The 144,179-nt window shown below is 41.5% G+C and overlaps 1 protein-coding gene across 1 annotated transcript; it reads right to left on the bottom strand.

The window, feature by feature from the left end:
• Window positions 1–46,358: 46,358 nt before the first annotated feature.
• Window positions 46,359–107,158, bottom strand: OPRL1 (opioid related nociceptin receptor 1). Its single transcript, XM_072110888.1, has 4 exons — window positions 106,889–107,158; window positions 99,546–99,765; window positions 61,368–61,723; window positions 46,359–52,148 (listed from the first exon to the last, which is right to left on the bottom strand). Exons 2-4 carry the CDS (start codon window positions 99,749–99,751, stop codon window positions 51,625–51,627), a joined length of 1,086 nt encoding a protein of 361 aa, XP_071966989.1. The 5' UTR covers window positions 99,752–99,765; window positions 106,889–107,158; the 3' UTR covers window positions 46,359–51,624.
• Between the last annotated feature and the right edge of the window lie 37,021 nt (window positions 107,159–144,179).

The raw sequence follows: 144,179 nt of genomic DNA, 5'->3' as shown, positions 1-144,179 counted from the left end.
AGCTCTATTGTTTGTGCTACTGGTTTGCTATTTCTGTATTTCTGGTTTCCAATGTATGGCCCTCGTTCTTCGACTTTTCTTTGTGTCTGTGATTTTGTGCCTTGTGTGCACCGCAATCCTTAGTAAATGAACCACATTGATAATAAGCTTTACCTGGAAGGCCTGTCTGTAGGATAATGGTGCATTGACTGAATTCTCTTATTTCGCAAAGTGTAGGTAATGGAACCCCCACCTTTCACTCGAATGGACCTTAAGCAATCCGGAGAATTGTGATCCCTCTCTCAGTAATTGATGCAGTTTTTGGGCCATTTTGGGGCGTCTCTATCTACATGAACTGTCAGCTCCCTCCCATGGAATTGCTATTTAACCCCTTACCAACATGTGACGTAATTCTATGTCACATGCCGGGTGCATGGAGAGGGGTCACGGGCTGAGCCATATTTCTGAGAATCGTCGCTCCAAGTGACCTCATCGGGGAAAGGCGATCCATCACCATGGTAGCCTCGGGTCTTCCAAAGACCCAAGGCTACTCCGGGTTAAACTATTCATTACAATGTGTTAATTGCACATCAGAGAGTCTGAAAAATAATAAAATTTTAATTTTAAAAAAGTTTAAAAAAAAAGTTATAATAAAAAAACCTAAAAAATCACCCCCCTTCCCTAGAACTGATATGAATATAAATAAACAGTAAAAATCATAAACACATTAGGTATCAACACGTCCGAAAATGCCCGATCTATAAAAATATGATAACGTTTTTTCACTGCGTTTTACCTCGTAACTGCAAATAGTACCCAAAGTGGAAAATGGCACTTTTTTGCCATTTAATAAAAAATTTAAAATTCTATAAAAAGTGATCAAAAAGTCGTACGGTCCTAAAAATGATAACATTGTAAACGTCATCAAAATCCACAAAAAACAGCACCTTCCAAAGCTCCGTACACCAAAGTAAATCCAAAAAGAATTTTTGTACAGGAGGATTTAATTTTTTTAAATGTATGAAAACATTATAAAACCTATGCAAGTTTGGTATCCCTGTAATCGTACTGACACAAAGAATAAACTAGACATGTTATTTGGGGCGTACACTGAAATCCGTAAAATCCAAGCCCACAAGAATACGGCACAAATGCGTTTTTTCACCATTTTCACTGCATTTGGAATGTTTTTCCCGCTTCACAGTACACGGCATGGAATATTAAATACCACCATTTTGAAGTGTAATTTTCTATGCAGAAATTAAGCCATCACACAGCTCTGTACATGGAAAAATAAAAAAGTTATAGGTTATAGATTTTTGAAGGTGGGGAGTGAAAAATGAAAACACAAAAACCAAAAAGGGCTGCGGCATTAAGGGGTTAAATATCCCTTGATTGTCCTGCCTATGAGAGGTCAGAAGTGGTTTCTGCAAGAGAAAATCTTAACATTATTGCATTGTGCAGTGAAATCTAATAATATGTGCAACAGGCGATACCGGGTAAACAAACCAGATTTATTGTCTATCAATAATGCATTATGTAATCTTCTCCATTAAATGCATAGAATTCTCTGTGTGGGCTGCATGCGGCTGATGAAGGTTTTATTTCCAGCTGCTGTGATTGACACAGATGACACTACTGCGTGTTCTGTTTTATGATTTGTATGTTGTTGTTATGGCAGGGTTGTCTTGGGCGATACAGGGGAGTCCTTTGGGACTGATTACTATTAGATTCAATATCCAGAATTCATGAGATTATCTTCCACCCACCTGTCACTTATTACTCAAGTGCTGGCTATAAAAGACGCCTGGAAGTCATAAGCTGTAAGAATAAAATAAGTTACATCTGTGTAGAACCCACATGTAATCTGTCAACAAATAGCTTTTTAAACATTTGTTTATTATCCATCATTGATCAAGTCTATTCTTTCATACCATAAGGAGGAAAATACATGATGCGGATGAGATGTGTCCAGCCATATTCAAGTAACACATTTTTCCAATAATTCATTACAAAATTATTATTAAGTCTCTACTGACCGTTCACATGAAACAGTCACTAAATAATAATTTAGTTTATCAACTAAAAAGGTTAATTGGATGTGATCCGCCCTAAAAGAGTCAAAATGTACATGTATGTATTTTAGACTACCTGCACACAAACATGTGCTATATCAGGCTGCAAACAATGGATCCCTTGTGTATCATCGGTGTGTGCGGTCTGCCCATGTGCAAATGACAATAACAAAGACTGTACAAGCTGCAATCTTGGGCAAGAATAGGACACGATCCAAAATTTGTGAATCTGGAAGTTGGGTTTGGAAACTATGGCTGTGTGTATGAACCCAAAGAAATATCCGGTGACGCATGCAGCTGTTGAAACATTGGCTTAGACACTTCCAAAAACAATGACCACGTAAAAGTACCCTTATACAGTTGTTCAATATCAGTCCATTGAGCCATTAAAAATTAATTCTAAGTGAGGTGGACTGGGACAATGTGTGGCTCATACCATACCAACATTTTCTGTAATTATTTTTTTATGTATGAGATATTAGGAAGTATTAGATATATTCTTGTACATATGAGGCAGTATTTTAGCAGTTAAAATCTTATTCATAGTAGTCAGTATAGTATATATATTCTTGTATATAGGAGCAATATTATAGTAATTGTATAATTGTATGTAGGATCAGTATTATAGTATTTATATTCTTAAACTGAGAGAATATTTTAGAAGGTAAATTCTTGTACATAGGGGACAGTATTATAGTAGTTATATTCTTGTACACGGGGAGCAGTATTATAGTAGTTATATTCTTGTACATAGGGGACAGTGTTATAGTAGTTATATTCTTGTACATAGATGGCAGTATTATAGTAGTTATATTCTTGTACATAGATGGCAGTATTATAGTAGTTATATTCTTGTACATAGAGGGCAGTATTATAGTAGTTATATTCTTGTACATAGTAGGCAGTATTATAGTAGTTATATTCTTGTACATAGAGGGCAGTATTATAGTAGTTTTATTCTTGTACATAGTAGGCCAGTGATGGCGAACCTTTAAGAGACCGAGTGCCCAAACTGCAAACCAAAGGCGACGTTTCTATTGCAAGGTGCCAACACAGCAGTTTAGCCCAATAGCACCACAATACCACTATACAAGAGACAACACTTTGACATCATGAGGCCACCATTACAACCACATAAATAGCATAAAGACCATTATCAGAGGTCGCACTAAGATTTTTCCAGAAGGGTAAAAATACTCCTCTCACCATTTTTGAGGAGTATTTTTACCCGAGGAGGAGTATGAAAATTTTGGTAATGCGCCGCGCGCACTACGCACACACTGCGCACACAACACACACTACACTCCACTCACACAGCACACACTCCACTCCACTCACACAGCACACACTCCACTACACTCACACAGCACACACTCCACTCCACTACACTCACACAGCACACACTCCACCCCACTCACACAGCACACACTCCACTCCACTCACACAGAACACACTCCACTCCACTCACACAGCACACACTCCACTACACTCACACAGCACACACTCCACTCCACTCACACAGAACACACTCCACTCCACTCACACAGCACACACTCCACTCCACTACACTCACACAGCACACACTCCACTCCACTACTCACACACTCCACTCCACTCACACAGCACACACTCCACTACACTCACACAGCACACACTCCACTCCACTACACTCACACAGCACACACTCCACCCCACTCACACAGCACACACTCCACACCACTACACTCACACAGCACACACTCCACTCCACTACACTCACACAGCACACACTCCACTCCACTACACTCACACAGCACACACTCCACTACACTCACACAGCACACACTCCACTACACTCACACAGCACACACTCCACTCCACTACACTCACACAGCACACACTCCACCCCACTCACACAGCACACACTCCACACCACTACACTCACACAGCACACACTCCACTCCACTACACTCACACAGCACACACTCCACTCCACTACACTCACACAGCACACACTCCACTACACTCACACAGCACACACTCCACTACACTCACACAGCACACACTCCACTCCACTCCACTCACACAGCACACACTCCACCCCACTCACACAGCACACACTCCACACCACTACACTCACACAGCACACACTCCACTCCACTACACTCACACAGCACACACTCCACTCCACTACACTCACACAGCACACACTCCACTACACTCACACAGCACACACTCCACTACACTCACACAGCACACACTCCACTCCACTACACTCACACAGCACACACTCCACCCCACTCACACAGCACACACTCCACACCACTACACTCACACAGCACACACTCCACTCCACTACACTCACACAGCACACACTCCACTCCACTACACTCACACAGCACACACTCCACTACACTCACACAGCACACACTCCACTCCACTCCACTCACACAGCACACACTCCACTACACTCACTCACACAGCACACACTCCACTACACTCACACAGCACACACTCCACTCCACTCCACTCACACAGCACACACTCCACCCCACTCACACAGCACACACTCCACTCCACTCACACAGCACACACTCCACTCCACTCACACAGCACACACTCCACTCCACTCACACAGAACACACTCCACTCCACTCACACAGCACACACTCCACTCCACTCCACTCACACAGCACACACTCCACTCCACTACTCACACACTCCACTCCACTCCACTCACACAGCACACACTCCACTACACTCACACAGCACACACTCCACTCCACTACACTCACACAGCACACACTCCACTCCACTCACACAGCACACACTCCACACCACTACACTCACACAGCACACACTCCACTCCACTCCACTCACACAGCACACACTCCACTCCACTACACTCACACAGCACACACTCCACTCCACTCCACTCACACAGCACACACTCCACTACACTCACTCACACAGCACACACTCCACTACACTCACACAGCACACACTCCACTCCACTCCACTCCACTCACACAGCACACACTCCACCCCACTCACACAGCACACACTCCACTCCACTACACTCACACAGCACACACTCCACTACACTACACTCACACAGCGCACTCTCCACTCTCACAGCACACACTCCACTCCACTCCACTCGCACAGCACACACTCCACTCCACTCGCACAGCACACACTCCACTACACTCACACAGCACACACTCCACTCCACTCCCCCCCCCCCAGCATAGACAGACACACATAGAGGGCCTTACTAAGTGCAGCCGCGGCGGAACCGTGCCAAGTGTCAAGGAGGATGGAGTGACGTCGGAGCACAGGAGCAGGCAGGAGGCATGGGGCGCCGGGACCCCGCAGGCAGCGGGACGGAGACAAGCAGGCATCGGGCACCGGGACCCCGCGACTCCGCAGGCAGCGGGACGGGGACAAGCAGGCATCAGGACCCCGCGACTCTGCAGGCAGCAGGGCGGGGACAAGCAGGCATCGGGACCCCGCAACTCTGCAGGCAGCAGGGTGGGCCAAACAGAAGTCGGCGCGAACGAGCAGGCAGCGGGACGCCAGGGCCGAGCGGTCAACAGAGCGCTGGGACCCGGCAGGCATCAGAGTGAACCGGGCCACGTAGGTATCATTGATGAGACTGGGGAGATGGTACGCGTGCCAGAAGAGAGGGCTCTGCGTGCCTTCTCTGGCACGCGTGCCATAGGTTAGCCACCACTGTAGTAGGCCGTATTATAGCAGTTAAATTCTTGTACATAGAGGGCAGTATTATAGTACTTATATTCTTGTACATAGATGGCAGTATTATAGTAGTTATATTCTTGTACATAGTAGGCCGTATTATAGTAGTTATATTCTTGTACATAGGGGGCAGTATTATAGTAGTTATATTCTTGTACATAGGGAGCAGCATTATAGTAGTTATATTCTTATACAAAGGGGACAGTAGTATAGCAGTTAAATTCTTGTACATAGAGGGCAGTATTATAGTAGTCATATTCTTGTACATAGGGGGCAGTATTATAGTCGTTTTATTTTTGTACATAGATGGCAGTATTATAGTAGTTATATTCTTGTACATAGTGGGCAGTATTATAGTAGTTATATTCTTGTACATAGGGGCAGTATTATAGTAGTTATATTCTTGTACATAGGGGGCAGTATTATAGTAGTTATATTCCTGTACATAGGGGGCAGTATTATAGTAGTTATATTCTTGTATATAGGAGGAGTATTATAGTAGTTATGGATACTTTACAAAAAAGGCAACCATCAGCAACAGGCCAAAGTAGAAAAGTAAATCAACAAAATTTATTAGAAAACCATTAAAAGTGTGATCAGAAGACACAAAAAAGAGGGGGTGACGCGTTTCGGACCTACAAATTGGGGTCCTTATTCATTAATTATTCACAGTTTTAGCCACAACACTTTTACCTACTTCGATAATGTTTAACATATCTTTGACATGAGGGATTTTATCATGAAATTGGAATCAAAGATTAGACTTTTCATGGATGCTGGACCCTCATTCTTTTTTTTTACATTTGATTTTATGTAAGCATTCTTATAAAAGTTACATTTTCTATAAATTACAGTATAACATAGTAGCTGTAGTCATGTATATGGAATGTTGCATTAATGTTTACAGATTATAGTATTATACCAGTTATATTATCCTTGGGAGCACATATATATTTAGCTTATCCTGTTTTTTGTTTGTTTTATTTATTCAGTACCTTTGCAATTTTTCTGGTGCATGTCCACTTTTCCGCCTTTTTTGCACTTAAGACAACCTTTCTTTAAACTTTGCCTTTTTGGCTCAATTTCTGCAGTGTCTATCACCTGGTTTTTCTGCTATGACTTTTAGTTGCAAATTTGGGCACAAAACCATATCTGCTCCCACTAGACATATGAATTTGTGACTTCTGACGTCTTTTTATAAAAAGAATTCCCCAAAACACTCCAGTAACTCCCCAAATGCCAGAATTATTCAGATGCAAAATTCACTAAGATGCATCTGACCAGCAAAACAGCATAAACAACGAAAATTAAAAAACATGTGCCCACAATTTCAGTGATTTTATAGATATACAAATCACATTCTCATTGTTCTATAACTCTTATTTTTTACTACTTTACTAAAGTAAATCTAAATCTAATTCTGCAAGAATTTTGGTTTCATTTGGGAAAAAAAATTGGTATTATATTGTACAGCGCATTTTTCTCGTGTTCTTTAGATTATTTGTTTAACTTCTGAAAGGGGGTATGGCCATAAAGAAAAGGATGCGGCTTAAAACAAAGGGCATGGCTTGAAATGCAGTTTTGTATACTCGCTATTTAATTAGGCAAATCTCTCTTCCGTTGTTGCAGTGCGTTTTGCATGCGTTACACATGTGGTAAATGCTATTTGTGACTGCACCCTCAGCCTTAGGGCATATCAGTTAGATCATTAATTATTTCCTTCCATTATTTTGAGCAAAAACCAGGGGAGGCAGGACACACAGAACAAGTACCACTCCTTATAGAGGTAAGGTATAATGGAAAGACTTGCACCTGTGTGTTTGATCACTCTGGGTTTGGGCTCAAAATAACTTAAGGAAATAACGGGAGGTCTAATAGAGATGAGAACTGGCCACTAGGATTAGCAGATTTGCCCCATAGTTTGTCATTGGTCTCTTGTGAATTGTTCAGATGATGCAATTTGGTTACCTGCGCTGCACTTTAAAGGTTACATAATCAATCACAGGACAAGGCAGGGAGCAATATAGATCTTTATAGCCTGGCTCCATCTGATTTTCACATATATCATTTCACAGACATATAATCCAGCAAGTGATTATGTCCTGGCAGGAGATGCATTAATTATAATAATGTAAGGCAGATTGAAATGAGATCTGCAGGTTAACCGTCGAGCTCCATCAATAAATGAATGTGAGGACAGATAAATATGATCTCTCCGGCAGCGAGGATAGGACTTTCTTTTAATAAACCTGTCTTGTTGGGTGAAATGGAGCTCTTACATTAGGATGCTGTGCTTGTCTCTGGCAAGTTCCTTGGTTGCATTGTGTATTAATATTGCGAAGTAATGCAGACCCAGAGCCAAAGGTCTACGTGGAATAACACAACATAAAGCGCCGTATCTCCAGATAGAAGCAGGCTGCAGGGTTATACATCACTCTGATCTTTCTGCTAGCATGACACGCACGAAGACATTTTACTTACATTCAAGATGTTTATCTGTGGGATTGGAAGACGATGATCGATGGCTAATGTTTATTAAGGGGTGACTGGAGGAAAGACATGATTAAACTGCAGATCCCTGACAAAGCAGACTCAATACATCTTCATATATATTCTCCTTCTTTGTGCTAAAACTGCAAAATTGGTATATCCAATAATGGTACAGGAATAATATACTAGTTTACACAAATGTACCTTTGACTTGACTGTTATTGCAAGCATGCCTTCTATGGAAGAAAGGATTTCATCTTCTCTTTTTTATGGTGGGAGGTATTTTCTCCTTAGCTACTGGCAAGATAACTTTACTTACTATCATTGGAGCTATACCAGATCACAAGCTCAGCGACATCTATATACCTTCTGATATATCTTTTCTTGCAGTGTCCGAGGCATTGCAATCAGGTCTGAACCTGCAATTCATCACCCATTGTAGGACTACACGGTTCCCATAGAGATCAATGATTTTCATGTCCAGCTCAGTCCACGTGTATAATTACTACCGGTGTAGCATCACTGTAGACTTATTACAGGAGTCATTAACAGGGTGTCAGTGCTAGGGAAGTTTCAGTAGTCATTAGCTGTGAATCAGACAATACAGTAAAGTGTCAGCAGTACCAAGGAGCTATTAATACTCACTTATTAGCTGGGTGGCATCAGTACTAAGTCATAATTAATAATTAGTTATTACTAAACATACTGAAGTTCCACCTCATAGGAATAATTTGATGTTGCTTCTAGAATACTATTTTACTGAACATTTACACAAACTAGCCATGACATTACAACCTTATATTGTATAGGTCCTCTTCACGGCACAATATCAGCTCTAACCCATTGAGGGATTAACTCCACAAGACCACTGCAGGTGTCCTTGCTATCTGGTAATAAAATGTTAACTAAAATGTTGAGGTGCTATTTCCCTGACAACAGCAGCTTTCGACATGTTTTGTGATATGTACTACGCTAATATGTATTTTTTGATTTTTCAGTTCTATACTAAAATATGGGAGCGCAATCTCTTTTTAATTTTTCCAAGAATAAATGTTAGCAGCAAATCCTTTATCCACTTAACCCCTTAACGCCAAGGCCCTTTTTCATTTTTCATTTTCCATTTTTTACTCCCCACCTTCAAAAATCTATAACTTTTTTATTTTTCCATGTAAAAAGCTGCACGAGGGCTTGTTTTCTGTGTAACAAATTGCACTTCATAGTGACAGTTTTTAATAGTCCTTGCCGTGTACTGGGAAGCAGGAAAAAATTTCCACATGCAGTGAAAATGGTGAAAAAAGATTTTGCCTTGTTCAAGCTAATAACTTTTTCATACTTTGGTGTATGGAGGTGTGGGTGGGTAAATTTTTTGCAACTTTTGATGACTTTTCAATGCTACCATTTTTAGGACTGTACGGCCTTTTGATCACTTTTTATTGATTTTTTTATATTTTTCAACATGTGTTATTTTCAACTTTGGGTGCTATTTTCCGCTACGGGTTAAATGCCGGGAATAACTGTTACAATATTTTGATAGATCGGACATTTTGGGACGTGGCGATACCCAACATGATTATAATTTTTACTGTTTATTTATATGAGTATTTAAATGAGGAAAGGGGGTAATTTGAATTTTTACTTTATTTTTACTATTTTCTAGACCCCCATGGGAACTTTAACCCTAAGTTCTCTGATTGATCCTACCATATACTGCCATACTTCTATATGGGGATTTACCACATCATTTGCAAAATGTAATGAATAGGTTAAAACTAGATAGCCTCACAGGGCTGCGATTGAATTCAAGATGGCGGCGCCCATGTGCTGCCAGGATTTAAATGCCTCCAGCAACTTTGCCAAAGGCATTTACAGAGTTAACACCCGCGATTAGTGCCAGTGTTACCGGTGGGTGTTTGCTGCAATATGCAGCAAACGCCCACCTTGTACAAAGAGGGCTTAACCTGTGAGCCCTCTCCATACACCTGCAGCTAAAATGTGACTTCATAGTATGTCACATGTTGGTAAGGGGATAGCACTGCATCCATTTTCCATTTTTCTCAATTCAGTTTGTATGAGGGCTTGTTTTCTGCTGCACAAATTGTAGTTCCTAGGAATGTATCGGGAAACTGAAAAAAATGCTATGAAATTGACAAAAAAAACATTTGTACCTTCATTTTTATAGATTTCCCTGTGTGGTCTAAATGACCCATCCTCTTTGGTCTTCGAACAATATAATCACCTTTTATTATGTTTTAAATATTCAAAAAAATGTAAAAAACTATAAAAATCACAACCAAAGATGTTGTATACATTGACCTCAAGACATTAGCCTACATTTATCAAAACTAGTGTAGTCTGCACTATGCACAGTTTGTCTGTGGAGTGTGCAGGGCGCTGCAGATTAATCAGAATTAGCACACTGGCACCCCCTGCACTGCTCTGGAAGTGTGCACCATTTTTTCCGGTGCACTTTGTTCATGCTGCAGAATTGTGGCCCATGTCAGTAATACATTTCCGACTTCCGTAAGAAGCTGTGTAGGCGAAACCCAGGGTTGGGTGGACATGTGTGACTGCCGTCCTGCTTATATCTAGATATGCACATTTTTACTAAAAATTTGTGAGTATATTATAACTACAAAGAATATACTACACTATCCATACGCGTATTTCTTCTAGTGAAATTGTCTTAAAGAGAGATGTCAATGAAGGAGGATTAGGAAACACAATGGAGTTGGTCTGAATGGTGACCTATTCTTGTCAGAAACCTGTGAAGACATGCAATACTTATTGAAAAGGATTGATGCGTCGAGAAATATACTTTGTTGGATTCATAAACAATTTATAAAGGATTGTCGCAGCTTCGGTCAGAGTAATTTCTCTCTTTCTTTTGTTTTAATTGTGGGACTGTTTGTGGACCGGTCCGGAGCCGTTGTTAGCTCCTAAGAGCCACACATTAAGATTGACATATTGTACATTTTGCTTAATATTTATAGTATGAGATTTTATTGTGTTCATTTTATGTATTTAGAGATATAAAGACAGTCCTGTTTTCCCATTGGCGCTTACACAAATAAATAGCATTTGCATCTTTAAGATGTAAATTCATTATAGGGGTTAGGGAGTTGTCAGCAGTAAGGGGGTGGCATTGCATATATGAAAGAATAAAAGAAGGAGACCTATATACATGTAACTTCATTTGGGATCCGAAATAGCCAGGTTTTTCATGCTATTGATTCTGCAGAGGGGCATCAGGGTGCAGAGGTCAGCCTTTGCATAGCAAAGGTTGATTTCTGCTCTGTGATCCACAGCAATAAATCATATCATTAAATCACATCAAAAATAACTGTTTGCTGCAGATTTTTATAAAATGTGATTGAAGAAACCCCATACACTAGATTGTTACCATACTATATTACGCTGCAGATTTACCACACAGCAAATCTGCAGGTAACATACTAAGAATAAAGGTACCTTACCAGTTTTGGTGCTGGAAAAAAGCCTTTGAGCCGAGGGGGCCCCAACCTCAATTGCTATGGAGTCCAGCCTTTCCTAGGCAACCTCCTGGTTGAACATTTATTACTTCTCTTATTAAGCTGAGGACACACGTTCCTGTTCCCACATGCACCTAGGTCCCAACCACTCCAGACGGCGAAATACAACATAGATTTAACGTTAATATCTTTCATTTAGCTTAAAAATCATCCAGTCACTGACCATTGTAGTGTGGTGCACTTAGTCCTACTGCTAGGGGTGTATTAACAATTTTATTAAAACTCTGTTAGTACAGGAGCAGCTTTAACACTTACTAATAAACAGTTATCATCAAAAGGATAGTATTAACACTCTCAGAGGTGGTCAATGAATGGTAGTATTTACACTCTTTTTTGTCTATAACTTTTATACTTATTATTTTATTTATGTATTGTCAGTGGGGGAGGGGGACTTCCATATTGTCAGTGGGGAGACTTGTTTGTGAGTGGAGGCGGGGGCTTGTTTGTTGTCAGTGAGGTAGGGGAAGCCTGTGAGTTGTCAGTTGGGGAGGGGCTTGTGTACTTTGATGCTTGAATTGATCCTTAAAATCAGGCTTGTATGTGTGATCCAAAATTTTTTTTTACAGATCAAAAAAAATCATGGCCAAAAAACTGGTTATTCTGGCAACATGTACAGGTCTTTGCCCTATACAAGCTTCATTGATGTATGTGACGCAATCCACATTGTTGCATTTCATCTGAGTCAGATCCAGATCTGTAATCTAAAGCTCCAACCCCCTTAGTGTATGTCATAGTGTGGCTCACTGCTCTGCCACCACCATCTCACAGGGCACAGATAGAAGCCAGTGTCTGTTACTTTCACAGGAGATTTCATCAGTGGAGATTTGAATATTTACTTCTTTTTAGCTCCACATGGTTACCATGTGGCCCTGTGATTATTTGGTATTGGGCGAACTGTGGCTATGGGTTACAGTTAGTGTAGTGTTCCTCAATGTATGGTGGTAGTGTTCCTCACTGTATGGCGGTAGTGTTCCTCACTGTATAGCAGTAGTGTTCCTCACTGTATGTCGGCTGTATTCCTCACTGCATGGAGGTAGTATTCCTCACTGTATGGGATTAGTATTCCTTACTGCATGGGGGTAGTATTTCTTACTATATCGAGGTATTGTTCCACATTGTATGGGGGTAGTTTCCCTCACTGCATGGGGGTAGTATTCATCACTGTATGGGGGTAGTGTCCATCACTGTTTTGGGGTAGTGTTCCTCTCTGTATGGCGGTAGTGTTCCTCTCTGTATGGGGGAAGTATTCCTCACTGTATGGGGGTAGTGTTCATCACTGTATGGGGTTAGTGTCCATCACTGTATGGGGTTAGTGTCCCTCACTGTATGTGGTTGGTGTCCCTCACGGTATGGGGTTAGTGTTCCTCACTGTAAGGCTGTATTCTTGATTGTATGGAGGTAGTGTTCCTCACTGTATGGAGGTATTGTTCCCCCCTGTGACTATTTGGTATTGGGCGAACTGTGGCTATGGGTTACAGTGAGGAACTATGAATATTGGTAATTGTTGGGCCCAGTGACAATTGGCTACTATGGGACCTGGAGACTATTGGCTGCTTGGCGCATTGATACTACATTGACTAGACTGGGGCACTATTTTTATACTAGCTTTGGTGAGAGCACTTAGACTAAATTGGCTACTGTGGGTGCACTGTGACTATATTGGCTTCTGTGGGAGCACCATTTCTAAATTAACCACTGTGGGGGCACTGTTACTAAATAGGCTACTGTGTTGGCATAACAGTATTAAGTTTGTGTTAAGAAGGTGGAGGAGATGATGATTAAGTGAGGAACCTAATATTTTTATGTTGCTAAATCTGCAGAAATAAGTTGTTGTTGTTGCAACAATCTGACTTGGCAGCCAGGAAGAAGGCAAAAATGAAATATAACTCATCCAATCAAAGACTTTGGGGCACATTTACTAAGGGTCCGCAGCCGCGAATCCGTCAGGTTTTTCCCGAATATTTCCGCTTCGCGCTGTATTTCACGGGATTGTGGCGCACGCGATCGATTTTTGGTGCAATTGCGCCGACTTTCGCGCGACAGAAATCGGGGGCCGTGGCCACTGGACAACCTGAAGGATTCGGAAAAACCGCAGAATTTAAAAAGCCATTTGTGTCGCAAGATCAAGCACTCACATACACCAGAAAAAAGCAGGTGAACTCCGGCGGACCTCAGCGCAGCAGCGACACCTGGTGAATATCGGCGCACGGACATTAGTGAATCCCGGCAGAACCCGAATCAGCGTCGGAGAACCCGCCGCTGGATCGCGACTGGACCGGGTAAGTAAATCTGCCCCTATGTGTATCACCAGATATACAGCAACTGCTTGTATTACAAAAGAGAAAAATGTCAGATTTAGCACCAGCATCTATGTAGAAAGTTTGATTATGGTGCTTAGAGATGGGCGAATCGATTCTAATGAATCGGAATTCTTTTAGAATTTCAGGAAAACTTTGATTCACCACGAATCCAAAGTTAACGGTGATTTATGGGAATTAATTTGATTTCTTCCCCCTTTATTAGCAAAATGGCCGTGAGCACAGCATGTTACATGAGGCAGAGAAGTCTGGGAAGAAGAAAGGAAGATGGCGGTACTGTTCCTCACTGTATGGGGGTAGTGTTCCTCACTGTATGGGGGTAGTGTTCCTCACTGTATGGGGGTAGTGTTCCTCACTGTATGGGAGTAGTGTACCTTACTGTATAGGGGAAGTGTCCCTCACTGTACGGCGGTAGTGTCCCTCACTGTATGGCGGAAGAGTCCCTCACTGTATGGCGGAAAAGTCCCTCACTGTATGGCTGTATTCATCACTGTATGGCGGTAGTGTTCCACACTGTATGGCGGTAGTGTTTCTTGCTGTATGAAGGTTGTGTTCCTTACTATATGGGGGTAGTGTTCCTCACTGTATGGCGGTAGTGTTTCTTGCTGTATGAAGGTTGTGTTCCTTACTATATGGGGGTAGTGTCCCTCACTGTATGGTGGTAGTGTTCCTTACTGTATAGGGGTAGTGTTCCTCACTGTATGGGGGTAGTTTTCCTCACTGTATGGCTGTATTCCTCACTGTATGGCGATAGTGTTCCTCACTGTATGGCGGTAGTTTTCCTCACTGTATGGCTGTATTCTTTACTGTATGGAGGTAGTGTTCCTCACTGTATGGCGGTAATATTCCTCACTGTACAGGGGGTAGTATTCCTCACTGTATGGAGGTAGTGTTCCTCACTGTATGTAGTATTCCTCACTGTATGGCGGTAGTGTTCCTGACTGTATGGTGGTAGTGTTCCTCACTATATGGCGGTAGTGATTCCCACTGTATGGGGGTAGGGTCCATCACTGTATGGGAGAAGGGTCCATCACTGTATGGGGGTAGTGTCCCTCACTTTATGGGGGTAGTTTTCCTCACTGTATGGAGGTAGAAAGTTTGATTATGGTGCTTAGAGATGGGCGAATCGATTCTAACGAATCGGAATTTGTTTAGTATTTCAGGAAAACTTCGATTCACCACAAATCTGTGGTTAATGATGATTTATGGGAATGAATTTCAATTTTCTTTCTCCCTTTATTAGCAAAATGGCCGCGAGCACAACATGTTACATGGGGCAGAGAAGTCTGGGAAGAAGAAAGGAAGATGGCGGTACTGTTCCTCACTGTATGGTGGTAGTGTTCCTCACTGTATGGGGGTACTGTTCCTCACTGTATGGGAGTAGTGTACCTTACTGTATAGGGGTAGTGTCCCTCACTGTACGGCGGTAGTGTCCCTCACTGTATGGCGGAAGAGTCCCTCACTGTATGGCGGAAGAGTCCCTCACTGTATGGCTGTATTCATCACTGTATGGCGGTAGTGTTCCATACTGTATGGCGGTAGTGGTTCTTGCTGTATGAAGGTTGTGTTCCTTACTATATGGGGGTAGTGTTCCTCACTGTATGGCGGTAGTGTTTCTTGCTGTATGAAGGTTGTGTTCCTTACTATATGCGGGTAGTGTCCCTCACTGTATGGTGGTAGTGTTCCTTACTGTATAGGGGTAGTGTTCCTCACTGTATGGGGGTAGTTTTCCTCACTGTATGGCTGTATTCCTCACTGTATGGCGATAGTGTTCCTCACTGTATGGCGGTAGTTTTCCTCACTGTATGGCTGTATTCTTTACTGTATGGAGGTAGTGTTCCTCACTGTATGGCGGTAATATTCCTCACTGTACAGGGGGTAGTATTCCTCACTGTATGGAGGTAGTGTTCCTCACTGTATGTAGTATTCCTCACTGTATGGCGGTAGTGTTCCTGACTGTATGGTGGTAGTGTTCCTCACTATATGGCGGTAGTGATTCCCACTGTATGGGGGTAGGGTCCATCACTGTATGGGAGAAGGGTCCATAACTGTATGGGGGTAGTGTCCCTCACTTTATGGGGGTAGTTTTCCTCACTGTATGGAGGTAGAAAGTTTGATTATGGTGCTTAGAGATGGGCGAATCGATTCTAACGAATCGGAATTTGTTTAGTATTTCAGGAAAACTTCGATTCACCACAAATCTGTGGTTAATGATGATTTATGGGAATGAATTTCAATTTTCTTTCTCCCTTTATTAGCAAAATGGCCGCGAGCACAACATGTTACATGGGGCAGAGAAGTCTGGGAAGAAGAAAGGAAGATGGCGGTACTGTTCCTCACTGTATGGTGGTAGTGTTCCTCACTGTATGGGGGTACTGTTCCTTACTGTATGGGGGTAGTGTCCCTCACTGTATGGCGGTAGTGTTCCTTACTGTATGGGGGAAGAGACCCTCACTGTATGGCTGTATTCCTCACTGTATGGCGGTAGTGTTCCTCACTATATGGGGGTAGTGTTCCTCACTGTATGGGGGTAGTGTTCCTCACTGTATAGCGGTAGTGTTCCTCACTGTATGGCGGTAGTGTTCCTCACTGTATGACGATAGTGTTCCTCACTGTATGGGGGTACTTTTTCCCTCACTGTATGGCGGTAGTGTTCCTCACTGTATGGTGGTAGTGTTCCTCACTGTATGGCGGTAGTGTTCCTCACTGTATAGCAGTAGTGTTCCTCACTGTATGTCGGCTGTATTCCTCACTGTATGGAGGTAGTATTCCTCACTGTATGGGATTAGTATTCCTTACTGCATGGGGGTAGTATTTCTTACCATATCGAGGTATTGTTCCACATACTGTATGGGGGTAGTTTCCCTCACTGCATGGGGGTAGTATTCATCACTGTATGGGGGTAGTGTCCATCACTGTTTTGGGGTAGTGTTCCTCTCTGTATGGGGGTAGTATTCCTCACTGTATGGGGGTAGTGTTCATCACTGTATGGGGTTAGTGTCCATCACTGTATGGGGTTAGTGTCCCTCACTGTATGTGGTTGGTGTCCCTCACGGTATGGGGTTAGTGTTCCTCACTGTAAGACTGTATTCTTGATTGTGTGGAGGTAGTGTTCCTCACTGTACGGCATTAGTGTTCCTCACTGTATGGAGGTATTGTTCCTCACTGTATGGCGGTAGTTTTCCTCACTGTATGGCGTTAGTGTTCCTCACTGTATGGCAGTAGTGTCCCTGACTGTAAGTCTGTATGCATCACTGTATGGTGTTAGTTTTCCTCACTGTATGGGGGTAGTATTCCTCACTGTATGACGGTAGTGTTCCTCACTGTATGGGGGTACTTTTTCCCTCACTGTATGGCGGTAGTGTTCCTCACTGTATGGGGGAAGTGTTCGTCACTGTATGTGGGTACTGTTCCTCACTATATGGGGGTAGTGTCCCTCACTGTATGGCGGTAGTGTTCCTCACTGTATGGGGTAGTGTTCCTCACTGTATGGGGGTAGTGTTCCTCACTGTATAGCGGTAGTATTCCTCACTGTATGACAGTAGTGTTCCTCACTGTATGGGGGTACTTTTTCCCTCACTGTATGGCGGTAGTGTTCTTCACTGTATGGCAGTAGTGCTCCTCACTGTATTGCGGTAGTGCTCCTCACTGTATGGAGGTAGTATTCCTCTCTGTATGGCGGTATTGTTCCTCACTGTATGGCGGTAGTTTTCCTCACTGTATGGCTGTATTCATCACTGTATGGAGGAAGTATTCCTCACTGTATGGCAGTAGTGTCCCTCATTGTATGCCTGTATTCTTCACTGTATGGAGGTAGTGTTCCTCACTGTATGGCGGAAGTTTTCCTCACTGTATGGCATTATTGTTCCTCACTGTATGGCTGTATTTTTCACGTTATAGCGGTACTGTTCCCCACTCTATGGCGGTAGTGATTCTCACTGTATGGCTGTAGTATTCCTCACTGTATGATGGTAGTGTTCCTCACTGTATGGCAGTAGTGTCCCTCACTGTAAGCCTGTATGCATCACTGTATGATGGTAGTGTTCCTCACTGTATGGCAGTAGTGTTCCTCACTGTATGGGGGTAGTGTTCCTCACTGTATGGGGGTAGTGTTCCTCACTGTATGGGGGTAGTGTTCCTCACTGTATGACGGTAGTGTTCCTCACTGTATGTGGGTAGTTTTTCCCTCACTGTATGGCGGTAGTGTTCCTCACTGTATGGGGGTAGTGTCCCTCACTTTATGGGGGTAGTTTTCCTCACTGTATGGAGGTAGAAAGTTTGATTATGGTGCTTAGAGATGGGCGAATCGATTCTAACGAATCGGAATTTGTTTAGTATTTCAGGAAAACTTCGATTCACCACAAATCTGTGGTTAATGATGATTTATGGGAATGAATTTCAATTTTCTTTCTCCCTTTATTAGCAAAATGGCCGCGAGCACAACATGTTACATGGGGCAGAGAAGTCTGGGAAGAAGAAAGGAAGATGGCGGTACTGTTCCTCACTGTATGGTGGTAGTGTTCCTCACTGTATGGGGGTACTGTTCCTCACTGTATGGGAGTAGTGTACCTTACTGTATAGGGGTAGTGTCCCTCACTGTACGGCGGTAGTGTCCCTCACTGTATGGCGGAAGAGTCCCTCACTGTATGGCGGAAGAGTCCCTCACTGTATGGCTGTATTCATCACTGTATGGCGGTAGTGTTCCATACTGTATGGCGGTAGTGGTTCTTGCTGTATGAAGGTTGTGTTCCTTACTATATGGGGGTAGTGTTCCTCACTGTATGGCGGTAGTGTTTCTTGCTGTATGAAGGTTGTGTTCCTTACTATATGGGGGTAGTGTCCCTCACTGTATGGTGGTAGTGTTCCTTACTGTATAGGGGTAGTGTTCCTCACTGTATGGGGGTAGTTTTCCTCACTGTATGGCTGTATTCCTCACTGTATGGCGATAGTGTTCCTCACTGTATGGCGGTAGTTTTCCTCACTGTATGGCTGTATTCTTTACTGTATGGAGGTAGTGTTCCTCACTGTATGGCGGTAATATTCCTCACTGTACAGGGGGTAGTATTCCTCACTGTATGGAGGTAGTGTTCCTCACTGTATGTAGTATTCCTCACTGTATGGCGGTAGTGTTCCTGACTGTATGGTGGTAGTGTTCCTCACTATATGGCGGTAGTGATTCCCACTGTATGGGGGTAGGGTCCATCACTGTATGGGAGAAGGGTCCATAACTGTATGGGGGTAGTGTCCCTCACTTTATGGGGGTAGTTTTCCTCACTGTATGGAGGTAGAAAGTTTGATTATGGTGCTTAGAGATGGGCGAATCGATTCTAACGAATCGGAATTTGTTTAGTATTTCAGGAAAACTTCGATTCACCACAAATCTGTGGTTAATGATGATTTATGGGAATGAATTTCAATTTTCTTTCTCCCTTTATTAGCAAAATGGCCGCGAGCACAACATGTTACATGGGGCAGAGAAGTCTGGGAAGAAGAAAGGAAGATGGCGGTACTGTTCCTCACTGTATGGTGGTAGTGTTCCTCACTGTATGGGGGTACTGTTCCTTACTGTATGGGGGTAGTGTCCCTCACTGTATGGCGGTAGTGTTCCTTACTGTATGGGGGAAGAGACCCTCACTGTATGGCTGTATTCCTCACTGTATGGCGGTAGTGTTCCTCACTATATGGGGGTAGTGTTCCTCACTGTATGGGGGTAGTGTTCCTCACTGTATAGCGGTAGTGTTCCTCACTGTATGGCGGTAGTGTTCCTCACTGTATGACGATAGTGTTCCTCACTGTATGACGATAGTGTTCCCCACTGTATGGGGGTACTTTTTCCCTCACTGTATGGCGGTAGTGTTCCTCACTGTATGGTGGTAGTGTTCCTCACTGTATGGCGGTAGTGTTCCTCACTGTATAGCAGTAGTGTTCCTCACTGTATGTCGGCTGTATTCCTCACTGTATGGAGGTAGTATTCCTCACTGTATGGGATTAGTATTCCTTACTGCATGGGGGTAGTATTTCTTACCATATCGAGGTATTGTTCCACATACTGTATGGGGGTAGTTTCCCTCACTGCATGGGGGTAGTATTCATCACTGTATGGGGGTAGTGTCCATCACTGTTTTGGGGTAGTGTTCCTCTCTGTATGGGGGTAGTATTCCTCACTGTATGGGGGTAGTGTTCATCACTGTATGGGGTTAGTGTCCATCACTGTATGGGGTTAGTGTCCCTCACTGTATGTGGTTGGTGTCCCTCACGGTATGGGGTTAGTGTTCCTCACTGTAAGACTGTATTCTTGATTGTGTGGAGGTAGTGTTCCTCACTGTACGGCATTAGTGTTCCTCACTGTATGGAGGTATTGTTCCTCACTGTATGGCGGTAGTTTTCCTCACTGTATGGCGTTAGTGTTCCTCACTGTATGGCAGTAGTGTCCCTGACTGTAAGTCTGTATGCATCACTGTATGGTGTTAGTTTTCCTCACTGTATGGGGGTAGTATTCCTCACTGTATGACGGTAGTGTTCCTCACTGTATGGGGGTACTTTTTCCCTCACTGTATGGCGGTAGTGTTCCTCACTGTATGGGGGAAGTGTTCGTCACTGTATGTGGGTACTGTTCCTCACTATATGGGGGTAGTGTCCCTCACTGTATGGCGGTAGTGTTCCTCACTGTATGGGGTAGTGTTCCTCACTGTATGGGGGTAGTGTTCCTCACTGTATAGCGGTAGTATTCCTCACTGTAGGACAGTAGTGTTCCTCACTGTATGGGGGTACTTTTTCCCTCACTGTATGGCGGTAGTGTTCCTCACTGTATGGCAGTAGTGCTCCTCACTGTATTGCGGTAGTGCTCCTCACTGTATGGAGGTAGTATTCCTCTCTGTATGGCGGTATTGTTCCTCACTGTATGGCGGTAGTTTTCCTCACTGTATGGCTGTATTCATCACTGTATGGAGGAAGTATTCCTCACTGTATGGCAGTAGTGTCCCTCATTGTATGCCTGTATTCTTCACTGTATGGAGGTAGTGTTCCTCACTGTATGGCGGAAGTTTTCCTCACTGTATGGCATTATTGTTCCTCACTGTATGGCTGTATTTTTCACGTTATAGCGGTACTGTTCCCCACTCTATGGCGGTAGTGATTCTCACTGTATGGCTGTAGTATTCCTCACTGTATGATGGTAGTGTTCCTCACTGTATGGCAGTAGTGTCCCTCACTGTAAGCCTGTATGCATCACTGTATGATGGTAGTGTTCCTCACTGTATGGCAGTAGTGTTCCTCACTGTATGGGGGTAGTGTTCCTCACTGTATGGGGGTAGTGTTCCTCACTGTATGGGGGTAGTGTTCCTCACTGTATGGGGGTAGTGTTCCTCACTGTATGACGGTAGTGTTCCTCACTGTATGTGGGTACTTTTTCCCTCACTGTATGGCGGTAGTGTTCCTCACTGTATGGCTGTAGTGCTCCTCACTGTATTGAGGTAGTGCTCCTCACTGTATGGAGGTAGTGTTCCTCTCTGTATGGCGGTATTGTTCTTCACTGTATGGCGGTAGTGTTCCTCACTGTATGGCTGTATTCTTCACTGTATGGAGGTAGTATTCTTCACGTTATAGCGGTAGTGTTTCCCACTGTATGGCCGTATTGTTCCTCACTGTATGGCTGTATTCTTCACTGTATGGAGGTAGTGTTCCTCACTGTATGGCGGTAGTGTCCCTCATTGTATGCCTGTATTCTTCACTGTATGGAGGTAGTGTTCCTCACTGTATGGCGGTAGTGTTCCCTACTCTATGGGGGTAGTGTTCCTCACTGCATGGGGGTAGTGTTCCTCACTGTATGCTGGTAGTGTTCCTCACTGTATTGGGGTATTTTTTCCCTCACTTTATGGCGGTAGTGTTCCTCACTGTATGCCTGTATTCTTCACTGTATGGAGGTAGTGTTCCTCACTGTATGCCTGTATTCTTCACTGTATGGCGGTAGTGTTCCTCACTGTATGGCGGTAGTGTATCTCACTGTATGGCGGTAGTGTTCCTCACTGTATGCAGGTAGTGTTCCTCACTGTATAGCAGTAGTGTTCCTCACTGTATGACAGTAGTGTTCCTCACTGTATGTCGGCTGCATTCCTCACTGTATGGAGGTAGTATTCCTCACTGTATGGGGTTAGTATTCCTCACTGTATGGGGGTAGTATTTCTTACTATATGGAGGTCGTGTTCCTCACTGTATGGCGGTAGTGTTCCACACTGTATGGAGGTAGTTTCCCCCACTGCATGGGGGTAGTATTCATCACTGTATGGGGGTAATGTCCATCACTGTTTTGGGGTAGTGTCCCTCACTGTATGGCAGTAGTGTTCCTCTCTGTATGGGGGTAGTATTCCTCACTGTATGGGGGTAGTGTCCATCACTGTATGGGGTTAGTGTCCCTCACTGTATGTGGTTGGTGTCCCTCACGGTATTGGGTTAGTGTTCCTCGCTGTAAGGCGGTAGTGACACTTACTGTATGGTGTAGTGTCCCTCTATGTATGGGGGTAGTGTTCCTCACTGTTTGGGGGTTCTGTTCCTCACTGTACGGGGTAGTGTACCTCACTGTATCGCGGTAGTGTTCCTCACTGTATGGGGGTAGTGTCCCTCACTGTATCGCGGTAGTGTTCCTCACTGTATGGGGGTAGTGTCCCTCACTGTATGGCGGTAGTGTTCCTCACTGTAGGCGGTAGTGTCCCCCACTGTATGGCGGTAGTGTTCCCCACTGTATGGCGGTAGTGTTCCTCACTGTATGGGGGTAGTGTTCCTCACTGTATCGCGGTAGGGATACCAAATTTGTATGGGTTTTATAATGTTTTCATACATTTACAAAAATTAAAACCTCCTGTATAAAAAAAAAATAAAAATTTAAATTATTTTGCCATTTCTGGTGCTAATAACTTTTTTATACTTTGGATGCTGTAGATGGTGTCATTTTTTTTGCAACTTTTGATTACGTTTTTATTGCTATCATTTTAAAGACTGTACGACCTTTTCATCACTTTTTATTGATTTTTTAATATTTTTCAAAATGGCAAAAAAGTGGGGTTACAGGGTTAAAAGCAGTGAAAAACTGTTATTATAGTTTGATAGATCGGGCATTTTTGGACACGGCAATAGCTAATGTGTTTATGATTTTTACTGTTTATTTATTTTTATATCAGTTTTAGGGAAAGAGGGGTGATTTTAATTTTTAGGTTTTATTATTATAATTTTTTTTACTTTTTTTTATTTTTATTTTTACTATTTTTTAACCTTAGGTTGTCTGATCCAATCTATCATATACTGCCATACTAAAGAATGGCAGTATATTGGGATTTCCCTCCTTATTCCTCACAATGTGCTGATCGCACATTGTAATTTAAAGGGTTAAACCGAGGCAGCCTTGCATGTTTGAAAGACCCCACACTGTCATGGCGATGGATCGCCACTTCCTAATGACATCACGATCCTCGGCAAGATGGCGGTGCCCATGCCCCACCATCTTTTTGAAGCCGTCGGCAGCTTTACCGGCAGCGATGTGCGGGTTAACAATCAATGACGATCAATGACGACAATTAACGATCAATGCTAGCACCAACCACGGCTGTTAATAGTAAGCCTTTACTGTAATATGCAGCAAAGACTTACAGGCTATGGAGAAAGCTCAGCCTGTGAGCCCTCTCTATGCATACATATCCGGCATATACCGTCACGTCAAATTCCGTGATTCGTTATGATTCGATTCGGTTCACATCCTCATACAGTCATGTGTAAAGGAGTACATCATACACAAACAGGCTCAAAACCAAGAAGCACAGGGGAGCCAGCACCAGGAGTGTCACATCATTATACAGGCTGTCAGTCATGTATATAGGAGTATCTCAGACACACAGGCTGCAGGGGGCATGGTCACCAGTGCCAGGATACACATAGAGGAGCCAGAACCGGGAGTCAGTCATGTATATAGGAGTATCTCATACACACAGGCTGCAGGGGGCGTGGTCACCAGTGCCAGGATCACATAGAGGAGCCAGAACCGGGTGTGTCACATTATTATACAGGCTGTCAGTCATGTGTATCGGAGTATCTCATACACACAGGCTGCAGGGGGCATGGTCCCCAGTGCCAGGAAGCACATATAAACATTAGTTTATAGGCTGTCAGTCAAGCATTGCGGTATGTCTGGACAACTGAGTATGATAATAACTCATTGGACTCTTTTCATGTCATTTGCATACAGATTTAGGACCTGATTGTTTGAGTTTACAGGCATGCAGAGGGACAATATATGGATAGGGGCAATGTTTTCCAATGGCAGTTTATGAAATTATATTTCAGAGGGTTAATCTGCCTGACAAGTTCTTTTTAAATCTTATATAACAGTCCTCTATTATTCGATCAGAATGGGATCCTGCAAACGTAATTGACTTAACTTCATCGGTACTTGTGCTACAGGCTTCAATCTCTCCACATTCCAAAAATGGCATCCTACATATGCAATTGAATGAGACAACACATTGGCAAAAACAGTTACTGATTAAAAATACAAAGAAATACAAGGACGGTTCAATAAGTAGCCGTGTTTGACGTCAGAGGGTGTTCCTGGAGGAAGTTGGTGCTATCATCGTGTGCTGCCATCTATCAATCGACGGCAAAACAAATTACAGACTGATTGATAGGTCAGTTTGGATTTGGCAGCCATTTGAGTAAGACGTGTTTTGTGATTTTCTCTAAGATGGAAAAAGAGCAGTATCTTTTGGTAGTTCACTTTTTGGTTTTGAATGGGAAAAAATGTGAGGAGATAAAAGCAAAGTTGGATGCTGTTTATGGGGACACTTTGCCATCTATGACCACAGTTAGATATTGGTTCAACAAATTTAAACGTGGCCGAACATCCGTTTTTGATGTGGTTACCGAAGAAACAATTCAAAAAGTTCACAACATGATACTCGCTGATTGACGAACGTAAGTGTGCGAAATAGCAGAGGCCATGATAAGTTGGCGATGAAAAAATTGTTGGCCCGATGGGTGCTGCGATTGCTCACGGTGGACAACAAGTGGATGCGGCTGTCAACTTCAAAGCAGTTCATCATTACACACCAGAAACTAGGCAACAATCAAAACAAGTGATTTATCCTGGTGAATCTGTTCCAAAGAAGGCGAAGACAGTCCCATCAGCCGGAAAGGTCATGGTGACGATTTTTTAGGATGCGAACGTCATCATCCTCACGGATTTTTTAGAAAAAGGAAGAACAATCACTGGACAATACTACAGTGAGTTATTGGACCACTTTGAAAAAAAATTGAAGGAGACACGGCCGCATTTGGTGAAAAAGAAGGTGCGGTTTCAACACGATAACGCACCAGCACATTCATCCGGAGTTATTGCCGCTAAACTGCATGAATTGCATTATGAATTGCTGCCGCACCCCCTGTATTCACCTGTTCTGGCTCCCTAATACTTTTTCTTGTCCCCTAAAATGAAGAAATGGCTTGCAGGAAAAAAAATTAGCTCAAACAAGGAAGTCTTTGCCGAGACAGAGGCGTATTTTGGAGAGTTCGACAAATCCTATTTTGTGGAGGGGTTAAAAAAATGGCAGGAATGCTGGAAGAAGTGTATCTTTCTAAAAGGGGACTATGTTTAAAAATAATAAAAATTTTTTTTTAAAAATGGTGTCTTCATTTCTAAGTTAATAAGTTTTAGTACTTATTGAAGTGCCCTCGTAAAGGATGATATATACATGGAACACAAACAATAAATAAAGAGCACTTTACAAGCATAACGATACAGGTCTTATATAAGTTAACAGGCCTGGAAAATGGTTCACTTTATGGCCCCCTTCCTGGTAATTTATATTGCTAGGGCAAAAATGACACACACAATCATTAGTGGGTATGTCATTACTAGGGCAGCTTTTACACTCTCTTATTATGCACATCAAACAACACTGGGAGATTGGAGCAGCACTTGTGAAAAAATAAAAATAGGTTCAGATCTTCTAATAGCCGACCAAGCTAGGACAAATCTTCAAAAAATAGTACATGAAGCAGTACTCTTTGAAGGCATTATCTAGCTTAATAATGCCTTCATAGAGAAGGTGAAACATTGCTTGTTTTTGCTATGGTGGAATATAAGAACATTATGGGGAACATATTTTATCCCATTTGCGCAAAAAAAATGCCAGGATTTTAATGTTTTTTTGGCGCAGAACTGTTGCGGACCATTTATAATGAGTTTGCGCCAGAAAGAACAGATGTTTCCGACTATCCCGACACCGTCTTTTTTTTGGCGCAAGTGGGCGTGGCCTAACGTTTCCACATTATCCTCCACATTTATGTGTATTTTGTCTGCATTTTTAGGCGCAATTTTTGGTGCGAGATAGACCAGGAAAAAATTGGTCAGATAGCAAAATTAAGGCGCAGTCCATGTAAGATTTTGGCGCACATTTCATTGATGTCGGCATTTTTATGGCACCCGACTGATCACTTCTGTCTAACAGCCTTGCCCCACTTAAATACATCGGGCGGTGCTTTGCGGCGACTAATCTCCGATGCCGACAGTAGTGCTTGTGCCACAATTAGTAAATCCCCCCCCTATATCTTCAATGGAGTGCTTCTTATTACGCAGGTGTCAGTACAAGGTCCGTAGAATTACCATCAGCAGTTGCCAGTATCAGTATAGTAATAACTCTCAGTACTAGGGCAGCATTTACACTATCTTATTACACAGGTGCCAGTATTAGGACAGTAGAATTACCATCAGCAGGTGCCAGTATCGGGGTAGTAATAACTCTCAGCTGGTGTCAGTACTAGGGCAGCATTTACATTCTCTCAGTAGGCAGATGTCAGTACTAGGGCAGTAATAAATTTCAGCTGGTGTCAGTACCAGGGCAGCATTTACACTCTCTCATTTGGCAGGTGCCAGTATCGGGGTAGTAATAACTCCCAGCTGCTGTCCGTACTAGGACAGTAGAATTACCATCAGCAGTTGCCAGTATCGGGGTAGTAATAACTCTCAGCTGGTGTCAGTACTAGGGCAGCATGTACACTCTCTTATTACACAGGTGTCAGTACTAGGACAGTATTAACACTCTCATTTGCTTGGTGTCAGAACATGACTGTTCTCAGTGATCACAAATTCAGGCTAGTTAGTGCTCATGAATAAATGACATTCTCTAGCAGCATTCATGAATAATGGATCACAAGGTCTGATTCTATCAGCATGAATTATTGACCAGGACTAGTCTTGACTATTTACAATGTATCAGTACTAGTTGGTGTTGTGTGACATTCCCTCGAGTCTTTTCTTATCTTACAGACCAATGAGCAGGTCCCAGATGCCCTCCTGAGACTATCCAAATGATGGAGCTACACTGAAAGAAAGACCCGCACCAACTCTCGAATAGCTTCCTTCAATGTCTTCTTCTAGTACCTAGCCTCATTACTGATTATGAAGGGAACATTCTAAGATTTTCTGCCTTTATTCCAAGTTCCCTGAGGAAGTTGAATTAGGGGTCTGTGAAGTGTAGAAGCAAAATGGAAATTGTTAACAGTTGCCAGACATTCAGAAAGTAGAAAAAGTGTGTCAGGTCTCTGGTGACTTGAAGTATTATACATCCAAGCCTGGGGATAATGAAGACAGCAGTGCCAGCAGCCGGGAATGTTTTATAAGGGATATTGTCCTGCCTAGGGGATTAGTATGATGTGGAGTGGACAGGATCATGGGTATTAGGTGAGGAATGAGAACAAACTGACAAGATGTGTCTTAGCTGAAGAGAATGTTCTAAACTCTAAGCTGCTAGGTGCTATCCATGGTGCTGGAACTATGATGTTTATTTAATACTACATGAGAGGCCCCCCATTGCCAGGATGCTTGGGATGCTGGTGTTCAGTCATTTGTGGGACCACCAACCACTGCTGACATGTTCGTATCCATTAATGAGAACTGCTGAGATTTTCTATTTAATTTCACACAAAGTGAATGTTTGATGACTATGGGATGGGAGAAAACATTCTCTTTGTTCCACTCCTTCTATTCTATAAATCATGCAGGCTGAATATTATAACATTCATCATTTGACACTACAGTAAACAGGAGTTATTAAAAATTTCCTACCAAGCATGATAGTATAGTTAACTCTTTTTTTTCCAGATCACCTGTTTCCATGGCATTCAGGGTTGCTATCAGCCTAGGGAACCCAGTAATTATATATAGGATAAAGATAATATTTCAGCATATGGGGGTTTATTGCAGAGAATGACCAGTGATGAAGCTACATAAATAAAAAAGGACAATGTACACTTTATAATAGTCCAGGGAATGCAGAATAGTGGTTCCATCTTTTTAATATAACCTTCATACAGGAAGGGCTGCTGCGAAATCTGTAAGTTATTTATCTAAAAGGAAATCCACCAATAGATTTCCACTTTATTAACTATAAACTCTTCTTGGTAGAATCCAGAAGCATGGTTAAAACTATATGTGTATTAGGCGCTGTGCTCCTTTACTTTATCTATAAAACTAACTTTATTTGAATGAAATGTAAGGGTTCCTAGAGACCATCAGAGGCTCTGGCTGTTAGACACCTCCATTACATTTCTCCCCTGCTTCTGCCAGTGGTCAATGGGAGGGGGAAGTGCCGATGGGGCAAGGAGGTGAAGGAGAAGTGCCCTGAAAACACAGAGGTGCTCCAGTGATGCCTTCCAGAACCCTCGCACTTCGTTTGAATAAAGTAAGAAATTTACTATCAAAATCAAGCACGAAGAAGGGGCACTTTGGGGCTGAAACCAGAGCTCCTCTGTGCTGCAGATCCACAAGCTATTAGTGTGCAGGAGACCTACCCCTCCCACTGTGTGATGAAACTCCCTCTGCTGCAGTGAGATTACATCAGGCATTGGGAGAGGGAAATACTTTGTAACCCACTGCATTTTACAGAATTTATGGTTACAGAATTTACAGTAGCAAGTCATTGCTTCATATATGTACAGATAAATAATCGGTTTAATAGGCTGAAGCGAAAAAAAAGTGGGGGATTAATAGGCTGAACTTTATAGATATTTTTGCAGTCATAATAAACCTGTTACTAGGTTTCTGAATGTCATATACATGACCTTGTCATTTCTGAATGCATGTATATAAGAAAGCATTGTGCTATGCTTGACATCCATTGTGTAAAGCTTATCTGTGTTTTGATGTTTTTTGTGTTTAGTAAACAACATTTCAACGTGTTAAAATATGTTTAACATTAGTGAATGTATAAACATCCATATGTATGGCTTTCCTTGATATATGAGTGTGTTGGTATCTTTGTGTATGAGTATTGACATCTACTTGTATTTAAGCTTGTGTGGCTTGTGCATATGTGTGTTTTTGTGTTGACCTGATCTTTAGACAACTGCACTCCCCTCTCCCCCTTTGCTCCTCACCATCACAGATACATTATGCTATTACTGCAGTGCTGCGACCATTAACATGTTCAGATTCCCTGGTGTAACAGCCGATATAGATTCAGACTGCGTGCCACTTTGGGAGGCAGAGTTGAGAGAAATCGATCAAAGAAGACCAATATTGTAGTCTTAGTTGATTAATTGCGGCATATCTACATTGACTGCAGAGCCTCTGTATTCTAACAAAATATGCAATGTGACTGTTTGTTCCTCTTAATCGTCAATAGGTTACTCTGTTTTATCAGCCCCCCTCCTTCTCCCCATGACCAGTGCCTGAAGAATGTAGTCTATTCTAGATATATTATCCCTTTCAGAGCTACTGGTAAACTGAATTTCTTGGCATGCCCAGCTCCAAATTTATCACTCAAAATAAAATGGCTTACAAAGAAGTGAACATCAATTTTACTTTAGTTAAAAGCACAGTCTTGTCTTAAAGATTATATGAAATGGTTGGCAGCCCCGGCATGATGCCAAGGCAGAAGCACATGGTTTTAAACTCAATTGAAGAGTAATTCGGGAAAGAGGATGTCAATACTTCCAGTCTGTGCAAGACTGCGCAGAGGGCCCTGTGGTCAACATATTGCTTTGGGTTTACATTTTATCCAAGAACAAAAACATAAATATATGTCTATTCAGGGATGTGTCATAGCAGAGGCACATGAGCTTATAGGGTTTTCTATAAGATATTGGTGATCTAACAAATTGATGGTTTATGCAAAGGACAGCAATCCTCAAAACCCCCCTGGGGCCTGGAGTAACAAATAAATTGTACTTACCTGCTCAGGCTCTTGGTTCTAGCATCGGGTTGGCCTCCTGACATAAGTGGATAACACTTATGAGGTAGATTCCTGCAAAACCCCAAACTAAGAAAACCCATTTACACAACTAGTGTAGCTGTATTTGTCGATAGTGAAATGGGGATACAAGTGGTAAGTCTATACGAGTGGGGGCCATAGTGGGTAACAGTATTGGATTTGGGAATGCAGGGGTCAAAGTCTACAGCAATAGGGGCTACATGAAGAGTAGTCCATAGGAGTGTGGTGTTATCTATGTGATTACATTTGATGAATTTTACTAACATAGAGTCATACTTTAAATCCTTTGCTATCATAGACTAAAAAACTCTGATAATTACTTAAAATTAGAAATTTGCAATTTAAGTTAATTATGGCATAAGAAAGAGCCTTTGAAAGTTGCATGTTTAGGCCAGTGTCTAGGGCAGTGAGAGCTGTACACCTTCACTAGATGGAAAAAGCCAATACAATGTTATGATCAGTGGCTACAAAAGACCATGGCTCCAGTTGGACAAACTTCTGCTGAAGACTACTTCCTGCTTAGAAACTTTATGAAGGTGACTTCAATGTAAAAATGTCCTTCAAGAAGCCCAATGTAAAACTTAATATTTCTCACTGGTTATTTCCATAGTGGCTATTATTTGTATTTGATACCCTCAGATTAACAAAATCCCACTTGAAGTGAAATGGAATGACTTCCAGCCAGGGCCACAGTGCTGAATGACCTCTGCATTCTGTGACCTTTCCTGCGGATGTATTGCGTATGTTCTGATGATTAAGAAACAAAAATACAGCTGGAATAATAGGAGCTGAGCATCCGTCAAGTGGCTGATACATTTAATCTCTGCCAGCTGCAGTCAATTGTGAGGTTGGATTATTTCGTCTCCCAGCTCTCGGATTTACTGGCTTCCTGAGACTGTGAAACAAGAGCAGACTCCAGAGGATGGAAAGAGAAGCTGAGGAGGCACAGCTAGAATATCACTTTGGAGATTTTAATGTCACTTTTCAAAAAACGCAATATGTTATGGAATCTACCCCAAGCCGCCGCTGGGAAATGTTCGTGCAGCGTAATTTTGTAGCCTAATTGTTTAAGATTATTTTATTATTTTACTCAAGTAAAAGATAGCTTGAGCACCAAGAGACGCATATTACAATGTTTTTCTAGAATTGCATCCCACTAAGCATCAGAAACTGAGCATTAAAAGAGGATCTCCACATAAATTAATTGACAATTCTATAAATAACATGACTGCAACATGCAAAGAGAGTCATAGGTCAAAGGAGTTCTCCACTTTTCACATGTTCAGTTTTGGATATAGTTTTGTAGCTTGGGTTGGTACAGGCATGGAGATACAACATTTGTGTGTTTTTACTTTTTTTTTTAAGGGGCGGTTGTGTGATTTTTAAAAAAAAAACGTAATTTTTTTAATTAAAACTTTATTTTATTTTTTTTTACTTTTTTTATATTACATTGTCCCACAAGGGGACACCTACATGAGATTGTCTGACCTCTTATATAATCCACTGTACTACTTATATAGGGCAGTGCATTATATCTGCCAGTAGCAGGCATCCGGGGCACAGGGGCCTAGCTACATAGATACTTGTCACAGGCAACCCTGGAGTCCTTCACTTTAATTTCAATTAACCCAAAACACCTGCAAAGACTTTAGTAGGCAATTGTGGGGAAAACTGCTTGACAGATGTCCAGAAGGCAATCACTGACACACTCCACAGGCCAAAAGGTCATTGCTAAAGAAGCTGGCTATTCACAGGGTGCTGCGTAAAAGTATACTATTGGAAGGTTGAGTGGAAGGAAAAGTGTGGTAGAAAATGCATAAGCAACCGGGATATCCACAGCCTTGCTAGGATTGCTAAAGAAAAACTACCATTTGTTTTCATGCATTGGGAACCAAACATACATTGAGAATGCTCTAGCTTCACTGATGCAGAAACGTTTCATCCCTGATCCGAGTGGTTTTGCACAAAAAACTTTTATAAAATTCAGGACCTTGGGAAAGCTAAGTTGCAAGCTGCCTACCATTCATAAACACATTACACAGAGCCTCCTGAACTGTCCAGACAGGACTAATCAACCTGAGCTGGATGACATCATTCTCTGGAGCTAATGTAAGAGGAGAAGCGCCAAACCAGCCACAGGAGTGTAAGAGCCTCATTATTATAATTTTATAATGATACACCATTCTCAGGGTATGTTTGGTTCACAATGCATGAAAACAAATGGTAGATTTCATTTAATTAAAGGCCATTTGAATATTTGAGGGAGATTCTGGACTGCTGTTAGGGTCATTGATTCAAGAGCAACCACACCTAGACATATCCAGGACATGGGCTACTAGTGTCACATTCCATGTGTCAAGTTAATCCTGACCAATAGACAAAGCCAGAACGTCTTACCTGGACCAAGGAGAAAAAGAACTGGACTGTTCTCATTAGTCCAAGGTGTTGTTTTCAGAAGAAAGTACATTTTGAATTTCATTTGAAAATTAAGGTCCTAGAGTCTGGAGTGTAGAGGCTCACAATCCAAGCTGCTTGAGGTCTAGTGTGAAGTTTCCATAATCTGCCCAAAAAATATAGTGGGTAGCACAACCAAAAATACAAAAGAGCAGGTGCATAAATATTTATAAACAATCTAGCTGAGAGGCAAGATGCACCACAAGTTGCTCATAGATCTATGAGCAACTTGTGGTGCATCTTGCCTCTCAGCTAGATTGTTTATAAGTTTCCATAATCAGTAACGGTTTAGGGAGCCATGTCACCTACTGGTGTAGGTCGACTGTGTTTTATCAGAATCAAAGTCAGCACCATTTACTAGGAAATTTTAGAGCACTTTATGCTTCCCTCTGCTGACAGGCTTTTTATAGATTGAATTATTATTTTCAATTATTATCTGGAAGGACATGGCAACTGTCCACACTGCCAAAAGTACCAATACTTGATCTAATAACAACAGTATATCTGTGCCTAATTGGCCAGCACACTCCCCTGACCTTAACCCCATAAAATAATCTATGGAGTATTGTCTAGGGCAGGGGTCGGGAACCTATGGCTCGCGAGCCAGATATGGCTCTTTTGATGCCCGCATCTGGCTCGCAGCCAGGGCTCCTATCCAGGAGCATAACAGCTGCTAGGCTACCTATCAAGCACAGGGGCCCGTAAATGGCTTGTGTCCCGGACCCCTGTTGTGCCCCCAGCTGTAGTTATGCCCCTGGATGTAATCGGCAGAGCAGCGCAGGGTATGCGGGGTTAATTCGGGGGCGGCACCTCTCTCTACCTCCCTGCAGCAGCCTCCTCCTTGTGTGTGAGAGAGAGAGAGGGGAGGAGACTGTCTGCCTGCAGCCAATCCTAGCGTTGGATGTAGCAGCCCGGGAGATTCATACAGAGGAGAGAGCTGCATACTCAGGAGACATCCAGCACCTGAGGAGGAGTCAGCAGCCGAGAATCAGCCAGAGATAAGTGCTCCCTACCCCCAGTGTCTCCTCACACTCTGCCTTAACCCCTTAGTGTCCTGTGTGCAGGAGCAGCTATGAAGCTCCTAAGTCTCCCTTACAGACCCCCTCTGCATCATCCCCTCATATATTCCCCCACCACTGCATTTCTACATTAATGTGAGGTTGAGATACATAAAATAAATGTGGCGCATGGTCCGGCTTAGCAGTAATAGCAGTCTAGCAGTCTTGTGGGACACAGAGCAGCCGCCACATAAAACTGGCGCAGACACTTTAACAAATGTGTATTGGGATGTTCTGCGGCAGTTGGCGTGTGTATTATAATGTTCTGCAGCGGGTGGCGTGTGTATTATAATGTTCTGCGGCAGTTGGCGTGTGTATTATAATGTTCTGCGGCAGTTGGCGTGTGTATTATAATGTTCCGCGGCAGTTGGCGTGTGTATTATAATGTTCTACGGCAGTTGGTGTGTGTTTAGGGATGTTCTGCGGTGGGTGGCGTGTGTATTGGGAGGTTCTGAGGCAGTTGCCACGTGTATTGGGAGGTTCTGCAGCGGTTGACGTGTATAGGGATGTTCTACGGTGGGTGGCGTGTGTATTGGGAGGTTCTGCGGAAGTTGGCGCGTGTATTGGGAGGTTCTGTGGCGGTTGACATGTGTATAGGGATGTTCTGCGTTGGGTGGCGTGTATATTGGGAGGTTCTGCGGTGGGTGGCGTGTGTATTGGGAGTTTCTGCGGTGGGTGGCGTGTGTATTGGGAGGTTCTGTGGTGGTGGACGTGTGTATTGGGATGTTCTGCGGCGGGTGGCGTGTGTATTGGGAGGTTCTGCGGTGGGTGACGCGTGTATTGGGAGGTTGTGCGGCAAGTGTATTGGGAGGTTCTTCAGCGGTTGGCGCGTGTATTGGGAGGTTCTGCAGTAGCTGGCGCGTGTATTAGGAGGTTCTGCAGTAGCTGGCGCGTGTATTGGGAGGTTCTGCAGTAGCTGGCGCGTGTATTCTGCAGGTTTGCAGCTCCTGGTCCTGCTTATCAGTGACTTTATTAAATTGAAGCTACAAGTTCCCTATGGGACTGAGCACCCTCTTATTTGTTTACTTTATTTAAGACCAACACTTTAAAAGGGGACACTGACAGAACAATCATTCCAGCAGTCATTAGTACAGCAAGGAGTGTTCCTCCTGCTTTACTAAGCCACAACTAGACCGAAACAATGGTCATTTTAATTGTAAAATTAAAAATAGATAATTTACATTGGAGCTTGCGATGCAGGACATCTCCCCCAGCACTCTGGCTGCTGGGGAAAGTAGTGAAATAATCGCCAAGGGCCATTCCTGCTCTGTGCCTGCAAACCTGCAAACAAACATTCACAGTCTTTTACACCATTCTGGACTGGGTGTAGTTTTGCCAGGCGGCATGACAGATCTCTGGTTACATCAAGATGCCTAAGCCTCTTGATCTATCCGGGGGGACGGAGGGGGCGTGGCCTTTTTCATGCGCCGCTGCATAAGTGTCAGTGTATGATAAATTCCTCTCATAGTATAAACACATTTGTATACATATACACACACATATAAAGTTCTATATTCATACACATTCATACACTTTTACACATACATTTATACACTTGCACATATGCATATTTACACATGCATATTTGTATATGCATACACTTATGAGCACAAATTTATGCACTCATATATATATTTATATACTCATAGACACAGTATATAGTCACTCATACAGTATATACACACACAATGGGGCAGTTTTACTCACCCGGTCCATTCGCGTTCTCTGCGGTGGATTTGGGTCCGGCCGGGATTCATTAAGGCAGTTCCGCCGACGTCCACCAGTTGGCGCTGCTGCGCTGAAGTTCACCCGGAATGCACTCAAGTTCACCAGCCTATTCCTAGTTGAAGGTAAGTGCAAGCTCCGCAACACTTTTTTTTTTTTTAAATGCAGCGGTTTTTCCGAATCCGTCGGGTTTTCGTTCGACCACGCCCCCGATTTCCGCCGCGTGCATGCCAGCGCCGATGCGCCGCAATCCGATTGCGTGCGCCAAAATCCCGGGGAAAGAAGGGGAAAATCGGCGCAAATCGGAAATATTTGGGTAACACTTCGGGAAACCGCAAATTGGGCCCTTTGTAAATGACCCCCTGTATGTACACATCCATTCATTTGGTCCATGCATGTACTCACTGACTGGGAGTCTTCTTATCCCAGGGCCGAGTAGCTGCTAATCCCATGTGGGTAACAGACGTCAGGAAGTAGAGATGAGAAATTCCCGTCCTGCTCTTCCCTTCCCTCTCATCTGTACTATATATTATGCTGCACAATGTGATAAAATGTATATAATGGTGCACATCCTCCATTCTTTAGTGTGGCAGTATGGATGCCCCTGACATTGCAGACCCCATAGCAGCTGCTATGGCTGATACTACTGTTACAACCCTGAGAAGCTTCATGCACCTCTATGCAAGCCGTGATACAGCCACAAATTGTGTGGGCCAACATACAGTTGTGTGTGCGGGGCCATGTAATAGTGCAAAACAAGTGCTATGTTTATGTTTTTTTCTGCTTAATACCCCTTTAATTCAGAAAGCCAAACACAAATAGATTTGCATATTATTTGCACAAAAAATATTTTATGCTAAGGAAAATATATTTCTCATCGACTATCTTTATCATTAGACGCTTTGCTGACACTCATGGGCAAATTGCACCAGCTGCAAACCATATATCTACTTATATATCTAATGTAAAATTATAGCATCATAAATTAAACCCTGTCACTTGCTGCTTTAATGCACGTATCAGGCATGTAGCTATTATTTACAGAGCCTGGAGCATGACAAGAGTGTCAACAGAACAAATTCATTTCGACTTATGTTCCTTTAAGGATGATTAAGTCGATGCATGATCGCTAAATTTGGGACCTTGTTTTCTTTATCACACACAAAGCAGCTGCCATGATGGGAGTTGTGGTTCCCCCAGAGCTTCTGCCTGTAATTTGCTGTGTAGCATTGCAGGCAGATAATCCAAGTAGTGCAGTCATCAAACACACATTTTACAGTCTATAAATACATCAAAATATAAAATAGTCAGGAAAAGACAGAGAGTGACATTTCGCAGAATTCCTTCCGTGTTCTCAGAACCCCCACAGTAGTAGGAAAATGTCACTGTGTCTATTTGCCCAGCATTAGGCCCCATAATTGTGTTATTCAGACACGCGGCTGCATGTCTAGAGCTGTAAAGGTCACATCGAATTATTCAACAAATGACACGGCTCTACGAGACCCATTACATGTTTATTACATATTTCACCAAACAATACAGATTGGTACCCCACCTGGCACGGCCAGGGAGACCCACATAATATTCCAAATGCAGAACAATGCACCTGCATAGCGAGGAGATAGAGAGCCCTTATGATTGCATAAGTGCAGTTTAGTAGATGAATACAGAGCTAGAGACAGGATCCTCGTCCTTGTGTAGTGTTAGCTGCTTATGAAGACATTCAGCAGCCTCCCTAACTGGTTGTCTTGTAGAGCAGAAACCATTATCTGGATATTTGGCAGTCTGAACTCTATATCACATATAATGCTGTAGAGAAATGGGAACCGTGTGGACAGATACGATTCATGTCTGGTAGCAGCAAATGTCAGTCAGTCTTCTAATTAAAATGCTATGGTCAATGATGTTTAATCGCTATGGTCAGGCTCAGTGTCTATAGCAGGCACAGTGCAGTGAAACAATATTTGAATGTAATAAGTCCAGCTATTCTAATATGCCAAGTCTATAATGCCATTAAGCCCTATATGGACTATACACACAAGGCACAGTAAAGTTAAATATACAATGGCTAAGTTGTTTAGTCATAGTTGTCACGGTGGTTGCTCTTAAGCCCCAGGCCCCTAAGCTACCACAGTCTCCCTTTAATGATTGAGCAAAGTGATCTTAAATTGCTATGCCTGAAGTTATAATCTGAAGTCTATCTTCATCTTATCACTAATTGCCAGGCTGCTGTTGTACTTGATAGCATTTGAATATCCAGATCCAGCATGGCAATACATAGTTGTTTCCAAGTAGTTATCACTTCTGGGATTCACTGTATACCCTTAGGCCAAAGACTATGGCAAGTTGAGTATCTTCATTTAGCTGTAGTCAGGATGAGTACACTCAATTATATAAATGTAGTCAGGGTGAGTACACTCCATTATATAACTGTAGTCAGGGTGAGTACACTCCATTATATAACTGTAGTCAGGATGATTACACTTCATTATATAACTGTAGTCAGGATGAGTACACTCCATTATATAACTGTAGTCAGGATGAGTACACTTCATTATATAATGTAGTCAGGGTGAGTACACTTCATTATATAACTGTAGTCAGGATGAGTACACTCCATTACAAAACTGTAGTCAGGATGAGTACACTCCATTATATAACTGTAGTCAGGATGAGTACACTTCATTATATAACTGTTGTCAGGGTGAGTACACTCCATTATATAACAGTAGTCAGGGTGAGTACACTTCATTACAAAACTGTAGTCAGGATGAGTACACTCCATTATATAACTGTAGTCAGGATGAGTACACTCCATTACATAACTGTAGTCAGGATGAGTACACTCCATTATATAACTGTAGTCAGGATGTGTACACTTCATTATATAACTGTAGTCAGGGTGAGTACACTTCATTATATAACTGTAGTCAGGGTGAGTACACTTCATTATATAACTGTAGTCAGGATGAGTACACTTCATTATATAACTGTAGTCAGGGTGAGTACACTTCATTATATAACTGTAGTCAGGATGAGTACACTCCATTATATAACTGTAGTCAGGATGTGTACACTCCATTATATAACTGTAGTCAGGGTGAGTACACTCCATTATATAATGTAGTCAGGGTGAGTACACTCCATTATATAATGTAGTCAGGGTAAGTACACTCAATTATAAAGACTCATTACTGTTGCCAGTATCTGTAGACGGAGTAAAAAAGTTTTCAACAACAGTATGCTCTATAACTGTTGTCATGCTGAGTACATTTAGTCATAAAATACTAGTCAGGATCACTAGACTAAAACTTTACTCGTTTTCACTCATTCATTACAATGTGCAATTTGCGCATTGTTATAAATCATAGTAGACTCCAAAAACATACTGGTAGGTTGATTAGATTGTGAGCCCCATTAGGGACAGGGACTGATTTGGCAAGCTCTGTGCAGCGCTGTGTAATCTGTGTGTGCTATATAAATAAAGGAATTATTATTATTATTTTAACTTTGGTCATGATCAGTAGACTTACTTATTAACGTATTCCTAACTGGGCATTTTATTTTAATTTGATTAATTTGCCATATATAAACATTTCTTTCAAATTTAATAAAAAAACTTTAATTTCCTATAAAAAAGATAATTTCCCATAAATGTAGCCATATTGTTTCTTAGAAAAAGATAGCTGTGCAATGACTACCCCCACTTTATGACTGCAGTGGTCACACATGCTCTATTCAGGTGACGACCACCTGGAGTCAGCATTCATTACTACTGAACGACTGTGGGACATGCAGTAACTCACAGCCATTTCATTTGCAACAAACAGTTTGTTTCTTTGTGGAATGACTCTAGTGGTCATATTTTAAGAAAGTTATCCTTCATTTCTTCATTTCTAAGGGACAATATGACTACATTCTGGGAAATTATCTTCACAAAGGAACATTTTTAAAATATAATCTGTGTTAATAGTACAAATATGGCCATAACCTATTTTTGAAGTGCTCCTTTCCACTGGTATTTACATTTATATTCAGAATCAGTTATAAAATCACCCTTTAGGATTCAGCCAAAGATTTGGTCTGGCGCTGGCGGTCTTGTTTTTACAACTGTTTATGTCTGTGTTGTGTGTATATTCTTTGTTATCCTTTTTTCTAACAATTGTATATTTATGTTTGCACTGCACATCAGTGGATTAAATATTTAAAAATTAAATAAGTCTTTGCACCTAAAAAAAAACCCTCAAAATACAGCTCACCTAAGGTACACTAAAGTTGTACCACTGTAATCAGAATCAGTATAGTCATTCCTAAAACTGGAGTGCACATCAGTACAGTCATATAATTGTAGTTAGAATCAGTACAGTTATTTGTTTAGCTGTTGTCTGGAACAGTACAGTCATTCCTATAACTGTAGTCAGCGTAAGTACAATCGGTCTTATAACTGTAGTCAGGATCAGTAGACTCAATCGTGTAACTGTAGAAAGGATTAGTAGACATAGAGTCATATAACTGTATACATATTCATAAAACTGTAGCCAAGTTCAGTATTATCGGTAATATGATTGTAGTCCGGTTGAGTATATCCAGTCATATAAGTTTAATCAGAATCAGTATGGTCATTAAACTTTTTGCCAGGATCAGTACAGTCAGGTAAGTGTAGTCAGGATTAATATAATACTTTTTACAATTACATTCAGTAAAACTACAGTCATTTATATAACTGTAGGCAGGATGAGTATGGTCATTTGTATAACTACTATATAGCCAGGATCAATATAGTCAATCATATAGCTGTAGTCAAGATTAGTGCAGTCAGCCATTTATCTATACTCAGGATTAGTACAGTCATTTATATAACTGTAGTAGGGATCAGTACACTAAGTCCTAAACTGTAGCCAGGATCAGTGCAGTCATTTATATAACTGTAGGCAGGGTGAGTATGGTAATTCATATAACTACTGTATAGTCAGGATCAGTATAGTCAATGATATAAGCAAGATCAGTACACTCATTTATCTTTAGTCAGGATTAGTACAATCATATGTGCAGCTGTAGTCAGGATGAGTACACTAAATCATAAAACTGTTGTCGTGATCAGTACTGTCATTCTTATAACTGTAGTAAGGATCAGTACACTCAGTCATATAGCTGTAAGGGTTTGTATATATATATATATATATATATATATATATATATATATATATATATATATATATAATCATATAACTGGAGTCCGAATTAGTTCCATCATTCATATAACCTTAGTCAGGATCAGTATAACAGTCTTATAGCTATATACAGGATACGGAGAATCACCTAGTCCAGTGGTGGCAAACCTATGGAATGGGTGCCAGAGGTGGCACTCAGAGCCCTCTTTATGGGCACCCGCGCTATCACCCCAGTTCAGAGTTCGCCAGACAGGACTCAAGGCCTCTTGCAGTCCCAGGCAGCCCAAGACCCAGGAAGGAAGCTACATGATAATCCGAAATTCTTCTCCTTCTTTCTACTGTATTAGTGTCCTTAGGTGCCTATACAATTTAAACATGTGACAGACTAGGGTGTAATAAGTTACTGTTTAAATTGTCGCATTGGCACGTTGCGAAAAATATGTGGGTTTTGGATGTAGTTTGAGCACTCGGTGTCTAAAAGGTCCGCCATCACTGAACTAGTCCTTTCAATTACCATTACTTAATACACTTTTGGTGTGATTTATCCTTGCATATACCTCATGAGAGAGGTCCAACTCTGTTCTTGCCATGGGTTTACTGCACCAGATCTGCTCTCTATAAACTAATACTCACTATTAAAGCAAGAAAGATTTTTATATTTGCACTTCTAAAAACTATAGATAGAACATTTGTGCGGCTGCTTAAATATAGTCAGTGTCTAACACAGTCAGGCTTACTGGTCAGTCTCATATACGAAATGTCAAAAAAATATTCTGGAAATTCCTGTCTCATGTTCTATTTTAAAAAAGTGAATGTCTTGTGAAGTTTTACAACCTCTACTAAAGTGCATTTATTGCAGCAGGGCAAGCGTGCAGCATACACTTCCATGGCCCATTGAACCAACATGTATGGGATGTGGAGCAATGGGACCAGGACATTTCATTGGAACAAAAGCTTACATTCTTCCCACCTGAAACAAGTACAAAAAGTGCTATGTTCATGATGTACAAACATTCCAGACATTGAAATGCAAACCATTAATAACAATATCAGTATTGGCCCTATAGGGCCCATTTCACCAGTTAAACATTGGTTTTCCATCCACTTTAAGATATGGCCATTACAATGCTACTGGATATGATTGGTTCCCTGTCGGCATTTTGGATCAACAGGTTTCTGTAACCAAGGAGAGAATAATCGTTTTGTATTTTGTTGTGTGAATTTGTGCATGCAAACATAGAATCATAACATATAGCAATACAATAAATAGATGATCAAATGATCAGCAAGGTCATACTGTACATACACTAGTATTATAGCTTGGTAAAGCTGGTTCTAAGGAGTCACAACACTGTACTTATACCAAACTAACCTGTCCTAAACTGTCCATGTGTACAGAGGTTACTCCTGCTGGACTCATACATTGCATACAACATGAGAAATCATAATAATACTGTATTATAATATGTAACACATAGTCCAGGTGACCTTGAAATCTACCTCTGGGACACTCTCATTGCACAGCTAAAGAACTTAGAGCCTTTTTCAAATCCCAAGTTTCCTTAAAAATGACATTCCAGTATACAAATCTATAAATACATTCACCTCAAAAGTAAAAATGAAGCAGCTTTACAAATAATAGTGATTAAAAATGTCCTATGAGTCACAAGTTCCTCTGCAATTGTGTGTAACCATGGTAACAGACCTCAAACAGCCCTTGTAAGTATAACTATAGGATACAACTAAACCGGGTTTGTAGTCTGTAACAGAGAAAACACATACGGTAGATCTACACAGAACCTGCATACATAAACAGGTATCCAATAATTTGCAGTATTTTATATTGTGGTATGTGAAAGGCTGTGTCCACCTTCATATTTGCATATCCTTTTCTTTAACTCAATGCAAAACCAGGATTAACTACATGGAAGTCTTTAAAGGGCACCTACCATCAATATCAAGTGTGATAAACCAGTGACACTTACACCTAGATCCAGGTACTGTACTGTGTTAATATTTTTATATTTGTTATCCATGGACTCTTTCCTTCTAAAAGCAACGTCAGTTATGCCAATGACAATGGCTGGGGTGACATTACCAGATGTCCTCTGTGCTGTAACTTCACAGGCTATTATACTGTGTCACTCTCCACCCTGCTCCCTCAGCACACCCCATCTCTCTGAAGTAATATCATTGCAGCAGATGAAGTTTCAGCACCAAATAGGAGGGGGGAAGTGCTCTTGCCCTGTGAATTTGCAGCAGGGAGGGGCTGATAATGGCTCATTATCACAATTACACAACTTGATTTTAGAAGTAAAGAGGATAACAAATACTGTATAAGAAGATTACCACAATCACAGTGTCTGGATCTATGATTGGTTTATCATGCTTGATTTTGATGGTCGATTTTCTTTAAAGACTTCTAAGAAATTGATTCCTATATTGCACTGGGGTTGAAGAAAAGGATAAGCAAATATGAAGCCAGACACAGCTTTTCATATACCGCAGTATAAAATAGTGCAAATTATTAAAATGTGACAGACACTTCAACATCCATCTAATTCTATAGAACATTTTCTTTAAGACCTGTTGGAACTTGAAAAAAGCTAAACTGTAATAATCTGCACAACCAAGGCTGTGAGACTCTTTTGACACTAGGTTTTACCTTTTCTAATTTCCATCATTAACATATTATCATCTTAGCATCTCATCCTACAGATAAGTGCACACATGGGTGTATAGCTCTTCAGTGGAGAGGAAATGCCAGGACGCTTACTGAGATGATTATAGGCCATGGTTAGCTACAGAAGAGGCTGATCGGAGCAAGCCAATAAGTCCAAGGTGTGAAGGAGAAATGATAAGACTCGATCTGATAGTCAGCATGCCGTTTCCAACTTTAATTAACAAGAATAACATTATCTGCTTCATCACCGATGCTCTGCTCCTGGGATTCTGAAATCCGTCTCCTCTAACCAGAGCTGGAATAAAATTAGCATCTAACCAGATGAGGCAATGTTGCTGGGGTGTAGAGTGTGTGGTGGGTAGGGACGGGTATGCTTTCTGCCCTTTCATTATATACAGGTGGAACAGAGTGGAGTATGTTAATTAGCATGTTTAATGGATGTTGCCATTACATTTGTTAAAATACCATGAATCATCCAATGCAAAGGCTTGGAGAAAGGGTTGCCATACCCATTTTAACAACGAGAGCCTGCACAGAGATCAACCCCTTATATTTAGGATGCAGTGCAACCCCCAAATATCTCCCCACTACTGCACATTGCTCACTTCAAAGGAAATGTACATGGAGCAGGTTGTAATTTTGTACACAGCAATCCCATCCGTAAGAGCTATATCTGTCAGGGTAGTGCCTGTGGCCTACTGTTACTGACATATGTTTATGAGTTTCCCGCAGGAAGACTTTCCAGTTTTGGCTTAACTTCCTTGATTAAATTTGTAACCACTTATTGTCACTAAAAGGATTATCAGCGCTTGCAACACATTCTGTTAAAGCTTGTACTTTATGGAAAGGTCTTGTATCTGCCAGGGAGGCTGAAGGTGAGTAGGCTCTGCTTTCGCACTGTGCCAGTCTAGACGGAGGATTTCACTGTTTCGAATAATCTGTTTAACGCGTGCAAGAAGAGGGAAAGGGAGAGGAAGCGGCAAAGATGAGGGGGGTGACTGAATGTGTTGAAGAGATTAATGGCTTCTGAGAATTTTACACATGAACCATCGGTAATTCTATTAACAAGAAAACAGGATAATTGCATTCATTTGTTCTGCATAATATTAGCTTGATACATGTTCGTGATAATTGAAGCTAAATAATTCCACCGAGAGGCAGCATCTTTTAAGTGCTATGGTTTAGGCAGTGACCTTGACAAATGGCCTGGCTGCTCTGAGTGGTTTATGCACAGTGCGTTTCCTTGGCTAGTTCTGAAGTAATTAGGCATCTCCACGTCTTGGCTAGAATTTAAAGTGAACCTGCCTATAGTCAGTACAGTTTGTATAGGAGTATGGGAAACAACATTGAATTCTATGGTTTATATTCTTGGTTTATGAGTTTAGGGCTGGTCTAATTCTCTTCATGTATGTACGTATTTGAGGCATCAAACATAGAGCAATGCTAACTCCTTGGGCAGGATTTACCTCAACAGATACTCTGATGGCAAATATTAATCTGCTCAGCTCTAATCTCTCTATGGCAAGCAAGTCTCTGGACATGGGTTTATGGTACACATAACAAGTCCACTGGGTAATTTACAGTTTCATGATGTTCTTATGACATTCCTGTTCTTATTGACATTCCTCCATTCTCCCAAAGGTAATTTAGAATGATTTCAGAATTTAAATTAATATTGTAATTATTGTGAGATTATGAATAGTAACACATGAGGTTATTTATCATTAGACAGACTCCTTGGGACAGTTCTATGTCTGTCGGAGCTCTCCTGCCCATCAGATTCATTTAAGTGGCTTTGGCTCTTTAATAAATATTCTTATGCTCTACTTGCTGTCTGGAATTTTTTTTTAAAGTTGCAAAATGTATAAAAAGTGACAATGCAACTTTTTATGCGCCTTTTTTCAAAAGTCCCAAGTCATTACATGATGTTTCACGGCTTTGCACTAGTAGTATCTCTATGTTCAGGTCAGATGAATGAAGTGGCGGAAATAGTCCTGTGCAACTTTTTAGCAGTGCAAATTCCCTAAAAACCTCAATGCAACATTTTTGAGACTTTTTTTATAACAAAAAAAGCTTTACAAAACCAACGATAAATAACTCCTAGAATATCAATCCATGACATCAAAGCACCTATATGAGTTTAATTCTGCCTGCAGTCACTACTAATGACAGTGATAGAACTCATAAGCATTTTCCAGTTGTGGCTGTAGACAGGCAGTATTTTATTCACTGTCAGTGTTGGTATAATAACACATGATAACAGTTTTAAAAAATGTGGTATTTTGGGGTCTAGATGGTAATTTGCTATTAAATATAAGTGGATACCTGGTGATGGTGGAAACCGAACCTCCTGGTCTGAAGTGGATACAGTCCCTTTTGGTGCTGGAATCCGGAAATATGGTAAAGTCCACGATTATGGTTGTCCAGAGGGTTTTCTTTCCACAGGTAATCCAAACTGGATGTTCATAGACTTGAGGATCGCTAGTGTTTGCACGTGGAGTAGAGCCCCGGCCGGTGGCTACTGCTCCATACACAGTTCTGATTGCAATCCGTGTGGTGACGTCACCCGGTACGGTAAGTCCAGAAAGACAAAACTTCTTCCTACGCGTTTCAAAGGCTGCTGCCTTCTTCCTCAGGAAGAAGTTTTGTCTTTCTGGACTTACCGTACCGGGTGACGTCACCACACGGATTGCAATCAGAACTGTGTATGGAGCAGTAGCCACCGGCCGGGGCTCTACTCCACGTGCAAACACTAGCGATCCTCAAGTCTATGAACATCCAGTTTGGATTACCTGTGGAAAGAAAACCCTCTGGACAACCATAATCGTGGACTTTACCATATTTCCGGATTCCAGCACCAAAAGGGACTGTATCCACTTCAGACCAGGAGGTTCGGTTTCCACCATCACCAGGTATCCACTTATATTTAATAGCAAATTACCATCTAGACCCCAAAATACCACATTTTTTATCACTTGTTAGAGTGTTTGGCGCAGGTACATTTTGTTTTATCTTGTTTTTAGTAGCTCCACTAGTTGGATCTATACTCAAGTTGGGGTGCAGGTCACCACCTTTGTTACCAGCGACTTCAGCCTATTGCCCAGTGTTTGCGCTGACTCATTTCTGTTATTTTTACATGATAACAGTTATTTAGCGACTTTATCTTCTATGAATATTTGGACATTTTGGTTCTGTGGCCAACATATTAACATATTATTAAAGTATTAAGAGCCTCTAAGGACATGACAAGTAATCACTTCAGGAACAACTGCTCTACAGACAATAGTGGAGACATGAATGAGAACTTGTCATCAGTTATTGACCTAATAAACCACTACCAGTTTGTTATCAAGCAGATTAACTACTTTCAGATTATGGCCCAGGGTGGTGGCATCATCCAGAAAATCAGCTTTGGAGTGAGATGTAAACTAGTTGCATAAAGTCACAGAAGCGAAGATCTCCAAGCTTAAGTAAAGCTCTCCCAAGTTAGATTGCTTTCTGTGCTGCTATTAACATCGCACAACAGGGTTCATGACAGCCGATTAGTGATAATCCTGGACATAATATCATCAAATACAGCAATAGGGAATTTTGAGGTGGAGAGTTTAGTGTTGAAGTCAAGCTCTCTTCACTTCAAAATTCCCTATTGCTGTATTGATGCTGTATCCTTGGTTTTATACAATCAGTTTACAAGTCACAAGTTGATTTTTTGGATGGTGCCACAACACTGGGTCATGTAAGAAACAAGATCTGAAAGCAGCTTATCAGTAGGGGTTTCAAGTAGGGGTTCATTATGTTGATTTCTGCTGACAGGTTCCCTGTAAAGGGTGTGGATAGTACAATATTTTACTTCCAGTACAAAGCCGAGCTTACAAAAACATGATCATAACACCAGCATCCAGGGAACCAATCACATGCCATAAACTGTACAGTTATGTCATATTTAACGCTAAGCCTGCTTTATATAAGATATAAGGTGAAGAGATGATTACAGTGAAGTGGATGTCAGCATAACCAAAGAAAGCAGCAAAATGATGAAGGAGCCATTGGCAAGTATGTGAAGTATTAAACATAGTTAAACACAGTTACCTTGTTTTATAGTGACCATTTTTATTCTAACATCTGTGCATTAAAGAGCAATTTCAGTCAGTATTTATTTCACTATCAAAAACCCACTGCACTCTTTTGGCAGAAATACTTGAATGCAGATTTTATGAAGGTCCCTAAAGATGGCGCACAAATTTCAAACTTTATAACCTGGAATTGGTGATTCCCTGTGCTTATTGTCTGTTTTTGTAATCCTGGTTCACAAACCTGGATCCTGACATACTTCAGATTCAATTAGATGATGGCTGCCTCATAAGATCAAGAGTATAACTCTCATAAACCTGAGGACAAGAATATCGTTACCATGATAAGGCCCCAAGTGAAAAAAGATGTAAGCCCTAGAACTCTGCACAAACCAGAAAAGGTAAAATATCTTATAAACCATGAATACTCCACTTAAAACGGAAAACTGTGACTCTGGCACCAGCTTTAGGAACTTCGATCTCTATAAGTAATGCTGACTTTCAGGAAGCCTTGTAATATGACTGTAATATCAGGAAAAACTGCAAATATCTTCCAAATGGAAAAATACCCATCTCACACACCCTCCTTTCCAGACTTTTTTCTTATTGATGTTGGGCACGGAAATCTTTAAACTAGTTATAGAGGATATAGAGACTATAGATAATGGACAGGAGGGGGATGTGTCTCTCTGCGAACATATGCAGATGTATATGCCTTACAGGCCGTGCATATAAAACTAATGATTTTTCTATCTGACTGATGTTGCTCTTTAAATATGTAGGAAACTTCTGGTCATGTCAGGAACTTTCTTCCTCAGGCTTCTGTAAGACCATTTTCACCATGATTTTACTTTCCTTGGGTTTCCCCAGTTTCATAGAGTGAGATAAATCTTGCTGCAAAATTAAGCACAAAGTCAGTAAAGACAAAAGCATTTCTGTACAGCTGAGTAAGGGAGCCCAGAACTTACCACGTTCTAGGCAGACATTCAATGAGTCGTTCCGTTAGCACAAAAATACGTGGGATATGAACCCGCATCCCGCAAAGCAGCATGTTAAGGTCACAGAGTACACTGGAGCAAGCAGAGGAAATATGTACAGGAGGTGGGAGGTCACAACAGGGAGGAACCACTAAGATCCAATGCTGACCACTGAGAGACATCCACTCCGGAGCTATTCATGAAAATCAATTCAAGCCACACTCCAAACAGAAATACAGATAAAATTACATTATAGTTTGCAATAAGGCACTCCTGCAAGCAGATTGCACTGTTCCCCTTTCTGTCATAACAAAATAAATTTCAAGTTACTAATCCTACTCCACACGGCACTCATCCCACTATACACAAGGAGGAGGCTATATTTACTGCACGGGGCATTTCCAAACTGCACATGACTGTATGTGATATAAGAACATGGTACATGATGACACACTGAGCCCATGGCATGTTAATCTAAGTCAATCATCTCATAAAAATGGAACCAATGGAATGCATTTTAGTGGGGTTCAATAAATAAACTGGGGCCCGGCAGGTTCATTTCAAAGCGAATGCCTCACTGCAACAGACATATATTCAACATCATATACTTGGTATCAAGCCTACTTATTTAATTGTGTAATTAACAGACTATGTATATATTGGTGTCCAGTGTCAGACTGGCCCATCAGAGCATCAGAGTATCCTCCAGTGTGCCCCAGGTTTTAACACTTTATAGCGGGCCCCAAAGATCTTCATTTGGAAGTGAATTGAGTAATCATTTCATTTTATGATTTGTTTCATATCGGATATTATAGATTTTTGATTACACATCCTTCATTATATAATTTTTTAAATAGTATTTTATGGCTGAAGGGTTGGCCCTCAAGATCACCACTTCTGGTACGCCCAACATATGTCAGTCCGACACTGTTGCTGCCTCCACACCAGTGAGCTGCCAAGAGGAAATTCAGTGGGAATTAAAGCAATTTCACACAGATCTTTTAATAACTAGCATAGCCATATTTTAACTGCCTTCATTTAAGGAAAACAAATTTAAAATGATCTCCTACAGAAATATCAGCTATCCACCAAATACTTTAAAGTTGGAGAAGAAACTTTCTTTAATCTATTTTGAAGTGCATGGCTTCCCATTAAGTGAATCCATTACATAGCCTATTATGTTATGCAATAAATAGTCTATTCCTAATATTTGAAGGTACCTCACTCACTCATACTCACCCAACTCATCCAGTCAAACTGAGATACATCAAACACACTAAAATCCATACTCCTTGTTTAGGCTCCTAGTCATACAAAGGCCAGAAATAGAGTAAGTTATATACATTTATACCTTTTGAGGCCATTAGAGGATAAAATCCTTTTCACTTTTATACATACACTTTTATATGTATTTTTACAGTCACGCATAAACATGTGATTGATACTCTCAGTGGGCATTGGATCCTGGTCCAAACAGCATCTTGTAGGGCACAAAATAAATTATCACGAGTACATTTAAAAAGTCTTTTCTATGCTGTTTCTGTCCTTCAGTCCAAGTGACATTCCTCTTAATTTGATGAACTTTGTTTGTTCATGTAGGCTGGCAATGTGGCCCATGTCAGAAGCTCTACACATGGATTGTTTCCAGATATTATACAGTTATCAATCTCATAATGTCTGTTTGCCTTTGGCTACAGCAAATTTCTTTTGTTTAGATTCCTTGCTTGCTGGGCACAGTTCAGCAAATCCCCCGTGAAGAAAGGCTTACATTTTGAGGCTTCAAAACTTTATGCATGTGAATATATATAAATATATATATGATGTAGGTTTACATAGAGTATATATGTGTAACAGTGCCTATATACAACTCAGAAAGGCTTGCTAGAAGGGAGAAGAGTTAAGGCTGCTTGAGTGTCACCTTCTCAATAATCAGCTATGGATGGAGTCAAAGGTCTACCCAAGTACATGTGGAGAACATCCTCCCCAAGTCTGGCAGAAGCTATAAAATTTTCCTTCTGTAGTTTGATTGGTATGTTCTAGAGCAAAAAGATTTGTTCATACTTTTGAATGGAGTTGTCCAGTCCTGCAGAAACTTGTGCCTTCTTAGACGTGTCAGCTTGTCTCATATAAGCATCGTTGGAGACACATTCAGAAGTATAGATTGATATGAAGAGTTCAAACGTTTGAAAAGTTAAAACATTATAGGAGAATTTACACTCAACAAGTAGACATTTTATCAAGTTGTGGACAAGTCAAACAGGCCATTGACCACAATCATGAAACCAGATCTTTGATGTCTTCAAAAATGGAGCATCATGCTATTGGTAAAGTAGATTTTTAGGAGCAACGCTGGGAATGGGTTTTCCTTTCTGTCCGATACTCAGAATCTGATTTGTAGATGCCTTAATGAATTTCATTTTAAGCTTTAGAAGAGAATTCCATTATCCAGAATGGGGCATATGGGACATTATGATTTTGCCCATTTAAATAAAATTAATATCTTCCAGTTTTAGATATTGTGATAGGTGCATGTGCAATTATTGTGAAACACTATGTCAATTATACATATGCACACACATGACATAGTTACAAATCACAGATGACAGTAATAGAAATTATAGGCTGTACATGTGAGAGGTGAAGCTGAAGGGGAACAAATCCCTGTAGAGCATTTTCTGCTCCTCTGGAGCAAAATAGCAAGATTTTTGAAAAATCTTGATTACTGTACAGACTATAGATAGAGACTTTATGAGGACTGCAATTTCAACAGGAAAGCTAAAAAGCTGCCGAAGAAGACATTTCCCTCATGTTGGGTCTCTGCGGTAATGGGAGTTAAATCCACAGAGCACTAGTTAAAGTGATCATCCAACCTCTATTCTTACCAGAAGTTGGTAAGTTCCATAATAAACAAGCAATGGATTTCCATTGTATTTCCATTGTATACACAAATTTGATTTTGTAGGAGGTGTTTCTGAGTACACCTCAATCATCTTGGTCACAAGGCAGTGATTTGTGTGAGTTCTGCCTGTGGATTAGTCCCTACTTGATCTCCTTCTCCGCCCAACATGGGCAGTTCCATGCCTAGTCATGCTGGATTATTCGGTCCATCTGAGTTCTTGCAGGCATAAGCAACATCTTTGGCAATGCTGCACATACGGTTGGACATCTGCAGCTCAGAACGAAAAGCAGAGGGAAAGCAGAACTTCTTGAAGCATGCTTTGAAGTTCTCATCTAAGAAAGCATAGAGGACAGGGTTGAGACTACTGTTGATATACCCCAAAGCAATGCAGAAATGAAGAATGGCCACCTTGATGTCACTATTGGGCTTAGCTCCTAGACTCTGCACTAGCACATAAATCTGAATGGGGGTCCAGCAGATAATAAACACAGCTACAACCACCAGAACTAGCCGTGTGATCCGACGTAGGTTTCGATCCTTTTCCCTTGAACCAGACAAGACTCTGACTTTTTTCAACCTTCTGATCATCAAGCTGTAGCAGATGGTGATGATAAGAACAGGTATCACAAACGAAAAGAGAAAAACACAAGTGCCAAATACTGGTTCCCAATAATGTTCTGGATCAGGAAGCTGCACCATGCACTCAATATCTGCAGGGAAAGAAGACAGACTTGTTATTAAAGACATGCCTAAGCGATAAAACCTGCCTAGTAACATGCAAACTGCAAATAATCTATACACAATGGGCAAAGGAAAATTACAGGTTCAGTCATCTTCTGCAACACAAACACAATGTATCCAGAATGGCTCTGTAATTTTCTGCCTTTCAGTTTACACTTATTAATTTCTATCTCTATTGCAGTCACTGTGTTTTCCCTACCTGTAGCTTGTCACACATCTATTCTCTAGTAATGTGACCTGTGACTGCCAAGAGTTTACCTACTTCTCAAAGCTCTAACAAAACATTCACCTGGAAATGAGTTGTACCTTTTCAATTATTCTGGAGCACCATCATAAAAAATTAATCCTCCTCTTTTAACTCTACTTGCCCTTTACTCAACCACAAGTCATTCTAAAATACTGATGTTTTAAAAAGAAAGAAGAACAAGTAGAAGAGAGTAACAGCACATAAGGGTTTAGCTTAAAGAAAAGCTTTCACATCGTGGTTAAAAATCGAAATCCCCCCTCTAAATAACATCAGCCGTCTCATGAAGCAAGCGACCGTAGGGGATTGGGGATGAAGAGGTAACAGGCTAGTTAGAAGAACTGTGGGGTCGTGTAGCGGGAGACTGGAGGGACTCTGCTAATGCAGCCGCCTCCCCTGGAGCCCCTCAGGCTAATTTACATAACGATTAAAGGAGTTTTTTTTTTTACCAGGAATCAGCTGGCAATTATTTATTATGAAAGAATGCCAGCAGTCAGAATTTTGACCTCCTTGTAGAACACCTCATCCTTATGAACACATCAAACATGATCTACATGATCAAATTCGAAAGCCAGTACTTCTTTTGGGGTGACTTAACTGCCAATAACCAAGTGCAAATCACAAGCAGTTAAATCCAGACACTAATTCCAAAGTGATTAATCTTCACTTATCTCCTTCTTTTCTCAGAAGGCAAAGCTAACGACTTAGGCTTGTGAAATATAACTTTAATAACGTTTCTCTGTAGCAGTATGTACATGCCTTGCAACATTTTACAATAAGGACAATAAAGTCTGTACTAAGGAAGCAGAAGACAAGGGGGTGTGGCCTAGTGCTCGTTGTAGCCCACAGCAGGATGGCATTGCTCCACACTCGCTAGTGTGAACCTAGTACATAATCTCCAGCACGCAACACAAAGAGAGAAGGAGCAACCTAACGGAGAAGCTGTGGGGAACCTCTAGAGATAGTTCCCAGTGACATGACAGGTTCCAAGAAGCCAAAATCAGCAGAGAAGTCTGGAGAACGCAGAACTCAAGATGGAGCCCAAACCACTGCATGCGATACGGGAGGTCTGAGGACTGACACAATGGTATGGCTGTGCAGCTATGCAAGTTCTACTTAGGGACAACACTAGCAAAGATGATGCAGGTATATTTGTACAAAATGGAAGCCCAGCACCAGGATCCAGGTTTACAGTCTTGGAAAAGGAAGAGACAGTCATGCTAGAACAAGGTGGGTTGGAGGAAGATGGACAGATGCAGGCTGAACACTCTGAGCCGACTCTATCAAATATAATGGGAGCCCTGCCGAAGAATACTACTGCTTTGCTTAAACTAACTGTCCAGGTGGGAGGCTTACAGGAAGATATATTGCTCTTGAAAGATGATGTACATAAAGTGGCAGAGAAAACAACTGAGGTGGGGGGGGGGGGTGGATGCTGGAAGTGGAGGGAACAATTCCCCCTTTGCGTCAAGAAGTACAAGACCACTGACAGGTTGTGTCTGTGCTACAGACTAAAACAGACAACTTGGAGAATCTGCAACACTGGAATAATATTCATCTAGTTGATGTTCCATTAAACCAGCAATCCTAAAAGAAAACAAAGGTGTAGGGCTAATACCCTGATTAATGTTTTGAGAAATGGCTGTTGGAGATATTTGGTATAGACCATTTGACAGCACTGTTTGCAGTGAAAAGAGCACACAGGGCCCCAACCTGCCCAGGTCCTATGGTCTATCCTAGGTTATCTTCCCGGGCTATGGGGAGGTATTGGCCTGTATTACTTTACCAGGATCATAGGAGAGTCATTTAAATGTATGTACTGAAATGTTCAAGGATTGGGGTGGTGTAGGGAAAAGACATGCAATGTTTATGAAGGATCACTCTGAGTGTCCATAATTGAGATAGAGAAAATGCATCTTACAAGAGATACTGGGACACATTTATTAAGGGCTGTGCACCATTTTTCTGGCGGACCTTGCACGTTATTTTCAGTGAAAACTGCTTGCAAAGATATTTAGGAAGTGTCTTCACCACATTTGTGTCACACACGACTGTTTTGTGTCGCACTGCACTATTCTTTATGCGACACAGATTTCTGTAATGAAATTGGCATTCTGGTGCTCAGTCGGACCATGCACCAAATTTATCGTGCAAAGTCTGACAGAAATTTGTTGCACGCCCTATATAGGGCAGGATTTGGCAATTTGAGGTGAGTCAGGGGCGTCGCTATGTCAAAAGTTCCAGAACCAGTGCCCTCACTCTCATCATGGTCAGTATCCTTAAGACATATATTGTGATGAGAAACTGTGCATTTAGCACACTGCTTTCCCCTGAAGGACCTCTAGCCTCTGGGAAAATATTACTACCCTGAGGCTACAGGACCTGTGATGATATCATGATCACAAGTCCTGCAGGGGAAAGCAGTGCACAGAGCTGTACCAATGAGGTGAGGGAGAAACATGATAGGAGCTAAGGGAAGGGGGAGAACATGGGAGGATCTGTGTGGGCACATTACGGGGGGTAACTGAGTGAGGACATTACCGGGGCTGTGTGAGAACTTTACTGGGGGCTGTGTGAGGACATTACAGGGGAGGTTGTGTGAGGACATCACTGTGGGTCTGTGCGAGGACATTACCGGGGGAACACATTACTGGGAGCTGTGTAAGGACATTACTAGGGGGCTGTGTGAGGACATTACCGGGGACTGTGTGAGGAAATTACTGGGGGGCTGTGTGAGGACATTACCAGGGGCTGAGGAAGATTTCTTGGGGGGCACGTTCACATGTGGCACTAGGATGGGCCTCGCTTTGATCGCATATGGGTTTTCAGTGAAACACATGCAATCGGTAACGAGCACCTGGTGTCTTGTATTGTTTAAACGCAAGGCAAACATGTAAATGCAGCCTTACACTATTTTGGGGAGAGCATTAGGGGTAGCAGTGGGAAAAAAAAACTGTCAGGGAACCAAGATGTAGGGACAATGAAGAACATAAAATGTCTGTAAGGTGAGCTCAACAGGAAGGGTAGAAGGCTTAAGAGGAGACATGGTGATCCTGGAGAAGATGGAGGACACATCACCGACAGTCACTGGATGTAACAAGTAGGGATGTCTCTTATGTTTTCTGTAGCTGTATATACCGTCAATAAAGTTGTTATTTGCACAACCAAATGTGAGGGTGTTATGTACGGTTTTCTAAATGCAACACATATGCATTGGGGCCCGTACCACCCTAGCAACGCCCCTGAGGTGAACTATTAGTGACAGACCTGGGAGGGGATGTTTTTTTTTCCCTTGAGGTAGATTCTGATGAAGGGATAAGGTTTATAAAAATGGGCTATATTTCTGCACAATACACATGTGGCATTTGTACTATACAATGTGTATCTTAACCTTTTCACGTGGACCAATTTTGAAAATAAAGTTATCTAATTTATAAAAGGAAGCAGGAGACAACTGTCACTGAAAGCAACTTGTAAAAAAATTGTGTACACAGGGACATGTTTGCCAAGGTTTGATCTGTCTGTGCAATTTACTGGTATAATTTGCTCTTCAAGCAGTGTTGTACGATAGATTTTATCGGCTTCTCCTCTTGGTCCTCGGTATGTGTTGTGTTGATCACCGCAGGGAGAGAACTCTACAATGATACTGGCTTAATAAAATCTTATTTCCCCAGAGATTCCTATATCTCCCCTTTCTCTTGCCCAGATGCAGCTGAGGGACTGAAGACAAGATGCTTTATCACCCCTTGATGTCTATGTTTTTACAAACTGACAAAGATATAAAGCAAAAGAAAAAAAGAAAAAAACATCCTCTGTAAACAGATAAGTGTAAAGGAATTAAGAATCAATGTCAATGATAAAAGACAAACACATCTTTTCAACTATGCTAGGATTGCTACAAAGAATGGAGGTGAATCTCGCAACATGCTCACCAAGAGCCATGGATTTACTCTAGCTGTAGGCTCTTTTTATGGTGCCATTTCTTACAAGTGTAATGTTCCACTTCTAAAGAAGCAGGAAATTCTATTTTATTTCAATACCTGACCAGAACGCAAACAGAAAAGAGGGAAACCATGCCCTATAACCTTAATTTAGCCTCTAAGCAGCTATCCAGATAGCAGAGGGCAAACTGGACCAAGATGGCACCAGATCTAGTCAAATGCAACATGAGCTAATCGATAGCTTTTTCTATTTAGGACCATGTTAGAATTTAACATTTTAGGACTGACATAATTTACTAATTTTGTATTTGCACTGGAATTTATCATTGCACAAAATGACCCTTGTGATGTGAAAGTTAATATACACTCACCGGCCACTTTATTAGGTACACCTATCCAAATGCTTGTTAACACTTAATTTCTAATCAGCCAATCACATGGCGGCAACTCAGTGCATTTAGGCATGCAGACATGGTCAAGACAATCTCCTGCAGTTCAAACCGAGCATCAGTATGGGGAAGAAAAGTGATTTGAGTGCCTTTGAACGTGGCATGGTTGGTGGTGCCAGAAGGGCTGGTCTGAGTATTTCAGAAACTGCTGATCTACTGGGATTTTCACGCAGAACCATCTCTAGGGTTTACAGAGAATGGTCCGAAAAAGAAAAAACATCCAGTGAGCGGCAGTTCTGTGGGCGGAAATGCCTTGTTGATGCCAGAGGTCAGAGGAGAATGCGCAGACTGGTTTGAGCTGATAGAAAGGCAACAGTGACTCAAATCACCACCCGTTACAACCAAGGTAGGCAGAAGAGCATCTCTGAACGCACAGTACGTCGAACTTTGAGGCAGATGGGCTACAGCAGCAGAAGGCCACACCGGGTGCCACTCCTTTCAGCTAAGAACTGTAAACTGAGGCTACAATTTGCACAAGCTCATCGAAATTGGACAGTAGAAGATTGGAAAAACGTTTCCTGGTCTGATGAGTCTCCATTTTTGCTGCGACATTCGGATGGTAGGGTCAGAATTTGGCGTCAACAACATGAAAGCATGGATCCATCCTGCCTTGTATCAACGGTTCAGGCTGGTGGTGTCATGGTGTGGGGAATATTTTCTTGGCACTCTTTGGGCCCCTTGTTACCAATTGAGCATCGTTGCAACGCCACAGCCTACCTGAGTATTGTTGCTGACCATGTCCATCCCTTTATAACCACAATGTACCCAACATCTGATGGCTACTTTCAGCAGGATAATGCGCCATGTCATAAAGCTGGAATCATCTCAGACTGGTTTCTTGAACATGACAATGAGTTCACTGTACTCAAATGGCCTCCACAGTCACCAGATCTCAATCCAATAGAGTATCTTTGGGATGTGGTGGAACGGGAGATTCGCATCATGGATGTGCAGCTGACAAATCTGCGGCAACTGTGTGATGCCATCATGTCAATATGGACCAAAATCTCTGAGGAATGCTTCCAGCACCTTGTTGAATCTATGCCACGAAGAATTGAGGCAGTTCTGAAGGCAAAAGGGGGTCCAACCCGTTACTAGCATGGTGTACCTAATAAAGTGGCCAGTAAGTATATGTCCTATGGAAACCATAGTCTGATAGCATGGCCTCTGTCATATTGTGAAGGGTGGGATGTTTTTTTTTTGCTCCAGCACAAAATAAACATTTTTTTTGTGATGCCTCACCTGACATCTGCACAATCCCAGTAAATATGGCTAAGAACTGGTGAGGAGTGATAAGTGTTGGTAGTGGAAAGTTGTACATGCCAAATATATGCCCAGGCTGGTATGGAGGCATGGCACATTTGTGGAGTTTACTTAGAGGCACGGCAATAGGCATCGAGGCAAAGAGCCAGAGGCAAAAGACAAAGGTTGCCATTTACCAGCAATGGAAATGCTACTACAAGTAACAGAGAACTGAAAACTAAGAACTTACCAAAAACCTGCCAAATCTTACCAAAGAACCCAGGTCCCTGGGAGTAACACATTCACATTTCCATCTGTTCCTGCAGAATCGATGGGCCACATTTATCAAAGTACTGCAGTGTGCAAAGTGCAAAACTTTTTTTGGTGCACCTTAAATAGGGTGTATAACAAAATTTCTGTTCCAAAAAGCCCCTTTATGTGCAGAATTTTGTGGCACAGTGGACACAGTGTAGCCGCAACACAATATTGGCGCAGACAATTTATAAATACACATGCAAGCAGTCTGCACGTTCTTTTCAGTGCAGAGTACAAAGAAAACTGGTGCAAACACTTTAAAGGGAAACTGTCATCAGAAATTGGCCTAACAAACCACTAGCAGTATGTTGTCAAGCCGCTGAGCACCGTCTAGATGTTGCTTTCATGGTCTGGTGTTGTAACATCATCCAGAAAAACAACTTTTAAGTTAGATGTAAATTGGTTTTATGAAGTCTTGGAGGTGGAGAGTTTAACAATTAAGTCACTGGTAGTGGTTTATTAGCCCGATTTCTACTGACAGGTTTCCTTTAATAAATGTGGGCCAATGTGTGTGTTGTCTGTCCTGTGCCACATATTCTCTGCCATGTTACAGACCTTAGAGTTAGGAACTCCAATAACTTCCTTTATAGATCAATGACTGAGATACAATTTGTATGCCTTTACATTCCTTTTAAAACAACTAAACATTCAGTTGCCTTCTCCTTTACCTGTAGAAAGTCACAACATCATTAAAGGTCATTTGGGCTCTGTGGCATTGTTTGTGCAGCTTTGGAAATGATCCTTATAGTCTGTATTTCCAATCTTATTCTCTAGTCATGGAGAAAACACTAAAGGCAGCTGTCCACATTTGCATTCATAAATTTTACCCAGAAGCAAGCACCCTGCAGTCTAAGCAGAGGACATGAATTATAGATGTGACTGAACGCTATGTGATATTACAGTGACAGGGACGGATGTGGTGGCGTTAAACCCAGAAGATCAGTTTCAAAAGCGTCTGTTTTCTTTCTATTTTTTTCCCTCTCCATTCTTCCTCTCCTTAATGCCTCTTCCTCAGTCCTCTGTGTGCGCACATTAGACAGTAAGCAGCCACATTAATTGCATCCTCAGTTGAGAATAAAATTGGGTCATTTGGGAAAAAAAAAACATTTTTTCCCAGCAAAATCATAAAAGCAGGTCATGAGTTCCACTAGCCTTGGATAATTATAAACTTGGCAAAACGAGCTTTCTTTTCAAATCAACCTTAATTATAATAATATTTCACTGTTGGAAAGACCTATTTCTCACTCTGCAGATTAGATTTAATTGTAGTATCTAAGAAACAACCCATCTTTTACCAGACTTATTAACCCTTTCACATGACCACAGCACAAGCACAGTGGAAGTGGTCATTTTGTTTCCTCAAAGCAAAGTGTTGCATGAGATTATCAGTCAATAAATACTTCTTTATTTGAAAAACATGTAAAAGTGTGGCTCAGAAAGAAATTCATCTGTGTGACATCTCCTATCTATTTCAAGAATAAGGAGAGAGACATTCCAGACACATATTCTGTGTGCATTAAAATTATGAAAAGTATGCTGTTTGCTCCTAAGCTCCCACAAGTATTGGCTTAGGGTAGCATTGTGGCTCAGTGGTTAGCACTACAGCTTTGCAGCGCTGGGGTTGTGGGCCCCATTCAGGTCAACATCTGCAAAGAGATTGTATATTCTCTCCATGTTTGTGTGCCTCTGGATCCTCCTGTTTCCTCCCACACTTCAAAAAAACATTCTGGTAGGTTGATTAGATTGTGAGCCCTATTGTGGACAGGGACTGATTTGTCAAGCTCTGTGTAGCATTACGGAATCTGTGTGAGCTATATAAATTATTATTTTTGGCTTCAGGCACTCCAGAAATGTTTATGCCCACTTACCAGCAATGTTCTTGCAGTGTAATTTCTTTCATCTGGTGTAAACCACATGTCAGTCTCCTTTACAGGGTTACATCATCATCTACAGAATAACTCCAGCAGCTCTCAGACACAGTTTTGTATTTTTTCCTGACTAACACTACCACTCTATACTATCTTGGTGTGTAATGGGCACAATCTACAGTGTATTGTCTATGAGAGGCAGCTTTTCACTGCGCTTCTCTGCCCCTGGCTTGTAAGAGCTGACAGGGAAAAAACTATTGCATACAGAAGCCTGGGGAAAAAAACCCAGCCTGAATCTGCATTAAATATATGTTAAGGCTCTGCATTTTGAGTTAAAGAGTCACTGTAAAGGTTTTTTTTCCCACAAATTAATAGCTCTTGGGATGTAAAACAACTTTGCCAATTATCTTTGTTACCTATATCCAGTAGTTTGCTTGCTATCCCCCTCAGATTACCTCAGTGCTGCAATGGCTGCTTCCTCTCCATGTGCTGATGTGCTGCTGTACTTTGTTTACACTTTGTTTCTTTGTTTTCATGGGATCCCATGAGATATGTGATTCTACAGAACTTTCTTTGTCTGTCTCTTCACCTTATGCTGCTTCCCACCCCTACCTTGTCATGCAGTATCAGCTCTGTGCAGATAAGCTATTAACCCTTAGTGCTCACACAGCACATGCAGAGACTTCATGTACTAATGATTTCTACCACTTATTACACGTTCCCTGCTCCTCCATGTGATGGAAGCTGCCAGGCTGTCATCATATACATTCTGTATGTGCACTGTGCAGTGTTCAGTAGATTTACTTGAGGGAAACTAAATGGATTTACTGCTAAATTACCTTGAGAGAGAACACAAGGCATTGTGGGAACTGTAGGCAAGCTAACTGGCCTCAGCCTGAGGGCATAGACTGACAGACATTAGTCTCCGTCCACTTTAATTCTAGATTTTTGTCAAACACTTTCAGAACAGAAAATGCCATAACTTTTGAAAGAAAAGGACAAGGCAATGATAATTTAAGCACTCCCTGCCCTTACATGGGAGCCATATCACAAGGAAAGAAGTAACTAAAATGGCAAACAACCCATACATTTTACATTAGCGAAACAATTAAAATTCTTTTATACTGACCCTCATTGTCCATCTCTGCTGATCCCATGACCATAACAGGAATTCCAATAAAAGAAGCTAGAATCCAGATACAGACATTGACAACTTTTGCTTTGTGTGGAGTGCGGATGTCTAGGGCTTTGACAGGATGACAGATGGCAATGTACCGGTCCACACTCATCATGGTCAGTGTAAAGGTACTGGTGAACATGTTGTAGTAGTCGATAGCAATGGCAATCTTACAGAGAGCATTTCCAAAGGGCCAGATTCCCATAATAATGTCAGTTCCTTGGAATGGGAGAGTTATCAGCACTAAGGCATCAGCCAAAGCCAGGTTGAAAATATAAATGTTGGTAGCGGTTTTCATCTTGGTATACCTACAATAAATCACAAAACAAAGATATGTTAACAGAAGCAATGACATGGTAGTATGACATGGACAATAAAAAACGGTCATAAGACCATATGTGCTGTTATAGAAGTGCATAGATTTATATACAATCATTTCTATGAATTTACAGGCAGGCACCCTACGGTGCAAACCTTGTACTTAAGAAGATAGCCCGTGATACCTCTCCAGCAGTCCTTCTCATTCTCCATTCACTGGACTTTAGAGATACTATGGCACAGATGTGTACATGATCGTTGGCAGGCTGAGGCGTCACTGCTGAGGTAGTGATACACGCAAATGGTCAGTCATTTTAATTTAAATTGTAATCTCGAAACCTATCTATTTAGGATTGCCTACAGCACATGATAACTGCACTGCTGTGCTCCCTAACCGCATGTCTCCATATACCAACTGATACAGAATCTGAGCCCTCACAGGCTCCTTACTCCACTTGTTCCAGAGCTCTGTATTTTTGTTTTCTGTAATTGCATTTGTTCTTGTCTTAATGTAATGCTGGTGAAACCCATACTAAATGTACAGCACCATGAAATGAATGGTGTCCTATTAGTAATAGAAAAACATCTAGTCTTGTAGGTAAATAGAAGCGCTGATAAAAAATGAGATAAAACCTCAGGAGGGGGGTGGCATGAGGGGGGTGCAGGCAGTTGGGAGTGGTCTGGCGCAGGGCAGTCATGTGTCCCGTGCAGCCGCACTCACTACAGCCAGTGACTTTTCACAAGTGGTAGCACCTGCCATAGAAATAAAACGTGGCCTAAGCCTCTTGATGTATTCGGCTGCGTTGGAGGGGCTGAGGGGCTATCAACAAAGGCAGGTTTATATAGAAGCTAAGCAACCATCACATTGTAATGATAGAAACAGCAAGGAAAACAACTGGTGAGAGACTGCACATTCAATACCATAAAAGGCATTCTGATTTTTGCTGGGGTTTTCATTTCAACTTAACACTTCTCTTCTGGGATGTTACTCCCCATCTGCACCATCCCTTATTACTAGAGTTAGATTTTTTTTTAAAAACTGTCTGTTGCTATTACCATACTCCCTATATGTATATTTAAGATAAGCTACAATAGAAGTAACATGTTATGTAGCAACAACTGACTCTGTAAAACAATACCTAAACCACAATGTCAAAATTGTCATTTAGTTCATTCTACCCCCCAAAATCATATTAAAAGGGTTAAAAGAGGTATATAGCGATAATGATAACAAAAAAATGACTGATTTTGCACAATAATAACCCCCGTACGCCTCAAAAAAAATAATTAAAAAAAGATTTTTTTATTTTTGTATGAAGGTGTTGTGGTCTAAAAAAAGACCTAAATATACAGTAAATATAAGTGCTACTGTTAAGAATGGCACTCATGTCATTTATAGCACACAGTCAGTGCTGTGAAACAGAAACTCATAAAACATGAATTCCTTGGTGGTGTACTCCAGTTTTAAAAATAGGGTCATTTTTTTGCCAATGTACTGGTACTTTATGGGCTCTGCAAATTCAACTTGGCATCAGGAAAGCGTTCTGGCAAATGGTGCTGAAAAAGTTCCTTCCCTGCTGTGTGCTGAAACTGTAGTTTATGGCCACATATGGGTTACTGTCATTCTTGTGGGGTTCTTCACGTCTAGATCTGAGGTTAAAGCTCCTCAATCCTTTATTTCCTTTTGTCAGGTTGTAGGCTAAACATAAGTATAGGATTATAATAAAACTGCTGAATTGAGGCAAAAAAATCAACTAAAATGTACCACTAATAGAATGTCAATTGGGGCACATTCATTACTGTTTTTCTGCTTAACTTATGATCTGCATTTTTCCAGTATCTGTTTTGTAGCATTTATTATTAATATGCATATATCTCATTTATCTTCACTTTGATATAAAGTGTTACTTATTATCTTATTCCTAGTTGGTGACTTGGATGGAGCATCAAGATGGGTTCAATTTTCAACTTTCGATAGTTTGCCAAATTCAAACATTTTTCACAAATATGTAAACTGCAGTCCTTAGGAGGCATACACAATCCACACCTTAATCAACCATAGCTGAAAGTTTCCCACATTATAATTTTGGAAATAAGATCATGATGAGTTGCAGACATGGTGTGATTTCATATGTTTAAAAAAGAGGTTCAGAGACTCCATATGCCTTGAATAAAAATGAATAGTTACAACATGCTGACATGAACCTCTTTAAAGAAGACCTTTCACCAGAATGTTACCCCTCACACCAGTAATTCTTGCTGATAAAGGTTTAAAAGTCCTTGCCATATCACAGGCGTTTTCTGATATGCAAATGAGTAGACAAAGAGTCAAATTCTGAAGAGAAGAGTCATTCTGTCTTCATGCTGGTAATGAACCACACATCCTTCTTTTGATTGACAGCCCAGTGTCTCTTCATATCTCAGCCTAAGTAGACAGGAAGTCCTCTCCTTGTCCACTTCCTGTCCTTACCGGAATGCTGTCCCTCTTACTGCCTTGTGTATGTATCAGTGAACACTGTGTGGAAAACTGCAGATCTACCCACCATTTCAAGGACCACCACAATAGGTGGTGTAAAGCATTGGAGGGTGGGACCATGATAGACAAAGGCAGAAAAGTTTGGGGAATGATTTAGCTGGTGGGAGGAGGCTGATTTCAGCTGGGACATCTGCACTACAAATGTTAACAAATGCAGTGGGGGGTGAGCAAAGTTTATTATGCCTGTTTTTGATGACAGGTTCCCCCTAAGGGAAGGAGTGACTGGACAATGGATTATAATGTATCACCAATATCAGTGTAGGGGCTGTGGCATGACATACACAAGGAATACAGGCCTTCACAAGCCTAATGCTCTCACTACTGACGAATAGATTTTCACATTTTATAAGGGATCTCATGTTCTTTAAAGATTTCATATTAACTAAAATGTACATTACAGTCCTACTGCAGTGACAATTTATACAGTGGGCGGCCTGAGTTTATTGTCTTCTTTATGTACAGGAATCTACCCAGGCAAAATTGAGTGGTATGCAAAGATAATATATTCTATTTTAAGGAAAAGTAGATGTATCACCCCCAGCTGTCCTACTGAGACATTCATATCTGCAGTCCTATAAACCATCCTAACATATAATGCACGTATCAGATTATATCTCTCAAATAACCTGATGCAACCATAAAATGTAGAAGCAAAGATAACAGCCAATTTTCTGCAATAGGATAATCCCAAGGCACATTTTACACGGACTTGAATACACAATACTTTATCTTCTGACTGCAATACAAATCCCCATGGTCCAAACGTAATGATATACGGCAGATTCTCCACTTTATAACCTAGATTTCTGCTCTGTTGACCCCAAATTATAAAGCAAGTAAAATGCATTTAGGTTGTGCATTCTACAAGCAGAGATATATCCTCATAGGCAGCAGAAATACAAGATCACAGGGCATAGGACCACTTCACCGCTTACTGAGTTGATATTCCAGCAGTAATAAAGTAATGGTTTAAGCTGGAAGTCTCTCGGTGCATCTGCTTGGGCCTTCCCTGATTTCCCTCGAGCTACTTCTGCCCCTGGGCTGTGAATTATTGAAATGACATGGAAATGAGAGTTGGTGCAGAGCAGATGTAGTCAGCATGTAAGATATGCACTGAGCCTTCCCGCTGATCTCCACCGCAGAGGATAGAACACAGACGATGAATATTGGTGCACCCAGGTTTGAGCAGAATCTCCTCACACATGATTTGGATAATTCATTGTATTTTGCTCACATGTTTTAAGAGTCCCTAGATGTGAAAACTGAATTGATTGATCAAGTGGGTATTTTTTTGAGCAGAGGGAAATAGCAGCATCACTGCACATTGTTTTAGGCTTACCGTATATACTCAAGTATAAGCCGACCCACGTATAAGCCGAGACCCCTAATTTTGACACAAAAAATGGGAAACACCTATTGAGTATAAGCAGAGGGTGGAAAATGCATTGGTCACAGCCCCCCCAGTATATAGCCTGGCAGCCCCCTGCAAGTAGACAGCCTGCCAGCCCCCTGCAAAGTATACAGCCTGCCAGCCTCCACCAGTATACAGCCTGCCAGTCCCCTGCAAGTATACAGCCTGCCAGTCCCTGCTTGTAAGAAAAAAAAAAAAGTTAACTCACCTTCTGACATCCATCGTGAGTCCGATATCGGGTCCCGGTCCGTTGCAGTCTACTTGACGTCAGCCGCTAGCTAACATCATATTGTGTGCCGATGCCGGCACACAGATTAGAGCGTCAGTGTGTGGCTGACGTTATGAAGACTGCGATGGACTGGGATCCGTTGTCGGACTCTCCCGCTGGATGTTGGACTCGCGATGGATGTCGGAAGGTGAGTTAACTTTTTTTTTTCTTGATTCGAGTATAAGCTGAGTTAGGGTTTATACTCGAGTATATACAGTACATCTTTAAAGGAGTATTCTCATCTGGGCATTCACATTTAAAGCAAATCTACCATCGGGAACTTACCTTTTAAGGTAGATCCATGGTAGGTTTCTCCTAACTTTATAATTTCTCAACCATCTTTCTGTAATCCTTTTATATAGCCTAACCCTAACCTGATTTAAACTTTATCTTACTAGTATGCAGTGTTTTGGCAGATGCTACTGGGGCAGAAAATAGCCTTTAGGGCAGTGGTGGCGAAGCTATGGCACGGGTGCCAGAGGTGGCACTCGGAGCCCTTACTGTGGGCATTCAACAAGGAATTTACCAGATAGGACTCAAGGCTTCCTCCTGCAATCCAAGACAGCCAAGGACGCGCCACGCTCAGTGCTATTTTAAAGTGACTGCTACTTGGCAGCCAGAACTACAGGAGGAGCAAAAATGTGTGGACAGAGATGGATTATCTTTGGAGCTCCTGCTCCCCTGTTTCTTCCTGTTTAGGGGAGCCTGGAGGGAAGCTACAATCCAAATGTTTCCTGCGTTCTTTTGTATTGGTGTCCTCAGGACGCCAATACGATTGAAACTTGCGACATAAAAGTGGGTTTTGGTTGTAGTTTGGGCACTCTGTATCTAAAAGGTTCGCCATCACTGCTCTAGGGGCTGTGAGAGCAAAGATTACCCCACGCATTGGTAGCCTCTGCAGTCCCACCTCCTTGCACATCCTTGGCACACTCCTGATGCGGCTTGTGCTGGCGCACAAGTTGTTTTCACGCCGCTGCCTTCTTCAAGCTCTGCACATGCACAGTAGCCTCTTCAGTGCCAGCTTTTGCCAAAATACATGCGTGCTCTCTGCCAGAAGCATTGAGCAGGAGCTACTGCGCATGTGCAGTCCTCCGAAGAAGCTACAGGACTACACTTACAGGACTTGTGCAGATTTGAGGAGATGTGCAGATTTGAGGACTTTCTATATACAATAGGAAATCTATTCACATTTATTGTTTGCTTAGTTTGAATCAAAAATATTTACTTGCCCTACAGTTAAATTTCTAAGGTTTTCACTATCACATAATCATATTTTTTGACATTCCCGCAATAAACAAAGCAAAAAAAGCCAATTTTACCTCACTTTGAAGCAATCGGAAAGAAGATGCGTCACTCAGCGATGTGGTACTTCAAGCTTTAATGGGTGCAAGAGCAAATACAGGACGCCGACATGCAGCGAGGCAAAGGGCCGTTTCGCGCTGTGAAGCGCTTTCTCAAGCCTCTGACGTCACTTCCTCGGAGCATGCGTAATTTAAGCACAGCCCGAGAGAGGTTGTCATGGAGATATGGCAACAAAGTTACAACACATGAATACATTTGTCTAGGTACATACTGATAATATAAAAGTGCCTAAAATTAAAGTGACAATTAAAAATCTAATTAAAGAGGACTCACAGAATAATGTAATACAGCTAAAGACCAAAACACAAAGAACAATAAAGGAGTTCATCAATAGATTATCATTCAAGCAATAGGTTTAGAATTTACAGGAACACTCTTAGATCATTACGATCGTTTAAACCCAGAACATCTAATGCGTCACATTTTAGGATCCACTTCGCCTCATGCCGTTGTAGGTCCTTCTGACGGTCCCCCACTCTAGGATTTGCGTGCACCCTTTCAATGCCGGAGAACTGTAATGGAGAGGGGTCATTAGGGTGATGTGTCCTGATGTGTTCTATGAGCCTTGGACATCCATTCCCTGATGATATAGAATTGAGATGTTCCCTAACCCTAACAAAGAGACTTAAAATTGTCTTGCCAATATAGAACCTGTTGCATGAGCAAAAGAGGACGTAGACCACAAAGGAGGTTCTACATGTGATAAAATCCCTGCCTCCTACCTGCAGTGTTTTAGCTTGCATATTAAATTTACAGAAGTTGAAGTGCCCACATTTATGGTTTCCTTATACCCTCTCTGAGCCAATTTTGTCTTGGAACGGAGTATCTACTCCAGACAAGCTCTAAATGTAACCAAAGGTCTGCAGGACACAAGATCAATCAGTTTTGGCTCAAAAACGCCAGAAAAATATTGGGCAGTGTACATGCGACGGGAGTACCCATCGCCTTGCCCACTCTCGCCTTGTACAAACCACCAAACATATCGCCAAACATAAACGCATTATGGGAGAGAATGAATTCAAAAGCTTCACAAACAAAAGAAGTATATCCTGCATCACTGCCCGCACCCTCCTGGACCCGGCGGACAGCGTCCACTCCTAGGTCCTGGGGATGTACAGGCTCTCCACATCTATGGAGGTAAGACTAAAATTGTCCTGCCACGTCACGTCTTCAATCAGGAAGGAGGTGGTATCTTACAGGTAGGACGGAATATCAGCTAGCAGAGGGCGTAGCAGGCAGTCTATATACTGGGATATAGGCTCGGTGACTGATCCAATGCGAGCCACAATTGGACGGCCCGGTGGGTTGTGAAAGGTCTTGTGTATTTTTGGGAGAAAACCAGGTATGTGGGTTTTTTGGGAAAGAGACGTTCAGCAGTTTTATTGGATAAAATACCGTTCTCAATATTGCGTCTCAGTGGGGTTATGATCTAAACGTAGATAGGTGCTCCCATCCCCAAGTTGACATTCAGCTTCCGATGTATAATAATCACGCGTCATGATCACCACATTCCCACCCTTGCAGGCCGTTTTTACAACCAAATCTTCGAATGCCCTGAGGAATTTAAGAGCTCCCCTCTCTCCAGGTGACAAATTGTTGCAGGGGCTCGAGTAAATGAGGGCTCTCACATCCTCAGCGACACGCTGGACAAAGGTTTCAATAGGATGATTGGCCGGTAACGGTGGGCAAAAGGTGGAGCGGATCCCTCCCCTAAAGTCCTCAACCTGAATAGGGGAAATATCCCTATCAGACATTTTAATACCATGTGGCAAATGTAAGTCATGTAATAGTTTAACCTCACCTTGAAAATGTAAAGTTATGCTTTGCACTGAGCTTCTGTCAAGCCCTCAGAGACCCTTTGAAGAATAAGCAGAGGGTGTTATAAATTTGTGAATGGGGGCCTTCAACTCGTTAAGAGGACAGAATATCTGATGCCTAGTTTGCTACTGTGAGTTGGGCCCTGCCTTGTATTGGATATTTTAACATGGAACTATTTTCAATTTTAAACTTTTTCTGTTTAAGGCTAATTAGGATTACCTTAATTATTTATCTTTGTAAAATGCCAGAATAAAGTTATATTTATTACTTTCTGAAAAGTCAACAGTTTACATACATTTAATTAGTATTTGTTACCATTCCTCTTAAACTGTTTGACTATGTCCATTGTTTTAAACATCCTTCCGCAAACTTTTTCACACTAGTTGGTAGGAATTTGAGCCCATTCCTTCTGACAGAACTAGTAGAACTGAGGCAGGTTTGTAGGCCAGCCTTGAAGGCACCTGCCATTTCAGCTTTGCTGAGAAATGTTCAATAGGATTGGAATCAGGAATTTGTGATGGCCACTCTAAATCATTGACCTTGTTATCCTTAAAAGGGTTGTCAACTTTCAGCAAATGTTTGATATGGCTTGTGTAAGGAAAAGTTGTAGAATTTCCAATATACTTTTTGTATTATTTCCTCATTTCTAGATCTCTGCTTGCTGTACTTCTATAGAAAGCTTCTCTATTTACTTCCAGTGGATAGGATCTGCAGAAGAAAGAAGACGGGCGCCGAAGCCTGAAGACGAGCCGCGCCGACATCGGGGGAGCAGCGCTGCACATCGGGGCCACCGGAGGGTGAGTATATAAGTTTATTATTTTTTAAGTATTTTTTACTCTTTATAGCTGGATATTGACTCGTATATAAGCCAAGGGGACGTTTTTCAGCACATTTTTTGTGGTGAAAAACTCGGCTTATACACGAGTATATACGGTATATATATATATATATATATATATACAAAAGATAGATGGGAATTAAAAGAGCAATAGATCCTCTGCCCACAAAAGTCCACATGTAGTGGGACCCTTTAGGACAAATTCCCAGTTTGCCGCCCCCTAACACCGGCCCTGAGCTTAGCACTACTGTTAATTGCATTGAGTGCCCTGCCTACTTGTCCTCTTCTAGTGTATTTCTTTCGTGTATATGCTACTTCTAAAACTCAATTTTGTTGATACCAATGTTTACATGAAAAGATAGAGGGCATGTTTATTTTTCTGATGGTTTCTATAGTGCACCAATATTTAAATTTGCATGCATGCCTTTTCATAAATTGGGTACAATACTCCATCAGTCCATGGGGGGGATTTATCAATGTGTCCCAGGTTCCGTCAGTGGAGGAAAACCCTAGTCATTTTCTGTGCCAGATTTATTACTGTGTTAATGAATCTGGTGCAGGATAAGACTGTCGGTTTCCAGTTTAGACCTACTTTAAAGTGGTCTGAACTCTGCGCCACTTTTTTTGCTGCACAGAACATTCAAATAGGCCACTCCCCCTTCTAGACCAAGTCACGCCCCTTTTCCGACGGCCACGCCCCTTTAGTCGGACAAGTTGGAAAATGCATAAAAACAGGTCTAAAAAGCCTTGATAAATGTGGTGTAAGGCTTTTCACACTTGTTTTAGGCGCAAAAACACCATCTTCCCCCCAACAAGTCTATGCTAGATCCTTTCCTTTATTTTGAACCAAGAGGCTTTCAACCGGTCTCTGTCCATATAAACAAAGATCTAGGTCCTAAAAAAAAGAGAATACATTGAAAGGAAATAGAGATTTTTTACATAATTGGCTATACAAATGGAAAGTTCAGTGCATAAAATATTTATACGAAACTCAGAAAATAGAAGTTTTTAGCCAAAGGGTATTACTCTGAGTTTGCCATTCTTTATTGCGACAACACATTTCTGCAACAGATGCCATCATCAGTTACTTAAATGCCAAAACCTGGTACCACAAAAAACGTTCTATTTTGCATTAATGCCAACCAAAAAATACCTGTAATACATTGGAGAAAATTACAGAAACTCTACAATGCCACAGCAGGAGGACCAATCAATTATAATTTATTTAATAGGGAATGATTTATGCTTAAAAAAATAAACCATGAAAAATGGTTTCATTTATTGTCATTCTGGACAGAGAACTTTTTGTCAAATCCCACCAAATTGGCTTTAAAGAATTGAAAAAATTACATAACAGGCTAAGAAAAAAATCAGAAAGTGTTGGAATAAGGATTGTTTTATGTCATGCTTTTTTATTTCCACCTAAACAAGAAAGGAGATGAGCTATAACAGAATGGCAAAGGGGTCAATACTAAAATCAATAGTGAATGACCAGGCATAATGTTTCCAAAAGAAAGCATTGTCCATGAGCGCTTATGTGCTAATTTATATCTGTAGGAAGCCTACTGAGGACAAATTACAAGATCTGAGGCAAATAGCATCTATCTGCAACTTATTGAAAGGTTACATTATTCAAGGGATTCTTTTCATATAAAATTTAAGTTACCCTAAAATTTTATCGAGGTATTTCTGTTTTTTCTTGGTCCGCTTCACAGGTAACTTATGACCGGTAACAGCTGCTAATGGCTGCTAGGTCATAGCCAAGAGAGGTTGTCACCTATAGGAAAATAGTACAGTTAAAATAGACATACAGAATGTCCATCTAGTTAAACTGCTTTATCTTAACTAGTACATGATACATAATTCCTTCTTCGTTATTTTTCTATATTCTTACAAAACCATGCCAGGCTGTTGCTGTGTCGATCTCTGGTGCACTAAGGCTCCTCTCCCACCAGGAGTATGCCTTTAATTGCAGCAGCAGTGATTCACTTAATGGGTGTATAAAGACACAGGCTGATTCATCACAACTTGTTTAACTGGTACAAAGGAATCTCTTCTCTGCTCAATATTATAATGGCAACCTAGAAAATGTCACAAATAACCTATATTCTATTGTTCAAATTAGGTAATTTAAAATAATGCGCTATACTGCTGACATGAGGATTATCTTCTCCTGAAAATATGGCCCATGGATCATCAGTAAATCTGCTGACTAAAATGTTAGTATATACTTGATAGTATATACTCGAGTATAAGCTGCCCGAGTATAAGCCGAGGTCCTTAATTTTACCACCAAAAACTGGGAAAACCCTATTGACTCGGGTATAAGCGGAAGGTGGAACATGCATTGGTCACAGCCTCCCTGTATATAGCCAGCAAGCACCCAGTAGTATACAGCCAGCCCCCTTTATTATACAGCCAGCCCCCTGTAGTATACAGTCAGCCAGCCCCCTTTAGTAGACAGTCAGCCCCCTTTAGTATACAGCCAGCCATCCCCCTATAGTATCCAGCCAGCCCCCTTTAGAAGCCAGCAAGCCCCCTATAGTAGCCAGCCAGCCGCCATAGTAGCAAGCCATACCAACCCCTTTTAGTAGTCAGCCAGCCCCCTTTAGTAGCCAGCCCCCTTTAGGCTTTAGGCTTAATCAACATACTAACCTATCTAGCGCTCCCCCCCCCCCCCCATGGCTCCCCGATGCTCGGCGTGGCTCCTCTTCTGTCTTCTCTGTGATGCTTCTGCCACTGCGGCTCCTCTTCTTTCTTCCTTCTGCAGTAACAGCCAGCAGAACTGCGGCCATGCGCTCTGTCGGATGTTACTGCAGACAGATGAAAGAAGAGGAGCCGTGCCAAGCATTGGGTGTGCCGGAAGGTGAGTATGTAAGTTTATTTCTTTCATTGACTTGTGTATTAGCCGAGGTAAGTTTTTTAAAGCACATTTTTTTCTGCTGAAAAACTCATCTTATACATGCATATATACACATATATTATGTTGTACAGTGTCAGACTAGGATGTATTTCATGGATGATGCCTAAAACACATGATCATTATCTTAACCACTTCCCAACACGTGCCATACTAGTACGGCGCGCCTGGTCCGAGTGCATGGTGAGGGCTTGTGGGCATATTGCAGCAAAGGCTTACCGGTAACACTCGCGATCGGTGCTAGCCCTGACCACCGGGGTTTTCCCGCCGATCGCTGTCAGCTTCAAAAAGATGCATGGGCGCCGTCATCTTGCCGCAGATCGCCGCTCCCCATGATGTCATCGGGGAGCGGCAATCCATCGCCATAATATCCTTGGGTCATACGAATGTTAATTGCACATTGTAATGAATGAGGAAAATCCTCATATACAGTACTGCCATATTGTAGTATGGCAGTTTATGATAGGATCGATCAGACAACCTAGGGTTAAAGTACCCTAGGGAGTCTGAAAAATAGTAAAAGTAAAAATAAAAAAAAGTTAAAAAAAAATTATAATAAAAAAACCTAAAAATTCAAATCATCCCCCTTTCCCTAGAACTGATATAAATATAAATAAACAGTAGAAATCCTAAACACATTAGGTATCACCGCGTCCAAAAATACCTGATCTGACCTGATCAAAATATAAAAAAAATCTATTAAAAGTGATCAAAAGGTTGCATAGTCCTAAAAATTATAGCATTGAAAACGCTATCAAAAGTCCCACCCACTGTGTACCCACAGCTCCGTACACCAAAGTATGAAAAAGTTATTGGCGCCAGAATATGGCAAAATCAAAAATAAAAATAATTTTTGTACAGGAGGTTTTAATTTTTGTAAAAGTATAAAAACATTAGAAAACCTATAAAAATTTGGTCCTGTAATCGTACCGACCCAAAGAATAAAGTAGACATGTCATTTGTGGGGCACAGTGAAAGCTGTAAAATCCAAGCCCACAAGAAAATGTAGCAAATGCGTTTTTTCACCATTTTCACTGTTTTGGAATTTTTTTTTCCTGCTTTTCAGTACACGGCATGGAATATTAAATACCATCACTATTAAGTGCAATTTGTTATGCAGAAAATAAGCCGTCACAGAGCTCTTTATGTGGAAAAATAAAAAGGTTGTAGATTTTTGAAGGTTGTGAGTGAAAAATGGAAGTGAAAAAACTAAAAAGGGCCAGGTCATTAAAGGGTTAAACTTCTAGCAAATATCTCTCATAAACAGCCGACTAGCTGATTAGACTTTTCCAGCTCATAGACTCTTTGATGCTCCTTGCATCTCCGCACCATGCACAAGAGACCTTAAAGGGGGTCATTAGCTAGCCCTAATTTGTTGTGGTCATCTGCACGAGGCCTTACACCAAGAATAGCATGGAGGTAGTGAGAAGGTGACTGACTAAATGTAACTTATTATATTAGCTAGAATATGGGCCCATTCTCTTCCTTTTGCCTAAAGTGTCATTCAGTCTAAGCAATTGTCCTAGGATAAACTGTAAACAACAAATATTAGTATACAACCCCACAAACCACATAATTTCTTTCCCACAATCTTCCATCCACCTGCTGCTCTGGGCAGACATCTGCACACATATACACTGACATTTTGGCAAGGTGTCGGTGAAAAAATTAATTTTTGATAGACACAAGCGACAGGAAGAGCCACAGCCATGTGTCAAGAATGTGTCTTCATGATATAGCTAGTTACTAAAGCACCCTCTGTGGGATTAGTCAGGAAGATAATGCTGATACAAAAACTAAAGTGGATGTGTACATTACAAGAAATGTCATGCTACCAGCAAATAAGAAATTCTAACTATTGTCTAGAATAAATGTTATGTACATTCATATAATCCAAATGTATATTTTACACTCTGTATATGTTAAATTATAAATAAAAATATATATAACAAAAAAAAAAAAAAAAAAGAATGTGTCTTCACATAGGCGTGAGCTTCAGTATTTATGTCACTGTCATTATTATACATTAAACTCCAATGTGAAAGTTACAGACAGATTGCCTAAGACACCAGCATCCAAATAGCCAGTTCTCTCCACTATAACAAATGAGGTGGATTATGGAATGTATACATATACATAGATCATTTTCTACCTTTTGCCATATTTCGGGCTTCAAACATAAAGATATGAAATTGTCATTTTTTGGGTGAAGAATCAACAAGTGGGACACAATTGTAAAGTCTCACTAAATTTAAATGAAACTAAATCTATTGCCTAATTTAAACTTAAAAAACTGTGAAGTGGGGCAAGCAATATTATTTGGCCCCCTTAAGTTAATACTTTGCAGCGCCGCCTTTTGATTACAAGTCGTTTGGGGTATGTCTGTCAGTTTTGCACATCGAGAGGCTGAAATTCTTTCTTGGAATAGAGCTTGAGCTCAGTGAGGTTGGATGGAGAGAGTTTGTGAACAGCAGTTTTCAGCTCTTTTCACAGATTCTTAACTGGATTCAGGTCTGGACTTTGACTTGGCCATTACAACACCTGGATATTTTTACATGCGAACCATTCCATTGTAGATTTTGCTTCATGTTTGAGATCATTGTCTTGTTGGAAGATAAATCTACGTACCATTCTCAGGTGTTTTGTAGACTCCTACAGGTTTTCTTCCAGAATGGTCCTGTATTTGGCTCCATTCATCTTTCCATCTTCAGACCCAAACCATGATGCTACTACCACCATGTGTGACAGTGGGGATGGTGTGTTCAGGGTGATGAGCTGTGTTTCTTTAATGCCAAACATTTGGCATTGTGGCTAAAAAGTTAAATTTTGGTTTCATCTGACCAGAGCTCCTTCTTCCACCTGTTTGATGTGCCTCCCAGGTGGCTTGTGGCAATTGTTAAACAAGAATCTTTATGGATATCTTTGAGAATGGCTTTCTTCTTGCCACTCTTCCATAAAGGACAGATTTGTGTAGTGTACGACTGATTGTTGTCCTAAGGACAGACTCTCCCACCTCAGCTGTAGACCTCTGCGTCCAGAGTGATCATGGGCCTCTTGAGATGAAAGCTTAGAGGGAAGGCCGGTTCTTGGTCGATTTGCAGTCTGATAATCCTTCTATTACAATATGATCGCATGCACAGTGCTCCTTGGCTTGTTTAAAGTTTGTGAAATCTTTTGTATCCAAATACGAATTTAAACTTCACGAACCTGCGTGGTGTGTTCCTTGGTCTTCATGATGAACCCTTAGACTATCACAGAGCAGGCGTAATTATACGGAGACTTGATTACACACAGGTGGATTATATTTATCATCATTAGAGATGGGTGAATCGATTCTAATGATTCTAACTGTTAGAATTTCAGGAAAAATTCGATTCGCCACTAAGTTGGGTTTTTTTCCCCTCATGTTTCTGCTAAATGGGCGCGAGAACAATGTGTTACATGGGGCAGAGAACTCTGGGAAGGAGAATGGAACACCCCCAATGACATCTGCAGACCTGTAAGCCAATCAGCGACCGGCAGGCTTATGTGATGTCACACAGCCCTATAAAACCCAGCCATTTTCTATCTCAGCAGTAGCGTCCAGCTGCTGCTATTGTACTGTGCGATTCTTGCTGCAATCCCTCGCTGTTCTCTAAGGGGGATCTGTATACCCCAAATAGCAGTTCTATTTAGTGACAAAATCGAATAGGAAGAAATCTGTTTGACTTTCATGCATCTGCAGTAGCGATTGGTGAACCAATCCCTGGTTGTTCTTTAAGGGGGATCTGTATACCCCAAATAGCAGTTCTATTTAGTGACAACATCGAATAGGAAGAAATCTGTTTGACATTCATGCATCTGCAGTAGTGAGCTGTCAGTTGTGGGGTATCTGTATAACGCACATTGCCATACCTTTTGGGGGCTCTAGTTTACAGCCAGATTTATGTGTGAAATCCACATAGTTCATACAGTGATTTTCGCTGAAATGACACTGTCAGTTGTGGGGTATCTGTATAACGCACACTGCAATACCTTTTTGGGGGCTCTAGTTTACAGCCAGATTCACGTGTCAAATCCACATAGTTTATACAGTGATTTTCGCTGAAATTTCGATGTCAGTTGTGGGGTATCTGTATAATGCACATTGCAATACCGTTTGGGGGCTCTAGTTTACAGCCAGATTCACGTGTGAAATCCACATAGTTTATACAGTGATTTTCGCTGAAATTACACTGTCAGTTGTTGGGTATCTGTATAACGCACATTGCAATAACTTTTGGGGGCTCTAGTTTACAGCCATATTTACGTGTCAAATCCACGTAGTTTATAAACCACTATGTCTGACAGAAAGGTGGCAGGTGGAGCAGGCAAAGGTGGCAGCACAGTAAGGGGATGTCACAGCAGGGGTGACTCTGTGAGGCCAGAACTGCCATTGTCATCTAGTGGCAGTGTGTTGATCAACAACCCAAAGGTTGTTGAACGGTTGACTAGGTCATCCAATTCCTCAAATATAACATCTGACAACCCCAGCCAAGAGTCCGTAGGTTCCTCTGATACAACAATTAGTTGGCATGGCCCAGGAGCAGGTCAGCGGCCCTCACCTGTCCTCAACCAGGCTCTGTCCTGTTCCTTTCCCACAGCCAGAGAGCTACTAGGTGGTCTGGGCTCTGAGTCAGCAGCTGCTTTGCAGTGAAGAGGTGGGGCAGACTTCCGCTGCTTCCTGCAGTAGGCAGGCTGTGCATACTGACAACGGTGAGGATAGTAGCAGTGACCGGGAAACGCAAATTTACGATGATGTAGCTGATCGCACTTGGGAGCCGGGTGTAGCAGGGGATTCATCATCGTCGGGCGAAGAGAGTGTCAGCTTGTGGAGCAGGCAGCAAGTCGCTACTGTGGCTGTAAGTCAGCGGTGTGGCAGTTTTTTAGACACCAGAGGAGCCGAGCGTGGGTATAGGTCGTATCTGCGGGCACAAAAGTGAAGCGTGGCCAGGGAGCTAACATTGGCACCACGCCCTGCGCCAACACATGCAGCGTCACCATCCAATGGCCTGGGAGAAATGGGTGTCAGATGCGGTCCATCCTGCAGGTGCAGCAACAGCAGCAGCACCTAGTGGCACACATGCTGTTTCAGCAAGTCAAGGCTCCAGCACCTCTGCCGAAGGGAGCTGTTTGTCTTTGACATCATCTTCCGGTCCAGATGCTCCTGCTCCTCGCTACACATGGCGCCAGCAGATGTTGAGCGAGGCGATTACAAAAAGATAAATCTATGCGTCCAGCCATCCTAAGGTGCAGAAGCTGACCGTGCTCTTGTCGAAGTTGTTGGTACTGCAGTCTCTCCTTTTCCAAGTCGTTGACTCTGCACTCTTCAAAGAACTAATAGCTTGTGCCAAACCAAGGTGGAGAGTTGGAGAGTTGGAGAGTTCCAAGCCGCAATTTTTTGCGGTCCTTGAGCTTATCAGTTTCTTCCACGGTGCACGGCAGCGCGGACGTGTTGAGCTGTAATTATGGTCAGGGCCAGTATATGTCCTTTACGGCCCACTGGGTGAATGTGCTTCCCGCCCAGCCACACCAACAACTTCCACAAGAGACGGCGCTTTGTCCTCCACGTTGTCAAACTGCTGCTCCTGCGCCAGTGTCCGCCTCTTCCTCCTCCTTCTCCACCACCTCAGCCTCCACAAGTGCTGCTCCATCATTCCACATGTGCAGGGCACAGCGGTGTAACGCAGTTCTACACCTGGTTTGCCTTGGCGAACAAAGTCACACAGGGGAGGAACTGCTCCGCGTCACACAAGAAGAAATCAATGTGTGGCTTTCTTCACGACAACTAAAAATCGGAACCATGGTCACAGACAATGGGAGGAACATGGTGTCCGCGCTGCACCGAGGAGGGATGGTCCATGCGCCCTGCATGGCGCACGTGTTCAATCTGGTAGTCAACAAGTTCCTGAAGTCTTACACCCATCTGCAAGACATTCTAAAAATGGCCAGGACACTGTGGACGCACTTCAGTCATTCTTACAAAGCCAAGCACACCCTCCTCGAGTTGCAGCGCCAGAACGGCCTACCCCAACATAGTCTGATATGCGATGTTTCCACCCGTTGGAATTCCAGGCTCCATATGTTAGACCGCCTGTATGAACAGAGAAAAGTCATTAATGATTTTTTGATGATACAAGCGGACCGTAGTACTCCCCTGTGTAACTTTGATGTCAGCCACTGGCAGCTCATGCGTGACACCTGCCGTTTGCTCAGGCCTTTTGAAGAGGCCACGTTATTTGTCATTCGCCAGGACTGCGGGATGAATAACGCCATTCCACTGCTTAATGTCCTGGAACTCATACTGCAAAATCTGTCTGGTCAGGGCACTGGAGAAGTGGAGACTACATCTCATGGCCACATGAGTCCGGTGGGGGCTGAACTGGAGGAGAAGGAGTAAGACATTGGAGCACAAGCAGAGTCTGGTGCTATTTGTGGTTTTTCTACTCAGGTGACAGGAGAGGAGGAGCAGGAGCTTCCGGTGGAGATAGAAGACGAGGCAGATGACCCAGAAGCACCGTGGCAGTATACTGTGGATATGGAGACCGGGAGTCCCTCAGAGTCACTTGCGCAGATGGCCCGCAGCATGCTGCTTTACCTAACTAGTGACAGCCGAATAGTCAACATCCGGCATAGGGATGATTTTTGGCTCTCCACCCTCTTGGACCCTCGCTACCGGAGGAAGGAACAACTGGCATACTATAGAGAAATACTGAGCACACAGTTGGCACACAGTCATTGCTCACGTACTACTACCACGTCTGCTGTGGGGAGCTGGGGGTGGGTAGGAGCAGTAGCAGTTCCATCAACAGTCGCTTAAGTCTGGATTCCTTAATGAGCAATTTCCTTCACCCGCCTAGTGAGGAGCGTAGCCGCCACCAGCAGCAGCAGGACATGAAGCAGACCCTGCACCAGCAGGTGGTGGCCTACTTGGACAGCACTTTACCACCTGAGGTAGAGTATCCCATGGATTACTGGGCAGCCAAACTTGATGCATGGCCGCAACTTGCGGAGTTTGCAGTAGAGAAGCTGTCCTGCTTGACCAGTAGTGTGGCATCAGAGCGGGTAGTGAGGAGGGTAGCCGCCACCTGCAGCAGCAGGACATGAAGCAGACCCTGCACCAGCAGGTGGTGGCCTACTTGGACAGCACTTTACCACCTGAGGTAGAGTATCCCATGGACTACTGGGCAGCCAAACTTGATGCGTGGCCGCAACTTGCGGAGTTTGCAGTAGAGAAGCTGTCCTGCCCGACCAGTAGTGTGGCATCAGAGCGGGTGTTCAGTGCAGCGGGGGCCATCGATACCCCCAGGAGAACACGCTTGTCCACCCGTAATGTGGAGAGACTGACCTTTGTCAAGATGAATCAGGCTTGGATCGGCCAGGATTGCAACTCACCAATGCCTAATGCATCAGATTAGATCAGCCATGACGCCCCCTCCAAACATTGAGAAATGAGTCGGGGTTCTAACTACTTGCCTCAGCTACTATTCTGATGCTGCCACCCGCCTGATGCCACAAATCTGCTGCTAGTTGCACCATCTGCCTCCTACCATCTTTACCAGGGACTGGAATTGTCTGCCACCTCCACACTATACCATGGTGCCACTCTGCAGGCTCCTGCTGCTTCTGATGCCACCTTCACACTATATCATTGTCCCACTCTGTGGGCTCCTCCTGCTACTGCTGCTACTGATGCCACCTTCACACTATATCATTGTGCCACTCTGCGGGCTCCTGCTGCTGCTTCTGATGCCACCTTCACACTATATGATTGTGCCACTCTGCAGGCTCCTTTTGCTGCTGCTTCTGATGCCACCTTCACACTATATCATTGTGCTGCCCTGCGGGCTCCTGCTGCTGCTGCTTCTGATGCCACCAACACACTATATCATTGTACCACTCTTCAGGCTCCTGCTGCTTCTGATGCCACCTTCACACTATATAATTGTGCCACTCTGCGGGCTCCTACTGCTTCTGATGCCACCAACACACTATATCATTGTGACACTCTGTGGGCTTCTCCTGCTACTGCTGCTACTGATGCCGCCTTCACACTATATCATTGTGTCACTCTGCGGGCTCCTGCTGCTGCTGCTTCTGATGCCACCAACACACTATATCATTGTGCCACTCTGCCGCCATTGATGCTTCTGATGCCACCTTCACACTATATCATTGTGCCACTCTGTGGGCTCCTCCTGCTGCTGCTGCTAATGATGCCACCTTCACACTATATCATTGTACCACTCTGCGGGCTCCTGCTGCAGCTGCTTTTCATGCCACCAACACACTATATCATTGTGCCACTCTGCCGCTCTTGCTGCTTCTGATGCCACCTTCACACTATATCATTGTGCCACTCTGCGGGCTCCTGCTGCTTCTGATACCACCAACACACTATATCATTGTGCCACTCTGTGGGCTCCTCCTGCTGCTGCTGCTACTGATGGCACCTTCACACTGTATCATTGTGCCACTCTGCGGGCTCCTGCTGCTGCTGCTTTTGATGCCACCAACACCAACTCTGCAGGCACCTGCTGCTTCTGAGGCCATCTTCACAGTATATCATTGTGCCACTCTGTGGCTTTCCCTGTTGCTGCCACCATGTTGCTGCCACCTGTGGACTCCTGCTGCTGCTTCTTCTGTCGCCACCTCCACCCTCTTATCATTGTGCCACTTTGTGGCCTCCTGTTGCTGCTGCTGATACCACCTCCACACTATATAATTGTGACACTCTGTGGCTTTCCCTGTTACTTCCACCATGTTGCTGCCACCTGTGGGATCCTGCTGCTGATGCCACCTCCACACTATATCATTGTGCTACTCTCCGGGCTCCTGCTGCTTCTGATGCCACCTTCACACTATATAATTGTGCCACTCTTTGGCTTTCCCTGTTGCTGCCACCTGTGGGATCCTGCTGCTGATGGCACCTCCACACTAAATCATTGTGCCACTCTGTGGCTATCCCTGTTGCTGCCACCACGTTGCTGCCACCTGTGGGCTCCTGCTGCTGTTTCTGCTACCGCCACCTCCACACTCTTATCATTGTGCCACTTTGTGGCCTACCATGTTTCCGCCACCTCCATAATTTGTCATTGTGCCACTCTGCAGCCTACTCATGCTGCTGCCAACTGACCGATGTCTCCCTGGAACACCCTGTGATTTCCATAATGCTGTTTTCACCCTCCATCACTCTATGACGTTGCCACTATGTTTGGTTTTTCCCTTCATTTCATCCGTCAGAAGGATGAAAAGCTTGAGGATTGATAGCCAAAAGCAGGCGTGGATACAGGAGACAGAGGACATGCAAGTATCCCATTTTCTGCTCATCTCTATTCTGGATCAACTCCTGTTTGTTTTTGGCTTTAGAAATACTGATGGATAATTGACCGATTGAAAGAGGACACTGAAAAGAAGGGCAATATGATCAGTGACGTCAATGCAAAATTACTGCCAACATCCTCTGCACTCTTTTGGGGGGCTTTCCACATGTATCCATGTTTAACAGAACAGGTTCTGTCGTAATCTATGGAATCATCTGATGTCAGTGCACTCTTTGATGTTATAGTGGGATCTTGGCCCTCAGCTCGGTCCTTTCGAGCTGGCACAGACGTTATCTTGTCAGGCTGCGTTCCCGCTTCTCTTATTTGGGGAAGTTGGCAGTTTATGTAGGTGCACATGGAAGTGAAGAGTGAAGCAATTCTAAGAGCCGCGGCTGTCATGTGCGTGTCATACTAAAACACAGCATTGTTTGAAGACCAAATCATGCTCCCTATGCATACTATGAATACTATCCTAAGACACTATGTACTTTTACCTTGTGTACCTTCTGTGTAACATCTGTGTATTTCGTTACCTGGTAATACCTTTGACATAGCACACCAATGCCATACTGGAATGGCTGAGTCCTACCAGTAAAATATATTCTTGGAGCCCAATAATGCACAGTTTCTTACAGATACTTACCAACGTGTGACATGCTAGTACGTCACAAGTCGGCTATTGATTTAAGGAGAGGGCTCACTAGCTGAGCCCTCTCCATACAGGGTGGGTGTATGGAGAGGCTGTCTCGTTTAAACCAAGTAAACCGTAGTATACGGTCGGATCAATCAGACAACCTAGGGTAAAAGTACCCTAGGTGTAAAAATTAGTAAAAACAATTTTCTTAAAGTAACAGTAAATATCATGAACATGCTAGGTATTGCCGTGTCCCAAAATGGCTGATCTGTCAAAATATAATAACGGGTATTCCTGGTGTTTAAGCCCGCAGTGGAAAATAGCGCTAAATTACACTTTTTTGCCATTTTGAAATATATAAAAAAAAATATAAAAAGTTATCAACTTTACAGTCCTCAAAATGGTAGCATTGGAAATGATTAGCGTCAGAAAATGACAAAATAATTAGTTTTTTGGACAGGAGGTTTTAATTTTTGTAAATGTATGAAAACATTATAAAGCCTATATAAATGTGCTATTGCTGTGATCAGTCTGACCCAAAGAGTAAAGGAGATATGCACACAGTGAAAGCTATAAAAACCAATCCAGGAAAATGGCGCAAATGCGTTTTTCACCAACTGCACTGCATTTGGATTTTTTTCCCACCTCCCAGTGCAGGACATGGAAGTGCAATTGCAGAAGTGCAGAAAACAAGCCTTCACACAGCTTTTTACATTAAAACATAAAAAAGCTTGGGGTGGAAGTACAAAAGTTAAAAATCAAAAACAACAAATGGGGCTGAGATTAAGAGGTTAAAATCGGAAAATGCTTTAGTCCATGTTAAATCTTGTCTTTCTCAAAAAAGCATCTCTTTCTTTTGTTTTACTTCTTTTTTAGTGTTTTCTCATGTCATTTCACAGCAGAATGATAAGGAAAGCATTAAATATTAAATTATTCTATATCTTGAGCATATTTTACTTAATGAATAAGCTCTGTAAGGAGATAAGAATATCTAGGTACTGTCTGTAAATAGTGCATTTATTAGAAGCTATTAATGGAGTACAAGCGGGAAAGATGATTTTTACACACTGCTAAAAGCAAGGACACGGAAAGAAAAACAGGGACACAGGAACTTTTTTATTGACTATATTATATTGTTTTCTTTAAAAGAAAATTGTCTTGTGCACTTTTCATTTATCCAATTTTGTTAAGTTTAGTCTTAAACCTTGAGCCCTCTATTAGAAAGCTACACACTTTTCTTAATAAACTACACCACTTGTGACCATATCATCTGTCACAGGTGGTCCCGCGACCCATATTGCATGTCACAGGCTCACCTGTGCCCCTCTGCCTCCACCAGCACGTCGCACGCGCACCTTACCTGTCCCGGCTCCTGTCTCGTCTTCATCCGCCGCGCGCATTCGTTCCCGGCTTCTCTAGATTTAAAGGGCCAGCGCACCGTTAATTCATGCTGACCATTTTCAGAAAACACATAGATGCCTGCCTCTTCCTGCACACCCTGCCAGATCTTTGAGCTACCTAGCCATTGTGAAAGTCTCCCAGTGTTTCTCCAGTGCTTCGTGTTCCTGTTCCAGTATACCCATGTTCCTGTTCATGTGCTCCTGTGTGTTCCTGCTTTCCTGTTCCTGTGCTCCTGTGTGTTCCTGCATTCCTGTTCCGTGTTCCTGTGTTTTCCAGTCCGTTCCTATGATCCCGTTCCCATCCACCTGGACTTCCCATTGCTGACCCTGGATTGGACTTGACTTTGCATCTCTGCCACCTTCCCTGACCCTGTGCCTGAACTTTACCACGAGACTGTCTCCTGCAAAGGCACCTCGACCTTGGCTACCACTGCGGGCTACTCGCACCTGTGGTACCCCGCTGCAGCAAGACCATCCCGCTTTGCGGCGGGTTTTAACCCCTTCCTGCACCTTGACGTGATACTACGTCATAGGATGCGGGTCGTTCCCGCACCTTGACGTAGTATCATGTCATGGCGATCACCGCAGTACGCGGTAGCCGGAATCCCACAGTAACAGCCAGGATCGCGACTATCGCGATCCCGGCTGTTTAACCCTGTAGACGCCGCGGTCATTGCAGCGTCTATAGTGAATCGCCGCGACGATCGGCACCCTCCGTGCAAGGCACGGAGGTGCCGATCGTTGCCATGGCAACCCTGACGCCCGATAAGGACCCCAGTGTTGCCTTCACTAGAAGCCTGTTAGGATCGTGCTTACAGCACGATCTAACAGTGCTGATGTCAGCCTATGCAGAATGCATAAACTGACTATGTAATATGCTGCAATATATTAGTATTGCAGTATATTACAATGAACAAGTGATCAAATGATCACTTGTTCATGTCCCACCCTGGGACAAAATAAAACAGTAAAAAAAAGTGAAAATCACCAAAAAAACACAACATATTGGGCATCACAACGTCCGTTACAACCCGTACAATAAAATAAAATCGTCATTGAACCCGTACGGTGGACGGTGTAAAAAAAAAACACAAAAAAACTTTAAAAAAATTATGAAATTTTCACATCTGACCTCATAAAAAGCGCATAAAAAGTAATCAAAAAGTAACATTTACCCCAACATGATACCAAGAATAAGTACAGCTTGTCCCGCAAAAATTAAGCTTATAAAGTTAATAAAGTTACTTGGGTGCTATGACTATCTGCCTGAAAAGCAGAAAATTTTGAACTTTGAAAATGAATAATTTTAAGAAATTTTTGCCAAATTTCAATTTTTTTCATAACTAAACACAAAAGATATCATCAAAATTTTTCTATTACTTTGAAGTACAATGTGTGATGGTAAAACAATCTCAAAATCCCCTGTTTAAGTTAAAGCACCACAAAGTTATAACCTCCTATAATGACACAGGCCTGGTCCTAAAGGTCTAAAATGGCATAGACACGAAGGGGTTAATGAAGACCAGGTTCCACTTAGATTCCGGTCCCAGGTGTCGGCTAGTACCACCTCCCGCGGTGGTCCAGAGGATCCACAGATCCCGAACCCTGACATCATCGAGACTACAATCTACACATTCACTAAACATTGCTGACATCACTCAGAATGTAGTCTAATTATTATCTAAGCAAATTATTATCTAAATGTAAATTCTCTAAAATGATACTTTAAAGTTTTTTTTTTTAAAAACAAGCAACTTAAAATAAAAAGAACATGCATAGTAGTATTTTAATAATACAGACCTCAACTCAAACAATACAAATGGCAAGATGCACTACATGTACTTTACAGCTGATATTAAGAGAATGTGAGGGAGCATGTAGTCAGCAAGTAGCGGACAATATAATATCAGTGAAGATAATTATGTGATTCATGGAAGGATAAAAAAAGCAATGACTGTAAACACTAGGGACATAAAGTTCCCATATGACGGGGTATAAGAGGGATTCACCATCATTGAGTGTTCTCATCTCAGGAGCTTCATTAATAGCATTCACATCTCTTCTCCTTTGTGTCTTGTAGGGTTCAGGCATGCTGGGAACTCAGTTTTGGCTAATTAATCTGAACAAACCGTTATTGATTTATAGCAAGTGCAATCAATATCTACATTTCATTAAAGTACAGTGAGTCACGAGAACAGAATGTTTGTCCAATTCTTAAATATCAAAGGACTGTTTTCTAAATTCATCCTTCTGCACAAAAGCCTAGGACATGCACAAAAGTCTATCGGTAAGCTCAAAGACTGCCCCATCTATAGACATTTGTAAAGAGAAGATGCCTCCTGTCCTGATATTTCTGTACATTTTAGCATTCCTTGTAAAACAAATAATCAAACTTCCTTTTCCTTTCCTATAATTCTATGTAGTGCCATTCCTTTTATTTCCTTATATGTAAGTAAGTGTTACCATTGGTGGTGTGCCTCTGCACTGATTGGACAATATAAAACTTTACAGGGACAAAACCCCCAACTAGTTGCACCTGACTGGCTATTACTAATTTCTAGGAGAGATAGGAAGTAAATTGAACAGTACACAGTAATAAGAAAGGATGATTAAGAACTGTTATTTCAAAAGGAATGTAAGTAAAAACTAAAACAGACATGTGAAGAGATGTCCCAACAATGCAGACATCTAAAGTCCTCTAATGTATAAATGATAATAATTGCATCCTAAATGAGTAAACGACATCCGCTTAACTATATCTCCTAATCTTCTTTTAGAGCCAGACTCATCTAAGAATATGTCTAATTTTTGTAACCACTACAACATCTGTAACTCATGTCTTGCATCAGATAAGTCTGACTGACATCAAGATCCTTTTCTGCTGCTGTCACTTTCATTGATCACTTTATCAGGACTCTCATTAATAAATATTCTGTTCAAAGTATCATGCAGATTTTTACTACACTTAAATGTTGGATGACACTCAAGAAGCTTTCTGCAAAATTTTCATAATTGCATTTGGAGCTGCAACTGAGGGGTACAGATAGGAACGCTTATGACACAACCCCCCTTTGACATTTAGATTGTTAACCCATAGAAGAAGAATGTTGGAATGTTGCCATCTTGTGTAATTTGATTACCTCGGACCCACTCCTCTGAGCCAGGAGAAATCCAATTACTTTTTTCATGCATTTGAAGTACATTTTCAATGCACATACCCAGAAAACATCAGTATTAATCAATAGGGGGATTAGACAGGTGGCCAATCAGACATATTCATGTTGACATCTGCTTAACCCTAAGTAATCAGAGTGTAAGCTCTAGGGACAACTACAACCTATGATTTTATCTATATCTCCCATATGTATGTCACTGAGACAGTGCCAAGTCAAGACTTTCTGCTGCGTGAACTGAAAAATGAAATGGTACCCCTTTCCTCACTAAAAATCATAAAAAAGAAATTTGCACATTGTAATGAATGATGATGAAAATCCCCATTTACTGCCATACTGTAGCATGGCAGTATATTGTAGGATCAATCAGACCCCCTAGTGTTAAAGTACCCTATGGAGTAGAATAGAAAAAAAATAGTAAACAGTTAAAAATGAATACAATGAATACAAAATTTGTGATCTATCAAAATATAACGGAAAATAGTACCCAAAGTCGAAAATGCCACTTTTTTGCCATTTTGCAAGAATTTTTTAATAATAAATAAAATAAAGAATAATAATAATAAATAAAAATGTTCATAAAAAGTGATCAAAAGTCTGTATAGTCCTCATAATGGTAGCATTGAAAACGTCATATCATTTTGCAAAAAAATTCCACAACACACAGCTCCGTACACTTAGCTCCAGAAGATGGTAAAATGAAGATTTTTTTTTTTATACAGGAGCTTTTAATTTTTGCAAATGTATGAAAACATTATAAAACTTATATAAATTTGGTATCCCCGTGATCTACCGACCTAAAGAATAAAGAATGGGTGCACAGTGGAAGCCATAAAATCTAAGCCCACATGAAAATGGCGCAAAATAATTTTTTCACCAATTTCACTGCTATTGGAATTTTTTTCCATTTGCAGTGGATGGCATGGAATATTAAATACTGTCACTATGAAGTGCAATTTGTTACACAGAAAACAAGCCCTCACAAAGATCTATACATCGAAAAATAAAAAAGATTTTGGAAGGTGGGGAGTGTAAAATAAAAATGCAAAAACAAAAAAAATGGCCTGGTCGTTAAGGGGTTAAATCAGTTGGAGCCCCTGCCTTCACCCTCCAAGCTTGTCCATCCTGAAATTCTTAGTGTACTCCTTAGAGGAACAAATTATCTTTATGACTTCTTCAGGTCATGACTTATTGCAGAAACATTTGCTCAGTTGTCCTTAATGTCTGCCACAAAAGTTTGCAGCACGCCTGTGAATTTAGCATGTTCACTTACAATAAAGTGTTCACTGGATAACAAATATGCCCCACACTGTCCTCACACCCCTATATACCCCACACAACTGACCATTCAGTGATCCAGCATGTATTAAATAATATACTGTGACCAGTGCTGCATTTAGTCACTGGCCTCAGGCGGCAGTGTGCAGTTAATCAGGAGTGTTATGAGCTATATCCTGCTTATTAAGGTCTCTCATACTTTTAGCGGTACCCAAAATGGGGATCCCCATAGGTATCACTATTCCAAGTACAGAATTGACAAAAGTTATTGAAATGTCCATATTGGCAAATATAGAATACATGGTATCTGTCTCTTCTATTTATTAGTTTTTAATGAAGTGTAAATAATAATTAAATAATCCATTTATTTATGTGGGGTGAGTTAATTTGCATGCTCGGTTCTCTGTAACAACAAAATGTATAAGGCCCCATGCAGACAAACCTATGAGAGCCATTGATACAGCCTCTCAATTTGTGGCCGTATCATGCCCCCCATAGGTTTCTATGGCACGGTGCGGTGAGCACACGCTGTCTGACCACACCATGACCGAGCCGGGTGGCTGCACAAAAGAATCGCCGCTGGCGACTTTCGATGGAAAGGGGAGGGATGAGGAATGCTCCAATCCCCTTTTCTCTCTCATACACTGGGCTGTATGCACAACTGGCTGTATGCTAAACGCAGGTGTGAACAAGAAGAATTCCAGTATGCCGCACTCCTGCAGTATATAGCAGTTTATTCACCCACAGTCTAAAATATGTTTCAGCTTTTCCATGGAGATATTTTACAGCTTTTGTGTTCATGGAGGAACTAAAACATTATTTTCCATGCTATGAGTGAATAAACTGCAGTAGTGCAGCTACCTGAGATTCTTTATGACTGATATGGAGTCATTTCAGCCATGGAGGCAGGTTTGTCATGCACCCTAATACAGGATAAAATCCTTTTTTCACAACAATGCTCCATTTCCGTTTTCTCATTTGTAAAGCATAAATATAAGAAATGCTGCTAATTCCTATGTATATTAATATATTTCTCTTAATTTATAATAATTATACAAATATATTTATATACATTTTATGTGCAAATGCTCACAGTATAGAAACTCAATTACCTGTTATATACATGCAAAAATACAATCATATAAACATGTTGTACATGTAAATACATACACATAACTCAATGATACATAATTACTATTACATGCTGCACATATACATATACACATATGGTTAGTTAGTGATCTACACTTCAATGCTTTTCTACATTACACTAGTCAATTATTTTTATGATTTTTCACATAAGATTGGGCCGTAACACTAATGGAAAGTATAAACTGGCTATAGAATATGCTGGCTAGATTATATTATAATATATTGTAATATATATATTACATATATACATAATATTTACATATATACATAATATATATGCATACATACTATAGATACATACACAGACATATATATACCGAAAGTCTACTTTGTGCCACTAGCCAGTGGTTAACACCTCTGATATTAAGAAAGTTTTCTCATACATACAGATGATTCTTATGCTGGGTTGGAGTTAGTGCTTTCACAAGTTGGCAATTGGGAGAAACACCCAATTATGTACAGGAATGGGAATCTGATTAATTGGAAAAGTGATGCTTTGCTTCCTAAATGAAAGAGTTAGGTTGGTCCAGACCTTACTCCTCCTTCAGGATTGAAACATAAGAGAAACATTTAAAATGTACCCAGGAGAACAAAATAACACATTCTCTAATTCACTGTTATTAACAAAAAATACAGCATTTCACAGATATAATTCCAATTTTTCTCTATCATTCTTGGTGTATACAACTTCATTTCCCCGGGGATCTAACTATAAATCAGAAGTCTAGGGTTAGGCAGGACAGATTCTTCTCCTTTCTATGGGATGTGTTGTCCTCCTATGGGTGTTCAGCTCTCACTCCCTCCCTTGCACTTGTTTTTGTGAGTATATGTACTTTATTCAATAAAAGAAGAAGATATCTACATCTATAGCCTGGTGAGTGCCATCCTTGCTTTCTATACTGCACCCCTTGTGTATTGGACTTTCTGTCTCTTTTCAGAGGATTTGAGCACAACTGAAGATATACACTCACCGGCCACTTTATTAGGTACACCATGCTAGTAACGGGTTGGACCCCCTTTTGCCTTCAGAACTGCCTCAATTCTTCGTGGCACCAATTCTTTGGTCCATATTGACAATTGACATGATGGCATCACACAGTTGCCGCAGATTTGTCGGCTGCACATCCATGATGCGAATCTCCCGTTCCACCACATCCCAAAGATGCTCTATTGGATTGAGATCTGGTGACTGTGGAGGCCATTTGAGTACAGTGAACTCATTGTCATGTTCAAGAAACCAGTCTGAGATGATTCCAGCTTTATGACATGGTGCATTATCCTGCTGAACGTAGCCATCAGATGTTGGGTACATTGTGGTCATAAAGGGATGGACATGGTCAGCAACAATACTCAGGTAGGCTGTGGCGTTGCAACGATGCTCAATTGGTACCAACGGGCCCAAAGAGTGCCAAGAAAATATTCCCCACACCATAACACCACCACCACCAGCCTGAACCGTTGATACAAGGCAGGATGGATCCATGCTTTCATGTTGTTGATGCCAAATTCTGACCCTACCATCCGAATGTCGCAGCAGAAATCGAGACTCATCAGACCAGGCAATGTTTTTCCAATCTTCTACTGTCCAATTTCGATGAGCTTGTGCAAATTGTAACCTCAGTTTCCTGTTCTTAGCTGAAAGGAGTGGCACCCGGTATGGTCTTTTGCTGCTGTAGCCCATCTACCTCAAAGTTCGACATACTGTGCGTTCAGAGATGCTCTTCTGCCTACCTTGGTTGTAACGGGTGGCAATTTGAGTCACTGTTGCCTTTCTATCAGCTCGAACCAGTCTGCCCATTCTCCTCTGACCTCTGGCATCAACAAGGCATTTCCGCCCACAGAACTGCCGCTCACTGGATGTTTTTTCTTTTTCGGACCATTCTCTGTAAACCCTAGAGATGGTTGTGCGTGAAAATCACAGTAGATCAGCAGTTTCTGAAATACTCAGACCAGCCCTTCTGGCACCAACAACCATGTCACGTTCAAAGGCACTCAAATCACCTTTCTTCCCCATACTGATGCTCGGTTTGAACTGCAGGAGATTGTCTTGACTATGTCTACATGCCTAAATGCACTGAGTTGCCGCCATGTGATTGGCTGATTAGAAATTAAGTGTTAACGAGCAGTTGGACAAGTGTACCTAATAAAGTGGCCGGTGAGTGTATATCTCCATACATATGGAACCCATGCACTCCACAGCTTGACATTTTACCCCTCTTTTTTGTGAATAGTAGTGCCGTCACCTCTCTTGTATAGTATTTAACAGAGGATTTTGGCGCACACGATCGGATTTTGGCGCAATCTTATTTCATGCAATGCAAATCGGGATGCGTGGCCTTCGGACAACCCGATGGATTCGGACTACACACGGGATTTAAAATTCAAATTGTGTCGCAAGACACGCACTTACAAGCACCAGAAAGAAGAAGGTGAACTCCGTCAGACCTTGGCGGGGAAGCGACACATGCAGGATCTCGGGCGCACAATGTTGGTGAATCACGCTGGACTTCATCTTCGTTGGACCGTCCGCATCGGGGATCGTGACAGGACCGGTTAAGTAAATGTGCACCAATGTCTTTATCCAGGGGAGGGAGGCACAGCAGAGCTAACACTGTATTGTATGGCTGAGATAGCAGAGCTGAGAGTGTAATTCTGTGTTATTTGCATCTTATGGATCTCATCATCTCTCATCTGTCGCATCTCTCTTTCTATGTGTCCCTCATAATTAAACCACATTGTCAGCATACAGCATCTCACAGCACTAGAGGGATCATGAAGTGTCTGCTTAGAAAGTCCCCACCCATGAGTGATAGGAGCTAAAACAGCAATAAAAATGGTAAAGTAAGGGCTTAAATATTATCTTTATGGTGTAAACATCACTTGGGGATTGAAATCTGAGAATTTGTTTACATGCTGAGACTACAATTCCCATAAAGCATTGCAATGCAGGTTGCGGCAGTGAGCCTGTCCTTCCCTACCTTTTATGCTTTGCAGTGCAGCTGATTCAATAAAAATAAAACTCTAGCATAGGCAGAGTATAGTACAGCACTACACACATGTACCCAGTTCCCTCTCATTTTTGTTTCTGTGTGTAACAGAATGATTTCTTTTTATTTTCCCTCCCCATGCCATATGTGCAGATCGAGCACATGCTACCACATTTATAGCCAGGGATAATGGCAGATGCCTACTTTCTCCTTGTTTGCACACAGATTTTCCCACCTTTTCTGTAAATGAAGCACCGCAGACATTGAGCTAAGGATCATGCCTGATGCTCACAGATTGAGCATACAGACTGCCACCAGGTCATAGCCAATGATCATGTGACTTCTTTCCTTAATGTCTCCCCATCCTGTTGCATGATGTAAGCAAGCAAGAATCTTTCTCCAGTCCATACAAACTCAATGGGCTGAAGTTTTAAAGGGGTATTTCCACAAAGACAAGTTTTTATATGTACTCAGGATAACAAAATAATACATTCTCTAATTCACAGTTATTAACAAAAATACAGAATTTCACAGATATAAGTCCAACCTGCCTCTATCAGTCCTGGTGTACACAATTTCAGTTGCTCCTAGACACGACCCTGTAACTTCTGACTTTCTCTGTCTCTGCACTGTAGCCCCGCCCCCTGCAGACTGCATGGAGCTCACTCACTGCTGCACACTGACACACAGAATGTGAGGCAGCAGCAGCCAGAGAGAAGTTACAAACTACACACAGATAAGTTGTTTATCTGGGGAAAAACAGCAGTTCTAGTGTGTTGTGGAATAGCAGAGATGTACAGTGCTGACTGTGTCATTATATGCAATAGGCATCAAATGGATCTCATTATCTCTATGTGTCAGATACTAGTACAATGTTCAGAAGCCAGATGAAAGTGTAAATAAACCACATTGTCTGCTCCCAGAACTAGATGGGTTATAATATGTCTGCTTAGAAAGGCCCCGCCCACACCCTGAGCAGCCGATGGAGTGATAGGAGCTAAAACTGGAATAAAACTGAGTAAAATTGTGAAGTAAAGGGTAAAAAATGATCTTTATTGTGTTAGCATCACTAGGGGATTGCAATTTTAGAATTTTCCTTAAAACTGGCAGTAGCAGACTGAATCCATTGCCCTTCTCTGCCCCTCACAGCTTATCTACATGATAGGGATGTGCCCATCGCGTCAGAAGTGACATTAGAGAGAGTGGCATATTGAGGGCCAGCAGATGTTACATCACCAGCTAGACAAGCATCTGCACATAAATGAAAGAGAGGACACATTACTAAGGTAAAGTGTTATTCACATTGGGGCAGATTTACTAACCCGGTCCTTTCGCGATCCAACGGCGCGTTCTCTGCACTGGATTCAGGTCCGGACGGGATTTATTAAGGCAGTTCCTCCAGGTGGCGCTGCTGCGCTGAAGTTCCCCAGAACACACTGGAATACACCGAGTCGGGCTCGGTGAAGGTAAGAGCAAGCTCTGCAACACTTTTTTTTTAAATGCGGCGGTTTTTCCGAATCCGTCGGTTTTTTGTTCGGTCACGCCCCCACGATTTCCGTAGCTTGCATGCCAGATGCGCCACAATCAGGTCATGTGCGCCAAAATCCTGGGGCAATTCAGGGGAAATCGGCGCAAATCGGAAATATTCGGGTAACACGTCGGGAAAACGCAAATAGGGCCCTTAGTAAATGACCCCCCATATGTCCATACCCATATTAAGATATTTGCCTATAAAACCCAATTAAAGGGGTTGTCTGGGATTGTTTTTATTGCCCCAAGTGGTGTAAAAATAATAAAGAACTTACCTTGGTACGTATATCTGCAGCTCCTCCCGCCACATTGACAGCCCCCTTTTGCTACAGCCTCATATAGGCTGCTTCTTTGGCAGGTGCACGATGTCACTGTGATATCATCACTTGTCCTCTGTATACTAACAGAAGCTGCGCCGGCCCGTGGGTAAGGTCAGAGACAAGTAACAGAATCTTTAACCCCTTAAGGACGGAGGGTTTTTCGCCTCATTTCTCGCTCTCCAACTTCAAAAATCCCTAACTTTTTCATTTTTCCGTGTACAGACCTGTGTGAGGGCTTATTTTGTGCGTAACGAATTTTACTTTCCCGCAATGTTATTTATTTTAACATGCCGTGTACTGCGAAGCTGAAAAAAAATTCCAAATGTGGAAAAATTGAAAAAAAACCGCACGTGCGTCACGTTCTTGTGGGCTCAGTTTTTACGACTTTCACTCTTCGCTCCAAATAACATGCCTACTTTATTCTTTGGTTCGGTGCGATCGCGGTGATACCAAATTTATACAGGTTTTATTGTGTTTTAATACATTTTCAAAAATTAAACGAATGTGTACAAAAAAGAAAAAATTTTTTTTGCCATCTTCTGACGCTAATAACTTTTTCATACTTTGGCGCACGGAGATGTGTGAGGGGTCATTTTTTGCGAAATGAGGCGACGTTTTCATTGCTACCATTTTGAGGTCTGTGCGACATTTTGATCATTTTTTATTTCATTTTTTATGTTATGTAAAAAGGTGTAAAAGTCGCATTTCGGACATTTGGGCGCCATTTCCCGCCTCGGAGGTCACCGCCGGCCGTAACCGTTTTTATATTTTGATAGATCGGGCATTTTGGGACGCGGCGATACCTAATATGTTTGTGATTTTTACTGTTTGTTATGTTTTATATCCGTTCTAGGGAAAGGGGGGTGATTTGAACTTTTAATATTTTATTGATTTTTTTTATTTTTTAAACTTTTTTTTTTCTTTTTTTTTTCACTATCTTTTAGACCATCTAGGGTACATTAACCCTAGATAGTCAGATCGCTGCTACCATATACTGCAATACTACAGTATTGCAATATATGGCATTTTTGCAGCACATTCATTACAATGAGCCACTGGCTCATTGTAACGAATATGCAGCTGCCAGATAGCCTCGTGTCAAAAGAAGACACGAGGCTACCATGGCAACCGATCGCCGCCCCCCGATGACGTTCGGGGGCGTGGCGATCGAAAAAAAGATGGCGGCGCCCGCGCGCCGCCGTCTTTTAAACGCCGCCGGCGACTTTGCCGGCGGCGTTTAGGGGGTTAATAGCCGCGATCGGTGCAGGCACCGACCGCGGTTATTAGCGGTGGGGGTTTTGTGCAAAATGCAAAAACCCCCACCTCTGTATGAAGAGGACTCAGCCCGTGAGCCCTCTTCATACATCCCTTATACCTCTGCGCCGTAGAGCTACGGCGCAGAGCGTTAAGGGGTTAATATTTCTACACCAAGTGGGGCAAAAAAAAATGAAATAATAATTCCTTTATTTCTTTAGTGCACACAGATCATGCAGTGCTGCACGGAGCTTGCCAAACCGGTCAGTCCTGGAAAACCCTTTTAACATAATACAGTATATACAGATCACTTTGCAAATATAGGTTACTGGGTAAGATCTGTTTGCATCCAAAGAATATTTTTCTGATATTTAGCAATGGGGAGATGATTTACAGCAGTGGGTGAAGTTCCTGACTCATGCTATACTCATAATCTTTATGTTGGCTGCTCTCTACTGAAGCCCACTAGAAGTGGGAGTATCTATATTTGGCAGTAAATCTAGTTTTTAATACCATTTACAACCATTAAATGCATCTTAAATATTAGCCCTTTAAATGTCCGACTCCTCACCCATTAAAATAAAGCTGCGGAAAGGTAACACAATGGTCATTTCTACATAATATTCCTATATATTATGGGGAATGAGTAATGAAAACAATCATTGGTACACAATTAATGAATTAATTGAAGAATTAATTAATTGAAGAAAGGCAGCGACTTACTAAGTTTGATCTAAGTGACAGTGGTTATTTTAATAAAGCCACTACTCGTGAAACTCAATGGGTGAGGTCACTGCAGGCACTGCTAATGCTAAGGCGAATCAACAAAGATTACATGGAGTGTAGATATGATTTTATCATTGGGCTTTATTATTAAGCTTATAAAGTGAAGATAACCTTCAGTGGCGTAACTTGAAGTTGTTGGACCCCAGGGCAAAATGTGTGCTAGGCCCCCAACTATAATGTATTATTTATAGTACTAGTCTTCTCATGTAAGAAAGATACACCATATGGGCCCTCCAGGCCTCATGGGCCTGGTTGCGACCGCACCCTCAAGTTATGCCCCTGATAACCTTTCTGAACTTTTTCCCTATAGGCCAGCACCTCGGCCTCCAAAATGGAATATCTCACACAGCACCAACTATCAAATTTGAAGCATGGATCACCTCATATGGAATAGGATCACTTTGTAAGTCCCTCATACAGTGCACCCTCTACACAGAACATACCATAAAGGTGCAACTTTATCAATTCAAACTGACCTTTTTGCTGTCTCTTGCTATATAGGGACACAATACTTACCAGCCAACATTAATTATAAACTGCTAGAGTCTACAAATGTTTAGAATGTGTTATGGTCCAGCCTGATTGTGCTTCCTCACAATCCGCCTGGAATATGGCTTGGTTTCAAGGAATTCAGCATAGATTGACAGCTCAGTTACTATTCATAGCTCCTTAATGTTGAATAATTAATATTATGTTTGTTTACAGTTAAATAGCGTTCCAGCTCAGAAAGGATAGTGGTATGGAGCTGCGTACCACTGCTGGGCCACTATGTAAACACATGGGGGAAGCTAAGATACTAATCACTGCTGTTTGCTGCCTGTTTTATTTATTCGCTTTCCAAAAATTTAACAACCAGCGCTAACAATGAGCAGATACAGCAAGACATACAAGACAGGGAAATGGTAATTCTGCAAGGTATACTGTCTATCAGACAACACTGAATCGCAAACTGTTTACCAGGTAACCATATATCAAGCAGTGTCCAACCTCTCACTGCCTCTATCACAGATTTCAGCAGAACCAGCAGACCATGTAAGAAGCCCCCACCAGTAGTAACACGCTGGAGTGCCCTTGGCCATTCACAATTCTAGGAACTCATTCTCCATCAACCCCTTGGAAATAGATCTAACTAGCATTTAAACTTGTTGTCTTTAGATGAATCTCTCATCGGACAGTCCAAAGCTGATCACCAGAATAAGTTCTTATACTGAAGGGTAACAACTAACAAGTGAACCCCTAAGAGGTATCCCCAAAGGAACCTGGGTCTAGTATTGCATTTGTGTGGAAGGTAGTCCTGAATGTTATATACATACAGATATAAGAAATGTAAGAAAATAAGAAAGTGATTTGTGCTTTCTAACCCCATTTTTAGACTGTTGCTCAATAAATTGGGCTGAGTTTATATATGTTTTTTCCCACCCGCTCCCCCACTGTGTGATGCCTAGGGTATACAATCTACATTATAATGTGAGTTTTACATTCAGCTCTGATTTGATGCAGTTATTCATGGTTGCTGTTGCCATGGTAGCAAAGCAGTCGGACAAATTATATTGGCAACATTGCAGCAGCACTAAGATAAATCTAATATATATTACTAGGTGATCATGGAAAGAATGCTGAAAAATAAAACAGAACTTGTTTGTTGTCAGACACCTACAAACAGACTGTCACATGCGTGAAAAGTTACCACATGTAAGGACAGGAGAAGACAAAGGGTAAAAGAAACGATGACTTTCCCCATTTGGCCTAGCTCAGGAGCCCTCACATTGTGGATTATTACAGGACTGCTGGTAACCACTGAGATCATGTAACTCTTATATGGCATCACTGTATGGAAGCAGAAAAATTATGGTTAGGCCGGTAGCTGGAATGCTTCTCCCCCCAAGACTTCTAAAACACCCAGACATTGTTTGAATGCCAATCTTCAATAACTTTAACACTGATGATGATCCAGGAATGAATGGTGCTGCCTAAGAGATCAGATCAAATGTCAATACAGAAGATAATGTATAATGCTTATAGGTCCATAAGTCTTTAGGGATCTCTATGTGCCATCATACAGGATCACTGTATACAGTCTTGCATATAAACAGAGCAAGTACCTTTAGCTGGTTGGCTAACTGATTATGTTATTTCTTTAGAACCACTTTATAGTTTCATCTCAAGAGATAAACAGCACAGTCACAACTAAGAAATATAAAATGCATCTTATAAGTCAATAGCACAATAGACATAAGTATACCACAATTCTGATTTCCCTGGAAAACTTAGTAATAACGTTATAGATTTCTACCAACATTATTTTGTCTTTTGTAGTCTCAACCTTTTTAGAGAGATTTATCAGAGTTAGAATCACAGCTTAAATGAGCTTTTATGACTCTCAGAAGAACGGAGGTAAGAACTGCTGAATGAGGAAATCTCTAGGAAAGGGGAATGAACAGTATACTGTATAAGGCAAACAACAGAAATGATGAATGAAACACAATTTTTTTCCAAATTAAAAACTATATAGAATCTTTTTGGGGGGCCTATAACAGGTAAAATGCAGTCATTTACCAAAAGCCTTTTGTGCACATGTACAAATCCTTGAAAGCAGTATCTCACTAATCGCACATATTCCCTATCCATCAGTCTTACATAAGTGAATAGAGCCTTGGCCAATCGTGGAAACCAACCACTGCTCTATTTACAAGGGCCACCCAGGCATCTCAATTCTGGGGCCCCCAGTGGCTGAACTCTTATTGATAAGACACATATTTATTTATTAAATACAATCATATAACTGTACAAACTGATTGTCTTACCTAATAATGACGTACATCACTGCACAGTTGCCCACAAGTCCCACCACACAGACAATTAGATACACCACAACTATGGTGACCTGGATGCCCAGTGGTAGGAACCTGTCTCCTGTCTCATTGAAGAAACTGCCATTGAGGGTTGAATTTCTTAAGAACTCTCTCAGAAAGGCGGCCTCGAAGGGCAAGTCCGGCAGTGGGAAATCCATCTGTCAGCAAAGATCTGTGAAACAGAAGAAGACAAGTTCAAGAGCAGTCTGCTGAGCTTCAGCCACAATGTTATGGCTGAAGTTCCAGTTCTGACCCACCAGGCAGCACCAGAAGCTGATCCTATCACTGTACTGAGCTCAGACTCTAATGCATTAAACATGGAACAGAAGTGCAATAAAACATCTCACCTGAGAACCTGCTGAGCCATAAAATAAAATGTCACTGAGCACATGGTCTGCACACATCTCCTGCCAGCAGCTTTCTAATCATTTACACCCAACTCAGACCGAGAATTTAACTACACTGGAGCCACTGTTAGAGAGAACAGTCATTGGTCAGCTGTCAATATAAGATAAAACAAGCTCTGTGTTTTTATGGAATATGTGAAACTGAAGAGTCTATGATATTATAATGGCATAATGATTGGATCTCCATGACTAAACAAGAGTAATGCTAGCACCTGGTTACAGTATATGTTTACCTTTATCAATCAATTCTGATTTTTCAGTTCTCCATTATAAGTAAATATTTATTGAACAAGACAATAGAGAATGCAAAAGAGCATATTATAATCAATGAGTTGACTGCCAACAAACACACGTGGTCCTCCCTATAGCTGGGGTCATGAATTTGTGTTGTTCCTTAATTTCATTGGCAGTAAAACACTGACTGACTGAAAGAATAGGTCATCAATTGGAGAACGATGAGGATCCAACAGTTGGGCTTGCACCAATCAGCTGAATGCACTGACCCAGAAGCAAAAGGTTCAACATGAGGGGCATAACTTGTAACTGCCACCTTTATATATTTGTTGCAAGTTGCACTATTGTGGCTGACTCCTTCAGATTTGGATTCTTCTGACCCTACAGATAAATCCATGCTTCAATGTATTTGAGAAAGTTGCAAAAATTTTAATTATGCATACAGAACTTTGCAACATTTTTCACGGAAAACTCTGTTAAACATGGCATTTATTTACAGGCTAAATATTTCCTGTAACAACTATGAGTTGTTGTTTTAAAAAAACTACTTCCAAAAGTGCAGTGATTGGGATATTATAGTGCCCCCCTGCCACCAAGCACAAGTGGCAAAGTAGGCCCCTCTGCCATATACAGATCTAACTTGACAAAGGTCACCATGACCGAAACGTTGTATCTAATTTGATCTGTTATACTTACCTCTTTACATGTATGCATTATGGTGAAGGCCAATATCATATGAAATGCTTTGCACTGAATAAAAAGTAAACATTACTTCTACTTGTGTGCCATGCTCTTCTATATGGACTTATCTGGATTGAGAATCCAACATTGAGCACCACCCAATAGAATGTGCGGTCTCTATTGCTCTACCTCTGCCATATACAGTCATGAGAAAAAGAAGGTATACCATCTTTGATTTCTAAGGTTTTACATATATCTAAGCTTTAGAAGGTCTAAAAATTATGTATATAGAATCTCAGATAAACAACAGTACAAAATAAATTCATAAAATAAAACTTGTCACTGGTTTTCACAAAAAAAAATTCATCTAGGATATGTATGAAAAAATTAAAGCACCTTATGGCTTCCATAGAAATAAAACAGTAACCCGATATGCAAGTTTGACTATAAGAATAAAGTATGTTGTGAGAGTTGGATGAGGTAAATTAAGGGATCCTACTTGTTACCAGTACAAGGCATCCCAATAGAAGTGCCAAAAGGATAAAAGAATTGTGCTAAAAACAAACCTACTCAAATACTGCAGTGAAGTTTGTGTGATACCACACCAGAAATACAAATAATAATAAATAAATAATACAGAATGATAATAAGTATTTGATACAAAAGTAAACAGGGCTTAATATTTTTCCCGTAGCTCTTGACCAAGTTTGCACACTCTGCAGCAGGGATTTTGTCCCATTCCTTCATATAGATCTTCTCCAGATCTTTCAGGTTTCAAGGCTGTCAATGGGCAGCCTTGACATTGAGTTTCAACTTCTTCCAAAGATTTTTGATTGGGTTCTGGTCTGGGGACTGGCTAGGCCAATCTCGACCCTTGATATGCTTCTTAAAGAGCTAGTCCTCAGTTGCTCTGGCTGTGTGTTATGGGTTAAATTCATGCTAGACGACCCATCCTCAATGATCTTAGGTTGTAAGTAGGTTGTTGACCACAATGTGCAATACATGGCCCCATCTATCCTCCCTTCCAAACAGTGCAGTCATCCTATGGAGCAAAGTACCCTGAAAGTATGATGTTTCCGTGCTCCACGGTTGGAAGAGTATTCCTGGGGATTCCTCATCCTTCTTCTTCCTCCAAACACAGTGAATGGAGTTGATACAAAAAAGCTCTATTTGACCACACTTTGAATTAATTTCATCACATATTAAAATCAAGACTGTCCAAGAACCAGTTGTTTTTATTGTGTCCTAATATATTAAACCATAGAATACAAAAAAGGGCGGTCTATTTTCAATAAATGGATATGGCAGAGGAGGATTTTAGGTCAGTTGGGTTCAGGGTGTCACAATAAAATGATACAATCCCTTTGTTGGCACTGTAAAGCAGGCTTATACACATTGAATAACTGTTGGCTAAATCCACCAATGTATGCAGAACCAGGTGACTAACTTATGTGCATAGAAGGCTTCTAACTCTCACATGACAGCAAACATCAAGGTGGATAAGTATTGAGCATCCATATTTTAACTGCCTGATCCACAGGAAGAGATGTGGCATCTTGCCTAGTTAAAATTCAGGGCATAGGTGAGCCAAATGTTCATGTGTGTAGTAGGATTGAGCGACATATTGTAGCTACAGGCCAAACAAGTATTCTGCTGACAGCTATTGTATCTCATTTATACACCAGAAGCTTTCTGTGTCATTTGTAAAACACAATCCCCTAAATTATTCTATAAATCATATACTGCTAAAACTATTGCCCAGAGGTCACAGAAATATTCAAAAAAACAAATATCATATCATCATATATCTTAATATAAAAGGTTTCTGGTTAAGAAAATCAATTAATAGAAATAATATTAAAAGCAACCACAAGTAAGATGGTAAAATATGACAACCAAAGGACCTATGTGTAAGTAAAGGCAGGAGGTTGGCACTGCCCCACCTTTAGTGTGAAGATTACTGATATATGGTAGGTATTGACCTGTGACAATTAGACAATTAATTATTTAACCTCTCAGGTTTTGTTGGTTTGTAACCAAAAAACTGCCATCAAGCCTTTGATGACCACATGAAATGCCAAGGCATTTATACACTGTGGGCCAATAGAGGGTGACTTGCCAGAGGTGACTACTGATGCTACATTAGCCTGTGGGTTTGCCTCAACTGCTCCTACTTCACCAACCTGTGGTAAGACGCTCCTGGTGAATTTAGCAGTAACATTGAAGAACTAAACAGGTATGTACATTGTGATGCCAACACTGGTAGACTGGGGAGGTAGTATTCACTAGTTTCTATGCACAACAGTTCTGAGTGTCAAGTGCTTCCTTTGCCAAGTGGGTCCCAAGTACATGGTATGGGAGAAGTGTTGTTGGGATGCCTCTCTAATCAGTGGCTTCTGTACCCATTGCATAGAAAGTGGAGAAAGTGCAAGATAGTGTGATATCATTTGGACATATAGTAGTAGTTAGTAGTACGTTATGAACTGATGAAGTACTTAGTTCAGGTCCAAAACGCATAATCCTTTTTATAAGTTTTTATCATTTGATAAACTTTTTAAAATGAAAATATTACTTTTAATTAGCTTGCGCTCAGAAGTGGAAGATTTTTTTATCTGACCAGTGCACACTGATTTTCTATGCCCAGTGACTCCTGCCGTATGCAGCTCATACATTGAACCGCTGGAAAGAAGGGTGAAGAGGAAGGTGACATTAACCGTTCTACACTAAACAGTGAAGAAGGAGCGGTACCTGCTACACTTTCCTGGATTTGATTAGGCTGCTCGTGGCGTAGAATTCATTTGGGCCAAAAATACTAAGAAGTTGAAACCTCTTACTATATCCGGCGTGAAGTGTACCAGTGGGGCAAAACATCACGACTGGTTCATAATGTGTCAGTCCTTAATAAATTCCCCAAAGGGATAGCAGTACTTGTCACAGGACCAGATTATTTTCCACAGTGGTAATCCCATCTCTGATATTTAGGACATATCCTCAAGACACGTCACAAAAGCCTGATGGATGAGGGTCTCAGAAAGAATGAAGTGATGGCTGTATGTGCCTGTTATTTTCCATTTAATTCTATAGTGGGTCAGAAAAAAAGACAAAGCTGTCTCCATTGTTATTTTTGACTTGGACAAATGGAGGAATCCTCAACCACAAGATGAGGGTCACAGTATATGCTTTCTCCAGAGATGTAAATGGCATCTGTGTCTGTCAGGTATTTATGTCATACCCTGTGATCATAAATACATCAGAAGTTAATGCAATAAGAGATTCAGAGTTCTTTTTAAATTATGTGGAGATTATTGAGATCTGTATACAGGCGGTCCCCTACTTAAGAACACCTCACTTACATACGACCCCTAGTTACAAACGGACCTCTGGATGTTGGCAATTTACTGTACTTAGACTACAATAAACAGCTGTAACAGTTATCACAGGCGTCTGTAATGAAGCTTTATTGTTAATCCTGGTTCTAATGACAATGCAACATTTTTAAAATCCAATTGTCAGAGACCAAAAAAAATTTGGCTGGGGGTTACAATGATAAAGTATACAGTTCCAACTTACATACAAATTCAACTTAAGAACAAACCTACAGACCCTATATTGTATGTAACCCGGGGACTGCCTGTATTATATATTTTAGATCACTATGTCCTTTATGATCAGAATAAGCTACCTTTAAAAGTATTTAATCTTAAATTAAATATTGGGGTACATTTACTTACAAAGTTACTTACAGACTTACTTACTAGAATTCACTAAAAGTGTGTTGTCCGTGTATAATGCTGCATGCGGCCATTCACTAAGATTGTGCGCCAGAAATCATGAATCTGTAGCTTCCCCATACTGGTCCAACAGAGTTCACCATCTTTTTTGTGGTGCACCTTTACAATAGTGCGAGTGAAACAATTTGAAAGTTAAATACGGCGCTCAGTCGTAATCAGTCGGCACACCCCCCAATTTGTGCCGCATGGAAGCCAGCGCAGCTGCGTCACAAAAGGGTTGCATGCGGCTCTAGTGCAGACACTAATTAAAAACCTGTGAAAGCCGTTTTAGCCACACAGAATGTGCACAGTCCGACAAAAGTGCAGCACGTGACCCTTAGTAAATGTGCCCTATTGTGTCTAAAGATTGTTAAGGAACAGAAGTAAATTGAATTAAGTATCACTCAAAATTGCATATTCCTGTCCAAGTCATGAATGTCCTTATCTCCCATAGAACAACCTAACTAAACTCATTCAGTCAAAAGTTCTGCAATATTGAAGGGATCAAAGTGATTGTAGCAATCAAGCAGATGTTTGGTGCAGCATGCCATGAAGTGTGACACCAGTTTCCTCCCCTTCTTTCAAAGTTTTAGGATTAACACTCTTATGGATGCCACTTCGGTATTAAACAGTGCTTTAGTATAAGGAATCAGGATATGTGATTATCATCAATAAGAAATGCTGTAACTGCAGTTTATAGGGCCTAGATTTACAAAGATTGGGCAATTACTATTAACTGGTATTCTCCATCAATAGAATTCTCATTTCTTTAATCAATTAGTTTAATTTGCTACCCTCAATAGTCCAAAGTGTAAAGCTATAGGAAACTGTTCATAAAACACCACCACTGAGCACAGCGGCCTCCTATAGGATAACAATCCCGCTAATTCCAAGCCTTTCAGAGGTGATTATTCTATTGCAAGGATCCGATTGAAGTTCTTCATTCACATCTGTCACATTAATTTCTGGTACAGATCAAGCATCAATCCCAAACTGGCAACCAAGCATGAAGCCATCAACTTATAACAGTACAAGGGGAACAGCTGATATCCATTGCACATGTAAATGTCCCAAGAGGTTCTCAGCACTGGAGATCCGTAACATAAAGTAGCGAACATTGGGGCAGGATGTTTCGCTCACTTCCTGTTTGCCCTGTCCCATTGAAGGACATTCAGTCAGCCTTCTACAATCCTAACATCATGGCAAATCGCATTCTACTGTACAGCTCATGAACACAAGGTAGATGATAGCTCTAGTATCCCTTTAAATGCTGGATGTGCCCACTATTGTGAAATACAACCTTAAATGCCGTAAATATGTGTCAAAAAATGAAACCTGGATACATCAAGATAAAATTCTAAACAATACATATGACATCTGTTATGTAAATACCAAAAGAGCATCTTGAAAATCACCCATGTTATTAGAGTGTCAGCTCTTGAGGCTTACAGTCAATGAGCCACATGTATTACATGTACACATACTTAATACATATACAACAGAGACAACAGGTATCTGTTTCATACATATCTTGAGTGTGATGTCACTTATGTGTCACACTACGGCAGCTCCCCTCCCCCCCATGATTATGGTGAATTTTTACATGGGAAGGGGGTAGTCCACTGCTATGGTCTGGTGGTAGGAGAATGATCTCACTGATAAGCATGGGTCAGACAGACAGACAGACAGCTCAGTGGCCTTTGCAGGGCTGGGAGCGTGATGTGTAACATTAGAATATACTGTATCACAGAACTACATGTTACATATAATATTATGCTATAAACCACAAAGACCTTGTGCAGTAGATTCCAGATACACTTGTAGAACATCTTCTCCGCATCATACCATACACAGAAACAACCTGTAGCTCTTTAGCTGCTGAGGCTTGCTGTGTCTTGTAGTTCCCCAACTACCGCAAAGCCACAGGTTGTCAAATCCATCATCTGCAGAAACATATAACCAAACAGTATCATCCCCTATAACTAATGCAGAGGAGGCTATATGGGGTCAGCGCTGGGGGTCGCATACAGAAGTTGGGATGTAGTCGGGGTGTCTGTGCTGCAGTCACTCACACTGCACCACGCATCTCTGCACCAGTACATAGCAACAGGGCACTTGGTGCAGACTGCATGGCAGCAGAGCATCCCACAGCTCGGCAGGCCTGGCAGCAGAGGGGTACCCCATGACAGCACCACTGACTTACCTTGCCGCGTGCACCTTGATCTGCAGTGTAATGTCTGGAGTCTCCCTGCTTCCCGGGCTGATGCAGATGATACTCCTTCCCCAAAACACAGACAGCTGCAAAGCCCTGGCCAGGGAGGGAGAGGGGGGATAATCACATCGATGCTTCTGAGGGGAGCACAGACACAGGGAAGGAGGGTGGGAGGGGGTGCTGGCTGCAGAGAGCAGGGCTGGAATTCTGCATTAACTCACTGTGCTGCTGATGCTGTACAGACAATAGGAGAGGAGGAAGCAGCAGTCTCAGACCTGGGCTGGAGGGGAGGAGAGGAGACACTCATTACATAGACATAGTCCTGGGCTCTCACTGATACTGTCATACTGGGGTCCACTCACTACCACCTTGCATGCTTCCAGGATGCTCAGCGGAAATGCCCTTGATGCAGAAAGGGTTAATGATGTTGGAGTGATATCCACCAAAGGGCAGAATGGTATCAACTTTTAGCACCTTGAGGTGTAATAATAAAGAAGGATTGATGAAGGAAAGAGTTCAGTAAAGCTGCAAGATCAAAAGAGGTATATATCCATAAAATATAGAAGAATGGGTGCATGGCAAAAAATTGGTGCAATTGTGTTACAAAAATAAAATGTCTAAAATTCCATTAACCACCGACAGCTTCTTTCACTGATTTTTGTGGGGCGTGGCTCTCAGATCAGGCAATTTTAAAATGTTTTATTTGTCAGACTTCTTGTTATGAAAGTTTTTATACATTTTAATGTGTCTAGGACGCAAGGATTTTTTATGCAAATGGTGGTTGTAGGCAGGACACTCTTTTTATAATCAAAAACTCATTGACATAGTGTACATATGTGAAAATCACTTGATATCCACTCTTTTTACTACTGGTGGTCGTTAGTCCACTTTCAGATGGCTGTGCCGAGGTGAAACACAAAACATGTGTCAGACAGAACACTGGCCCACATTTACTAAGAACTGTGCATAGTGTCTGCATAGAACATGTCTGTGTATAGTGTAGGGTGCACCAGATTCATGGTTTCTGGCGTAAGTTCTTCATGAATCTGGCCCCCCCTGCACTGCCCCGACAGAGAGAACCACTTTTTTTTGGTGCACCTAAAACATATGGGGGCAGATTTATTAAGCTGTCTGAAAGTCAGAATATTCCTAGTTGCCCATGCCAACCAATTTCATTTTACCAGTGCTCATGAATATTTCAAAGGGGAGCTGTGATTGGTTGCCATGGGCAACTAGGAATATTCTGACTTTCAGACAGCTTGCCCCAATTTGCCCCATGGTGTACAACACATTTCTGTCGGACTTTGCATGATCTAGCGCATAGTCCAACTGAGCACCAGAATGCCTGTTTGGTGCAGAAATTTGTGTCACATAAAGAACAGTGCAGCCACATTTACTTCATGTTAGTGGTAAATTTTGGTTGGTATGTTTTGCAATTATTTATTAAAAAAAAGATTACAATTTGCCATTTTCAAAATTTGAAATGATCTGCTTTTGAGACTCATAGTTCTACCACCAAAATGAGTTACTAACTTTTCCCATATCTAAACTATGGGGCAGATTTACCTACCCGGCCCATTCGCGATCCAGCTGCGCGTTCTCTGCAGTGGATTCGGGTCTTCCGGTGATTCACTAAGGCAGTTCCTCCGACATCCACCAGGTGTTGCTGCTGCGCTGAAGTCCGCCGAGGTCCGCCGCAGTTCACAATCCTATTCTTGGTGAAGGTAAGCGCGTGTCCAGCGACACTTTTTTTTTTAAATGCGGCGGTTTCTCAGAATCCGTCGGGTTTTCGTTCGGCCGCGCCCCCCGATTTCTGTTGCGTGCATGCCGGCGCCGATGCGCCATAATCCGATCACGTGCGCCAAAAACCCGGGGCAATTCAGGAAAAATCGCGCGAATGTGAAATATTCAGGTAACACATTGGGAAAACGTGAATCGGGCCCTTAGTAAATGACCCCCTATATGTTTTCATTTCATTTTTAAACGTCCTTTTATGACGGTAGAAAGCTCGTAAATCAAACAAACATTTTAATTTTTTTCACAAAATTTCTAAATTGACCTTTTTGGGATCATTTTATTTTTTAATTAGTTTGAAATCCCTATATGGAGCTCCTCATGTTCACCAAGTACACCCCTCAAGTGCAGTACCGTAGCATGGAGGGCACACGTCGGCGCTGGGGTGAGGAGGGGCTGAGCACTGCTCACTCACCCCACCCCTCTCCATAGAGGGGTTTCTGGCCACATTGAGTACTTTTGCAGCCACTGGCAGGGGCCTCCGATGGATCTGAGTGGAGGCTTCTGGCATAATGCAAGGGGTCGGGGTCCACCAGAGGATTCACCGGCCCCGCAGCAGGCCAGACCGAGCCTGCTAAAGGTATAATAATCTTAGGTATGTTAAGATTTTGACTTGTAGAAAAAAATGTTAATGCCTTAAAATTCTTTCTTTCTCATTATTCTGGTATTTGGCAAATATAAGGTATCGGAGGAGCCAGGAGGCGCTTGTCCGACCAGACCCTGAGCACCTCTGACTCATTTGAATATTTTTCTAACCTTATTTTATGGCTCTGACGGAGGCCCTGGAGGAAGCTAAAAAAGGATCTGTCACCCCCAGCAGGCAACACAGGTGTGTTATAGGACAGTCCACCACCGAGCAAGTGGCGGTAGACATCCCCTAATTATGCATACCTCCATTCCGGCGTACTCCCCAACTACTCTCTCCTCTCCTCAGCTGTTGTAATGTGTTTCAAAACACAACCAAAACGCCACGTGTGACCTCACCCTTAGAAGTAACCAATAAATTAAAAAAAAATTGTAAATGCTAAATTTTATGAATTTAAAAAAAAAGATTATTATTGTGCAAAATGTTAAACATTTAAAGCATGTACAGTAAAATAATTACTATTTACATGTTAAAACAGAGTCCATGAAAAGAAATCCTTCCTGTGCACCTGCCAGGACCAGGTGCACATTTGCTCCTAAAAAGTCGCAAAAATAAGCAAGAAAAGTGATAGATAAGTGAAAAGTCGCATAGAGCATGTGGAAATGAAAGATACAGAAGGCACCTGCACAAGGTGCAGACCAAGGTGTAGCCTGGGGCTACAATTAAGTAAAGCACCAAGAGAGCTTCACCAGAGGTCAGACATGGCAGAGAGGTCAGTGGTAACTGGGGGTCGTCTGGGAGTCGGGTGTTCTTAAGCAGGGGACTGCTTTTATTGGTTCCTGTATTGTATCTATATGGTAATCTTTATTCTGCTAAGGCAGGGGTCCCCAAACTTTTTACATAGGGGGCCGCTCACTGTCCCCCTCAGACCGTTGGAGGGCCGGACTTAAGTCTAAAAATAAATAGCGGTACATGTGACCGCATCCATAATATACTGGCACCCCCCTCAATTAATTATTTAATATACCAGTACTGCACCCCCTTCTGAACTATTTTATATATTGGCCCAATTAATTAATTAATTAATATACTGGGACCTCCCTCTCTCCATTAATTATTGAATATGCCTACCCCCCATTAATTACTAAACTGCCCCTCATAATTAATTATTTCCTATACCCGCACCATTAATTATTTCCTATGCTGCCCCTCATAATTAATTATTCCTATACTCTGCCTCATAATTAATTATTTCCTATGCTGCCCCTTATAATTAATTATTTCCTATGCTGCCCCTCATAATTAATTATTCCTATACTGCCCCTCATAATTATTTCCTATTCTGCCCCTCATAATTATTTCCTAAACTGCCCCTTATAATTAATTATTTCTTATTCTGCCCCTCATAATTAATTATTTCCTATTCTGCCCCTCATAATTAATTATTTCCTAAGCTACCCCTTATAATTAATTATTTCCTAAGCTACCCCTTATAATTAATTATTTCCTAAGCTGTCCCTCATAACTAACTATACTAGCCCCCAGTCGCCACAATCTTTTTACTGCCCTTTAATAAAAAAAAAAAACCCTGTACTCACCTAAGTCTTCTATCTTGTTGCCGCGTCCGGGCAGGAAGGGGTGCGCGGCCGCGTGATGACGTCATCGCGCGGCCGCGCAGCCTAGTTCATGGAGCGATGTGCACCGGGGTTGTATTCCGGCCACATCGCTCCAGTAATAGTGCTCGAGCGGCCGTTTCCGGCCGCACCGAGCACTATACAGTGACGGGCAGGAGCTTCCTGTCCGGACGGACGGAGGCTCCTGCCCGACTGTTGCAGGCCGCGAGGGCCCGGCGCTGGCGCGCAAAGTGTCGGGGGCCGGATCGAAACGGTCCGCGGGCCGCATGTGGCCCGCGGGCCGTAGTTTGGGGAACCCTGTGCTAAGGTATCATTCCCAGAACCAAGATTACTACATAGATACATTACCAAAACCGAATAATTATTTATGTGATTTGGATTTTACATTATAATTAATTTAATAGATATAGTAAAATATTTACTTTTTGACTAACCTGGGATTATATTGCGTGCTGTGGTATTTGTGGTCACTGGGGTGGTATTAGTTGTTCCTATGATACTGGGTACAGGTGTAGCCCCTGGAAGTTGAATACTCTGATAATGCAGCCCTCATACCAAACAAGAGAGTGCAGCCCTACTGTACATATACTGTAGTTGAAGAAAGTATACCCTTCCTTATAAAATAGCTATATGAGACACCTTGTGCAAGACCCAATCACCACCGATTGCTGTGTTGGTGTAAGAACTCCATCCTCTTACATAAGTGAGATACTGTACAATGCCTCGGGGTTGTACTGCCCAACAAATGAATACAGTTAATTTGTATTAAAAATTCCTCCTGGCAAAGTCTTGTCACTTCGAACGTCCTGCTTTGCCAGGTTTTGTTGATGTAGACAAAATTGCACTACATATTTTATTTTTGGAAATTATGTATTTTTTACAGTTGACCTTTTCAGATTCTTTGCTCTCAGCAAAATTCCCTCACATTTTCTTACATATTTACAGGTGATTGGCTTGCTTAGTTTTATATTTTTTCCTGGGATCTGTTATATATTTTTAAGGGGTTTCCAGCTTATATATTTAGAAAACATATCTAAAGTAGCCAGAATTACGTTCAATATTTTAATTCTATTCTTGTCTTGGATTAATTCTTCCATGACGGGCAGCACGGCGGCTGAGTGAGTAGCACTTCTGCCTTGCAGCACTGGGGTCCTGGGTATGAATCCCACCCAGGTCAACATCTGCATGCAGTTTGTATGTTCTCTCCATGTTAGCGTGCGTTTCCTCCGGGTACTCTGGCTTCCTCCCACACTCCAAAACATACTGGTAGGTTTGTGAGCTTCATGGGGACAGGGACCAATTTGTCATGCTTTGTGCAGTACTGCATAATCTGTGTGCACTCTATAAATAAAGAACTATTATTATGATGATGCCCGTCTCACTCTGAACATAAAATTGTGCTGCCTGCAATAGTATTTGACTAGTTAATTGACAAAAAATAAAAGTCTGTTCTGGACTCCAAATGCTTCATAACCCACCTGGAGAGGGTCAACCGAGTTGCCCTGTCTCAGTAAAGTCCAGATCTCTGTACAGTGGTTATATACTCAAGTATAATCCGACCCGAGTATAAGCCGAGACCCCTAATTTTACCACAGAAAACTGGGAAAACCTATTGACTCGAGTATAAGCCGAGGGTGTAGTATACAGCCAGCCCCCGTGTAGTATACAGCCAGCCTCACGTAGCATACAGCCTGCCCCCATGTAGCATACAGCCTGCCCCCATGTAGCATACAGCCTGCCCCATGTAGCATACATCCTTCCCCCATGTAGCATACAGCCTTCCCCCATGTGGTATACAACCTGCCCCCATGTAGCATACAGCCTGCCCCCATGTAGCATACAGCCTGCCACCATGTAGTATATAACCTGCCCGCATGTAGTAAACAGCCTGCCCCCATACATTATACAGCCAGCCCCCATACAGTATACAGCCTGCCACCATGTAGTATACAGCCAGCTCCCATGTAGTATACAGCCAGCCCCCATGTAGTTTACAGCCAGCCCCCAGTAGTATACATCCAGCCCCCATACAGTATACAGCCTGCCCCCATGTAGTATACAGCCAGCCTCCATGTAGTATATAGCAAGCCAGCCCCCAGTCGTATACAGCCAGCCCCCATGTAGTATACAGCCAGCCCCCAGTAGTATACAGCCAGCCCCCATATTGTATACAGCCAGCCCCCGTACAGTATACAGCCAGCCCCCCATACAGTATACAGCCGGCCCCCCATACAGTATACAGCCAGCCCCCCATACACTATACAGCCAGCCCCCATACAGTATACAGCCAGCCCCCATACAGTTTACAGCCTGCCACCACATAGTATACAGCCAGCCCCCATGTAGTATACAGCCAGCCCCCATGTAGTATACAGCCATCCCCCAGTAATAGCAAGCCATCCCCCATACAGTATACAGCCAGCCCCCATACAGTATACAGCCTGCCCCCATACAGTATCCAGCCAGCCCCCATGTAGTATATAGCAAGCCAGCCCCCAGTCGTATACAGCCAGCCCCCAGTAGTATACAGCCATCCCCCATGTAGTATACAGCCCCATGTAGTATAATACTCACCCTCCAGTGTCCCCGATGTTTGTCGCGGCTCCCAGCGGCTCCCAATCCCCGTCGTGGCTCCTGGCGGCTCCCCGTGCCTCCTCTTCTATCTTCTTTCTTCTGTAGCTGGCATGGCGCTGTTGCTGTTGATGACGTCATAAGCCACATCGTAGTGAGCTCTGACGGCTAGAGAAGATAGAAGATAAAAAAGGAGACACGGGGAGCCGAGACGGGAATCAGGAGCCGCGACAAACATCGGGGACACCGGAGGGTGAGTATTAAGTTTTTGGTTTTTTTATTGACTCATGTATAAGCCAAGGTGAGCTTTTTCAGCACATTTTATGTCCTGAAAAACCTGGCTTACACACGAGTATATACGGTACACTTACATATGTTTGTTTTTTTTAATAGTGAAAAGCTAACTTTAAATAGCCTTTGTGGAAGTGCAATGTACTAATATAAGATCCTATAGTGGTACATAGTACAATTATCATGCTGATTGTTGGTTATTGGGCATTAAATACAGGTACTTAGTTTGAAAGATGATTGTAGTCTCTAGGTTATATTGTCCATTATACGATTACTAGACTCTAAAATAATGAATTGTATAGTGTTATATGATTAAGATTCAGCCATGTTATAAATTAAAATGGTCCTTAGTCCATATCTATTGTCTTGCCTATATTAACTACCAGGCCAATAAATTGTAGGAAAGCATGTTTGAATATAGAAACATCACAACCAGTCACTTGTAATGTGATGTGCTAGATGGAGGAAATATGTGATTCTCTTGTGGTGGGGATAAGTAGCAGGGGTTATACAGGTAAGAGGTAAATACATTCTATGCTGGCGAATTGTAAAGATAAGTTTAAATGTTGGTACTGCATATCATAGGTCTAGACAGGGTCGCACTGGGAGGCCTAGGGACCACTAGTAAAATTGATCCTGGGGGCCCACCTACTGCTACATGGAGATATTACCTATACATATTTTAAGGCCACATTTATAAAATGAGTTTTCATTGCATTTTGAAAGACACAGCAAATGCATTAGGTAAAATGCATATCAAAACACATCACAATTAATGATAGACATGTTTTACAATGTACCTTAAAACACAATGCAAACACATAATGTGAAGGCAGCTTAAGACCATGTGCACAAGATGCGATTGAATTGTGTTTTAAAATGCATTTTAGGCAAAAATGGAGAATCTCTTCCTGGAACAGATTCCCCAGATGAGCCTAAAATGTAATTCAATCTTGTGAATATGGATGTAAGATTCAGCATTAGGTAGGATCTGTTGAAAGCAAACAGTCCCTCTGCCAGCTCCTATTGTGTCCCCTCACCTTTCAAATTGTGACCCCTCATATAGTAGACCCTCATCTCACCCTCATATTGTGGCCCCTCATCCCGCCTCATATTTTGGCCTCTTATCGCCCCCTTATATTGTGGCCTCTTACCTCCCCATCATAATGTGACCTCTTACCTCAACCTTCATATTGCGACCTCTCACCACCCCCTCATATTGTGGCCGCTCATCTTCCCCTCATATTGTGACCCCTCATGTCCCCCTCATATTGTGACCTCTCATTCACTCTCATCCTTTGGCCTCTCATCTCCCCCTCATATTGTGGACCCTCTCATCTCCTCATATTTTGGCCCCTCAACTCCTCCTCATATTGTAGCCCCCTCTCATATCCCCTAAATTGTGGGCCCTCTGTCATACACCCCATATTTTTTCCTCTCTAATAACCCCCATAATGTAGACCCCCTCTTATACCCCCATAATTTGGGCCCCCTCTCATATCCCACAATATTTTGGGCCCCCTTTCATAACCCCACATTTTATAAACCCACATTGTGGCCAACCACATTTCTAATGAATTTTAAAATATATATAATTTTATAAATTAATATAACATACTCACCTGTTCCCATTTTCCAGCAGCTCTCCTTTTCTCATCTTCCTCTGTGCTATGAGGCCGAAAGATGATGACATCATCACTCTGTGCCTGCTGGCATCACAGCTACAGAGAAGTAATAGCTCAATGCACCATCTGGTTATTCAACTCAATCTGTGCCCCTTTTAGGACAGTCCTGCCACAGTTATAGAACCCAGTTACTACAGCCTATAGCAATATTACAAATGTTCACATTTTATTTATGATGTATAATTGTAAGAATATTTTTTTTACTTAATCATATGAATAATGTTACTAAGCGTTATGGTGTTACATAGAAGTAATTTCACTGTACCGTGGTAAATATTATGTGCAGTGGTGTTATTATGTTACATCATACATACTTAAGGAGGGAGCCCTCTTCATAGAGATGTGGGGATTGCTGCATATTGCACATGCAATAGATGATGTGTATAGCATGACAGTATATGGTTGGATCAATCAGACAACCAAGGGTTAAAGTACCCTAGGGAGTCTGAAAAATAGACAAAAAATAGTAAACAGTTAAAAATAAATAAATTTAAAAAAAAATAAAAATTCAAATCACCCCCCTTTCAGAAAAATCATACTACATGGTAGGTATCGCTGCATCTTAAAATGTCTGATCTATCAAAATATAATAACAATTATTCCTGGTGTTTAACCCCATTATGGAAAATAGTACCCAAAGTCGAAAATGCCACTTTTTTGCCATTTTGCAAGAAGGAGTGCTGAAAAATAGTTAAAAAAATAAATAAGTAAAATCTAAAAGTTCAAATCACCCCCCTCCCTTAGAACTGAAATGAAATAAAGTAAATACAGTGAAGTAAAATCATAAACATGTTAGGTATCACTATATGCCAAAATGTTCCGTCTATCAAAATATAATAACGGCGATTCCCAGCGTTAACCAACATAATGGAAAATAGCGCCCAAATGTCTGAAATGCCACTTTTATAAAAAGACAGATAAATGGAAGCAATGAAAACAGCAGCTCATCCCACAAAAAACTACACCTTAACCCCTTCCCGCTATGCGGCGGATATATCCACTGAGATGATGCCAGCTCGGCTCTGGATCAGAGCCAAACCGGCATCGGCAAACACAGGGTGCCGGCTGTAACATATAGCCGGCACCCCAGTGTAACACCCGTGTAACACGCGGCATTTAACATGCATTTGGGGGGTCTTTCCTCCATGATCGGTGCCCCCGAGGTGCCTGCTGGCATTGCCTGAAAGATGGCTTCTGTATTGCAGAGTATTATCATGAACAAGCAATCAGATGATTGCTTGTTCATGACCCATTATGGAAAAAGTGAAAAAAGTAAAAAAAAATGTTATTCAATAAAAAATAAAGTAATAAATCAATAAAAATGCCCAAAAGCACCATAACATATAAAGAGACATATAACCCCCCCAAAAAAGTCTAAATCATAACACAAACCCCACATATATAGTATCAACATGTCTGTAACAACCCGTAGAATAAAAATAAATAATTTTTGAACCCGTACGATGAACGCCGTTAAAAACCCACCAGAAATTATCATTTTTACCTATTCAATCTTACAAAAAATGCAATAAAAAGTGATCAAAAAAAATATGTACTCCAGAATGACACTGGTACAAAGTACAACAAAAAAACAAGCCATCAACCATCTCCGTACCCAAAAAAGCAAAAATGTTAAACACGGCAATGCAAAAATGATAGATTTTTCCCCACATCAGGGTTTTATTTGACAAATTTAGTAAAAGGTAAGAAAATATATTTATGTCTGGTATCCCCATAATTGTATCGACCCCTAGAATAAAGATAACATGATTATTAGCCTAAACGGTGAACCAGGAAAAAAAAATTCAGTACAGAATTGATGCTTTTCTACTCCTGCCCTCAAAAACGAGTTCAACGAATTTTCAACAATAGGTGATACCAACCCCAAAATGGCAACACTGGAAAAAGCATCTCATCCAGCAAAAAATATGCCATCACATGGCCCCAATAACAAAAAAGCAAAAATTTTATAGCCTACAAAAGGGGCCAATGAGGAAACTAAAATCCTGGCAGCTGCAGGTCCCTCCTTCCTTCCTGCGCCTCGCTGTGTGCCCATAAAACAAGTAATGGCCACATTTGGGGGGGTCTCTGTACTTGGGAGAAATTATAGAATAAGTTTTATGGTGGGTTTTTTCTTTTTATCTTTTGGAAATATGTAAATTTTAGGGCTAAATTAACATATAACCAGCAGAATTTGACCATTCTAAATTTCAACTCCATTGTGATTCAATTACAAAGAAGATCTCAAGGGGTTAACAATCTTCCTAAAAGCAGTTTCTGATAGTTTGAGGGGTGCAGATTTGAAAATGGGTTGGCTATATATAGGGGGTTTTGATGCTAAATATGTAAAATTTCATTCAAAAATGGTATTTATCCCCAAAATGGTCAATTCTGAAAAAACTGAAAATTGATATTCGATTTGTAAGCCGCGTGACATCAAAATAAATTATCCAGATATTTCAAAAATTAGGAAAATTTCAAGTGGACATATGGGAAATGTTATTCAACAATTTATTTAGGTGGTAAATCTATCTGAAAACGCAGTGATTTTGAATTTTGAAAATGGCAAATTTTTTTTTAAAAATTCATCATTTCTTTTTTTTTTTAGTAAATAAACGCAAAGCTTATCATCCAACATTTACCACTAAAATGAAGTACAACATGTGGGGAAAAAACAGTCTCAGAATCGCTTTGATAAGTAACAGTGTTCAAAAGTTATAACCATATAAAGCGACGCAAGTCATAATCCAAAAAATGGGGCTGAGCCTTAAGCTACAAAATGGCTGCGTCCTTAAGGGGTTAAACAGTTCCGTACACCAAAGTATGAAAAAGTTATTAGCGTCAGAAGATGGCGCAATGAGAATTTTTTAATTGTATAAAAATGATCATAAAAACCAAAGAAAGGTGTTATTTGGAGCGTACAGTAAAAAGTTGTAAAAACCGAGAAATAATGCAAATGCAATTTTTTTTTTCACCACATTTGGAATTTGTTTCACGCTTTCCAGTACAAGGCATGGAATAATAAATACTATCACTAAGAGGTACAATTTGTTTTGAAGGTGGAGAGTGAAAAACGAACAAAAAAAGTCTGTCTTTAAGGGTTATAATGGTGAAGCCAACATGTACTATCATGGTATAATGGTCAAGTGGTAGGGTTGTAGAGGCTATGTATGGTGTGATATTATGGTTATATGTATTATTGCTAATATTATATGTGGAGGTATTATGATGCTTCACAGTGAAGCCGATATTGTGGTGTATTGCAGTGGTATTATCCAATGATGATTTACTGAGACCAATGTTTCTTTAAAATCCAAATAGGTTTGATTTATTAAATGAATTTGCTGATCAGACTTTCTAACTAACAGCTAACGAGTAATTATTGCCTTTGATTTTCGATTGTTTAGAGACTAATTACCAGTTGCAATTAGTCTTTTTGACAAAGATTCTTGGAATTCAGCTGATAAATGAAATGGGAAACAGATATATACATCTATGGATTTGACATCAAGGACTTTTACATAATATCTACTTTGCATAGAGCTTGATCCCATAGGGTTGACCAGATGAAAGAGGTATAATTTGTCCAGAGTCATGCGCACAACTGTAATTGCATAAAAACATAGCCTTTATATTAAGAATCCTTCAGAAAGCACCAGCTTTATAATAATCAGAAAAACCCTTTTTTCTGATTTCAGTTACTTTATATTTTACCCAATACTCTCATCACATTAAAAGCTGAATTCAAAAACTGGGATTTGTAGAATTTTTTTTGTGTTTCTTTAACAAAAGCTGCAATGGAGGACCCGAAATGTCTCATTCAGATGTCAAGACATCCCTGTGAAAAATGTTTTTTGGAAGATAAATTATTGTTTTAAACAAGCAGGGCTCCAGCAGGGGATGACTGAAACCCAAAGAAAACTTAATTTTCAGATTAAGAAGTGTAAAGCTATAATACAGTCCATCAGGTGGCTGCAACAAATGCAAAGCCAGTTTCTTGTATAAAAAGGACTCCATGGGGGTCATTTACTAAGGGCCCGATTCGCGTTTTTGCTACGTTATACCCGAATTTTTCCATTTTGCGCAAATTTTCCCTGTATTGCCCCGGTATTTCGGAGCACGTGATCGGATTGTGGCGCATCGGTGCCGGCATGCACGTGATGGAAATCGGGGGCGTGGCCGTAAAAAAAACCTGACGCATTTTTTTTAAAAAGTGTCGCTTGACGCGCACTTACCTTCATCCAGGATGGCTTGGTGCACTCCAGTGCGTTCCGATGCTCTTCAGCGCAGCAACACCTGGTGGACGTCGGAGGAACTGCCTTAGTGAATCCCGGCCGAACCCAAATCCACCGCAGAGAACGCGCCACTGGATAGACCAGGTAAGTAAATCTGCCCCCATGTGTTTTCATAGAATTGAGCAGTTTTCTGGGGGACTGTGCATTTTGTTTTCAGAGCAAACTGCATGCACAGGTATTTAACAATACAAGACACCTGGTGCTGGAAATGCATATTTGAATGGGTCTTGGCCAGCCCCTCATGCGCTAGGATTGCATTAGGAAATGCAACACTAATGTCATGTGGGACCGCATGGTAAGTAAAAGGTAATGCCAGCTCACCTTCCCCTCAGGTGTCGAGTTCGGCACGGGCCACCTTTCTGCCAAGGTACAGCAATAGCAAGGAAAAGAAATTCACGGTCCAGCCAGGCTCCAAACACCAAGGATTTATTTTATTCAGTGCATGTACAGAAATTCAGTGGTGGATTTTCAGACTTTCATTCTATAGGCAAATATTGTCTTTGCTGTGTTAATGGAGCAATCACTGAAACAATGTTAGCTGCTCCTTTGAAGACAGACCTGCAATGAAGTTGAAATGTGTTTTGAGGGAAAATGTTCATTCTATAGGCAAATATTGTCTTTGCAATTAATTGCTGTTAAGCTGATCACTCTTTATAACATTCTGGAGTATATACAAATAGACATTAGAAAACAAATTGGATACAGCAGTGAGGGCCCACTAGTAGTGTTAGTCACACTAGTGTCTGTATGGTATCTAAACGAAGTCCTTGTAATTGTGGGCCACTCTCGTAACGCATGTAAATAGTTCTAGTCCGAGACTACAAAGACACAACAGGTACCCCTTACTAGAAGGAGAGATGGACATAAACAAGGTGGAGAGTATTGATATAAAATTTCAATCTTTATTGATTACAAAAAACAACAACATAAAAGAAAAGGAGGGGCCAAACAGAATGGCTCCAATATGTGTACATACAATATGGTATATAGGTGTAGTACAGTGGTTTGGCACAGATACAGAAGGCGGAGAAACCAGGCAGGGGATGAGGTGTGTTTTAAAACAGGTTAAATTAGAGCTACATACTAGGATGTGTTGGTTATGTGATAACTCCATAGAATGGTTTTCTGTGGAGAGAGGTTATGTGACCCACAATGAGGGTAAGTATGATATTTTGTAGATGTATGTTGGCTCTTACCAGTAATGAGTGCTGCAGGAATCCGCTGCCAGGTTTAAACCGCGTCCCCGACGCGCGTTTCGGCTTGAGGGAAGCCTTCGTCTGGGAAGCCTTCGTTTTATAATAGACATTATAAAACCCGATGCAGCAGACTTTGTAAAAATTAACATTTGTATCATTCTCAAAACTTTTGGCCATGTAGTATAAATAAAAATTAAAAAAAAAGAAAATTTTATAATAAAAAACCCTAAAAATTCAAATCACCCCCCTTTCCCTATAACTGATATAAATAAACAGTAAAAATCATAAACACATCAGGTGTCGCCACGACCGAAAATGCTCAATATCAAAATATAATAACCATATTTCACTGCGGTTAACCCCGTAACAGAAAATAGCACCCAAAGTCAAAAATGACACTTTTTTTGCCACACAGTCATACAGTCCTAAAAATGGTAGCATTGAAAACAACATCAAAATTTGCAAAAAATGACACCACACACAGCTCCATACAATAAAGTATAAAAAAGTTATAAGCGCCAGAAGATGGCAAAATAATCTTTTTAGTTTTTTTAATCTTTTTTTTAATTTTTGTCAATGTATGAAAACATTATAAAACCTATACAATTTTGTTAATCCGGAATCGTACCGACCCAAACGATGTATTTGGGCTGTATAGTGAAATCTGTAAAATCCAAGCCCACAAAAAAACTTTTTTCACCATATTTTTTTCACCAATTTCAATGCATTAGGAATTTTTTTTCCTGCTTTCCAGTACACAGCATGGAATATTAAATACCACCATTTTGAAGTGCAAATTGTTTTACAGAAAACAAGCCAACACACGCCTCTGTACAAAAAAGTGATAGATTTTTGAAGATGGGGAGTGAAAAATAAAAATGCAAAAAAGAAAATGGGCTGCGACAGGAAGGGGTTGAATGAGCTTAAATGCTGCTATTTAACTCATGTTAGGATACATGCAGATAGTACTAGACAATGACCTTGACATTTTGTGTTCTTCTCTAATTTTGATTAGTGTACACCCTCATGTACACCCTCATGTTTATACTATCACAAAGATTTATACACTAATATACATATTTATACACTCATACATACAGTTTATGCAAACTCATACTGTATATACAAACACATCGAGGCACATTTACTTACCCGGGCCTGTCGCACTCCCGCGGTGCGTTGTCCGATGAGGATTCAGGTCTGGCGCGATTCAGTAAGGTCGTGAGTCCAGGTGTCGGTTACGCGCCGAGGTCTGCCCGAGTTCACCTTCTTCCTGGTGCATGTAAGTGCGTGATCTTGCGACACATTTTGTTTTTTAATTTCCCCAGTTTGTCCGAATCCGTCGGGTTGTCCGACGGCCACGCCCCCCGATTTCTGTTGCATGCAAGCCAGCGCCGATGCATCACAATCCAGATCACATGCGCCAAAAACCTGGGGCAATTCGGCGCAAAACGGGAAAACCCTACGGAAACGCGTTCCGTGGACCCTTAGTAAATGTGCCCCAATATGTACTCATCCATACATATATACATTTATACTTGCATCATACATGGGACATGCATCATAGTTTTTTCATTCTTTGGTGAATTTGTGAGACATTTGTCAGCTCTTTTTTGCACCTTATGTATGATCCTGTCTTTTTACTTGTAATACATGTTCAATTTTTCCTATCCTGGCAGGCACAAATTTTGGCTTCTTTTTGAGACTTTTTGTTGCCAATGTCTCAAATCCTCATGGACACAAGCCATGTGAGGGATTATATACAGGAGAGGACATATGCCATGTGAGGGGGTTTATATGCAGGAGTGTACACTACTGTAAATTTTGGATCTGAGGCTGTCCTGCATTTTTAAGCACTCTAGTCACACCCCAGAGAGATGATGACATATGAGGCTGCGGTCACACGTTGCATTTTTATTGCGTTTTAATTGCGTTTTGAAACACATTACAACAGCTGAGGAGAGGTGATTTGCCTAATTACATTACTGTTAACATTTGTGTAGCTGCAAACATCTGGTTTTTAATGCAATATCTACATAGGTGTATATAGGCCCATTTCCAACAACCACCACTCCAATGGTACAAAATGATGCACTATGTCGGAGTAGTGCAGAGGGCACCAAATTCATGAATAAGGGGCGCCATAAATCCTGAATCTAGCACACCCTACACACTACACAGGCAAACTGCACATAGTGCAGTTTTCACAGTTTTTAATTAATTTTTCTATGAAACTCTCACAATGGCCAGAAGAAAAGACCAGAGTAGGAAGCGAATTGAGTGGCCCTGCTGCACAACTAAGCAACATTACATTACATTAGAGTCTAACTTACAACATAAGAGTTTCTAGTTTGAGAGACCGGTCCCTCAAATGTCCTCAACTGGCAGCTTTATTAAATAGTACCCACCAAAGCCAGGGTCGACCTCTACAGAGAAGAGGCACTATCCAGGATGCCGGCCTTCAGGGAACAGTGGCAAAGAAAAATCCATATCTGAGACTGGCTAATAAAAGGAAAAGATTAATATGAGAAACATTAGAGTTTCTAGTTTGAGAGACTGGTGCCTCACAAGTCCTCAACTGGCAGCTTTATTAAATAGTACCCACCAAACGCCAGTGTCAACCTCTAGAGAGAAGAGGAACTATCCAGGATGCCGGCCTTCAGGGAACAGTGGCAAAGAAAAATCCATATCTGAGACTGGCTTATAAAAGGAAAAGATTAAAATGGGCAAAAGAACACAGACATTGGACAGAGGAAGATTGGAAAAAGCGTTATAAACAGACAAATTTTCAGGTTTCAGGTGTTTGGATCAGACAGAAATACATTTGTAAGATGCAGAACAACTGAAAGATGCTGGAAGAGTGCCTGATGCCATCTGTCGAGCATGGTGGATGCATGGTGGATGTAATATGATGGCCTGGGGTTGCTTTGGTGTTGGTAAAGTGGTAGATTTGTACAAGGTCAAAGGGATTGTGAATAAGGAAGGCTATCACTCCATTTTGCAACGCCATAACATATCCTGTGGACAGAGCTTGTTTGGAACCAATTTCATCCAACAACAGGGCAATGACCCAATACAAGTATTTAGGGAAGCAGCAGGCATCTGTATTGGAGTGGTCAGCCCATTCACCAGGTCTCAACCAAATTGTGGGAGCAGCTTGACCTTATGGTACGCAAAAAGTGCCCATCAAGTCAATCCAACTTGTGGGAAGGGCTTCTTGGGGTATGGGGTGACATTTCTCCAGATTACCTCAGCAAATTAACAGCTAGAATGCCAAAGGTTTGCTTTGCTGGGATTGCAGCAAAGGGAACATTCTTTGAGGAAAGCAAAGTTTAAAGGAGAAAATTATTATTTCAAATGAAAAACAAATATTCCAAACCTTATAAATGTCTGGACTATTGTTTTTCAAATGAGTTGCCAAATGAATAGGAAATAAAGTAATGGAAAACACAAAACTTTACTTTTTACTAAAAATTAACTTTTTAGCAGTAGTACACATACAGCATATACACACATATACAGCATATACATACTCATACAGCATATATACACCATATACACACATACAGCAGATAAGTACATACAGTATATACACGCACCATACATCATATACATCGCGTACAGAAATCATATACACAAATACATACAGTATATACACACATATAACATACATACACACCATAATACAGCATATACATAAACTCATACATACAGTATATACATACAAATACAGTATATAGACACCAAAAACACATGTATGTACGCAGCGCCATGCAGTATTCTTATCCCAGGGCCCACTAGTAGCTGCTGACTACATGGGGGAAGTAGATGGCAGAAAGTAGAGATAAGATATTCCTGTCCTGTTTACCCCTTCTCCAACATTTCTTAATTGTGCTGCCGGTCTAGGTATATAAAGTGGAAAATATACACTTTTACATGTTATTCTTTAGAATGTTACAGTGTTATTCTTATATTCTAGGTTCTTCAAAGTAGCCACCTTTTTCTTTGATTACTGCTTTGCACACTCTTGCATTCTCTTGATGAGCTTCAGTAGGTAGTCACCAGAAAAGGTTTTCAGATCACAGGTGCCCTGTCTGGTTTACTAAGTGGGATTTCTTGCCTTATAATTCGGGTTGGGACCATCAGTTGTATTGTGCAGAAGTCAGGTGGATACACAGCTGACAGTCCTACAGAGTGCTCATCATTACTTTAAGAAATGAAGCTCAGTCAGTCCGAGAAATTGGGAAAACTTTGAAAGCATCCCCAAGTGTAGTTGCAAAAACCATCAAGTGTTCAAAATAAACTGGCTCACATGAGGACCGCACCAGTAAAGGAAGACCAAGAGTCACCTCTGCTGCGGAGGATAAGTTCATCCGAGTCACCAGCCTCTGAAATTGCAGGTTAGCAGCAGCTCAGATTAGAGACCAGGTCATTGCCACACAGAGTTCTAGGAGCAGACACATCTCTACAACAACTGTTAAGAGGAGACTGTGTGCAGCAACCTTAATGGTAAAATAGCTACTAGTAAACCTCTGCTAAGGACATGCAAAAACAGAAGAGACTTGTTTAGGTTAAAGAACAAAAGGAATGGATATTAGACCAGTGGAAATCTGTGCTGTGGTCTGATGAGTTCAAATTTGAGATCTTTGGTTCCAACCACCATGTGCTTGTGTGATGCAGAAAAGTTGAACGAATTGACTCTACATGCCTGGTTCCCACTATGAAGCATGGAGCAGGATGGGTTCAATTGAGATGGTGAACTGGACCGCAGAGTGAAGGCAAAAGGGCCAACATGTGCTAGGCATCTCTGGGAAATCCTTCAAGACTTTTGGAAGACCATTTCTGGTAACTACCTCTTGAAGCTCATCAAGAGAATGCCAAGAGTGTGCAAAGCAGTAATCAGAGCAAAAGGTGGCTACTTTGAAGAACCTAGAATATAAGACACATTTTCAGTTGTTTCACACTTTTTTGTTAAGTATATAATTCCACATGTGTTAATTCATAGTTTTGATGCCTTTAGAGTAAATCTACAACTTGTATGGTCATGAAAATACAGAAAACTCTTTGAATGAGAAGGTGTCTTCACACTTCTTCTATGTACTGTATATATATATATATATACACTCACCGGCCACTTTATTAGGTACACCATGCTAGTAACGGGTTGGACCCACTTTTGCCTTCAGAACTGCCTCAATTCTTCTTGGCATAGATTCAACAAGGTGCTGGAAGCATTCCTCAGAGATTTTGGTCCATATTGACATGATGGCATCACACAGTTGCCGCAGATTTGTCGGCTGCACATCCATGATGCAAATCTCCCGTTCCACCACACCCCAAAGATGCTCTATTGGATTGAGATCTGGTGACTGTGGAGGCCATTTGAGTACAGTGAACTCATTGTCATGTTCAAGAAACCAGTCTGAGATGATTCCAGCTTTATGACATGGCGCATTATCTTGCTGAAAGTAGCCATCAGATGTTGGGTACATTGTGATCATAAAGGGATGGACATGGTCAGCAACAATACTCAGGTAGGCTGTGGCATTGCCACATTACCAAGGGGCCCAAAGAGTGCCAAGAAAATATTCCCCACACCATGACACCACCACCACCAGCCTGAATCGTTGATACAAGGCAGGATGGATCCATGCTTTCATGTTGTTGACGCCAAATTCTGACCCTACCATCCGAATGTCGAAGCAGAAATCGAGACTCATCAGACCAGGCAACGTTTTTCCAATCTTCTACTGTCCAATTTCGATGAGCTTGTGCAAATTGTAGCCTCAGTTTCCTGTTCTTAGCTGAAAGGAGTGGCACCCAGTGTGATCTTCTGCTGCTGTAGCCCATCTGCCCCAAAGTTCGACGTACAGAGATGCTCTTCTGCCTACCTTGGTTGTAACGGCTGGCGATTTGAGTCACTGTTGCCTTTCCATCAGCTCGAACCAGTCTGCCCATTCTCCTCTGACCTTTGGCATCATCAAGGCATTTCCGGCCACAGAACTGCCGCTCACTTGATGTTTTTTCTTTTTCGGATTATTCTCTGTAAACCCTAGAGATGGCTGTGCGTGAAAATCCCAGTAGATCAGCAGTTTCTGAAATACTCAGACCAGCCCTTCTGGCACCAACAACCATGCCATGTTCAAAGGCACTCAAATCAACTTTCTTCCCCATACTGATGCTCAGTTTGAACTGCAGGAGATTGTCTTGACCATGTCTACATGCCTAAATGCACAGAGTTGCCGCCATGTGATTGGCTGATTAAAAATTAAGTGTTAACGAGCAGTTGGACAGGTGTACCTAATAAAGTGGCCGGTGAGTGTATATACATACATACAAACATACACATACATATCACTTTTGTTATGCCCCTATATATAGAGGAACAGTATGCACCCTTTTTGCATTACATTGGCTTTTCTAAACTATGATTTCATTTAAAACAATGAAGAGTTAATGCTTGTAGGAGGGGAACTGTGCATGCAGTAAATAAAACTAGCACAGGTTCACAAAACCTAATTTTGTCCTTAGGGCCATCTGTCCTTTGTGTGCATACTGAAAAATAAATAAATTGTAGATATCAGCTCCAATAATAGGGGTAGTAACAAGTGCACCATATGGGATCATATTGAGAAAATGCTGCATCATCTGCCACCACAAATTCACAATTTTACAGTGGTGGAAATTTTGTTACCCAGTGTATGAAATCTGCCGAAGCAAAGAACATATTCTTCTCCGTTCTGATCAATGTCATTACTCATGAGCAAGACCCAAGCAGAAAACCATAATCATCCGTTCAGTAGTGTACAGCTGCCCACCAACATCAAAAAGCAATCCTTAATATTGTGCCAGCTTGCTCACAAAATCCAGCAAATTCTGCTTGATGAAAGGATGGAGTTTTAAGAATGACACTCATGGATGATTGTGAAGAATATAAATTATTCATGTTTTTTGTCCACAGCGAAAAAGGGTTTATGGATATAAATGGCCAGGAGGCAACTAATGGGGCTTATTAGCAGCAACATAGCAAAAGTTAAGAGTAGTTAAGATTTCTTCCTGGTTGATAAACCCTTGTTAGATAGGATTGAGGCTGATAGTATTGGGACAATTAGCTGGTCAGACCATAGCCCGGTCACACTCACACTCTCAGATCAACACCCCAAACACAATGACTACGTGTGGCGGCTTAATTCCTTTCTGGTTGCCCACGATCTCCACTCACAAAGAATTGAGACCTTTATTACTGACTACTTCAAGCTGAACACAACAGACGATATCGACATAACAACCCTCTGGGCAGCCCACAAGGTATATGTTAGGGACGAGATCTCGAGACTGTGGGCAGAGAGAAAGGGAAAAAGAGATTACAAACATCACAAACAAAATCCACCACCTGGATTCATTAAATAAAGCCAACCCATCCCCTAGAGTAGCCACACAACTGAGAGAAGAGAGACTCCATCTTAGAAACATCCTGATGTAAAAACATAACCATGGTTTCAAAAAAACTCAAGTTAAAATTCTACACCCAGGATAACAAAGCTGGCCGACTTCTAGCCTCTAGAATAAAAAACCTGTCCGAAAAGAAAAGAATCCCCTATATCATTCACCTAACTACAAAAGAACGTCTTCTGGCTCCTAGAGATATAGCCAATGCTTTTAAAGATTACTACAAATCTCTATATAACCTAAGGGAAGACCCAACAACCCCAAACCTCTCCCAAGAGGAGATTGACACCTTTTTATCTAAAATGAAATTGCCTTAACTCTCCCCAACTCAACTGCAACCTCTCAGCCAACCAATCACCCTACCTGAGATCCTTAAAACTATCAAATCTCTACCTATACACAAAGCCCCGGGCCAGGATGGTTATTCAAATGAATACTATCTGAAATTCTCCCACCTATTGGCCTTTTAAAAATATATAACAGAGCAGCGGAAACAGGATCCCTCCCCCCAGACGTTCTGGCCGCCACAATAGGCACCAGATAATACCAGGAGACTCATAACTCTGGTGCAGTACTGTGAAAAACATAAGATCCCCGCAACCTTCCTGACAGTGAATGCCGAGAAGGCATTCGACAGAGTTAACTGGTCTTTGCCTTCTCGGCCCTACGCAAATTTGGCTTCGCAGGATTTATTTACTCTGCAATCCAAGCTCTTTACTCATGCCCCAATGCCTCGGTCTTCGTAAATGGAGCTCTCTCTCCCTTTTCCATTAACCAATGCTACCCGCCAGGGATGTCCCCTTTCCTTAGCGGAGGCCATAAGATGCAACCCCCGAATTAAGGGAGTAGAGATTAATAAAGTGTCCCCCAAAATCACCCTATTCGCCAACGACATAATAATTATCAACACCCAACCAGCAACCTCATTAGACCATGTCTTCCAACAATTAGAAGAATACGGAAGGGTTGCGTACTACAAAGTTAATAACTCTAAATCTCATATTCTTCCCAATGCCATCCCCCCAGAACAAGTAAAAGATAAATACAAGATAAATACCCCTTAGACTGGCAAAATGATCACATCTCGTATCTAGGGATCCACCTCTCTCTCCCAACATTCACACTATATAAACAAAACTTCCCGCCCTTGATGACTAAAATAACACAGGAGCTATCAGATTACTCCAAATATCTAGTTTTGTGGTTCGGAAGGGTGGCGGTCTTTAAAATGTCAATACTACCTAAATACCTCTACCTTTTTAGAACATTACCCATCACCCTCCCTAAATCGTTCTTTCTACAGGCTAAAAGACAAATCAGTAAATTTGTCTGGCAATCCAAAAAAAACGAGAACCTCCTTGCCAATCCTTATGAGGCACAGAAAGGCAGGGGGATTTGGGCTCCCTTCTTTAGAAGATTATTACACCTCATGCATAATAGACCAGATCACCCACTGGTGGAATTCATCTAATGGAAAACCCTGGGTTAGACTAGAAAGGGCAATCACACAGTCTAGCTCCCTCTGCATGCGCATGCTTTCCACCCTTTGGGGAATTAATCCTCCTCCTTCATACCTACACTCAGTACGTACCTCAGACGCTATATGGTACAAATTGGTCTCTACCATGAAGAAAGACTATTTATTTCCCAAACATGAAATTCCGACAGACTTTTTAGAACAACACATACCGGGGGTAGATCTGAAGAATTGGAAAGAGAAGGGGATTCAGTCTGTTCATGACCTCTTTGCCCTGGATAACATACTTAATATAGAACATCTAACAAATAAGTACCAAGTTCCATCCTCTGACTTCCTGAAAGTTCACAAAATAAATAGCCTTTTAAGAACTTTACCTGAGAGAGCTCCTAAAGCCAACTCTGAAATTCTAGACATCTTGAAAAGAGCGACTCGGAGGCCTAAAACCATAGGACTGACATACAATCTCATTAACAATAGAAACGCCATGCTCCTGTCTACACCCTTAACCCCATAGCGCAATAAGACGTACCCTTACGTCTTGCTGCGCATGGGGGAGTATGAGGAGGGCTCACGGGCTGAGCCCTCTTCATACTCACCGGGCATTTGCTTCATGATGAAGCAAATGCCCGTCGCTAACACCCGCGATCGGTGCTTGCACCGATCGCGGGTGTTAACCCTTTGATTGCCGCCGGCAAAGCTGCCGGCGGCATTAACGAGCCGGCGGCGCGTGGGCGCCGCCATCTTGGCTCCGATCGCCGCTCCCCGTGACGTCATCGGGGAGCGGCGATCCGTTGCCATGACAGCCTCGGATCACACAATGATCCGAGGCTATCATGTTTTAGGCCATCTATTACAATGTGCGATCTGCACATTGAAATAGATGGTGTGCAAAATCCCCATATACTGCCATACTGTAGTATGGCAGTATATGATAGGATCAATCAGACAACCTAGGGTTAAAGTACCCTAGGGAGTCTGAAAAATAGTAAAAAAAATAAATAAAAAAAAGTAAAAAAAAAAAAATTATATTAAAAAAACATAAAAATTCAAATCACCCCCCTTTCCCTAGAACTGATATAAATATAAATAAACAGTAAAAATCCTAAACACATTAGGTATCACCGCGTCCAAAAATGCCCGATCTATCAAAATATAATAACCGTTTTTCACTGGGTTTTACCCCGTAGCGGAAAATAGCGCCCGAAGTCGCAAATTGCATTTTTTTGCCATTTTGAAAAATAGAAAAAATTCTATAAAAAGTGATCAAAAGGTCGCACAGACCTAAAAATAAAAGCGTTGAAAACGTCATCAGAAGTCGCAAAAAATGACACCACCTACAGCTCTGTACACTAAAGTATGAAAAAGTTATTAGCGCAAGAACACTGTAAAATGAAGAATTTTTTTTCTGTACAGGAGGTTTTAATTTTTGTGAATGTATGAAAACATTATAAAACCTATACAAATTTGGTATCGCCGTGGTCGTATTGACCCAATGAATGAAGTAGACATGTCATTTGGGGCGCACAGTGAAAGCTGTACAAACCAAGCCTACAAGAAATGGCGCAAATGTGTTTTTTCATCATTTTCACTGCATTTAGAATTTTTTTTCCGCTTCCCAGTACATGGCATGGAATATTTAATACCATCACTACGAAGTGCAATTTGTTACGCAGAAAATAAGACATCACACAGCTCTGTACATGGAAAAATAAAAAAGTTATAGATTTTTGAAAGTGGGGAGTGAAAAATAAAAACGCAAAAACGAAAAAGGGCCTGGTCCTTAAGGGGTTAAAGAAATGGAGAAAAGACTTAGATATCCCAATCTCACCTACAGAGTGGCAACAGGCATTCTTAGACATATACCAAATATTCAGATCAACGAATCATCAAGAGGCTGCCATTAAAACGGCCCTTAGATGGTACTACACGCCCTCACCGTTACATTTGATCTTTCCAGCGGTACTCCAGGAGTGTTGGAGAGAGTGCAGACACAAGGGATCCCTATTGCCCACCGTCTGGTCGTGCAACAAAGTATCCCACCTTTGGCATACAACTGCTCAAATAATCAACTCCCTCACCGACTCTTCAACCACTCTACAACCGAAATTGGCCTTACTATTTATTGGGCTACGCGACTTCCCCTTTTACCAGAGATGGATATCAGTCCCACAAATATACAGCCTTTAAAAAACAGTGGTATGAATTAACAGCAAATTCTACCGCCCATAATTAAATATCAGATACGGGACAGAACCCGCAAATGATATGAAAAGACACAATAATGTCTCTCCTTACCTATAACTAACTAATTATCTGAATAAGACACACCTGGTTTTTCGAAACTTATGTCTTCCTGGCCCCCTTTAGAACCAAATGTTTTATTGTGCAATTTTTTCTCTTACTTCATGTGAATTGTGTGACTCTTAGACAACTCTCGGCTGCGCCAGAGAAGCCAATATGACTGGTAGGCGAACTCCTACCTTGTCTTAACCTGTATCACCATTTCTGATAAATGTATGTGTTTTATATTTGACAAAATTTCAATAAAAACCTTGAAATTAAAAAAAAAAAAAAATCAATACATGTTGGACCGCAAAACTAATAGCTAATGTACAACCCAAGAAGCAAAAAGGAGATTGTATTATGGTACTAAATGTGACAATTTTTATTGACATTTAAATATTAAAAACATCTAAAAAACACTTCTTGATGTGTGCCACAAAAACAAAGCCTTTAAGAGTAAACATAATGGCCCGCATTCATCAAAAATAGTGCAGTCTGCCCGTGTAGTGTGCAGGGTGCACTAACTTCATAAAATGTGGTGCACGTTCTCCATGAATATGGTGCCCCCTGCACTGCTCCGGCAAGGGGGAACCAACTGTTTTTTGGTGCACTTTTAACATAGAGCCTGAAACACAATTCTGTTGAACACTGTGATAAATGTGGCACACTGGGGGTCATTTAGTAAGGGCCCGAAACACGAATATTACCGATTTGCGCCGATTTTCCCTGAATTGCTCTGGGATTTTGCCACACCCGATCGGATTGTGGCACATCGGCGCCGGCATACATGCAACGGAAATCGGGGGTGTGGCCGCCGGAAAACCTGTTGGATTCGGAGAAACCGCCATATTTTTTTTTAAAATGTGTCGCTTGACACGTTTTATGGGCGCACGGCGAGGCACAGAAGGGATGGAGGGACCTGCAGCTGCCAGGATTTTAGTTTCCTCATTGGCCCCAAAACTGTACTGGATTTTTTCCTTTTTTTTTCTGTCACTGTATAGCCTAATGATCATGTTATCTTTATTCTATGGGTCGATACGATTACGGGGATACCATACTTTAATATTTTTTCTTACGTTTTACTAAATTTGCAAAATAAAACCCTATTGTGGGGAAAAATCTATCATTTTTGCATCGTCGTATTCCAAGTTGTATAACATATTTACTTTTTTGGCTACATAGCTGGTTGATGGCTTGTTTTTGCGGGACATGTTGTACTTTGCAACAATTTCATTCTGGAGTACTTATGTTTTTTTGATCACTTTTTATTGCATTTTTTGTGGGATTAAATCTGTAAAAATCATAATTTTTGGTGAGTTTTTATGGCGTTTTTCATACGGGTCCAATAATTATTTAATTTTATTCTGCAGATTTTTACAGACGCGGTGATACTATATATGTGGGGGTTTGTGTTATTATTTAGACTTTTTTTAGCGTTATATGTCTCTTTACATGTTACGGGGCTTATGGACATTTTTATTGATTTATTACTTTATTTTTTATTGAAAAACATTTTTTTTTTCTTTTTCACCATGGGACATGAACAAACAATCATCTGATTGCTTGTTCATGATAGTACTCTGCAATACTGATGTATTGCAGTGTATAAGCTGTGTGAGCCTATGCACATACATAGACTGCGCTGCCCGCTTCATTTAACGGGTTAAACACCTGCGATCAGAGCACACTCTAACCGCAAGTGTTACCCGAGGATGTCAGCGGTTGATTACCGCTAACACCCCACAACCCCCGATGCCGGCTTGGCTCTGGTGCGCTAAGCCCGCGAAGTACTAGTACGGCGCAGAGTGCTAATAGGTTAATATCCAGAAATCAAATGCAGCTTCTACAAAAGTGAGTGTCCAAATAGCAGTAAGATCTAGGGCCAGTTGTCAGCCCTCACTGATCAGAGCTTAATTTTCTATCTTGTGCCAGGTTCGAAATTTTCCTAACAACTTCTTTAACTTAAAGGTTATCTACTACACAGATCAAGGATTGTAAACCAAGTACATTTACATGTGTGTGTCCCCTCTAGCAGGATCCACTCTTCTTTAAGATTCTTAGGCCCTTGCTTAGACATGGGAACGTATATAGAGCAAAAAGGAGCAAATTTATTAAATCACAGATTAATATGCAAAAGCACAGTGTTTACAAGTTAAAAAAATAAACAAGATATGAATAAAAGTAAAACAGTCAAATAAAATAGAAGGGGATAAAATAAGGAGAACTCAGAGAAAGAACCGTTGGAAACCCAGATCAGCTCTGCATTACCTCTTCTGAGTCAGAACCTGGGTAAATCTTGGTATGCTCATTTGAATATCTCCCTAATTCTGGCCCATTTGTCAGGGGCATTATTAAGGTGGTAAAAGATTTGGGGCATGGGCCCCAATGCATGTGTATGACTCTTTCAGTAATGGCCAATCCTGTACATAAGGCCTTCACATTTGGTTGTGCCAATGACAACTTTACTGAGGGTATATACAGCTACAGAAACGCAGGAGAAATGCCTGCTTACATCCAGTGACTGCAGATGACGTGTCCTCCATCTTCTCCATTAGGCCCTGCATCACCATGTTTCCTCTTCAGCCACTTTTCCTTCCTGTGGAGTTCACCACAATGACATCTTATGTTTTTCGTTGTCCTGAAATCTTGGTTCTCTGAAGGTGCATGCAAATGTTGCATTTATAAGTGCATCGCAATCAGTTTTGAGGTAGTTTTAGGTGTAGTTTTGTTATTTTATCTGGTGAATGCCATTTGTGGAAGAGGTTTCTCATTCAAATTCACCCCTTCAGTTCATGTCTTTCACCTGATAAATTAACAAAACGGCATCTACAGCCACCTCAAAACTGATACAGTTGTAACCTGAGGCACGTTCACATGTGGCTTTATGGATGCGTCACATGTTTGTCTTGCATTTAAACAAATACAAGACACCAGGTTCTCGTTATCCATCACATGTGTTTCACTGGAAACTCATGTGAGATCAAACTGAGGTCCATCCTACTGCCACGTGTGAACACACCCCAAGAGATATCCTTACACAGCCCCCAGTAATGTCCCCCACTAATGCCCCCAGTAATTTCCTCCACAAAGCCTCCCAGTAATGTTCTCCATACACCCCCCCGTAATGTCCCCACACAACCCCCAGTAATGTCCCTTTCAAATCCCCCCAGTAATCCCCCCATAAAGCCCCCTGTAATATCCCTTAGTAATGTCCCCCACACAGCCCCCTGTAATGTCCCTTAGTAATGTCCCTACACAACCACCCAGTAATGTCCCCCAGTAATGTCCACCACACAGCTCCCCTGTAGTGTTCCTCAGTAACGTGCAACACACAGATCCCTTTATGTTCTCCTTCTCACTCGTGAAGTTATGTGCACTGCCACCCCCAATAGGTCATGTGAACATGACATCATCACAGGTCCTGCTGTCTCCAGGTAATTATATCCTCCCAGAGGCTAGAGGTCCTATAAGAGAAAGTAGTGTGCACTTTCTCATCATGATATATGTCCTGAGGACACAGATTGGGATGAAGGGGAATGCCCGGGCAGCGGGACAAATGTCCTGCTAACCCGGGAATCCAGCCCCTTGTGCCCCAGATCTTTTGACCTAGTGATGCCCCTGCCATTTGTCATGTGAGAGAGGTGGTGGCTACACTTGTATCAAGGTGTGGTCTGAGGTAGGGGACTTATTTCCTAAGTTTTTTTATACTTTCTCCGAGGGGTCTTCTCAACATGAATTTAGCAACCTAGCAATCCTGAATACCACAATGAAAGTTGAACCAACAGTCCAATACTTGTTTGCTTTCCTGACTTATAAAACCCTTGGTGCTTGACACCTCAGAGGTATTGGGGGACCCTGATCATAGATTCATCGGGCAGTAGTTGAGATCTATAAATTGATTCAAAAATATAAGACACCCCTTAAAGTAAGACCTAGTGCCATTTTTTTCATCCTTAGAAATATAAGGCCTCTCCTGAAAATAAAACCTAGCGGCAGTCATTGCTACAGCTCTCCCCATGCCATACATATTGGTAGAGTCACAAAAAACTCAGTATAAATTCAAGGTTTGGAGAGTAATGATTTGGTTCCAGGAGATGGAATAGGGATGCTGGACTCAGGGACAACAGACAAGACAGGGTGGTAAGCCCTAAGCTTACCTGCCTGCTTGGCTCTGTATATACTAATGGATATGAGACTACCACAATGAAAATGGAGATAGTATATAAAGCACAAAATCAAATACAAAAAAGGATAGTTAGCAAATAATAGCAAAGGCTCGACAAAATAGAAGTACAGGAAGAGCAAACAATAGCTAGGGCAATAGAGTAGGTGTAAATTAGTTTTATCTGCCGGGGACATAGCACACACAGGAAATGTATGTGATATTCAGGAGCCCTGCTGTAGGTTAAAGGAGCAGGACAGTGATTTAACTCCTTCTCTTCCAGAACCTAACTGAAGAGAGCCCAGCGTGGTAGGCTCAATCAGAAGCCCAGCACTAGTACACAGTTCAGTCTGCAGAAAAAAGTGTAACTAAAGCTATAGTGATTTTACCAAATTATTATTAAAAACAAACAGAAAGATGCCTACTTTGTGCTGCTCATCCTTTTCTTCTGAAAGATATGGAATTTTCTGTTCTGAAAGCGTTTGACAAAAATCTTTCTCAACAGAGGAGAAGTGGGCAGAGACTTATATCTGTCAGTCTATGCCCTCAGACTTAGGCCAGCTAGCTTGCCCACTGATGCCTTGTGTTATCTCTCAAAGTAATTAAGCATTAAATCCATTAAGTTTCCAACAAGTAAATCCACTGAACACTGCACAATGCACATACAGGATGTATATGGTGACCAACCTGGCAGCTTCCATCACATGGAGGAGCAGGGAACATTAATAAATTGTAGAAATCATAAGTAAACCAGTTACATGCAGTCTATAACCTGTGCTCTGTGAGCACTGAGAGTTAATAGGAGAGATTTGGAAGCTCTGCATAATCTGTGTGGGATATATAAATGAAGGAATTATTATTATTTTATTATTTATTATCTACACAGACCTTATAATGCTGATGACAAGGTGAGGGAAGGGAGCAGCATGAGCTGAAGAGACAGACAAAAATTTCTGCAGAATCACAGACTGGGATGGAGGGACCGATAGGGAACAGGGAGATCTTGTACCTCACTATTCTGTGCAGGAGCCATATGCATTCACTGTGCTGGACACATCCAGCTTTGCTACTTACACTGTCACATGACGTCCTCCTCTGTGAGCAACCATGAAAGCAACTGAGAAACAAAGTATAATTTGCAGTATGGATTTGCAGGGCTTATCTGCAAAATCCAGCTATTGCATCTCTGAGGTAATCTGAGGGGGGTAGCAAAGAAACTACTGAATATAGGTAACAACGATAATAGGCATAATGTTTTATATCCCAAGAGCTATTGATTTGTGGAAAAAACATCTTTAAAGTTATTCTTTAATTCTTTTCACTGTCCAGCCAGGGGACTTACAATAGCGATCCATCATAAAATACACTTCAGCAAACTGACAATTGGCCTGTTAGACCAAGTCTCTGGTATCCTTCAGGCACTTGTGCTTTTCCATTAGTTAACTATTTACTGACATGTTGCATCACTTTGGCTGATACAGTTCAGATAGGACAATTCCTCTTGACTGAGCGTAGGTAGCTCCACTTTGTCTGGAAAAGCAGGTCCTAGAGAACCATCTATAGGCACTTCAGAGTGTAGAGATACCAAGCTCTATGTGAGAATTGTATAATTCACTGCCACAAAATATTGTGGATTATGTAATGCATCATGCAGAGTGTCAGCTGAGAATACCTTTTAACTGAATCTTTGATTTGCTGATCTGTAGCCAGGGATTTCTAAGTTGTGCTTTTATGACATGAAAGAGCATTGCAAAGCGAATCCTTTGAGATCCTAATGTGGCTGGTTTCTTTTTTTTGAGATGCACAGAACCGTAGTGGTAATATCAATATAAATATTACAAGGATTGTTCCCGATCTACCAGTCATATAATTTATATTTATAGAAATTCAAGTCATATTTTGGTCCAGTGATTAAGTTTTAAAATGTGTTATGTTCTTGCAGCTTTTTCTCCATTAAGCTACCAACTCCTTCAGGTAGGGTATTAAATAGCCCTTTTATAACTGGGTTAAGATTCACAAGAACACAAAAAAAAGGGGGTCAATAAATGGCAACCACAGGATTATTCATTTTAAGATTGTTCACCAAATGTATTATACTCCACACAATCTGTCCAAAATGGGGATTAAGATGAACTTTAGATGTTGGAAGTGTAAAGCTTTGAATGCAGACTTCTATCACGTGGTTTGGGGATGTCAGGTAATTTTAGATATTTTGGAAGGTGTATTTGGTCAAATCTGACAGGTTTTGGAGATGAATTTATCTATGTCTCTCCAAATTTCTATTCTCGGATTAATAGAAAACCGAGATATAGAAAGGAAATATGGTAGTCTGATTCTTAGATTTATGAACCTGACTGGTGTTTGCCTGGCACGCAATTAGAGGTATGGTATAAACTCTCACTTCAGATTAAAAATTATGAGAAAAGCATATTTAAGAAGATTGGTGTTCAGAAAAAATTGGGAGAAAATTAGGGCTAAATGGCATTAAGATTTGTTTTTTTCTCACCAGCGTACTCGGGGGTGGGCGGACAGGTATGGGGTTTTTATAAAAGGGATTGTATATGAATTTGAAATATGTAACTCTGGAATATATTATGGTATGTGATAAATATTGACTTATTTTTTCTACTTTTGTGACTATAAGTATGTAATTTCATATGCATGGTAAAAATACATTTTCTGAATTAAAAAAAAATGGATTTAACAGGACAATTGCAGAGATCACAATGCGCTAGGAAAAGTACTTGAAATAATAAAAAATGATGTTACATTATGTAGGTACTCTGCGCATTCAGACCTAGTTTTGGATTTAAATTTTTGAATTTGAAGTTCAATTAATCAGGAATTAAAAGATTTTGACTTTGAAGTTTTATTCATCTGGAATTAGAATTTTTTGGATTTGAAGTGGAACTGCAAAATTTGAAGTTGACGTTCCAGGAATACAGAACTTAAAAATTAGGAAATGATGTTCTGGGAATGCAGAACTTATTCACATACTAGCGAAACCAAGTTACGTGGATTCCATGCTTTTTTCATCTTAAACCCTTAAGGACACAGGGTTTTTCCGCTCAGTTCTCGCTCTCCACCTTCAAAAATCCATAACTTTTTCCTTTTTTATGTGTACAGAGCTGTGTGAGGGCTTATTTTGTGCATAACAAATTTTGCTTTCCCATGATATTATTTATTACTCCATGCCGTGAACTGGGAAGCAGGAAAAAATTCCAAATGTGGAAAAATTGAAAAAAGGGCATGTGCATCACGTTCTTGTAGGCTACAAACCTTTCTTCTGAACTAGGTAGAAAAGCTTAATATTCTTTCATAACAAAACTTTTCTAAACTAGGTATAAAAGAGCAATATTATCTGCAAGTAGAAATTTCAGAAGAAGAAAATAGATTTTTGATAGTACTTGGAAAATCTGCAGAGCCTTCAAACTGGTGGAAAGATCCAATTTGTCTGTAGCTGTTACCCTCATGGGTTCTATACAAAAAGACTATACAAAACACTTTGACAGTTGGGCAAATAACTGATTCTGACAAAGTTAAGACAGTACATTACTGACATGTTGCAAATAAGTGGTCCAACCTGCAGATAAGATGAGGATATTATCTAAATAAACCACAACATACTGACAGAGAAGATTCCAGAAGATATGATTTACAATATTTTGGGAGGGGCATTGCATAACTCAAATGGCATTACCAGATACTCAAAGTGTCCCACTTAAGAATAATACACAGTCTTTACAGAGGGGGAGAGGTTAAAAATCCTATTCTTGGGATATTAAGAACATGATAAGATATCAATCTCACACTCGTAAGGTCTATGTGGGGGTAAGGACTCAGCAAAAGCTTTGTCAAAAACTTTAGCAACATCAGAAATATATTCAGAACAACAACTTCAGATGGAATTTCATAAACACGAAAAAAACTGTTAGCTGGAATGGAGCATCCAATTTAACTAAATCTAAACCAAAAGTCAACACAAATGTAATGGCAGGACACAAACAAGGACAGTGAGCCCTGACACTGAGACCCCCAATCTGTCCCTACCTACTTATTGGGTCCCCCCTAAACGGAGGCCAATAACTGGGTGGCGTTCCCTCCCTGGGTAAGGTGTGAACACGTAACAAAACAGACAAACAAACACAATAAGGCAATCAATCCGAGTCGGCAACAGCGGGAATATCAATAACCAAATCACAATCCAAATAGACTAGTCAATAAACAGGCAAGAATTCAGAAACCAGAAGTCAGAAATACAAGAGAGCTAGACACACAGCAAGATAGCAGTTTGACCAGCCAGGTCTGATGGGAGCAGGCAGGTATTTATGCAGTTCCTAGACACGCCTCCAGCAGCACACTGGAGGAGCTGTCAATCAGGCTAGTAACCCTTGCAGGGCAGGGCTGAAATGCAAGGCACAGGGTGTGGCTCACTAAATCCAAGCCCCAGTTCACACACAAATCAACACCACCTATTCTGCCAACTTCAAGTTCTGATTGACAAAAATATCAGAAGTCCCTGAATCCACAGAAGCCCTGCTAGACACAGATTTCTTAGAAACTGAATGGGTTACAGGCAATAAAATTGTCTGGCTCGGGAAATACCTGTGCACCTACGAGTGACTCACCCGAAAAACACTTAGGCACTTGTGGTACTCCGTAGCTGGTCTTATGGGACAGTGCTTAGATGACCAGATTTATCACAGTAGAAGTCTGAATTCTTTTTTTACAATGCTCCTTATGATCATGATATGACATGGATCCAATCTGCATGGGTTTTTCAGTATTCACCACAGTTTCTTTAGACATGGTAGACAGTAGAAGAAGGAAGAGAGGAAGGAACAGGTGAATTAGACTCACGTTCATACGTAACTTCTCTAAAATGCCTGTTTACTCTGACTTCCAACACTTGTTCTAAGGTGTTATGTTCAGAATGCCCCCCTAAAAGATCCTTAAAGGGGCATTTCCATCTGGGCTTTTACATTTAATTTAATCAATTTGCCATATGTAAACATTTCTTCAATTGGATGTTATTAAAAAAATGTTCTTGTGTGAAGATAATATCTCATAAATGTAGCCATATTGTCCCTTAGAAACGAGATAGCTTCCTCGGATACGACCACCTCACATTTTGGCAGCAATGGGCATTGAGCCCTGAGCCCTATTGAGCCCTGCCTGACCACCCAGCTTCAGCGATCATTACCACAGGATATGCAGTAACTCACAGACATTTCATATACAAAAACTTTTTTTTTGTGCAATCCCTCCAGCAGAGGTGGCCGTATCCAAGGAGACAGTCTTGTTTCTAGGGGACCATAAGACTACATTTATGAGAAATTATTTTCACACAGGTAAAAAATTTTTTAATAACATCTAATTGAAGAAATGTTTTTATATGGCAGATTAATGAAACTGAATGTGAATGCACTCAGTCTGAAATGGAGCAAAGTCATTCCACCCAGAGAGATAGGTGTTATGAATACAATAGACAAACTGTCACTAGAGCATTGTTCTTAGTGCCAAACCAGTCAGGAACAGTCAGCGTTTTCTCAACCTACTGCGAATTGATGAAGAAATAGACACAGAAGTAAAACCCACCTTCACAAATCAATAACTGTTTTATTTTCCCATGCACAGAGTTTGTGAGGGCTTGTTTTCTGCATAACAAATTGTTCTTTGTAGTGGCATTATTTAATATCCAATGCCATGTACTGGGAAATGGGAAAACATCTCAATTGCAGTGAAATTGGTGAAAGAAATATTTGTACCATTTTCTTGTGGACTCTGTTTTTGCACTCCAAATGACAAGTCTTCTATATTGTTTGGGTCTGTATAATCCAACTGCACTATTCTTTAGACCAGGAGTCAGGAACCTTTTTAGCTGAGAGAGCCATAAGCGCCACAAATTTTAAAATATAATTCTGCGAGTGCCGTACAATATGCTTAAAGGGACACTGACAGAACAATCGCTCCAACAGTCATAAGTACAGCAAGGAGTGTTCCTCCCTCCTGTACTAAGCCACCACTGGACCAAAATAATGGTAATTCCCTGTAAAGAAAAAAATCGATCATTTACATTTGAGCTTGTGATGCAGGACATCTCGCCCAGCACTCTGGCTTCTTTTTAATGTGCATTACTGTATCTGGCTTCTTCCCACCTGATGATGAGAGATGCAGATTTCAGGCATGTGCAGAAGAAAGAAGATGCCAGAGCGCTGGGCGAGATGTCCTGCATAGCAAGCTCCAAAGTAAATTATCTATTTTTTATTTTACAGGGAATTACCATTGTTTCGGTCCGTTGTGGCTTAGTACAGCGGGGAGGAACACTCCTTGCTGTACTAATGACTGCTGGAGCCATTGTTCTGTCAGTGGCCCTTTAAAAGTGTTGGTCTTAAATAAAGCAAACAAAAAAAAATGGTGAGCAGGAATAGGAGCTGCAGAACCTTTCCCTACACACGCGTCATCTGCCGCAGAACCTCCCAATACACGCGCCATCCGCTGCAGAACATCCCTATACACATGCCAACCGCTGCAGAACATCCCTATACACATGCCAACACATGCTGCAGAACCTCCCAATACACGCGCCATCTGCCGCAGAACATTCCCATACATGAGCCATCCGCCGCAGAACATTCCCATACATGAGCCATCCGCCACAGAACATTCCCATACATGAACCATCTGCTGCAGAACATTCCCATACATGAGCCAACCACTGCAGAACATCCTTATACAGACGCCAATCGCTGCAGAACATCCCCATACAGGAGACAACCACTGCAGAACATCCCTATACAGACACCAAACGCTGCAGAACATCCCTATACAGATGCCAACCACTGCAGAACATCCCCATACATGAGCCAACCGCTGCAGAACATCCCTATACATGAGCCAACCGCTGCAGAACATCCCTGTACATGAGCCAACCACTGCAGAACATCCCCATACAGGAGCCAACTGCTGCAGAACATCCCCATACATGAGCCAACCACTGCAGAACATCCCTATACAGACACCAACCGCTGCACAACATCCCCATACAGACACCAACCGCTGCAGAACATTCCCATACATGAGCCAACCGCTGCAGAACATCCCTATACAGACGCCAACCGCTGCAGAACATCCCCATACAGACGCCAACCGCTGCAGAACATCCCTATACAGATGCCAACCACTGCAGAACATCCCCATACAGATGCCAACCGCTGCAGAACATCCCTATACAGACGCCAACCGCTGCAGAACATCCCCATACAGACGCCAACCGCTGCAGAATATCCCTATACAGACGCCAACCACTGCAGAACATCCCTATACAGACGCCAACCGCTGCAGAACATCCCCATACAGGAGCCAACCACTGAAGAACATCCCTATACAGACGCCAACCCCTGCTTTAGGGTACTTTAGGGTACCCTAGGGCAGTGATCCCCAACCTTTTTCTGCCCAGGGACCAGCTGTAAACATACATTTTCTTCAGGGACCAGTTCGGTGGGGGGTTGCGGTCTGGTGTCATAGTTTCATAGCTAAAAATGTATATTTGAATGCTCCACCATAATTCCCTGTGTGCTTAGCTTACATCGTTCCATTTCCTGAAGAAGCACCCCAACTTGTATTGTCCTTTTTCCTGTAGCATGCTCCCCTCCCATGTCCCCTTTACTGAATTATGTCTTCCCTCCATGTCTCCTTTCCTTTGCTTCCCTCACCATATGCTTCCAATGTCCCCTTTCCCAGCCAAACTCTGTCAAAAACAAAAATACTTACCTTCCTCATTCCCCTGCAACAGTCTTCTCTTCCTTCCCTTCACTAATAGCATGATGTTATGACATCATGACGCTTGTCGTCAA

This window comes from Engystomops pustulosus, chromosome 6 (assembly GCF_040894005.1).
Source record: "Engystomops pustulosus chromosome 6, aEngPut4.maternal, whole genome shotgun sequence".
Taxonomy (NCBI): Eukaryota; Metazoa; Chordata; class Amphibia; order Anura; family Leptodactylidae; genus Engystomops; species Engystomops pustulosus.
This window is presented reverse-complemented; position numbering and strand designations above follow the sequence as displayed.

Coding starts and splice junctions, on each gene's coding strand:
- OPRL1 (XM_072110888.1), bottom strand. CDS start 99,751: ATGGATTTCCCACTGCCGGACTTGCCCTTCGAGGCCGCCTTTCTGAGA. Junction 61,724..99,545: donor GTGATGTACGTCATTATTAG/GTAAGACAATCA, acceptor GATTTATTGTAG/GTATACCAAGATGAAAACCG. Junction 52,149..61,367: donor AGCAGAGATGGACAATGAGG/GTCAGTATAAAA, acceptor CTTTCCCTGCAG/ATATTGAGTGCATGGTGCAG.